Source organism: Oncorhynchus clarkii, chromosome 24 (genome assembly GCF_045791955.1).
Source record: "Oncorhynchus clarkii lewisi isolate Uvic-CL-2024 chromosome 24, UVic_Ocla_1.0, whole genome shotgun sequence".
In the NCBI taxonomy this organism is placed as follows: domain Eukaryota; kingdom Metazoa; phylum Chordata; class Actinopteri; order Salmoniformes; family Salmonidae; genus Oncorhynchus; species Oncorhynchus clarkii.
In genome coordinates this window covers 20,313,804-20,457,982 of record NC_092170.1, presented here as the reverse complement: position 1 = coordinate 20,457,982, position 144,179 = coordinate 20,313,804, and the positions used below count along the sequence as shown (strand labels likewise).

The window sequence follows — 144,179 nt, the reverse complement described above, 5'->3', positions numbered from 1 at the left end:
CAACACAGCTGAACACACCATCCCCACTGTCAAACATGGTGGTGGCAGCATCATGGTTTGGGCCTGCTTTTCTTCAGCAGGGACAGGGAAGATGGTTCAAATTGATGGGAAGATGGATGGAGCCAAATACAGGACCATTCTGGAAGAAAACCTGATGGAGTCTGCAAAAGACCTGAGACTGGGACGGAGATTTGTCTTCCAACAAGACAATGATCCAAAACATAAAGCAAAATCTACAATGGAATGGTTCAAAAATAAACATATCCAGGTGTTAGAATGGCCAAGTCAAAGTCCAGACCTGAATCCAATCGAGAATCTGTGGAAAGAACTGAAAACTGCTGTTCACAAATGCTCTCCATCCAACCTCACTGAGCTCGAGCTGTTTTGCAAGGAGGAATGGGAAAAAATGTCAGTCTCTCGATGTGCAAAACTGATAGAGACATACCCCAAGCGACTTACAGCTGTAATCGCAGCAAAAGGTGGCGCTACAAAGTATTAACTTAAGGGGCTGAATAATTTTGCACGCCCAATTTTTCAGTTTTTGATTTGTTAAAAAAGTTTGAAATATCCAATAAATGTCGTTCCACTTCATGATTGTGTCCCACTTGTTGTTGATTCTTCACAAAAAAATACAGTTTTATATCTTTATGTTTGAAGCCTGAAATGTGGCAAAAGGTCGCAAAGTTCAAGGGGACCGAATACTTTCGCAAGGCACTGTATATACAACAGATGGAGGTTTTAGAGAGAGAGATCACAGTGCTTTATAAAAACCAGCACCTTTCTGTTTCTCTGTCAAGGTTAGCCAGGGAAGATAATAAATACATTGATGTGTGAGCATGTGTTTGTGCATGTGGAGAAGGAAGGGGGAGGGGTGACTCATCAAGATGAGTCATGTGCTGTGTGTGTGGAGGGAGGAGGGGAGGGAGGAGGGGAGGGTCACAGGTCCAGCATATACAAAAGGAGGAAGTGATGTGTGACAAAGGAACACTGAATGATAATGGCCTGAACAGCTTCCAAAGGCATAATATCTGGTGACCATATTATGCAGATCAAGTAGACATTCATCAGAGACTCAGCAGCGAATCTCATTTAATTTCATGAATCTGATGCTCCTGTACACATCATATGGTATTTCTGAGAGGAACCCTAAATTATTTCACCTCAGGAACTGAAACTGGGGACTGGGACAAGTGAAAGCAGGCCCCTTACATAACAGTTTGATTGAAAAACACAGGTGATGTGTTTATGTCTTGAGGTGCTGTGTGTGTGGACAGTGATATTTATGGCTCGATGGAAACAATTAAATACATTTTCATCAAAGCATTTCATACACACACCACACTCCTGCCTTTCACTCAGAGCTTTCAATCCCTCCCCCTCGCCCTCCCTGCCTTCTCTCTTTCCTCTGGAGAATAGGTGCAGATGAAAGGCTGACGTATTTCCCTGATACCAGTGCTCTCACTTTCCATCTCCCTCGTCTCTACATCACTCCCTCCATCTTAAGCCAGAAAGTCACCCACCCATCTACATGACAGGAAACACATCATGATTTCGTGCTCTATACATTTGACTATATAGTACCATTGTGCAAAATAGTGAAACATTGATGTAGTTTGGGTCTGAAATATCAGATATACTATATAGACAAGCGAAATTAGAAAATGTGATTTGAGGAGACATTTTCTAGTTGTTGGAGATCAGAGAGCATCGCTACATGGTTTCAAAGTTATTACTTGCTAGGCAATAATTTGTCATCAACTAAGTCAGACTTGGCGACTACTTTCTCCAAATGTAACTTTGTCTCGTCGTGAGTCGTGAGTCAGTGGTAGGAGGGAGTCTACCCTTAGCAAAGGCGTTTCTGTCTTACATAAATGACACCAATGACAAACACACCTACACAGTTTGGCATTGCTAACGGTCTATGCTGGCTGTATGACTCAGTGACAGGTGTTAGCAACATGAAGGTACAGCAGCCTTCTAATCTACCCCATATGGAATACTGACAAGTAGTGGGGTGATGATGACTAGCTACAGTACACTGACTATGGTGTTTCTCTCACCTCTCCTCAGTCAGTCACGTCTTTTACATCCAGGCTGCCTGCCTTCAGGTGATCCTTGTTAATTAATTATCACTCACCAAAAGAACAGTGGTATTTCAGAGGAGAGAAGAGGAGAGAGGAGCTGTGGGAAGGAGAGCAGCTGAGGAGAGCTGAGGAGTGGACAGGGTGGCAGAGAGGGAAGGAGAGGAAAAGAGAGGTTGGGTTAGGGAAGGAGAGGGAAAGAGGTTGGGGTAGGGAAGGAGGGGGAAAGAGAGGTTGGGCTATGGAAGGAGAGGGGAGGAGAAGAGAGGCTCTTAGGAGAGGGTAGGGAAGGAGACAAGAGGAAATGAGAGGGGTGGATAGGGTGGGAGAGAAAAAGAGTGGAATGGAGAGGAAGGCAGAGAGGAGTTGAGGAGTGGGTATGGAAGGAGATGAAAGGAAAGGAGAGTGGAGGAGAGGGTAGGGGAGGAGAGGAAAGGAGAGGGGAGGAGAGGGTAGGGGAGGAGAGGAAAGGGGAGGAGAGGGTAGGGGAGGAGAGGAAAGGAGAGGGGAGGAGAGGGTAGGGGAGGAGAGGAAAGGAGAGGGGAGGAGTGGGTATGGAAGGAGATGAAAGGAAAGGAGAGGGGAGGAGAGGGTAGGGGAGGAGAGGAAAGGAGAGGGGAGGAGAGGGTAGGGGAGGAGAGGAAAGGAGAGGGGAGGAGAGGGTAGGGGAGGAGAGGAAAGGAGAGGGGAGGAGAGGGGAGGGGAGGAGAGGAAAGGAGAGGGAGGAGTGGGTATGGAAGGAGATGAAAGGAAAGGAGAGGGGAGTAGAGGGTAGGGGAGGAGAAGAAAGGAGAGGGGAGGAGAGGGTAGGGGAGGAGAGGAAAGGAGAGGGGAGGAGAGGGTAGGGGAGGAGAGGAAAGAAGAGGGGAGGAGAGGGTAGGGGAGGAGAGGAAAGGAGAGGGGAGGAGAGGGTAGGGGAGGAGAGGAAAGGAGAGGGGAGGAGAGGGTAGGGGAGGAGAGGAAAGGAGAGGGAGACAGAAAGGAGCTGAGGAGAAGAGAGGGAGAGAGGGAGGCAGAGAGGAGCTGAGGAGATGACAGGGAGAGAGGGAAGCAGAGAGGAACTGAGGAAAGGAGAGAGAGGCAGAGAGAAGAGGGAGGCAGAGAGGAGCTGATGAGAGGCAAGGAAAGGAGAGGGAGACAGAGAGGAGCTGAGGAGAAGAGAGGAAAGGAGAGGGAGGCAGAGAGGAGCTGAGGAGAAGAGAGGAAAGGAGAGGGAGGCAGAGAGAAGCTGAGGAGAGGAAAGTAGAGGGAGGCAGAGATGAGGGATGGAGAGCGAAGGAGAGGAAAGGAGAGAGAGACAGATGAGAGGAAGGGAGGCAGAGAGGATCTGAGGAGAGGAAGTTATAAATTAATGGTTGATCTTTTCTCTCACTGGTATCTGGATCTCCTGATGGGCTGCCCCCAGGTGGTGATGGTAGGCAATAACACATCTGCCATGATGACCCTCAATACGGGGGCCTCTCAGGGGTGCGTGCTTAGTACCCTCCTGTACTCCCTGCTCACCCACGACTGCGTGGCCACGCACAACTCCATCATTAAGTTTGCTGACGACACAACTTTGGTTGGCCTGATCGCGATGATGATGAGACAGCCTATAGGGAGGTCAGTGACCTGGCAGCGTGGTGCCAAGACAACAACCTCTCCCTCAATGTCAGCAAAACAAAGGAGCTGATCGTGGACTACAGGAAAGCACGCACCCCCATCCACATCGACGGGGCGGTAGTGGAGAGTTCCTCCACATCACTAAGGAATTATCACGGTCAACACACACCAACAGTCGTGAAGAAGGCACTCCAACGCCTCTTCCCCCTCAGGAGACTTGGCATGGGCCCTCAGATCCTCAAAAGGTTCTACAGCTACACCATTGAGAGCATCTTGATTGGCTGCATCTGACTGCAAGGCGCTACAGAGGATAGTGCGTACGGCCCAGTACATCACTGGGGCTGAGCTCCCTGCCATCCAGGACCTCTATACCAGGCGGTGTCAGAGGAAGGCCCTAAAAATGGTCAAAGACTCCAGCCACCCAAGTCATAGACTGTTCTCTCTGCTGCCACACTGAAAGCGATACCAAAGCACCAGGTCTGGAACCAACAGGACCCTGAACAGCTTCTACCCCCAAGCCATAAGACTACTAAATGGTTAGTTAAATAGTTAACCAAATAGCTACCCAGACAATCTGCATTGACCCTTTTTGCACCAACTTCTCTGACTCATCACATACGCTGCTGCTACTGTTTATTATCTATCCTGTTGCCTAGTCACTTTATCTATACCTATATGTCCATATCTACCTCAATGACCTCGTACCCCTGTACATGGACTCGGTACTGCTACCCTGTATATACAGTATAGACAAGTTCTCACTCACTGTGGATTTATTTCTCCTCTTTTATTTTTCTATCTTTCTCTCTGCATTGTTGGAAAGGGCCCATAAGTAAGCATTTCACTGTTAGTCAACACCTGTTGTTTATGACGCATGTGACAAATCAAATCAAATAAATGACTTATTGATACAGTATATCCCTTGGCTATGTTTTGTTGCACTACTCTGCAGATAGAGGGGAACAATTGTCAATGTTTTGCTTCAATGCAGGTAAAGCTACAGCTCCAGAGATTTGATGTGCGTGTGTGTGTGTGAGAGAGAGAGTGAGAGAGATGGAAGGAGGAGAGGCAATGCAGAATACTGATGAGTGATGTTCCGTTCTGTGAGAGTGACGCGATGAGAGAAGGTGGAGATGAGGGGAGGTGGAGATGAGGGGAGGTGGAGATGAGGGGAGGTGGAGATGAGGGAAGGTGGAGATGAGGGAAGGTGGCGATGAGGGAAGGTGGAGATGAGGGGAGGTGGAGATGAGGGGAGGTAGAAATGAGGGGAGGTGGAGATGAGGGGAGGTGGAGATGAGGGGAGGTGGAGATGAGGGGAAGGTGGAGATGAGGTGAGGTGGAGATGAGGGGAGGTAGAAATGAGTTGGAAATGATGGGAGGTGGAGATGAGGGGAGGTGGAGATGAGGGGAGGTAAAAATGAGGTGGAGATGAGGGGAGGTGGAGATGAGGGGAGGTGGAGATGAGGTGGAGTGGGGCAGCAGGAGCTCTGCTGGTGAATGCTGAGCCCTGTAGGGTCCCTCCCCTCTGCAGATGATGTGCATGTAACCAGCAGCAGGGAGGAATGAACAGAGCCAGGCTGGGGGGAGAGAGAAAGAGAGATTCACTAGTAATGCAGAGAGAAAATGACACAGGGGATGGGGTGGGTGCTCAACACGTACAGAAAGTGGCTTCCCCAATCCCTGCCTCTCTCTCTTTCTGACAGCTAGATGTGATTAGTGCTGCATTGGCAAAGGTACAACCTGCAGTACAACCTGCAGTAAGAGAAAAGGGGGAAGAGATATATGATGCTGAAGATCACACAGAGAGATTGGAGATGAGGTCCTAAGGAGTAGCAGGGAGGCAAAGCAGACCCGGTGACATATTTCCATTATACTTCATTCATAATCCCCTTAAGAGTGAATGTGTATATGTACAGTGGGGCAAAAAAGTATTTAGTCAGCCACCAATTGTGCAAGTTCTCCCACTTAAAAAGATGAGAGAGGCCTGTAATTTTCATCATAGGTACACTTCAACTATGACAGACAAAATGAGGGAAAAAATCCAGAAAATCACATTGTAGGATTTTTAATGAATTTATTTGCAAATTATGGTGGAAAATAAGTATTTGGTCACCTACAAACAAGCAAGATTTCTGGCTCTCACAGACCTGTAACTTCTTCTTTAAGAGGCTCCTCTGTCCTCCACTCGTTATCTGTATTATTGGCACCTGTTTGAACTTGTTATCAGTAAAAAATACATCTGTCCACAACCTCAAACAGTCACACTCCAAACTCCACTATGGCCAAGACCAAAGAGCTGTCAAAGGACACCAGAAACGAAATTGTAGACCTGCACCAAGCTGGGTGATGATGAAAATTACAGGCCTCTCATCATTTTAAGTGGGAGAACTTTTGCACAATTGGTGGCTGACTAAACACTTTTTGCCCCACTGTAGGTATGAATAAGAGAACTGACCAGCAGTGCCATTGATATGGCATGACTTATTAAAGGCTTCAACTCATCTACATCTTAGGTTTCTCTCTGAGATAGCTATTACTGTAGTTTTAGGAGGGATGTGTTATATGCTCTATTGAGAATGGGGGAAGAGGGGTTAACTGTTAAGATATCTCGGGTGTAGGAAATAAACAATTCCACTCGGACGGCGAGAGATGGTAAAAGAGGGAGAGAATTGAGAGACAGAGTGGAGAGATGAAAGCCATGGTGTGAATGAAGAGGACAAATGAAAGGATGTCTATCCACCATGTCAGAGCTGACTAAGCAATACTACTACACACTGGCCCTGTTCAATTAAACAGGTAGGTTAACTACATTTCCCCGGAAGTTTACACATTTTCTTATAAAAAAAATGCACAATTAGATCAATTTTCTTACAGTATACAATGTCAGTTCTGACTAAAACCGTCAGAATGCACTTTGGTTAAATATGGTTCACATTGATCTGGTATACAAAGTAGAAGCATAGCTCTATACAGTTCTATAGCTTCCCAGAGGTGCCTCTAGATATTAGCTGGCATTATGTGATATCTGCAGGGCTGAAGAGGGAAAAGAAGAGGTGAACTCAGTGGCTTTACATATCATTTTCTTAACCACTTACCAGTGCTTTCAAGAACTTCCCTTTACTCATCTAACGTCCCTATTTCGCTGTTATAAGGCTTCACCATTTATAGTGTCAGTGTATTTTCTACCCCTCAGTATCCCCTGCACTTTTACTCCCTCCCTGTGTCGCTTCCTACCTTCATTACTAATGAATCATCTGTCTCTTCCTCCATCCTCTCCCCTCTTTTCTCAGACACTGCAGACTTTCTCACTAAAACTCATTACAGACACATCAGCAGCCAACCAGAGTAGGAAGAAAACACAAATTATCCTAGATATGTAGAAAGAGTGGTGGAGAAAGTGATAGATAGAGAGAGGAATATACAGATAAAGAGGAGAGAAAGAAAGCGAGAGTGAGAGAGAGACAGAGAGGTGTCAATACCAAATGAAGAATATAATAAAAGCTTGGCAGTCTGGTTGACAGCATTATGAATAAATTACTAACAAGAACAATAAACGTGTAAAATATCACATGTACAAGTAATGAGAAGATTCTTTACTAAATACAGTTTCCGACAAGATCTCAAATCCAAAATGCTGGAGTATAGAGTCAAATTTACTATTTAAACATCGTTGTCCCAATACATAGGTTGGGGAGGATAAATGCAGAGCTATCTAAATGGTAATTTCACTTTTGAAATGTGCCCTGCCCTTTGTGAGTTTCCGAGGGCTGGCCTGTCGGTAAATTGCATTTATTAAACACATTTGCAAATATCTGGCATACAGTATTTCAATTAATGAAGCCAGAACACATATTCTACAGTAAATATCTCATTTAAGATTATGACTGAACTTGATTTGGTCAGTGGCAAATACAGGATACGCATTGATGATTTGTGTTGTTTACCAATACCTCCTCCCCATAACAAATACCATCATCACAAATAGGTCAGAGCCAGAGGGATTATCAAGGATCCCACTTGGGGGATATCTCTGCTGAGTAATCCATGATTTCTCCGAGCTGTGATCTACAGAGGAGAACAGGTTGTGTCCCAAATGGCCTACAGGCCTGCTCAAAAGTAGTGCACTATATAGGAAATAGGGGGCCATTTGGGATGGTTCCATGGTTTTTGAGAGCTGTAATGAGAATAGGTGGTTTTATCCCTATTTTGACTGGTGATTGGAGAGGTTGGTGCTAGTTAAATCTACGGCTCAGGTTACAGACACGGTTTACTATCACATAGTCACTTTACCCATCTATGACAGTTGAATAGCCTGGATTAAAAAACATTTAATGGGAATCCAATGAGGATTGGTTAATGTTAAAATGACCTGTAAAACAATGTTCATACTGTTTATTGTTAATTCTTCATACACACTTATTAATGTTATGCTTCAGTTTTTGTTACAATAACACAGCAATGATTCATGTTGTTAGATATTAACTGTAAATTAAACATGATGACTTCCTGTTATATCACAGGATTTCGTGTCTAATTAATTACAGCTTGCTGATGAGACAACACTACCCCCCACAAATAATTCATTTAAAATCAAATAAAAGGTTGGGGGCCACCAGATATCATATGAACACGTCATAAGCAATGGCAAAATGTGTAGAATTGCAGGAAATTAGCTTTAACAGTCAACTTTGGCTCAGAAAAACAGTCCAACTTCTCATCTTTCTCATTTGGGGTGTGTCCTTGGTTGTTCATCGATGTGTCATTCTGGTCATGCACGCCACGACCGATGTAACCAGTTCATTAGCTAAGCAAGCCACTTGTAGCGAGCCAGTAACTCCTCCAGTGTGATGTACTGTATACGCAGTAAGTCAGGAAGCAGGTTGAAAAAGAGAGTTTAATAATAAGACAAGGTAGTGTACTGAATATGAAAACAAACCAATACTGCATGATGACTGAGGCTACTGAGGGCTAAATAAAGGGAATGTAATCAAGGTGATGAAGAAGTCCAGGTGTGCGTGATGATGGTTGCCAGGACCGGTGGTTAGTAGACTGGTGACGTCGAGCGCTGGAGAGGGGGAGTAGGCGTGACAGTACCTCTCCCCTAGGCGCCGGTCTAGCCACAGGACAACGTCAGTCAGGAGGATGGCCACAAGGGCGAGGAGCGGGCCGGTTCAGACAGCGGAGATGGGACCCAACAGCGTTCCTCTGGACCGTACCCCTCCCAATCTATCAGATACTGAAGCTGACCCCCACAACGTTGGGAGTCCAGTAGGGACCTGACAGCATAGGCAGGGGTCCTATTGATGTCCAGGGGAGGTGAATGTGTATGGCAGGGGACGGCACCAGCCAGGGGACAAGGATCCATTGTCTTGAGGAGGGAAACATGAAAAGAGGGTGAGATCCTGTTGTTGTTGGGGTGTTACAAACGGAATGTTACCTCGTGTTCCAAACCTCTTGGGGCCGGAACCACTTGTCCACAGCAGGGGCTTCGGTCTGGCTCGTTGTCCATGGGGCCAGGGCCAGCTGATATCCCAGGACGCACTGGAAGGGAGTCAGACCGGTGGAGGAGTGACGAAGTGAGTTCTGGGCGTACTCCCACCCAGGGAAGGAACTGGGCCCACTCCCCCTGCTGGTCCTGACAGTAAGTTCTAAGGAAACTCCCCAGCTCCTGGTTGGTCCTCTCCACCTGCCCGTTGGACTGCCCGTTGTACCCGGATGTGAGGCTGGCCGTGGTCCCAGCTTCTCCATGAAGGCTCTCCATACCTGTGACGTGGATTGGGGGCCACGGTCGGAGACAACTTCCTCCAGAAGGCCATAGTGCCGGAAAACCTTCTGGAACAGTTCCTCAGCGACCTGGAGAGTGGTGGGGAGACCAGAGAGAGGGATAAAATGGCAGGATTTGGAGAATCTGTCCACAACAACCATAATAGTGGTAAATCCATCAAACGGAGTGAGATCAGTGACGAAATCAATGGACAGATGAGACCAAGGCCTCTGAGGCACCGGAAGGAGTTTCCCTGCAGGAGAACGTTGGTGAGATTTGGTTTGGGAGTTGACATAATGGGTGACGTCCTGCGCCAAGGTGGGCCACCAGTACTTATCACAGATGGATTGAATTTTGTGGGTGATACTTGTGTGTCCAGCGGAGAGCGATGTGTGTCCCCAGGTCAACAGCTGATCTCTTACTCCCGTGTGGACATAGATGCGTTCAGGAGGGCAGGTAGCAGGAGTAGGTTCCCTTACCAGAGCCAAGCGGATGTCCACATCTACGTCCCAAAGCACAGTGCCAACGATACAGGAGGCCAGAATGATGGGCTGGAGGGCACTTACAGGACTCTAAACCGATGTAGAACAACAGGGTACGGGAAAGCAGGTCTTCCGGCATCCTGGTGCCCAGGCGGTGATTTTCATCCTCGACCAGGAGATGGTGGGGTTATGACTTTGGAGACACGGGAGGCAGAGGTTGACTTTATGTATGGGTGTGGTGATGAGGAAGGGAAGGCTTTCCTGGTGCTTCGGTCCCACGGTGAGGGTGAGGGGTGCTGTGATGTGTGTGATTGTGCCGGATCCCAATGGTCGATTATCCAGGGCTTGGACTGGAAAAGGAGAGGACAGCGTATACAAGGTTATGTTCAGGGAGGAGGCAAGGGCCTGATCAATGAAATTCCCCGTGGACCGGAGTCCACTAGAGCTGTAGAGACAACACCTGAGGGACAGCCAGCCAGTGAAATGGAAACCAGAAAGGGTTTGGTGGAAAATGATGTTGGAATACTCATGCCTACCCTGGGAGAAGGAAGATCACGGGTCCGCCCCTCAAATCACATGTTATTTGTCACATACACATGGTTAGCAGATGTTAATGCGAGTGTAGCGAAATGCTTGTGCTTCTAGTTTCGACAATGCAGTAATAACCAATGAGTAATCTAACCTAACAATTCCACAACTACTACCTTATACACACAAGTGTAAAGGGATAAAGAATATGTACATAAAGATATATGAATGAGTGATGGTACAGAACGGCATAGGCAAGATGCAGTAGATGGTATCGAGTACAGTATAAACATATGAGATGAGTAATGTAGGGTATGTAAACATTATATTAAGTGGCATTGTTTAAAGTGGCTAGTGATACATTTTTTACATCAATTTCCATTATTAAAGTGAGCTGGAGTTGAGTCAGTATGTTGGCAGCAGCCACTTCCAGCCACTTCCAGCAGCAGCCACTCAATGTTAGTGGTGGCTGTTTAACAGTCTGATAGAAGCTGTTTTTCAGTCTCTCGGTCCCTGCTTTGATGCACCTGTACTGACCTCGCCTTCTGGATGATAGCAGGGTGAACAGGCAATGGCTCGGGTTGTTGTTGTCCTTGATGATCTTTATGGCCTTCCTGTGACATCGGGGGGTGTAGGTGTCCTGGAGGGCAGGTAGTTTGCCCCCGGTGAGGCGTTGTGCAGACCTCACTACCCTCTGGAGAGCCTTACGGTTGTGGGCGGTGCAGTTGCCGTACCAGGCGGTGATACAGCCCGACAGGATGCTCTCGATTGTGCATCTGTAGAAGTTTGTGAGTGCTTTTGGTGACAAGCCGAATTTCTTCAGCCTCCTGAGATTGAAGAGGCGCTGCAGCGCCTTCTTTACGATGCTGTCTGTGTGGGTGGACCAATTCAGTTTGTCCGTGATGTGTACGCCGAGGAACTTAAAACTTACTACCCTCTCCACTACTGTCCCCTCGATGTGGATAGGGGGGTGCTCCCTCTGCTGTTTCCTGATGTTCACGATCATCTCCTTTGTTTTGTTGACGTTGAGTGAGGTTATTTTCCTGACACCACACTCCGAGGGCCCTCACCTCCTCCCTGTCTCGTCGTTGTTGGTAATCAAGCCTAACACTATAGTGTCGTCCGCAAACTTGATGATTGAGTTGGAGGCGTGCATGGCCACGCAGTCGTGGGTGAACAGGGAGTACAGGAGGGGGCTCAGAACGCACCCTTGTGGGGCCCCAGTGTTGAGGATCAGCGGGGTGGAGATGTTGTTACCTACCCTCACCACCTGGGGGCGGCCCGTCAGGAAGTCCAGTACAGTACCCACAGGGCGGGGTCGAGACCCAGGCAATGTAAATTGTCTGGTGGCAATTTTTATGAATTGTTCAGCAGTCTAATGGCTTGGGAGTATAAGCTGTTGAGGAGCCTTTTGGTCCTAGACTTGGCACTCCGGTACCACTTGTCGTATGGTAGCAGAGAAAACAATCAATAAATTAAGTGACTGGAGCCTCTGACAATTTTCTGGGCGTTCCTCTGACACCGCCTATTATATAGGTCCTGGATGGCAGGAGGCTTGGCCCCAGTGATGTACTGGGCCATTCGCACTAACCTCTGTAGCGCCTTACGGTCAGATGCCGAGCAGTTACCATACCAGGTGATGCAACCGCTCAGGATGCTCTCGATGGTGCAGCTGTAGAACCTTTTGAGGATCTGGGGGCCCATGCCAAATCTTTTCAGTTTCCTGAGGGGGAAAAGGTTTTGTTGTGCCTTATTCACGACTGTCTTGGTATGTTTGGACCATGATAGTTTGTAGAGTGATGTGGATGCTAAGGAACTTGAAACTCTCAACCCGCTCCACTACAACCCCGTCGATGTTAATGGGGACCTGTTTGGCTCGCCTTTTCCTGTAGTCCACGATCAGCTCCTCTGTCTTACTCACATTGAGGGAGAGGTTGCTGTCCTGGCACCACACTTCCAGTTCTCTGACCTCCTCCCTATAGGCCGTCTCATCGATGTCGGTGATCAAGCCTACCGCTGTTGTGTCGTCAGCAAAATGAATGATGGTTTTGGAGTTGTGTTTGGCCATGCAGTCGTGGGCGAACAGGGAATGCTGTTGATGTGAGCCATGACCAGCCTTTCAAAGCACTTCATGGCTACCGACGTGAGTGCTACGGGGCGGTAATCATTTCGGCAGGTTACCTTTGCTTCCTTGGGCACAGGGACTGTGGTGGTCTGCTTTAAACATGTAGGTATTACAGACTCAGTCAGGGAGAGGTTGAAAATGTCAGTGAAGACACTTGACAGTTGGTCCGCGCATGCTTCGAGTACACGTCCTGTTAATCCGTCTGGCCCAGCGGCTTTGTGAATGTTGACCTGTTTAAAGGTTTTGTTCACATCGGCTACCGAGAGCGTTATCACACAGTCATCCAGAAGAGCATTGCTTGCCTCGAAGCGAGCGTAAAAGGCATTTAGCTCGTCTGGTAGACGCGCATCACTGGGCAACTCGCGTCTGGGTTTCCCTTTGTAGTACGTAATAGTTTTCAAGCTCTGCCACATCCGACGAGCATCAGAGCCGGTGTAGTAGGATTCAGTCTTAATCCTGTATTGACGCTTTGCTTGTTCGATGATTTGTTTTAGGGCAAAACTGGATTTCTTATAAGCGTCTGGATTAGTCTCCTGTTCCTTGAAAGCGCGAGCTCTAGCCTTTAGCTCGATGTGGAGGTTGCCTGTAATCCCATGGCTTCTGGTTGGGATATGTCACTGTGGGGACGACGCCATCGATGCACTTAATGATGAAGCCGATGACTGACGTGGTGTATTCCTTAATGCTATTGGATGAATTCCGGAACATATTCCAGTCTGTGCTAGCAAAACAGTCCTGTAGTGTAGCATCCGCGTCATCTGACCACTTCCATATTGAGTTAGTACTTCCTGCATGTAAGCAGGAATCAGGAGGATAGAATTGTGGTAAGATTTGACAAATGGAGGGCGGGGGAGAGCTTTGTATGCATCTCTGTGTGTGGAGTAAAGGTGGTCTAGGATTTTATTCCCCCTGGTTGCACATGTGAGGTGCTGGTAAAAATGTGGTAAAACTGATTTAAGTTTGCCTGCATTAAAATCCCTGGCCACTAGGAGCGCCGCTTCTGGGTGAGAATTTTCTTCTTTCCTTATGGCCTTATAGAGTTGGTTGAGAGCGGTCTTAATGCCAGCTTCACTTTGTGGTGGTAAATGGACGGCTACGAATAATACTTATTTAAAATAAGAGAGAGAGAATGTAAAACGTCAGCCATGTTCTTCGGCGCCATCTTGTAATAGGGTGAAGAGCGCCGGCACATTCTATCCGCTTGAGGCTGCCATGGTCCGGAAGGTGAGGGTGTACTCAGCAGCGGTCTGGTCACCCTGCCGGAGTTGGAATAGTCACTCACATCCCTCTCTGCCCTCCGGTGGATGGTCGAAAACAGCCCTGAACAGAGCCATGAACCTCTGGTAGGAACCCAGCTCTTCCTCTCCTCTCTCCCAGATGGCTGAATCCCACTCCAATGCCCACCAGGTAAGCAGGGAAATGACCATGGCAACATTGGACCTCTTGTGGTGGGGGCTTCCATCTGATGGGCAAAATAGAGGTAGCACTGGAGTAGGAAGTCAAGGCATTTGGATGGGGTGTTGTCATACTTGTCCGGGAAGGACAATCAGGCATCGCCTCCCTGGCCAGACTTCTGGGTAGGCTGGGGGACTGGCTCACTGAGACGGCTTGTGCAGAAGGCCCTCCGCTAGTTGAAAGTGAAACCTCTCGGGTGGTTGAGGCAGTGGAGGTTCACCGCGGTGGTTGTGGCGGTGAACCTCTTCCATAGCCACACCCAGTTGCACCAGCTGATCGTGGTGTTGGCGGAGTAGGTATCCCTGATCACCAATCGTCTGAGAAAGGACTTTTTCTTCTGCTGCTTCCATAATACTGAAGCAGTATTCTGTAATGTATATGCAGTGAGTCAGGAAGAAGGTGCTGAAAAGAGAGTTTAATAATAAGACAAGGCAGATGAACAAAACCGCCTTGATTCAGTCTTATGTTGCAAAATAATTTAAAATTGTGTTTTTTACATTGGATAAAAGTAGAAAATGGTATATCAAACAGTTGAGGAACAATGGGAAAGTAATTCTGCTTTGAAAATTGATAAACTTTGATCCCCACTTTTGAGAAAATGGACCTTGAATGTTTTGGTACACTGTACCGGAGAGCTCCTTTGTCTACGTCCATTCAGCATCGTTTACACCCTTTTAAGCCTTAGCCCCACCCATCTCTTTAAGGATTCACATGTGAGGCTATGTGCTTAACAGAGTGAGTAGTTTAGTAAACAACCAAAGATTTCAAGACTAAAAGTGATAAAAGTAGTAGCCTACGATAAGGAAAAACTCCAGGTAAAAATACACATTATCTAGTCCTTGGCCTATGTCCTAATCTGACTTTGGTGCAGGTCATGTTGTTCTTCACATTACCGTCTCTGCTAAACACACACTATATCTAATAAAATCCAAGCTTATTTGTCACATACACAGGATACAGAAAGTGTAAATGGTACAGTGAAATGGTTACTCGCATAGTAGCAATATCAACAACAGAAAGTGTCCAGCAAAACAATGAACAGGCATAATTCCAACTCAAACTACTACCAATACAAACATTGTCATAGCTGTAGTATGAATCTCCAGGTAGCTAAAGCTAACCAACTAGGTTCAATGTTGGCTAGCTAACATTAGGCTATAACTTGCAATGCAAATGGATTTCTGAATCTAATAATATTACTACACAGATCATACATGTAATGTTAGTTAGCAAGTCAGCAAGCTAATGTTCGCTAGCTAGCTAACAGTACACTTTAACTTGCAATGAAAACAACTTTCTGACAAAATTAGAAATGTTTAATATCTGAAGATGTAGCTAGACTGTTACCCGTATGGATGATTACTTCACGGCAGACTGGAACCTTTTAACTATGCTTTGTTTGTAGTTATATCCATTTCACACTGACCGTGGCGTATGCAGAATGTAGCCCATCACTTTTCCCAACTGATCTGTTGATAGCGCCTGCTAAATTCAGGGCATCCATGTTATTGAGAAAAGTAGCAAAACTTTAGTAGTTCTCAATGGCTAACGTTATATATTTCTAAATGGCGTGGTAGAAAGGATTATCAACACATACTGAGCAGCTCACGTTGTAGACAGAAGCATGCTACATGGCAGACCAATCCAAAGTAATCTCCTGACATGCCCAGCCCACCAATTATCTCAGCCAATCACGACTAACGGGAAGGTTCCTGGCTTTTTCCGTGGCTAAACCAACTAGGCTCGTAATTGAACAATTGTATTCATATTTACAGATGGAATACAAGTTTGCCATTAAGGCACATGAAAGTTCACATGTTCTAGATGGCATTTCTACCACAAAACACGTTTTGATAAATAAAATGTAAAAAAATTACATTCAAAATGCCTCTCCTGTGAAGTAGTAAGTTAAACAGTTTTCCTTCTGAATTTTTTTAATATGTTAAAAAGCAGCTTTTCTATGTTGGAATGGTGTGGGCGTACCCCAACAACAGAATGGTGTGGGTATATACCGGTCATTCAAAGTATTAATGCGAGTAGACCACTGACTGGCCAGCTCATCCTCCTCAGAATGATGACATCATCCTCTATGAGGAAATAGCAAGCATTTTTGAGATACAAGTTTTTTTTTTTTTTTTTAAGTGTTCGTTCTCCAATTGATGCTTTGGCTACAAATATGAGTATAGGATGAGTTAACATTATTTGTGTATGAGTTAACAGAATGTGTTCACTGTACATTTATTTTAAAACTGCAAAATAAATTCTCAGCCTCATGGCAACATGTGAAGAGCAGCAGGAAATGTGCATCATATTCTCTCATCCTCATGGCAAAATGAAAAGAATAGCATGAGATGAGCTATAAAACAACACATTTTTATCTCTGTCCTATGGAAAAAATGTGTAGAATTGCATGAAATTAGCTTTAAAACTGCAAAAATGTATCTCAGACTGGTGACTAAATGTGTAGAATAGTATTATAAAACTGCAAATATTTATCTCTGCCCCATGGCAAAATTGCTGAAATGCAGGAAGTTAGCTGTTTTTCCAACTAACAAAAAAAATCCCTGCCCCAAACTTATCCTTCCACTTATACTGTGATTTTAAAATACCCCTCCATATACACCCACCCCCAGAGAGGCATAATAAGTCATATCAAACTGTGTAGAATGTCAGGAAATGCGTTTTAAAATGTCCAAAATGTATCCAAGGGAGGACATCTGGACACAGTCTGTTTGTCCCCCCCAATATCTACACCACAATTTCGCCCTTGCCTCATAGTGCTCATCACTGCCTTTCTAAAAGTGCAAATGAAGGTCCTTACTACACCCCATCATCCATTCATACCTCTCTCCCTTCCTTCCTTTCTCCTAACGGAACCCTAAAGCGTCCTCCTGTTGACTACATTTCCTCAGTGACGTAGGAGTCTACGTACATAATCCATGTAGGTGATGCTTTTCGATGAATGAGTGCCCCCTCCCATCCCCATCACTAGTACTATGGCTTGTCTATAAAAACAGAACGCGGGGAGAGCCCACTTATTTTCACCGGTAGGCTATCCACGATGCAAGGGGGCAATGCATGTGGATCAAACAGAGAAGCTTTCACCTATTACAGATGATCTGAATTTCTGATATTCATAATGCTCATGCCATGCCTATGGTTTTTATCTAATGCAGTTACATTTCAATTGGTGAGCTACGATCATAAATAGAAGCATAGTTTTCAGTAGAATTGGGTCGGTTTCTACACAAGATGGGTAAGTGGCTTATTTTTGTCAGTGGTTGTTTGAATAATATTTTATATTGATTGTCACAATTGAAATAGTTTGTCAACCACGTTTTAAACAACAACAAATGTGAATAATTCACGACGGTTTAAATCAAGACTAATTTGCAAGCAAAAGGCACTTTATTTCTTCGTGCGAGCCTTTTCCTAAAACTGCGGAAGATATAGAGGCTCAAAGTTACTGCAGTGTGAGTCACTTTGGCGCACATGTGCAGTGACAGTTGATAAAGAGAGACGAATTTCCTGCGTGTGCGCTGACGGCACGTTATTAACCAGCCAGCATCCCAGACCGAACCGCAGATAGCAAATCAATCCCCAGTTGATGCGTTTCTGTTGTTTGGGTACCACCGAGTTAAGGCTATCTGTGCAAAACCCTGTTATTCATTCCCAATATTCAGAGTAGGCTACCACTTCGGTCTTGTTAAAAAGGTAAAGTAGACTAAACAGGAGAATGAGAGAAATATTCAAAATTGCTTTTCATCAACAGGCCAATCATTATAACCTGTAGCCTATACATTAGATTGTAGGATACCAGGCTATTTTACATGTTGACACGACAGAATCACATCAGAATGTCATTGAGTGCATCATCCTATGTCATTCTACCTGTGCCCGAGTGTTCATGTGATATTCCAGCAGCCTATCTATCGCTTAGGCATTAAGGGACTCTCCATCTCTTCGCCAGGTTTTTTTTCTCTCACGTTGACATGACATCGTGACGCGTTCTCAATTCTGCGTCATTCCTGCGCACACGGAGACAACTTCCAATCACCGATCAGAAGTCTTTAAAGAGACAGCGCGAGGCGTCACTAGGTCCGCATGCTGCAGTGCGAGCTCACCCTGCTCTGAGTAGAGCGCGGGAGAAGAGGGGGGTGGGGGGGGAAGGAGCGCCAGCGCCTGGGGGTCCTTTGAAATCTTCCCAAGGTAACAACTGTAGAACTGCACGGAATGACGACGACTTTGGGTCGAAAAACTATTCTTCTTCCTGTTGCTGGCTTATATCCACACCGGTACAAGTGATATGACATTGTAGGCTACTCAGAAGAATAAAGTCCCTGTCTATGCTCCAGTGAAAATTGATCACTAGCTACAGTATCTCTATGGAAAACCGAATAGACAGGATACTCTGAGGTAGACTTCCATTTGATCGTAGCTGTCCATGGTGCTGAAAAGTTATCTAGCCTCTTGCTACTAAAACATTCAATGTCTTCGAAACAAGATATAGTAAACCCTGAGCAGCAAGTGCCTCTGTATGCTCAGAGAAAAGAAAGGAGTCTGTCCTGTGGGAAAACAAAACAGGCTACTCGGACTGAGGTAGCCTACTGGAGGGGAGCTGAAAGACCGGTACTCTCTTGCTAGTGTCTTGAAACAAGAGGTGTACCTGACTCCTGAATATTGATAGTCTTAGGAAATATAGGCTAATAAGACCATCAAATAGGTACTTAATTCTTCAAAAATAACAATTAGACACAGACTCAGACAACCGATGCATGCTGGTGTCCTACTGTTCCCGTTCTGATTTGGCCAAGTATCACTTCCGTCTGATTGTTGAGTTTTTGCTTTTGGTTAGAAAATTGATTTGACCAGCAGTGCCCGTCAACATGCCCAATTCAGAGCACACGTGCAAAGCTATCGAAAAGAAAGTGAGCATTTATGGAGGTGTTTACAGTTCTGTGACAGAAATTTGGCCAATGGGTCTCTGTCATTTGGGATCATCTCAATTGCATATTCCTTGGGTCCTCTCTCTTTGCCTCCTTCTCAAAACCTATTGGAGAAGGTCAGAGGGCCGGAATCTCTGGCTTTCTCATCTAATGGGGTTTGAGAAGGAGGTGAGGAGAGAGGACCCAATGGGTATGCAATTGAGATTCTCCCAGTGCGACTGCATACTCCTTGCGTAGGCACTGGTCAGGCGTTGGACAGCGACACAAAAAGCTCTAAAATCATAGACTTTTGTTATATTTTTGGTGTGGGAAATGTAAGGTTATAACTTCGAGTTCTCTCTTATCTTCTTAGATAAACCCATATTATATATTCAGTGAAAAACAAATACAATAAATACCAATGAACTTTCAAACCATTGAGTCTAAAAATATAAGATAATGTGGGTATCTTGGTCATTATTTGTTTACTACTATGTTGTCACATAACATATTCTTTAGGTCAGACACAACAGGAGCTATGGCCAGAGTAGGACAAGACAACTACATCAGCACCACTAAGAGCCAGTACACTTACACAGCTTTTTAAGAATGGCTTCAAGCTTATTTCTAAAATACCAAAAGTATCGAGTAATTGATAATGTTGCATGGGTTTATGTTTTTGTTCCTATATGTTGTGATATTTCAGATGTAGAAATGCAATGTGATTGCTATTACAGTCAGTGCATCAATACCTTGGCTCTAGACTGCTTACTGCTTAAAACTCATTGTAACAGTCTACAGTCATGGCTACTGACGTCTGGCAAATCTCTACCCCGTCTGCCCACCAGGCCCATGCAGCTGTCTTCGTGTGTATCCCTGGTGGATTGAGTGTCAAAGACAGAGAGCTAACATGTGTAGTTAGATAAAGTGTGAAGGTTCTACTGCAAAGCCCTACTCTGCAGTCTGTGGGGTCCCTCAACACACCAACAAGCCAATCCTCATTCACTATGTGTTTCCACAGTAAATCCCATTCTCCCGCTGTCTCCATGGTGACCGTGGCATTAGATTGTTACTGTAGCAACAGCACCACTGGTAACAGTCTACAGCCATGGTCGCTAGGGGGCAAACCTACATCACATTGACAGGGGTGTGTAAGGAAGGCTGTGTGATGAGTTCCTCAGAGAAAGACTGGAAACGTCAAAACACCTGCAGTGATGCTGTGACCTTTGACCTTAGAAAATTGGTATATTGTTGGAGATTACGAGGTTGTGATGAGGGCACAGTGTTTGTTACCAGCACTTTGGTGCATGTGCTGACTAGTGTAACAAGTCTGTTTAGAATACTGTGATTTGCTAATGAAGCAACCAAGAAATGCAGAGATCTACATTTAGACAAATAGATGGCTCTGTTCAGGACAAGCCTGACATTTCAGCAGTTAGACAGTGCAGAAAGAGCCCAGCCCATTTGCAGTGGCATAATACAGGACATTGATTCCCCAGGCCTGTGAAAAAGAACAACGTGAACTTGATGACTTGTGCATGAAAACAGTGGTGTTATCTGGATTCTGATGTTTTCTGCCTATTGAGATATTACCCTTAATCATTCAAGGATCCGTCACAAATATATATTAAACACATCCTTGAGGGGAGAGGAAAGAAGTGCCAGGAGATGATGAAGGAGATTCCGGTAGTTAGTGAGTGTTTATCATCAGAGCACAGCCCTGGGTTAGGTACACACTTATAAGCAAAAATGAAAGACAGTGTGAAGCACAGGGAGTACACTGAACTCTAACATGTCATCTATTTTTCACCAGCCCACATAAGCCCTGATAGGAACAGACAGAGCAGTTCTGTAGAATACAGATCACTTCAAGAGCTACAATCATTTCTTCATGAGGATATTGAAGTATGTTTTTATCTCCATTATGTCTGTAGATCTTTTTCTGACTTCCTTCTTTATACAGGTGGTTCTGATCTTCTATTTCCTACTTTCTCTGGTTGTCCTGCTTTTTCTTTACCTAAAAGCAACAGTTTAATATAAATACATGTTATGTATTCAATTAGCATTTTATAAAATGATGAACTTGCATTTTGTCTGTCATTTTTTAAATGTTTTAATTATTTTTTACTCCTGTTGACCTTTCTGCTTTGGAGTAACTGGCATATACAGGTCAAAATAATAGAAACACAAGTAAATGAGGGGTACAAAGTATATGCCCCCATAGGGTGACAATGACCCCATCCACAGGGCATGATTGGTAACTGAATGGTTTGATGAGCATGAAAATGATGTAAACCATATGCCATGGTCGTCTCAGTCACCAGATCTCAACCCAATTTAACATGCATGGGAGATTCTGGAGCCACACCTGAGACAGCGTTTTCCACCACCACTAACAAAACACCAAATGATAGAATTTCTCATGGAAGAAAGTTGTCGCATCCTTCCAATAGAGTTCCGGACAATGCGGAGGTGCATTGAAGCTGTTCTGGCAGGTTATGGTGGCCCAATACCCTATTAAGACACTTTATGTTGGCGTTTCCTTTAGTTTGGGACCTGTATATGAAGCATCTCAGAGTAGGAGTGGTGATCTAGGATCAGGTGCCCTTTATTCATTGTCATCTAAAAGGCAAAACCGATCCTAAAATCAGCAATACTACTCTACTAGTAGTAGTAATACTACTATACTACTCCGCAGCTGCACACAAGCCTTAGAACACTGTGCACAATGCCAAGAGTCGGCAGGAGCGGTGTAAAGCTCACCGCCATTGGACTCTGGAGCACCTGGCAGTCCGACCAACTAATCTGGGTTTGGCGGATGCCAGGAGAAAGCTACCTGTCCGAATGCAAAGTGCTGACTGTAAAGTTTGGAGGAGGAATAATAGTCTGGGCTTTTTTTCCCATGGTTCGGGGTAGGCCCCTTAGTTCCAGTGAAGAAACATCTTAAAGCTACAGCGAACAATGACATTCTAGACGATTCTGTGCTTCCAACTTTGTGTTTGGGCAACCTCCTAACAACCTTCCTTTCCTGTTTCAGCATGACAATGCCCCTGTGCAGAAAAGTGAGATCCATACAGAAATGGTTTGTCGATATCTGTATGGAAGAACTTCACTGGCCTGCACAGAGCCCTTACCTCAACCCCATTGAACACCTTTGGGATGAATTGGAATGCCGACTGCGAGCCAGGCCTAATTGCCCAACATCAGAGCCCGACCTCACTAATGCTCGTGGCTGAATGGAAGCAAGTCCCTGAAGCAATGTTCCAACATCTAGTTGAAAGCCTTCCCAGAAGAGTAGAGGCTGTTATAGTAGCAAAGGGGGGACCAACTCCATATGAATGACAGTGATTTTGGAATGAGATGTTCAATGAGCAGGTGTCCACTTACCTTTGGTCATTTAGTGCATCTTCAATACATGACAACTTAGGACACTGTGGGTGCATCCCAAAAGGCCCTCTATGGGCCCTGCCCCTGGTCAAAAGGAGCGCACTATAAGAATATGGTGCCATTTGGGATGCAGCCTGTAACAAAGTGAATGGCAGTAGCCTGAATGCCAGTAGTGTCTTCTTACCAGTCCTGAGATAGGCTGACCTTTCAATTGACTGAGGGGCACGACAACCACATGGCAGTAATGCTGTCGACTAGGGATTCCCTGTGTGGACTCTCCATACTTCACCTAGGGGTTGTGTGTGTGTGCATTTGCATAAATGCAGGGAAAATCCTTCTCCAATTATTATTATTACTAATGCACTGTACTAGTTTACACTATGTCATGTCAGCACTTCAATAATGCCCTAAAGACACAGTTTGTCACTAAGGAGATTAAGTGTGAAAGAGAGTGTGAGGAAATTATTGAATTAAAGAGAAACTATGAGAGAAGAAGAACACAGACAATGAAGCAGTCTTTTTCTACAGGTATTAAAAAGCACTAGAGAGATAATCCATGGCAGCATTGTGCTGGGCTGGCATTTGGCAGGCTGATAAGAGACAGACTGACCTCCCACACAGAATTACTCATATCTTTACAACACTTCATTTTTCCTCCATCAAAGTATTTTATCCAACCTCCTAGCAACCTTCCTTCATATTCCTATCTATTCTGTCCGTGCCCACACACATTCTGCCCACACCCACCAGCTTTTTCTCACATTAACACTTACAGATCCCGGTGGAGCTGAAAACACTGAATAATCATTAACATTTCTGACAATAAACTTCCCCCTCAGTTAACTTCCATCTGATTGTATGCTGATGATACGTGTACTAATTATTTGGAACTGCAAATAAGTTAGGCCAAGATGGTCCTTTTACATTGTATTCTTCCTTGATCAATGTCATCTGACATATCTTACCACTGAACTCGTCTAATTCCATCGTTCCTCCCCTAAGGAATGCCCACATTCAGCTGTTTGTTTTCCTGCCAATGTGGCAAAGGCCTCACCCAGCCCTCAACCTCCCCCCCCCCCTCTCCCAGCCCTCAGCCTCCCAACCCCCCTATGCCAGCCCTCAGCCTCCCCCCCCCCCCCCCCCCTCCCAGTCTCAAGCTCCCTCTCCCAGCCTCCCCCTCCCACCCCCAAGCTCCCATTAACATTGGGGAAAGTAGACGATTCTGGATAGTATTACACATCATACAGTAGCAATCTAATTTGACAGCAATACTCTTAAATTGAGACTGTTTGTATGCTTATAATCTCATTTTTCCACTGTAGATACAACATTGAAAATGTTGCCACAAATGCCATGTTGACATACCAATGCAGCACAAAGAGGTTTCACAGCATACAACATAATTACTACCCGTAGTCACAGTCTTACCGACATAACGAACAACCAGGTCTCCAAAATTCAGCAGTCAAATGAACCAGATCCTCTTCTTTGTAGTGATATAATATTCTAAATGGAATATACCGTCTCCAGCCACGCCTGCGCACCTCCAGCCGTGGCTGGCCCACTGCGCTCCTCCAGCCGTGGCTGGCCCAGTCACATCGTCTGGAGTCCACACACATAGCCTCCAAGTCACTTTTGCAGAAAAACAACAAAAACAGAGTTGCACAATCCCCTGCTCTCACTCTCCCTTAGTTGTTGTGCAACTTGTCAAAATAGCAAAAGTGTGTCTGACGTTTGTAGATCTGTTCATATGTCTGTGTGAAAGAAAATAACTTTAACAACCCCGGAAAGAGAAGGATGACAAAATGAAAGAGGTGGAGGGAGGATGGTGCAAATGACGACCAGTCCCAATCCGCCAAATCAAGATGTCAGACCTCTGAGTGAATGTTCTGTACACAGGAGGGCAACAGGGACTGATGGGGTCATTGGAGATGAAGGGAGAGCGGAGGGGAAGGAGGCTACTGTGACTCAGCTTCTCCGCTGTCATGAAAATAAATGAGTAGATGAATACATCACACGGAGTGTTGCCTCTTCCCTAACAGGTGACAAACACATAAGACCAGACCAGTTGCGGTCGGTGTCATTAATGATAAGGGAGGACACATTTTTTATTCATGTGCTTATCTTATTTCTATTACAGCATATTGGATGACTGTCATTCATATTCCATACACCCAGCTCAATGTAACAGTGATAAGTTTAGGCTACTACATGATTCTTGAATTTTCCCTATACCCATCATGAGGTTGCTACAACCTAGCCTATGAATGAACGTTTACAATGTAGGCGCATACAGGTCCAGGGAAAATGTTGAGGTGACAGACAGTGCATACCCCTTTGCACACTCTTCCCTGCATCTAGCTGATCTAGGGTAGAATCATTAGTCCAACAGTTGCAAACTAGTTTCTATAAGACAAATTCAGTTGTTTATCCCAGTTACGCTCCGTTTGCTTCCGTTTAAGAAACGTTTTTCCACAGAATCAGCGGAATGAATACACACCTGATCACGAGTAAACATGGTTCACTTTCATAGCAGCCACATTGTATCCCTTCTCGCATCTATGTGCTCCCCTCCTCTCACCTTTTCCATTCACTTTTGGACTTCAATGCACAACACATCAGCTGTATGTGACCAGGTAAAAAAAAACTATACGAGCCAAACCATATCATAACCACTACACACAGCCTACATTGTGGGCACCATATTAGTTAAAGTAATGTCATAGTCAACATAGCTAATAGAACTAAGGTGTTAGTAAACCTGCTATAATTATGCAGTAAAGTTAGTGTACAGTCAGTAAGCAGTTAATTCATTCTCTGATCCTTTGATTGGGTGGACAACTTGTCAGTTCATGCTGCAAGAGCTCTGATAGGTTGGAGGACATCCTCTGGACGTTGTCATAATTACTGCGTAAGTCTATGGAAGGGGGTGAGAACCATGAGCCTCCTAGGTTTTGTATTGAAGTCAATGTACCCAGAGGAGGACAGAAGCTAGCTGTCCTCTGGCTACACCATGGTGCTACCCTACAGAGTGCTGCTGAGGCTACTGTAGACCTTCATTGCAAAACAGTGTGTTTTAATTAATTATTTGGTGACGTGAATATATTTAATACCGTTTTATCTGAAAAGGATCACTTTTGAAATGTTTTACAATTTCACTGAGGAGAATGGTCCTCCCCTTCCTCCTCTGAGGAGCCTTCTCTGGACCAGAAAAACAAACAAACAAACAAGCACATACTAGGAGTCTGAAAGTAAGCAATCAGTTGGTGCAACACATCTTTGGGTTTTACAGAAGTGCTATTTAAGATATACTACAGTGGAGGCTGCTGAGGGGAGGACGGCTCATAATAATGGCTGGATGGAATGGCATCAAACACATAGAAACCATGTGTTTGATATATTTGATACCATTCCACTGATGCCGCTCCAGCTGTTACCCTGAGCTCGTCCTCCCCAATTAAGGTCCCACCAACCTCCTGCGATACACTATGACCTATATATTAACACATATCTTAAGAGGTCTCAAATGTTTTATTGTATTTGGGGGATATCAACATAATGGTTTTGGGTGACCAACATAGGAACTGGGTTACAATAAACACCAGCTGACCGTACAGCGCAAACTGATAGCAGTCAAACGCCTACGTAATCCATGACACCTGTTGTCTTTGAGAAAGGAAAGGGAAATACCTAGTCAGTTGTACAACTGACTGCATTCAACTGAAATGACTTAGTCACGTGACACATGTGCACAGGAAGCTCATAAGCAGTCAAAAGCAGTCATAACCCCTCCATAACCCCACCCTGGCCAATCCTGCCCCAGGGACAGGAAACGGGGAGCTGCTGGCAGAAGAAACATGATGGCAAAAACATTTGGAGAGAGAGGGAGAGGGGGAGGGATGCCAAGGGAGATGGAAGAGAGTGGAGTCACATTCCCCAAACATCTGGAAACAATTACACACACTGAATACAAAAAGCACACAGGGTTCTTGGAAGGACACCCCCAAGCACACTCACCCACTACACTGCCATACAAAACAGTGATAAATCAATCCCCCATGAGCTCTGGTGATTTAGCAGCACTATCAGAGTGGGACTAAAACACACTGGCTATGCAGATTTCTCCATCTAGTGGCCACTGCCTCCCACTTCATCTCTGGTCCAATGAACCTGTGGTGCAATATGTCTGACACAATACATCACAGATCATACGGGGAGAATTTTCTCACATAACATGTTTTTCTGCATTTGGCCATATATGTGCATTGGATCAGAGTCTCTGTGGAAGACAAGTCTGAGAGCAGAGGTGGTGCAAATACTTGGGTTACTTCAGTTACCAAGAAAAAAAGCAAATTGTTTGAAACAGAGGAAGTACTACCTAGACATATTGGTTTAGCATGCTCATTTCTGTCTCCATTTAAAAACATTATTCCGTGCCTGTGCTTAATAAACATATCCCAGGGCTGTGGACAGGTACAGTGCTATAGTGTTTATGTTTTAAAATATGTAGGTAGGGATTCTCTGTGGGTAAGGATTCAGACACTGGACAATAAAGAAGTAAACAGCGAAGAGACACTAGAGAGGATATTCAGTTTGGCTTTGCAATCCACCAAAGTTTACTCAGCTTAATTAAGTTTGATATTTTCTCTGCAGATCCTACAAGCATTAGGGAGTGAAGATTCTTTATTTATCTGTTGAATGCAATCTCCTGCCAAATCCCCACCTCCCAATATGTCAATTATACCTCAACTGAAAGAACTCTGTTTTCCAATGCTTCTATTCAAACCAACAAGACAACAGCCAGTAAACAAACACCTTTATAACTCACTAGCTAGCCTTGTGAGGGAAACGCTGAGGTGTCGAGCATGGTGTAATGTGATATTATATACAGTGACGTAGCACATTACCCAATACAACATCGAGGACCTGGGCATCTGGTGGGACCAGCAGTATCTAGCACCTGGGCTTGTGATTCGAATGAGATGAGGCTGTGACTGATCTGAGTAGAAGCTGCAGCACAGCAGGCCTTATCGGGGGGGCTTGTGACATCAGAGGGGTGCCGTACGTGTGACATCAAAGAGACTGTGGTAGATAACCTAGGATGATGTACTCAGGAAACCAGCCTAGGCCACATCTCACACACACACACTGAAAGACTCCTGTCATTAATAAATAATGAGTGGAGAGCAAGTCGTGACTGACTAATACACAGCCCTAACCAGGAGCTCCTGTCTGACACATACTTCTAACTGCTACTGATTGGTAGACATGTTGGTTAAAATATTAAATCTCTCTCTCTCTCTCAAACTTTGATGCAGTAATGTCCATTCCATCAGGACAGTAAATATAATGGAGGGGTATCTGAGGTGAAGTGTCTCTGGTTCTCTGTACTGCTCTCTGTCTCCTGGGGGAGGTGAGGTGTTGAGCAGGGCTCAGAGTGAAAGCCCTCCTGAGCTCCAACAGCTGGTTGGCAGCCAGCAGTGGAGGTGTACATGTCATTCTCCCTGACAGCCAAAAGGGGCGCACTGGTTCTGTCCACACAGTTTAGACTGCTGTGAGGGAGTGGAGGTAGGGGCTGGCTGTGAGCCAGTCTTCTGTAGGGAAACAGTGGGAGAGAGTTAACATTTGGAACTGTGACAGTGCCTACCCCTAATAGTACCTACTCCTGATACAATGACAGGAAAACTCACAAGGAATGTTCATAACAATCAAATGCATACATTTGATTGTTGATCAAAGAAGTCAAAGAAGAAATGTAAAATCATGAAATGTGTTCTGTTGTCAGTGTACCGCTGGGTGTCACCATGGTGACGCGCTCGCTCTTAGTAAGCGCTTCCATTTAAGGCACATGACACACACACACACACACACACACACACACACACACACACACACACACACACACACACACACACACACACACACACGAGAGGCTTCAAGCATTTTGGACACACTTGGTTTCACCCCCCCCCCCCCCCCCCCCAAGTCATTCGTCTTCTGCCCTACTCACCTGTGTCTGTTTGCGGGTGGGCTGAGCTGGTTGGTTGTCGGGGTGGTTGGGCGCCCATGGCCCCAGGCTCTGATTGGAGTAGAAGTCCATGGGGTACACCTCCTGCCAGCCCACCTGCTGCAGAGCCACAGCTGCCTGGTGGAGGAGAAGAGGGGAGGGAGATCAGAGCAGAGCAGAGAGGAGAGGACAGCAGAGGGGAAGACAGGAGAGAAGACAGAGGATAAACATAGATCATCTGCACACACAAACAACACAACCAAGAGAGAGGGCTTCCAGCAATCCATTCATTAGTCGTGTCCTTTTACTACTGCCCAACATACTGCCCAACATACTGCCAATCATACTCCCCAACATACTGCCCAACATACTGCCCATCATACTATCCAACATACTGCCCATCATACTATCCAACATACAGCCCATCATACTGCCCATCATACTATCCAACATACTCCCCAACATACTGCCCCATCATACTGCCCAACATACTCCCCAACATACTGCCCCATCATACTCCCCAACATACTGCCCCATCATACTCCCCATCATACTCCCCAACATACCGCCCCATCATACTGCCCATCATACTATCCAACATACTGCCCATCATACTCCCCAACATACTGCCCCATCATACTGCCCATCATACTATCCAACATACTGCCCATCATACTATCCAACATACAGCCCATCATACTGCCCATCATACTATCCAACATACTCCCCAACATACTGCCCAACATACTGCCCATCATACTATCCAACATACTGCCCCATCATACTCCCCAACATACTCCCCAACATACTGCCCCATCATACTGCCCATCATACTATCCAACATACTGCCCCATCATACTCCCCATCATACTGCCCCATCATACTGCCCATCATACTATCCAACATACTGCCCCATCATACTGCCCCATCATACTGCCCATCATACTATCCAACATACTGCCCCATCATACTCCCCAACATACTGCCCAACATACTGCCCAACATACTGCCCATCATACTATCCAACATACTCCCCAACATACTCCCCAACATACTGCCCCATCATACTGCCCATCATACTATCCAACATACTCCCCAACATACTCCCCAACATACTGCCCCATCATACTGCCCATCATACTATCCAACATACTGCCCCATCATACTCCCCAACATACTCCCCAACATACTGCCCCATCATACTGCCCATCATACTATCCAACATACTATCCAACATACAGCCCATCATACTGCCCATCATACTATCCAACATACTCCCCAACATACTGCCCAACATACTGCCCATCATACTATCCAACATACTGCCCCATCATACTCCCCAACATACTGCCCCATCATACTGCCCATCATACTATCCAACATACTGCCCCATCATACTCCCCAAAATACTGCCCCATCATACTGCCCCATCATACTGCCCATCATACTATCCAACATACTGCCCCATCATACTGCCCCATCATACTGCCCATCATACTATCCAACATACTGCCCCATCATACTCCCCAACATACTGCCCAACATACTGCCCAACATACTGCCCATCATACTATCCAACATACTGCCCCATCATACTCCCCATCATACTCCCCAACATACTGCCCCATCATACTGCCCATCATACTATCCAACATACTCCCCAACATACTCCCCAACATACTGCCCCATCATACTGCCCATCATACTATCCAACATACTGCCCCATCATTCTCCCCAACATACTCCCCAACATACTGCCCCATCATACTGCCCATCATACTATCCAACATACTGCCCCATCATACTCCCCAACATACTGCCCAACATACTGCCCATCATACTATCCAACATACTCCCCAACATACTCCCCAACATACTGCCCCATCATACTGCCCATCATACTATCCAACATACTCCCCAACATACTGCCCCATCATACTGCCCATCATACTATCCAACATACTGCCCCATCATACTCCCCAACATACTGCCCCATCATACTGCCCATCATACTATCCAACATACTGCCCCATCATACTCCCCATCATACTCCCCAACATACTGCCCCATCATACTGCCCATCATACTATCCAACATACTCCCCAGCATACTCCCCAACATACTGCCCCATCATACTGCCCATCATACTATCCAACATACTGCCCCATCATACTCCCCAACATACTCCCCAACATACTGCCCCATCATACTGCCCATCATACTATCCAACATACTGCCCCATCATACTCCCCAACATACTCCCCAACATACTGCCCCATCATACTGCCCATCATACTATCCAACATACTCCCCAACATACTCCCCAACATACTGCCCCATCATACTCCCCAACATACTGCCCCATCATACTGCCCATCATACTATCCAACATACTGCCAATCATACTGCCCCATCATACTGCCCCATCATACTGCCCATCATACTATCCAACATGCTCCCCAACATACTCCCCAACATACTGCCCAACATACTGCCCATCATACTGCCCCAACATACTGCCCCATCATACTGCCCCATCATACTGCCCATCATACTGCCAATCATACTCCCCAACATACTGCCCAACATACTGCCCCATCATACTGCCCAACATACCGCCCATCATACTGCCCAACATACTGCCCAACATACTGCCCAACATACTGCCAATCATACTCCCCAACATACTGCCCCATCATACTGCCCATCATACTATCCAACATACTGCCAATCATACTGCCCAACATACTGCCCAACATACTGCCCCATCATACTGCCCAACATACCGCCCATCATACTGCCCAACATACTGCCCAACATACTGCCCATCATACTGCCCAACATACTGCCCAACATACTGCCCATCATACAGCCCATCATTCAGTACATACTGCCCATCATACTGCCCAACATACTGCCCATCATTCAGTACATACTGCCCAACATACTGCCCATCATACAGCCCATCATTCAGTACATACTGCCCATCATACTGCCCATCATACAGCCCATCATTCAGTACATACAGTCCCTCATACTGCCCATCATACTGTAGATACAGCCCATCATACTGAACATACAGACCATCATACTGTACATACAGCCCATCATACTGCCAATCATACTGTACATACAGCCCATCATACTGCACATACTGCCCATCAAACAGCCCATCGTACTGTACATCATACAGCCCAAAATACTGCACATACTGCCCATCAAACAGCCCATCGTACTGTACATCATACAGACCATCAAACTGTACATCATACTGCCCAACATACGGCCCAACATACTACCCATCATACAGCCCATAATTCAGTACATACAGCACATCATTTAGTACATACTGCCCATCATACTGTACATACAGCCCATCATACTGTACATACAGCCCATCATACTGCACATTAAACTGTACATACAGCCCATCATACTGGCCATGACACTGTACATACAGCCCATCATACTGTACACACTGCCCATCACACTGTACATACAGCCCATCATACTATACATACAGCCCACCATACAGCCAATCATACTGTACCATACAGCCCATCATACTGTACATACAGCCCATCATTCAGTACATATAGCCCATCACACTGTACATACTGCCCATCCTAATGTAGATACAGCCCATCATACAGCCCATCAAACTGTACATACATCCCATCATACTGCCCATCATACAGCCCATCATACTGAACATAGAGACCATCATACTGTACATACTGCACATACAGCCCCTCGTACTGTACATCATACTGAACATACAGCCCATCATACTGTACATACAGCCCATCACACTGTACATATAGCCCATCATACTATACATACAGCCCACCATACTGTACATACAGCCCATCATACTGTACATACAGCCCATCATAACGTACATACAGCCCATCATACTGTACCATACAGCCCATCATACTGTACATACAGCCCATCATACTGTACATACAGCCCATCATTCAGTACATACAGCCCATCACACTGTACATACTGCGCATCATAATGTAGATACAGCCCATCATACAGCCCATCAAACTGTACAAACATCCCATCATACTGTCCATCATACAGCCCATCATTCAGTACATACAACCCCTCATACTGCCCATCATACTGTAGATACAGCCCATCATACTGAACATACAGCCCATCATACTGTACATACAGCCCATCACACTGTACATATAGCCCATCATACTATACATACAGCCCACCATACTGTACATACAGCCCATCATACTGTACATACAGCCCATCATAACGTACATACAGCCCATCATACTGTACCATACAGCCCATCATACTGTACATACAGCCCATCATACTGTACATACAGCCCATCATTCAGTACATACAGCCCATCACACTGTACATACTGCGCATCATAATGTAGATACAGCCCATCATACAGCCCATCAAACTGTACAAACATCCCATCATACTGTCCATCATACAGCCCATCATTCAGTACATACAACCCCTCATACTGCCCATCATACTGTAGATACAGCCCATCATACTGAACATACAGACCATAATACTGTACATACAGCCCATCATACTGCCCATCATACTGTACATACAGCCCATCATACTGCACATACTGCCCATCAAACAGCCCATCGTACTGTACATCATACAGCCCAAAATACTGCACATACTGCCCATCAAACAGCCCATCGTACTGTACATCATACAGCCCATCAAACTGTACATCACACTGCCCAACATACGGCCCATCATAGAGCCCATAATTCAGTATATACAGCACATCATTCAGTACATACTGCCCATCATACTGTACATACAGCCCATCAAACTGTACATACAGCCCATCATACTGCCCATCATACTGTACATACAGCCCATCATACTGCACATTAAACTGCCCATCTTACTGGACATACAGCCCATCATACTGCCCATCATACTGTACATACAGCCCATCATACTGCACATTAAACTGTACATACAGCCCATCATACTGGCCATGACACTGTACATACAGCCCATCATACTGTACACACTGCCCATCACACTGTACATACAGCCCATCATACTATACATACAGCCCACCATACTGTACATACAGCCCATCATACTGTACATACAGCCCATAATACCGTACATACAGCCAATCATACTGTACCATACAGCCCATCATACTGCCCATCATACTGTACATACAGCCCATCATACTGTACATACAGCCCATCATTCAGTACATATAGCCCATCACACTGTACATACTGCCCATCATAATGTAGATACAGCCCATCATACAGCCCATCAAACTGTACATACATCCCATCATACTGCCCATCATACAGCCCATCATACTGAATATAGAGACCATCATACTGTACATACTGCACATACAGCCCATCGTACTGTACATCATACTGAACATACAGCCCATCATACTGTACACACAGCCCATCACACTGTACATACTGTACATACTGCCCATCATAATGTAGATACAGCCCATCATACAGCCCATCAAACTGTACATACATCCCATCATACTGCCCATCATACAGCCCATCATACTGAACATACTGCACATACAGCCCATCGTACTGTACATCACACAGCCCATCATACTGTACATCATGCTGAACATACAGCCCATCAGACTGTACATACAGCCCATCATACTGTACATACAGCCCATCATACAGCCCATCATACTGTACCCTACAGTCCATCATACAGCCCATTAAACTGCCCACCATACTTCCCACCATACTGTACATACAGCCCATCATACTGCCCATCATACTATATATACACATGGCATCATACTGTACATACACAGCCCATCATACTGCCCATCACACTGTACATACATGTCATTATACTGTACATACATGTCCATCATACTGCCCATCATACTGTACATACATGTCCATCATACTGTACATACATGTCCATCATACTGTACATATATGTCCATCACACTGTACATACAGCCCATCACACTGTACCATACAGCCCATCACACTGTACATACAGCCCATCACACTGTACATACAGCCCATCACACTGTACCATACAGCCCATCACACTGTACGATACAGCCCATCACACTGTACCATACAGCCCATTACACTGTACCATACAGCCCATCATACTGTACCATATAGCCCATCACACTGTACATACAGCCCATCACACTGTACCATACAACCCATCACACTGTACCATACAGCCCATCACACTGTACCATACAGCCCATCACACTGTACCATACAGCCCATCACACTGTACCATACAGCCCATCACACTGTACCATACAGCCCATCACACTGTACCACACAGCCCATCACACTGTACCATACAGCCCATCACACTGTACCATACAGCCCATCACACTGTACCATACAGCCCATCACACTGTACCATACAGCCCATCACACTGTACCATACAGCCCATCACACTGTACGTACAGCCCATCACACTGTACGTACAGCCCATCACACTGTACCATACAGCCCTTCACACTGTACGATACAGCCCATCACACTGTACCATACAGCCCATTACACTGTACCATATAGCCCATCACACTGTACCATACAGCCCATCATACTGTACCATATAGCCCATCACACTGTACATACAGCCCATCACACTGTACCATATAACCCATCACACTGTACCATACAGCCCATCACACTATACCATACAGCCCATCACAATGTACCATACAACCCATCACACTGTACCATACAGCCCATCACACTGTACCATACAGCCCATCACACTGTACCACACAGCCCATCACACTGTACCATACAGCCCATCACACTGTACCATACAGCCCATCACAATGTACCATACAGCCCATCACACTGTACCATAAAGCCCATCATACTGTACCATACAGCCCATCATACAGCCCATCACACTGTACCATACAGCCCATCACACTGTACCATACAGCCCATCACACTGTACCATACAGCCCATCATACTGTACCATACAGCCCACCATACAGCCCATCACACTGTACCATACAGCCCATCATACTGTACCATACAGCCCATCACACTGTACCATACAGCCCATCATACTGTACCATACAGCCCATCATTCTGTACCATACAGCCCATCACACTGTACCATACAGCCCATCATACAGCCCATCACACTGTAACATACAGCCCATCACACTGTACAAAGTTCATAATCAAGGCTTGGGGCCAGTTCCATTCCAGTCATTTTCCATTGAGAACATGTATACGATTTAATTACTGAGCTGCCTGTAGTTGTTCTTTTCAATTCATGATTTCAATTCCTACTAATTTCCACAAATGACTGGCATTGGTATGTCATTGAGGTAGGGAGTGGGCTGATGGAAAGGGCAGAAGTGTTAGTGTTGGCCGAGAAGGAACAGTGAGGGAGAAGAGCACTGTATGGGACACAGCTTTATTCAGAGAACCATGGGACAATGTCTGACTTCACACATGCCAGACAGGTGTCAAAATATTCAGTGGGTGTCACTTTATTTCTACCTACCTAACTGTCTGCTTCCTAAATGGCACCCTATTCCCTTTATAGTGCACTATATAGGGAATAGCCTTTATAGTGCATTATATAGGGAATAGCCTTTATAGTGCACTATATAAGGAATAGGGTGCCATTTAGGACACACTCTGTAGTGCAGAGCAAAACAGGTGTTGGAGAGGAACGAACACACTGCTTTACCATGTGCGAGAATTACTTTGAGCCAATGATTCATACTGGCTATGAATGGCATTAGTGAACATTAAGATAGAGATAAAAAGAGAATTCAATTTATAATACAGAAGATTTTCCAATTATCTCTATTAAAAAGACACGGGTCATGGAGAGATTTAATTTGATAAACAATTATGTAAATGATAAACAACTCTTGTATTGTACATGTTCTGCCTACAATTTCAATCATTTCCCCTTTGTTATCATGTTAAACCATGTCAATACTAGAGCCTGGACGATACCAGTATTGTGGCAAGGAAACAAAACACAAACCGGATTTAACTTTCAGGAAAACAGCCCTATTGCTGGAAATAAACTTCATTTTGTTGTCATCCAGAGTCACATGTATTTATTTACCAAGCTATATCACACAGTATTTTACATTCAGCTGGTTTTTAAAGGACCAAAGTGTTGTCTGCTTCGTGTTTTCATTTTTTCCATGGAAAGAATATTGCAATACTGGTATCATCACAGCTCTAGTCAATAATGTAATGTATTCTTATCAATCACTCATTTCTCTTTCATCTCTGTCCCCCTTTCCTTTCCTCTCATCTCTACTCTCTTCAGCTCCAATCTATCTCTTCCCTCCCTCTCCCTCTCCCTGTGTAAACTAGCTGCTCCTGCTAATCCCTTCACTGACAGGAGGCAAGTGTGTCTTATTGACTATAAATATAACATGAGACGCTCTGAAAATAACCACTGCTCCCTCTCCTCCCATATCTCTCTTCCCTCTCCTCCCTCATCTCTCCTCCCTCATCCACCAATATCTCACTTCCCTCTCCTTCCCATACCTCTCTTCCTCATATCTATCTCTTCCTTCTCCTCCCTCATCCCCCTATATCACTCTCCTCCCTCATCCCCCCATATCTCCCTCATCTCCCCAGTTCCTAATGCGCCACAGAGGAAAGCAGGGAAAACAGACGCAGATAGTCTATTAGAGAAGAGGTGAATTAACTTATCAAACGTACACACACAAACGCAGACAGCGCAAATAATTCATATGTATTGATAGTATCTGAAAAGGGCCGTCAAGGAAGCCAGTGAACATCTTACTAGAAGGCTTCTGAACACAAATTAACGTCATGGAGGGATATTACTACTGGGCGAATCACAGTCACACAGCGTCTGTAGTATTAGTCAATATCATAGCAGCAGCATAAACCGTGCATTATCACAGATATGGAATGTACTGACCTTGGACCATAGCTTAAAATAAGACCATGATGATGCTAATGCCCATACGACGGGCACCTTTCCCATTAGGAAACTAACCTAATATCTAAGACAATTAGTGTCTTAGTCACAATGTAAACTGTACATTTTAAGCGTATGACTCATTTTAAACAGTAATGACTGATAGTGCTTACATTAACACCTCTTCGTGTCTCTAAAATGCAACCCACCTCATATTCATACTCCTGTGCTTGATATCACTGTGCAACCAAAGCCTGTCTTAAGGGACGCACTACCTCCATAGGAGTACAAAAACAAACATTTGCTTATCAGATCCATCTCTTCCTAGTTAGAAAAACAAGCTGCAGCTGGGGTGCAGTGTGGCGAGGCCCCCAGCGAGGGGAGCTGGTCTGCTGTGCTGTGGTGTGAGAGAACACCAGTCAGTCAGAGAGAGAGAGAGAGAGAGAGAGAGAGAGAGAAAAGTGCAACCATTGAAGAAAAAAACACCATTGTAAATACAACCAATATTTATGTTTATTTATTTTCCCTTTTGTACTTTAACTATTTGCACATCATTACAACACTGTATTTAGACATAATATGACATTTGAAATGTATTTATTCTTTTGGAACTAATGTTTACCGTAAATTTTTTATCGTTTATTTCACTTTTGTTTTATTATCTATTTCACTTGCTTTGGCAATGTAAAAATATGTTTCCCATGCCAATAAGCCCCTTAAATTTAAATCAAATTGAGAGCAACAGAGCTGAAAGACAGAACATAGGGGCTCCTAATGAAGAGCTTTGTCCATACCCGCCTCTCTCCCCAGACCCATCCAGCCCACCTCTCTCCCCCCAGCCCCATCTAGCCAGCCTGCCTCTCCCCCCAGCCCCATCTAGCCAGCCTGCCTCTCCCCCCAGCCCCATCTAGCCAGCCTGCCTCTCCCCCCAGCCCCATCTAGCCAGCCTGCCTCTCCCCCCAGCCCCATCTAGCCAGCCTGCCTCTCCTCCCAGCCCCATTCAGCCTGCCTCTCTTCCCAGCCCCATTCAGCCAGCCTGCCTCTCTCCCCAGCCCCAGCCGGCCTGCCGCTGTCCCCAGCCCAATCCAGCCAGCCTGCCTCTCTCCGCCAAACCCCATCTAGCCAGCCTGCCTCTCTCGCCAGCCCCAACCAGCCAGCCTGCCTCTCTCCCCCAGCCCCATCCAGCCAGCCTCTCTCTCCAGCCCCATCAAGCCAGCCTGCCTCCCCCAACCACATCAAGCCTGTGTGCCTCTCTACCCAGCCCCAGCCAGCCTGCCTCTCCCCAGCCCCATCAAGCCAGCCTGCCTCTTCCCAGCCCCAGCCTCTCTCCCCAGCCCCTGCCTGCCTCTCTCCCCAGCCCCATCAAGCCAGCCTGCCTCTCCCCATCCAGCCAGCCTGCCTCTCCCCAGCCCCAGCCTGCCTGCCTCTCTCCCCAGCCCCTGCCTGCCTCTCTCCCCAGCCCCTTCAAGCCAGCCTGCCTCCCCCCAGCCCCAGCCTCTCCCCAGCCCCATCCAGCCTGCCTCTCTCCCCCAAACCCCATCCAGCCAGCCTGCCTCTCTCCCCCCAGCCCCATCCAGCCTGTCTCTCTCCCCCCAGCCCCATCCAGCCTGCCTCTCTCCCACAGGCCCATTCAGGCAGCCTGCCTCTTTCCCTAGCCCCATTCAGGCTGCCTCTCTCCCCAGCCCCATCCAGCCAGCTTGCCTCTCTCGCCAGCCTCATCCAGCCAGCCTTCCTTTCCTCAGCCCCATCAAGCCAGCCTGCCTCTCTCGCCAGCCTCATCCAGCCTGCCTGCCTCTATCCCCAGCGCCATCCAGCCAGCCTGCCTCTCTCGCCAGCTCCATCCAGCCAGCCTGCCTCTCTCCCCCCAGCCCCATCCAGCCTGCCTCTCTCTCCCAAGCCCCATTCAGCCAGCCTGCCTCTCTCCCCAGCCCCATTCAGCCAGCCTGCCTCTCTCTCCAGCCCCATCCAGCCAGCCTCTCTCTCAAGCCCCATCCAGCCAGCCAGCCTCTCTCCTCAGCCCCATCCAGGCAGCCTGCCTTTCTCCCCAGCCCCATCAAGCCAGCCAGCCTTCCTCTCCACAGCCCCAGCCTGCCTGCCTCTCTCCCCAGCCCCAGCCTGCCTGTCTCTCTCCCCAGCCCCATCAAGCCAGCCAGCCTGCCTCTCCCCAGTCCCAGCCTGCCTTGCCTGCCACTCTCCCCAGCCCCATCAAGCCAGCCTGCCTCTGCCCATCCCCAGCCTGCCTGCCTCTCTCCCCAGCCCCATCAAGCCAGCCTGCCTCTGCCCATCCCCAGCCTGCCTGCCTCTCTCCCCAGCCCCATCAAGCCAGCCTGCCTCTCCCCAGCCCCAGCCTGCCTGCCTCTCTCCCCAGCCCCAGCCTGCCTCTTACCCCAGCCCCATCAAGCCAGCCTGCCTCTCCCCAGCCCCTGCCTGCCTCTCTCCCCAGCCCCATCAAGCCAGCCTGCCTCTCTCCCCAGCCCCATCAAGCCAGTCTGCCTCTCTCCCCAGCCCCAGCCTGCCTGCCTCTCTCCCCAGCCCCAGTCTCTCCCCAGCCCCATCAAGCCAGCCTGTCTCTCCCCAGTAACCATCCGGCCAGCCTGCCTCTCTCCAGCCCCAGCCTGCCTGCCTCTCTCCCCAGCCACATCCAGCCAGCCTGCTTCTCCAACCTCCCTAGCCCCATCAAGCCAGCCTGCCTCTCTCCCCTGCCCCATCCAGCCTACCTCTATCCCCAGCTCCATCGCGCCTGCCTCTATCCCCAACCCCAGCCAGCCTGCCTCTCTACCCACCCCCATCCAGCCAGCCTGCCTCTCCCCTTCCATAGCCCCATCAAACCTGCCTGCCTCTCGCCCTTCCTAGCCCCATCTAGCCTACAGTACCTGCCTTTCTCCCTAGCCCCATCTAGCCTGTCTGCCTCTCCCAGCCTGCCTGCCTCTTTCCCCAGCCCCATCCAGCCAGCCTGCCTGCCTCTTTCCCCAGCCCCATCCAGCCAGCCTGCCTCTCCCCCTAGCCCCATCCAGTCAGCCTGCCTGCCTCTCTCCTGAGCCCTGTCCTCAGTCTCATAAACCCTACCAGCCTGACTGTTACCTGCCTGCTCAGAGACAAGCAGTACTGATGAGCCCCTGCAATGTTAACACCAGAACTAGACATTTTCCCACATTTACCACAGGGTACACAACACCGCCTGCTCTGAGGAAGAAAAGTCATCAGAAGTGTGTGTATGCGTGCACGCTCTTGTCGTGCTTTGATAGTGAAAGACAGCAGCAGACAGTATGGATCGAGGCGAGCTGTTGTAAGACGCCTGTTTACCTCATAGGGAGACAGCAGGGGTTTGGAGAAGGCTGTGCCCCAATCAATGGAGAGACGCGGGCAAGCGATCTGGACCCACCTGCAAGGAGAGAGAGACAGCAGAGAAAGAGGGAGATTGCATTAAAGAGGCAGTGCACATCTCAGATAGCAGGGTGGGTAGGTCCATGATGTGAATCTGTGCTGCTGCATTGGGCTGCAGGCAGCTCTGCCTCCACCTGATCTCCTGCATATGTTAGAGGATCTGTCCTGATTCACTCTGAACACAAAACACACTCTACATTCATTCATCATACCAGGGAGAGAAATAAAGAATGCTGAGAGGAGACAGGGGGAGAGAGGAGGGGAGAGGGGGAAAACAAACAGGGAAACAGGGAGAGGTGCGAAGGTGTGAGAGGAGGATGAATAAGAGGTAAGATAAAGAAGAGGGAGAGGTTAGGTGAGCTTGAATAAAAAAGCTGCACTAGCCCAGTCTCCACGGAGCTAGCCTACATAGCAAGACAGACAGAGGGGAGGGGGGCCGGGAGTGTGTTAGAGAGGGAGAGACATTAAGAAAGATAGAGAGAAAGGCGGGGGGTTGGCAGTGAGATGTGTTTATCTTAGTGATTGTGAGAGTGAAGGATGAGGAGAATGGATGATGGGAGGATGGAGAGGCAGTGTGGGGTTAAAGGGGTTAGCTTCCACAAATCAATGCTATCCACAGCTCCATCTCCACGGTGACAGCCCCTCCCTGTACCGTCTATCTCCAAACACAGACAGCCACCAGTAATACACCAGACACATTTATGGATTCAGCTGTATTCACATGGACACGGTGAGGAATGAGAGAGCACATATCTCTGTAGATTTCAAGACAAATATATAGATTCAGAATCTGTGCACAGGTGTACAGAAAGTCGTGGAGGGAGAAAGAAGCTAGCTCTAAAACACTGCATCGTGCTTCATCTTCAGGGATACTTTCACAAGTTTAACATGTATCTCTGCATCCTCTCTCGCTCTCCCACTCAGTTTGTATCCTTGTAGCAGTACTGTACTGTGTCTTATATCATAGTCGCTTCCTTGAACAGTACAATTGATTGGGGCTTCACCTGAACCACTGGAGGCCTCACTGCACTCCTCGTCTCTGTCACGATTAACTCAAATATTCCACCCCCTCAGGCAAAACGCATTACATTTTCTAATTTTTTAATCATAATACCTTTTTAGGGGGAAAATATTTCCACAAAAACTTGACAAATTAGTATTCACAAGCCTAATTTGGAAGGCAGCTGAGTCAGATGTTTCCCCTTTAGTCTCAGAGGAGGAAGTTGGGATGCTGACGCCGAGTTCTGATTGGAACAGAACTGTAGTTCTGATATGACCTTTAGATATTTTCAGACTCTTAGGCTCTGTCCAAAATGGCACCCTATTGGCCCTAGTCAAAGATAGTGCACTATGTAGGGGGCCCTTTAGCCAAGCAAACACAGCAAATGCATCAGACTGAACGGCCTGAGTACTATCCCCCACTCATTATGGGGGATAGTGTAGCTGAGTGTGTTTATTTTAAAACATGACTGGTAGCCTCAGGAAAGAGGGGTGACCCAGTACTAGCTAAGTAAAGCACAAAATCTGCACAGAATACTTGAAGAGATTTTCTGGTATTTTGTATACTTCTTCCAATAGTTCTGAAAGTAGCGCTCACAAGCCAAAAGTGGTCCCTGAAAATGGCACGTGTGCAGATATGTGACCATGTCACTGCTCTCTCTCCCTCCCCCTCTCTCTGCTGTGTCCACCGAGCCAGTGGACCCGCCCTGCAAACTCATTGGATAACGCTGGGCAGGCCTCTTGCTAGCTGTGTACTCAAATGTGGGGGGTGAAGCTCATTGGCTAGAACCTGAATTGCTAGGGGGGAAATGTAGGGAAAATGGCCCAGCTTTAAGAAAACTGTCGCTTTCAAACTAGGGATTTCGTGGCTAACTGAGGTAAGACAGTAATTCTGCTCATAGAATATGGATGTATGAACTACACATTCACACATCCAGCCTAAAGCAGGAGGTTTAAAACATACTTTCTTAGTAGCAAAAGTACCGGAGCATGTCTTTAAGACAAGCAATGAGTGGATGGGAGTGCAGGAGAGAGAAGCGAAGGATAGAAGACGAGGGAAGAAAGACTGGACAATCCCTACCTCCCTCTTTAGGAACAGTATCTTAACAGATTGGCCTGGGAACATGCGCTGTGCCACGCTGGCTAGGTCCCCAGCACGCCACACAATTCAATTTACAGCCAATATCGGAGCTAAGATCTGCCTAGCGCACCGCAGATCACTCACCACGGAGCATAGACAGAGAGAGATTGATTAAATTGAGAGAGTGAGGGAGGGTGAGAGAATGAGAGAGGAGAAGAAGAGAAAGGGGGAAAGAGACAGAAGAGGGAAACAGAGGGGTTGCTACAGGGAGGTAAAGCTAACTCCAGTCACAGTCAAATCAATTTTTATTGGTCACATACACATGGTTAGCAGATGTTATTGTGAGTGTAGCGAAATGCTTGTGCTTCTAGTTCTGACAGTGTAGCAATATCTTACATGTGATCTAACAATTCCTCAACAACTACCTAATTCACACAAGTCTAAGTAAAGGAATGGAATAAGAATATATACATATAAATATATGGATGAGCAATGACAGAGCAGCATAGGCAAGATGCAATAGAAGGTATAAAACACAGTATATACATATGAGATGAGTAATGCAAGATATGTAAACATTATTAAAGTGGCATTGTTAAAGTGACCAGTGATCAATTTATCAAAGTGGCCAATGATTTCAAGTCTGTATGTTGGCAGCAGCCACTCAATGTTAGTGATGGCTGTTTAACAGTCTGATGGCCTTGAGATAGAAACTGTTTTTCAGTCTCTTGGTCCCAGCTTTGATGCACCTGTACTGACCTCTCCTTCTGTATGGTAGTGGGTTGTCAGGCAGTGGCTCGGGTGGTTGTTGTCTTGATAATCTTTTTGGCCTTCCTGTGACATCGGGTGCTGTAGTTGTCCTGAAGGGCAGGTAGTTTTCCCCCGGTGATGCGGTGTGCAGACCGCACCACCCTCTGGAGAGCCTTGCGTTTGTGGGCGGAGCAGTTGCCGTACCAGGCGGTGATACAGCCCGACAGGATGTTCTCAATTGTGCATCTGTAAAGGTTTGTGAGGGTTTTAGGTGACAAGCCAAATTTCTTCAGCCTCCTGAGGTTGAAAAGGCACTGTTGCGCCTTCATCACCACTCTGTCTGTGTGGGTGGACCATTTCATATACACGGCTGTGATAATAACAGCGGATAATTATCTTGGGAGATAATATGGACGGCATTTGATTGTGAGGAATTCTAGGTCAGGTGAACGAAAGGACTTGAGTTCCTGTATGTTGTTACAATTACACCATGAGTCTTTAATCATGAAACATACACCCCCGCCCTTCTTCTTCCCGGAAATATATTTATTTCTGTTGGCGCGACGTACAAAGAATCCAGGTGGCTGTATTGACTTTGAGAGCCATGTTTCCATGAAACAAAGTATGTTACAATCCCTGATGTCTCTCTGGAAAGCAACTCTTGCCCTAATTTCATCTAGCTTGTTATCTAGAGACTGGACATTAGCGAGTAATATACTCGGAAGCGGTGGGTGGTGTGCGTGCCTCCGTAGTCTGACCAGAAGACCGTTCCGTCTACATCTTCTCCGGCGGCATTGTTTTGAGTCAGTAGTGTAGCGCTGGTAAGTTGATGCCACTCTGATATCTAATAGTTTTTCCCGGCTGTATGTAATAACACTTAAGATTTTCTGGGCTAACAATGTAAGAAATAATACATAATAAAACAAAATACTGCAGATTTTCCTAAGAACTAGAAGCGAGGCAGCCCTCTGTCAGCACCACCGTCTATCTACTACAGCCGCTGCCTCTGAATGTGTCCCCATTTCCCCTGTCCATTTCCTAGCAGCCCTCTGGGTGTAGGGGAACAGGACGGAGAGCAGGGTGCCATGCTGATGCCTCAAGTGATGCCCTGTGAAGAAGACCATCAGTAAGTGAATAGAATTCTGATGACTCTCTGCGAATGGGGGACCCTGCAGTAAGCTGAGGTAGAGAGAGGATAGCCTGATAAGCAGACATAATTAGAGGGAAGGGGGGTACCACACAGAGCTTGCATCCCAAATGGCACCTTTTCCCTATATAGTGCCCTAGAGGCCTTGGTCAAAAGTAGTGCACCAAACAGGGAGCCATTTGGGAGGCAGTCAGGGACGAGCAGGGTTGAGGTGACCACAGGACCCGAAGGGTTCCCCAGTGTTCCCAGTGTGAACTAAGGCACTGTCCACACCCTGCTACATTAGCTTCTCTGCTCCATTAGCCCCAGTAAAAGTTAGCATGCATCCCAAATGACACCCTATTACCTCTGCAGCAAACGGCTCTGGTCAAAAGTAGTGCACAATATAGGGAATAGGGTGAAATTTGTGATGCACCCTTACGCAGACCTCCCTCCACCTATAAGGCTGCTGCCTTTCAATTATTCTAGCAGCCTGAACCAAGACAAGCAAAAACAATTATCCTCTTCTCTCGATATCTCAGGACAATGGACTAGAGTGATTCACTTGAATAAAATAAAAAATATTAAATCAGGAATGTTGATTGGCATATGGATGAAAAGGAAATGCAGATGATTTGCGGTAAATTGGCATTAGACATTGCGAGGTATTTACGATCCAGTTGATATAAGTGTGTGTGTGTGTGTGTGTGTGTGTGTGTGTGTGTGTGTGTGCCATATATCTACACGACGGTTCTAAACCAGCCTGGGGACAGTCTAATTACACACTTTAAAGTGTTTGCTAATGGTTTCACTTCTCGAAGTGTGTGTGGTGTGTCACTAATGGGAGAGAAAGGCTGGGGTGGGCCCTCTCTGCTGCACTGTGTGGGCTAGTACACCTTCCCTCTCTCCCTCCCTTCTCTTTCTGCACTCCTCTCCGCAGCCAGACTGTGCTGCCTTTGATTCTGTGCCCACAGGTAAGCACTGTCCCCAATGTGGGATCAGAACACAAACCAAACTTCCTTTCAAAACTTCCTATTTCTGTCTCCTTCAGGGTGTTTGTGTTTTTGTCTGACTCAGGAATCAATGGAGGTAGAAACTCTCCAGCAAAACTAATTCCAAAGACTGGTAGGCTAAATAGAGGAAAGTTCAGAGAATCACAGCCAACACTGAATTAGTTAGTCTAGTGGTTAAAGTATCTGTCTAGGCTCGTCATCTCCTGCTGTGGGCCAATCTCACTCATCTTGCTGAGCATTTCAGATTGCCTCCCGAAAAAAGTCAAATCTCATACACCTAACTAACACCCCCCTAGTCACTTCTAGCCCTTTCATACACAGACAAAGACCCCACTAATGTGCCACGCCTGCTTCTTTTAACCTGCCACCTAAAGACTTAGTCATGATTCCTGCATTTTCACAGACCCTATAATCAAAACACAGGTGTCCGGTCTGTGTAGACTCCTCCTAACACATCCCATTGTTTAACACCTCTCTAATTTGCAATGTAAACAGCCTCTAGGTTATGAACACGCCCCTCCCAATTTGCCAGTTGTATGAAAGGGGTATATTTGCAAGAAAGTGGTGAATAAGGGGTTGTTTGAAAGGGGGTCATATAAACATAGCCTTATATTTATTCTGTACATGTATTATACCACATCTTCTGTCTGAAATGGGTATTTCTGATCAGGCCCTCTAACACCTCTGCAGAGCCACCTCAGGACCAGTCTCATTACCTGGGGTACTGCTGAGAGCCGTGTAGCACTGAGATAAGCCCTGTAATGTCAGCCGTCACGTCATTCCTATCACGTCATCACTGTAACAGAATTCCTATCACGCCTTCCCTGTAACAGAATTCCTATCACGTCTTCACTGTAACAGAATTCCTATCACGTCATCACTGTAACAGAATTCCTATCACGCCTTCCCTGTAACAGAATTCCTATCACGTCATCACTGTAACAGAATTCCTATCACGCCTTCCCTGTAACAGCATTCCTATCACGCCTTCCCTGTAACAGAATTCCTATCACGTCTTCACTGTAACAGAATTCCTATCACGTCATCACTGTAACAGAATTCCTATCACGTCATCACTGTAACAGAATTCCTATCACGGCATCACTGTAACAGAATTCCTATCACGCCATCACTGTAACAGAATTCCTATCACGTCATCACTGTAACAGAATTCCTATCACGTCATCACTGTAACAGAATTCCTATCACGTCATCCCTGTAACAGAATTCCTATCACGTCATCACTGTAACAGAATTCCTATCACGCCTTCCCTGTAACAGAATTCCTATCACGTCAGCACTGTAACAGAATTCATTTCACGCCTTCATTGTAACAGAATTCCTATCACGTCATCCCTGTAACATAATTCCTATCACGTCATCCCTGTAACAGAATTCCTATCACGTCATCCCTGTAACAGAATTCCTATCACGTCATCACTGTAACAGAATTCCTATCACGTCATCCCTGTAACAGAATTCCTATCACGCCATCACTGTAACAGAATTCCTATCACATCATCACTGTAACAGAATTCCTATAATGTCTTCACTGTAACAGAATTCCTATCAAGTCATCACTGTAACAGAATTCCTATCACGTCATCACTGTAACATAATTCCTATCACGCCATCACTGTAACAGAATTCCTATCACGCCTTCCCTGTAACAGAATTCCTATCACGTCTTCATTGTAACAGAATTCCTATCACGTCATCCCTGTAACAGAATTCCTATCACACCTTCCCTGTAACATAATTCCTATCACGTCTTCACTGTAACAGAATTCCTATCACGCCATCACTGTAACAGAATTCCTATCACGTCATCACTGCGATGCCAGTCCCTCCTTTGGAGACATATGGCTGAAACGAAAGGGATTATGACTATGTACTGACTGCGAGCCCTTTTGAGTCATCCCTGCTACATCAACCCTGTGATATCATGAACTTTGTGTCTGTCCTGTGACGTGTTTCAGAGCCATGACGCCAGCCTTGTCACACCACTCTACTAACGACTGACTGAGCGACCCCACTCTGCCAGCTCTCTGCAATTCAAAAGCACTTATTTTCCTTCCCTCCCTGAGTACTTAATCTGCGGCCACTGATCTGTCTAAACAGGTGCCTGTGAATCGCCTCGGGTGAGGGGTGTGAATATTTTGCCGGTTTGAGTCGTGCCGGGCTTATGAATTCACTGTTGTGTGTAACTGCCTTGGAGAGTGGTGAGATCAGATCAGAGCCAAAAAAACAAGAGCAACAACCTCCTCATTTTATCATGCTCTCTCCCGTTTCAACACAACCTCCTCATTTTATCATGCTCTCTCCCGTTTCAACACAACCTCCTCATTTTATCATGCTCTCTCCCGTTTCAACACAACCTCCTCATTTTATCATGCTCTCTCCCGTTTCAACACAACCTCCTCATTTTATCATGCGCTCTCCCGTTTCAACACAACCTCCTCATTTTATCATGCTCTCTCCCGTTTCAACACAACCTCCTCATTTTATCATGCTCTCTCCCGTTTCAACACAACCTCCTCATTTTATCATGCTCTCTCCCGTTTCAACACAACCTCCTCATTTTATCATGCTCTCTCCCGTTTCAACACAACCTCCTCATTTTATCATGCTCTCTCCCGTTTCAACACATCCTCCTCATTTTATCATGCTCTCTCCCGTTTCAACACAACCTCCTCATTTTATCATGCAATCTCCCGTTTCAACACAACCTACTCATTTTATCATGCTCTCTCCCGTTTCAACACAACCTCCTCATTTTATCATGCTCTCTCCCGTTTCAACACAACCTCCTCATTTTATCATGCTCTCTCCCGTTTCAACACAACCTCCTCAACTACCTCTGCGTCCCCCGATCTCTCTCTTTCAGACCTTCTGTCCCTCCTTCACCCACTCCTCCCTCACACATCGCAGTACTCCACAGTGAGAGGCCAATCTGTTGAGTGTGTGGACTGTGGAGAATGTGTGTATTTGTGTCTCAAATATACAAATACACACTCCTCCTTTCCTTCTTTCTGTCAGACAGTCATAGAAAACAAAGCAACTGGAGCTTGAAGCACGAGCGGTTGACATTTCACTTAAGAAGCTTTTGGAGTTTTCTATTAAAGACATTTATGACTGTGCCTCGCTGGATAACAGAGCTGGATAACAGAGAGCCTTTCCCTGTGTGTGTGTGTTTGTGTGTGTGTGAGCGTGTGTGTGTGTGGGTGTGCTGTAGACTCACGCATCCACTTCTGCCATCAGGTCCAGCTTGCTGGGGAAAATCTCAGACAGCAGCACTCGAGTGAAGGACTTGCCAAGAGACTCAAGCTTGGATTCCAGGTGCTATAATGGAGAGAGAAAGTGTGTGAGAGAGAGAGAGAGAGAGAGAGAGAGAGAGAGAGAGAGAGAGAGAGAGAGAGAGAGAGAGAGAGAATACAAAGAGTAATGAGAGTAGGAGGACATAGAGAGGGAGAGGATGGTCACATTAGCTTTGTGCCGAGTCCACACGAAGAACAAGTATGTGTTTGTGCAGGTCTTGGACTCACAAGGGACCAGGCTGTGTTGCCTGCCTATACTACTACAAACACAGACACACAACGACACACACCCCCACTACTCCCATTCAATAGATGTTCTGCTGTTCCAGTGGAGGGTCCTTCACAGGTCCTTTAGAGCTCCAAAGTCTAGTGTTTCTTAGTTAGTTAAACAGCTAATAATTAGAATATGGCTAATTAACCCAACTGGCTCTCAATGATGGAGCCCAGCAACACTGGAGAAAACCACCCAATAACATCACTAGATAAAACACATCACCACCCAATAACATCACTAGATAAAACACTTCACCACCCAATAACATCACTAGATAAAACACATCACCACCCAATAACATCACTAGATAAAACACATCACCACCCAATAACATCACTAGATAAAACACATCACCACCCAATAACATCACTAGATAAAACACATCACCACCCAATAACATCACTAGATAAAACACATCACCACCCAATAACATCACTAGATAAAACACATCACCACCCAATAACATCACTAGATAAAACACATCACCACCCAATAACATCACTAGATAAAACACATCACCACCCAATAACATCACTAGATAAAACACATCACCACCCAATAACATCACTAGATAAAACACATCACCACCCAATAACATCACTAGATAAAACACATCACCACCCAATAACATCACAAGATAAAACACATCACCACCCAATAACATCACTAGATAAAACACATCACCACCCAATAACATCACTAGATAAAACACATCACCACCCAATAACATCACTAGATAAAACACATCACCACCCAATAACATCACTAGATAAAACACATCACCACCCAATAACATCACTAGATAAAACACATCACCACCCAATAACATCACTAGATAAAACACATCACCACCCAATAACATCACTAGATAAAACACATCACCACCCAATAACATCACTAGATAAAACACATCACCACCCAATAACATCACTAGATAAAACACATCACCACCCAATAACATCACTAGATAAAACACATCACCACCCAATAACATCACTAGATAAAACACATCACCACCCAATAACATCACTAGATAAAACACATCACCACCCAATAACATCACTAGATAAAACACATCACCACCCAATAACATCACTAGATAAAACACATCACCATCCAATAACATCACTAGATAAAAGTGATGAGCCAGTTCTGGGACTGAACTTCCTTCTGCGTTGGTGAACGTCTTTGAAGAGGGCCCGCTGGACCAAGAGTGTTACCACAGAGAGTCAAGACACACACACAGGGCATTAAAAGGTGAGTGGATGTTTTTCCCCTCAGAACGTCGACTTCAAAAAGATCCCCTAATGGTTAGTATAGAGAGAGGTAAACCTCTGCAGCCAGCCACACTGTGATTCTCTGTTCCCTAGTGGGTTAGTTCTCACCCTTTACTATGACAGCCTGGGTTGTTATCTAAGATAGGCCTTTGTCTGGACAGGACTGGATAATCTTAGATAACAACCCAGGCTGTCATAGTAAAGGGTGAGAACTAACCCACTAGGGAACAGAGAATCACAGTGTGGCTGGCTGCAGAGGTTTACCTCTCTCTATACTAACCATTAGGGGATCTTTTTGAAGTCGACGTTCTGAGGGGAAAAACATCCACTCACCTTTTAATGCCCTGTGTGTGTGTCTTGACTCTCTGTGGTAATAGATTACTGTATGTGGATAAGAGGAGAGGTTTTCATACAGGTTTGAAAATTGTGGGGGAAAGGTTTGATTTTAAAATATAATCTGACAGCAAGAGGAGAGGAGAGATGCCAGAGAACGCTATGATTCTCTAAGTCTCACCCCCCCTCTCTGTCTCTTCCTTCCAGCATACCAATTAGAGAAAGGGATGAGGCGAGGACGTGGAGGAAGAATCCCAAACAAAGTCAAACACAACGCATGAGAGGAAAACAAGAAGCGGGCAGATCAAACGGAGGAGAGAACAAAGAGAAGAGTGCTGAGAGGAGGAAGGAGGAGGGAAGAAGAGGGCTTGAGAGCAGGCTAGAATGGGATCCAATAACCCCCCCATGTAGGACCGATTAAGAACCCCAGGCACACTCGCACAGAACATCCAAATGCCAACTGTTGGAGGGGAGAGGTTTGGCTTTACACTATAGTCTCCACAGGTGCATTTAGCTGCTTGTCTGAGTAACTAAGAGAAGCTGTGCCCCACAAATTGTATTACACATTATTGCATAAGTGAAGGTCTCAGGGTGTGAGGGAGGGGTAGAATCAGGATAAGTTTGAGATCTCCGGGATACAGGCTCATACCTCCATGACCTTAGGGTTGCCCTGCCGGCCCAGCGTGCCCAGGATCAGGCCCCATCTCTGGGCAGAGCGAGCCTTGTCGATGGCCTGGAGCCGGATGGACCGCATGGCTTCATGGTCATAGTACTCCCTGGAGAATATCTTACTGTACGGGTCGTACCTAAACACACACATACACACAGCACACGAGTGCACAGACATACACACAAAAGCACAGGCATTTGCAATCATACACAAACACACAAAACATGCACATTAGTGTGTATTGTTCACAACTGGTATCTACCTCGAGGATAGAAGCGCAAGAAGAGAAAATCCAATCATGAAAATCCATCAAGTATTAAGGCAGTTATATGAGAGAAAAAGAGGCATTTTAGAGAAACAAATCTTTCTCTCTCTACCAGGAGAGCTCAGCTCAGCACATCTTGAGATGATCTTCTTCTTTATTAGAGACCGAGAGGAGGGCAGTAGTGCATACAGCAAACACAATCTCATATAAATAGTTTCCCACCAATACAGCTGAGTGGCAATGACACCATAATGACAACCTCCTACAAGGTGAACCACGTCACATTAATCCTGTATACAGTCCATTCAGAAAGTATTCCGACCCCTTGATTTCTTTCCACATTTTGTTAAAGCCTTATTCTAAAATTAATGAAATGTTTTTTTCTTCATCAACCGACACACAATACCCCATATTTACAAAGCAAAAACAGGTTTTTAGACATTTTTGCAAATGTATTAAAAATAACAAACTGAAATATCACATTTACATAGGTATTCAGACCCTTTACTCAGTACTTTGTTGAAGCACCTTTGGCAGCGATAACAACCTTCTGCCTTCTTGGTTATGACACTACAAGCTTAGAACACCTGTATTTGGGGAGTTTCTCCCATTCTGCTCTGCAGATACTCTCAAGCTCTGTCAGGTTGGATGGGGAGCGTCGCTGCACAGCTATTTTAAGGTCTCTCCAGAGATGTTAGATTGGATTCAAGTCTGGGCTCTGGCTGGGCCACTCAAGGACATTCAGAGACTTGTCCCAAAGCCACTCCTGCGTTGTATTGGCTGTGTGCTTAGGGTTGTCGCCCCAGTCTGACATCCTGAGCTCTCTGGGGCAGGTTTTTATAAAGTCTCTCTCTGTACTTTGCTCCGTTAATCTTTCCCTCGATCCTGACTAGTCAACGACACAACAGTGGTAGGCCTGATCACCAACAACAATGAAACAGTGGTGCCTGGACAACAACCTCTCCCTCAACAGGATCAAGACAAAGGAGATGATGTGGACTACAGGAAAAGGAGGGCCAAGCACACCCCCATTCTCATCGACGGGGCTGTTACAAGGCAGGTTGAGAGCTTCAAGATCCTTGGTGTCCACATCACCAACAAACTCTCATGGTCCAAGCACACCAAGACAGTCGTGAAGAGGGCACGACAAAACCTACTCAGGAGACTGAAAAGATTTGGCATGGGTCCTCAGATACTCAGAAAGCTCTACAGCTGCACCATCGAGACCACCCACTGGTTGCATCCCCGCCTGGTATGGCAACTGCTCGTCCTCCGACCGCAAGTCACTACAGAGGGTAGCGCGTATGGCCAAGATCATCACCGGGGCCAAGCTTCCTGCCATCCATGACCTCTATACCAGGCGGTGTCATAGGAAGGCCCTAAAAATTGCCAAAGACTCCAGACACCCTAGTCATAGACTGTTCTGTCTGCTACCACATGCATCCCCCCACCACCATTTTACGCTGCTGCTACTCTGTTTATTATCCATGCATAGTCCCTGTACCTCTACCTACATGTACATATTAACTCAATTACCTCGAATAACCTGTGCCCCCACCCATTGACTCTGTACCGGTACCCCCTGTATATAGCCTCGCTACTGTTATATTATTATATTATTGCACCTTAATTATTTGTTATTTTTCTACTTAATTATCATTTAAATTATTTTTACTTCAGTTTATTTTTGTAAATACTTGAACACTTATTTATCTTAAAACTGCATTGTTGGTTAAGGGCTTGTAAGTAAGCTTTTCACAGTAAGGTCTACTACACCAGTTGTATTCGGCACGTGACAAATAAAATTATAGCTTATTTTAGTTTTGAGTCTCCCAGTCCCGGGCGCTGAAAAACATCCCCACAGCATGATGCTGCCACCACCATGCTTCACCATAGGGATGGTGCCAGCTTTCCTCCAGACTTGGAATTTAGGCTAAATAGTTCAATCTTGGTTTCATCAGACAAGATAATCTTGTTTCTCATGGTCAGAGTCCTTTAAATGGCTAGGAGTTGCTTCTGTCTGGCAAAGGCCTGATTTGTGGAGTGCTGCAGAGATGGTTGTCCTTCTGGAAGGTTCTCCAATCTCCAGAGGAACTATAGAGCTCTGTCAGAGTGATCATCATCCCCTCTGACCAAGGCCCTTCACCCCCGATTGTTCAGTTTGGCCGGGCGAGTTGAGTCTCGTAGCAAAGAGTCGGAATACTTACAGTACCAGTCAAAAGTTTGGACACCTACTCATTAAAGGGTTTTTCTTTAATTTTACTAGTTTGGACATTGTAGAATAGCGAAGACATCAAAACTAGATATACACATAAGGAATCATGTAGTAACCAAAAAAGTGTTAAATCAAAATATATTTTAGATTCTTCAAAGTAGCCACCCGTTGTCTTGATGACAGCTTTGCACACTCCTGGCATTCTCTAAACCAGCTTCACGAGGTAGTCACCTGGAATGTGTTTAAATTAACAGGTGTGCCATGTTAACTTTTTATGCCTGCAGGGGCAGTATTGAGTAGCTTGGATGAAAGGTGCCCATATCAAACGGCCTGCTCCCCAGTCATAGTTGCTAATATTTCAATATTATTATTAGTATTGGATAGAAAACACTCTGAAGTTTCTAAAACTGTTTGAATTATGTCTGTGAGTATAACAGAACTCATATAGCAGGCAGGTGGTTTCTGGAGGTGGCAGATTTTCAACCAAGGTCTCATTGAAATTACAGCGAGATATGGATGAGTTTTCACTTCCTACGCCTTCCACTAGATGTCAGCAGTCAATAGAACTTTGTCTGATGACTAATGTGAAGGGGGGTCGATTGACACAGGAAATAGTCACCACAGCCATGTGTGGACCATGCTTTCACCAGGCGTGTTCACAGGGGAAGGACTTGCTTTCCAACGCTCATCTGAAGTAATTCTAATTCTCCGGTTGGAACGTTATTCAAGATATATTTAAACAACATTCTAAAGATTGATTCAGTACATCGTTTGACATGTTTCTACTGACTGTTACAGAACTTTTGGACATTTCGTCACGTTATAGTGGACGCACTTTGTGACTTTGGAGGCTAATTTGGCTACTGTTCTGAGCGCCGTCTCAGATTATTGCATGGGTTGCTTTTTCCGTAAACCTTTTTTGAAATCTGACACAGCGATTGCATTGAAGAGATGTATATCTATAATTCCATGTGTATAACTTGTATTATCATCTACATTTATGATGACTATTTCTGTTGAAACGATGTGGCTATGCAAAATCACTTGATGTTTTTTGAACTCGTGAATCTAACGCGCCAATGTAAACTCTGATTTTTTTATATAAATATGCACTTTATCAAACAAAACATGCATGTATTGTGTAACATGAAGTCATATGAGTGTCATCTGATGAAGATAATTCAAGGTTAGTGATTAATTTTATCTTTATTTATGCTTTTTGTGAATGCTATATTTTGCTGGAAAATGGCTGTGCTTATTGTGGTTTGGTGGAGACCTAACATAATCGTTTGTAGTGCTTTTGCTGAAAAGCCTATTTGAAATCTTTGGTGGGATTTACAACGAGAATAGCTTTAAAATTATATAAGACACATGTATGTTTGAGGAATTGTAAATATGAGATTTCTGTGGTATGAATTTGGCGCCCTCTATTTTCACTGGTAGTTGTCATATTGATCCCGATATCTGGATTGCAGCCATAACAGGTTAAAAGTTAATTTGTTGAACTTCTTTCCTTCTTAATGTGTTTTATCAGTTGTGACAAGGCAGGTGTGGTATACAGAAGATAGCCCTATTTGGTAAAAGACCAAGTCCATATTATGGCAAGCTCAAATATGCAAAGAGAAACGGCAGTCCATCATTACTTTAAGACATGAAGGTCAGTCAACCCGGAAAATGTAAAGCACTTTTAAAGTTTCTTCAAGTGCAGTCGCAAAAACCATCAAGCACTATGATGAAATTGGCTCTCATGAGGCCCACCACAGGAAAGACAGAGACTTACCTCTGTTGCAGAGGATAAGTTAATTAGAGTTAACTGCACCTCAGAATGCAGCCCAAATAAATTCACAGAGTTCAGGTAACACACACATCTCAACATCAACTGTTCAGAGGAGACTGCTTGAATCAGGCCTTCATGGTCAAATTGCTGCAAAAAAAACACTACTAAAGCACACCAATAAGAATAAGAGACTTGCTTGGGCCCAAGAAACACGAGCAATGGACATTAGACTGGTGGAAATCTGTCATTTGGTCTGATGAGTCCAAATTTGAGATTTTTGGTTGCAACCGCCATGTCTTTGTGAGATGCTGAGTAAGTAAGCGGATGATCTCTGCATGTGTGGTTCCCACCATGAAGCATGGAGGAGGAGGTGTGATAGTGTGGGGGTGACACTGTCATGATTTATTTAGAATTCAAGGCACACTTAACCAGCATGGCTACCACAGCGTTCTGCAGTGATACGCCATCCCATCTGGTTTGCGCTTAGTGGGACTATCATTTGTTTTTCAACAGGACAATGACCCAACACACCTCCATGCTGTGTAAGGGCAATCTGATCAAGAAGGAGAGTAATGGAGTCCTGCATCAGATGACCTGGCCTCCACAATCACCCGACCTCAACCCAATTGAGATGGTTTGGGATGAGTTGGACCGCTGAGTGAAGGAAAATCAAGATGGTTGGAAAAGCATTGTTCATGAAGCTGGTTAAGAGAATACCAAGAGTTTGCAAAGCTGTCATCAAGGCAAAGGGCGGCTACTTTGAAGAACTTAAAATATAAAATATATTTTGATTTGTTTAACACGTTTTTGGTAATTACGTGATTCCATATGTGTTATTTCATAGAAAATAGTAAAAAATTAAGAAAAACACTGGAATGAGTAGGTGTGTCCAAACTTTTGACGGGTACTGTAAGGTATGCATGTTTTTTTTGTTTTTTTATACATTTGCAAAATGTTTTCGCTTTGTTGTTATGGGGTATTGTGTGTAGATTGAGGAGGAAAACATTTAATTTGATCAATTTTAGAACAAGGCTGTAACGTAACAACATTTGGAAAAAGGGAATGTGTCTGAATACTTTCCAAATGCACTGTATTACTGACAATAATGACATTCTGCAATCTACCTCAGACTCATCCACTGTAGTACACTAGTTAGTATACTGTAAATGGAACACACAGTGCCTGATTATCTCTTTACACTTGTACCAGTATACGGGTTCAAAATAGCAAATTTGGACACTGAAACGCAATGTTCCCACCAGGAACTAAGCAAATTTCAGGTCTGCTGAGCGCAAACTTGAACGTTGTGATAATTCTGTGTGACTTCCAGTGCGTATTTACTGTGAACACTGAGGCTCTACCCACTTTAAGTTACAGGTTTAACAGAGGTCATGTAGGCTACTGTGGCTATTTGATCATAATGTAGGCCTACCAGAGCGGCCTACCATCAAAAACAATGGAGAAAATGCATCTCATAACATTTTAACATGGAAATAGCTGTTCTATCATTCAGCCTACAGTAGCATCCAATGTATGGTGTTCAATGTAGGCCTACATTCCATGAGACTTTTGAAACAAACACGCAGGACTTGGCATTAACCTGTTTATCCACTTGACCTTTTGACAAGGAGGTGACTGAAAATACTGTGGTGTTGTTTGATGCAAGAAACCACTTTACAAAATAAAATGCATTATTATTCTCATACCATTATTACAGAGAATCAGACAAATTATGCTATCCTCTGTCTATTGGCTATTTAGGCTTGAATAAGCTGTCTCAAAATACAACACCGCCCATTTAAGACAAAAAAAAATCTCTTTACCTGACAGGCTTTTTAAAGATGTCTAGAAATGTACACATTTTGTGCTCTTGTAGGAAGCAATCATGCTCCTATTTCTGACTACAAATGATCTATAACTGGGCTAATAACTCACCAAATAGCAAAGGACATGAACAAAATGTGCACACTTCGCTACACGCAGCTCTCGCTTTGATCTCAAAACAACTGCATCTACTCATGACCCCTCATGCTAGAAACACAGTTCAGTTCAACGTAAATGGCACAGATACATATATAGCAATGGTGTATTTGCATATAGACCGACTGCAGTTCTGATTGGTTATGCCGCACCTGTCTGTGTAGAGTACGGACTGAGTCCTGCGCAATAGAAATCCTACGCCGATGTGTTCTGCCAACAACACAATCTCTTGCATAGTTAGTTTCGTTTCGGTATGTTGCATTGAAAGTGGCTAATATTGTGTTGATTCGATCACAAATGCCACATTGAAGGGAAATATTGATAGTGTTAACTAATAGGGAAAGCTCTAGAAAGTTGACTGAAGGTCAATCTCGTGCTCTCCGTGGGCTGACATTCTTCTGTGCTCTGCACGGCAGTCGAAGAGAGCAGCGCGGCAGTCCAGGAGAGCGGCGTGGCAGTCGAAGAGAGCAGCGCGGCAGTCCAGGAGAGCGGCGTGGCAGTCGAAGAGAGCAGCGCGGCAGTCCAGGAGAGCGGCGCGGCAGTCCAGGAGAGCGGCGCGGCAGTCCAGGAGAGCGGCGCGGCAGTCCAGGAGAGCGGCGCGGCAGTCCAGGAGAGTGGCGCGGCAGTTCAGGGGAGCAGCGCGGCACTCCAGGGGAGCTGCGCAGCAGTCCAGGAGAGCTTCGCGTCAGTCTTTGGGCTACCGCTCGCCCGTGCACGCACGCAGCTTAGAGGGAACAGTGCTGATAAGCCTCTAAATTGGAACGCAGTGGCTGCACAGTAACATACAATACATAATGCCAAAGCTCAAGGTCTCCGCTTCACAGCGCAGTTTTGGTTTTGACTGACAGCCGTTCTGAACTTGAGCACTGCGCACGACAAGAAGCCCCCCAATTAGGCAACTTTTTGGTTGTCAGAGAGGGTAATGCTGTAAATAAAGAGGACTCGATGTATTTTGAAAGATGAGACATTGAGGATTATAACAAATGCCGCTCTGATGTCATACAAGCAAGCCAAACACCTGTTAGTCCAGATGTGCACTTCACATTTCCACATCATAGAACTCATGTAATATACAGTGTCATCGTTCATATTCACAATGCTTGGTGTACAGATACAAGATGACATGGCGTCATACCCTGGGTTGTCCTGAACAGAATGAGCCTGTTTGTGGTATTGTAAAGACATTTGGCGGGGAACACGCACCTGAATGCACTCGCGACTCTACTTCTATGCACACCAAAATTATCTGCTTCTCTGAATTGCCTTGTGAAAGCCTAACACTGTTAGATCATATTTTATAACTTAGCTAGCCATGTTGGCAATAAAACACGCTTTCAAATCATGCCCAACTGACCAGATTGCAATTTATAATGGACAATTTTTGGAATGCGTAAACAGTAATTGCGTAAAGGCAGGGATGCAGGGCTGTGCTCCAAATAAAATGACCAGTCTGCTCGCTCTCGTTCCTCAACAGCACAGCAAGGAGAGCTCAAAATAGTACCTTATAGTTGAAGACTCTTCTTTGAGTCATAAAAGTACATTAAAATGACTTGTGTACACTGGAGAAGTGTGTGGCCACCTGGAGACACCAGTTAGTCCTCTCACTCAAACCCTTGTCATTATTTTGTCTTATGTTGCACCTGCCCCCAATGTTCCATTAATATTCTTATCATGTTACTGAATGTATCCAGAGTATTTTCTAATTTCGTTATCAACAAATGTGGCAAAAAGTACAGTAAAGGTAAATGCTAATAAAATCAACAGTGTAATGTTTGGTTTCAGTCTTGTTCCAGATTCATTGCTTTGTCCTCACCTTTAATCTAATAATTTTCCCATTAATATCCAAACTTATGCATATGCTTTCCATATTTCTTCTGTAAGACTAATTTCAATTTAGCCCTATAGGCCAACTGGAACGACTGTAAGGAGGTAAAGGGTCATTATGTGTATTCTATTATTTACCTGTAGGCATGTATCTCTGGGTTGGCAATCATGATGGACTCCAGGTGGAACCTGCCATCTCCCAGGTAGCTATAAATACAAACACAACACACACAGAGGCACAGGATGAGAGAGATACAAACACAGTAAGACAGACACACTCCCTGCATACCTGTGGTGGAACAACAATTCTCTCTCTCCCTCCCTCCCTCCCTCCCTCCCTCCCTCCCTCCCTCCCTCCCTCCCTCCCTCCCTCCCTCCCTCCCTCCCTCCCTCCCTCCCTCTCTGTCCTTCCTCTACACCCCCCCCCACCCCTCTCTCCTGGTGAAACAAAGTGGTCTCAGAGGACCTATGCCTGGGATTCAGGGGTTCAAGGTGTGACCAGGGGCTGCTGATGTATAGGAACACTGCCGCACACCACCCCTGTGATGACCCCATGTTGTTAATCCACTACCAGGCTTTTCAATTAACCCAGGGGTGTTATTAGTCAGCCCACTGAGACCAGTGATGGGGCAGGGTTCAAGGGGCGCACACACACACACACACGATTATCATCCCAGGGGGTGTTCTGGGAGGAGGCCTGCTATTGGCTGAGTGAGGGGTCCAGGCCTCTGTAACTGTGGCGAGTTTGCAGAGGCCCAAGGGGAGGCGGAGACAATTAGAGGAGTTAATTAGCCAGCGTTTAGGAAAGTGTGTGTGGAACGGGCTGTGGGTGAGCATCCACAGGGACCCCCAGGAGCCACAACTAACCTCCACATAGACAGGCACACATAGACACACACACACAAAATAACACACACCCACGCACTAGTGGTGCGCGGGTTAACTCATAACCTGCAGTCCCCACGGTTATATCTGGGTTTAGGGTCATGAAATATTGTGTGGATGAAGAGCGGGTGGGTTGAATAAAGAGAAAGCGATGCATAAAAAAATCCATAAATGTATAATTATTGAGCGATTCACATTTATAGGCTACATTGAGGTTTTTCTTTCATTATTTGTAACTGCCATTAGTGTATAAGCCTAATCTTTAGGGCCTAACTGTACGTGCACCAAATACACGGCAATCCCCAAATACACGGCAATCCCCAAATACACTGCAATCCCCAAATACACTGCAATCACCAAATACACGGCAATCACCAAATACACGGCAATCCCCAAATACACGGCAATCCCCAAATACACGGCAATCCCCAAATACACGGCAATCCCCAAATACACGGCAATCCCCAAATACACGACAATCCCCAAATACACGGCAATCCCCAAATACACGGCAATCCCCAAATACACGGCAATCACCAAATACACGGCAATCCCCAAATACACTGCAATCCCCAAATACACGGCAATCCCCAAATACACGGCAATCCCCAAATACACGGCAATCCCCAAATACACGGCAATCCCCAAATACACGGCAATCACCAAATACACGGCAATCACCAAATACACGGCAATCCCCAAATACACGGCAATCCCCAAACACACGGCAATCCCCAAATACCTGGCAATCCCCAAATACACGGCAATCACCAAATACACGGCAATCCCCAAATACACGGCAATCCCCAAATACACGGCAATCCCCAAATACACGGCAATCACCAAATACACGGCAATCACCAAATACACGGCAATCACCAAATACACGGCAATCCCCAAATACACGGCAATCCCCAAATACACGGCAATCACCAAATACACGGCAATCCCCAAATACACAGCAATCACCAAATACACGGCAATCACCAAATGCTTTTGGGAATTTGAGCAGAAAAAGTTAACGTCGATCCACCGAGGCAAAAAGGACATTGTCAGAGTTGAACTAAATAAGAGAAAAGCTGTAAAATGGAGATTTGAAAATAAAGGGAGGGCCAGAACAGTAGTCTAATGTTTTAAACTAAGTTTGCTGAAATTCTACAAATTTTGCCATGGGGCAAGATTTTTTCTCTCTCACATAGCCTAATATAATATTAACTCCTGCAGAAAATAATACATCAAATGTACATTTTTACTTGGGAACAGGAGTGGTGAAATATGATTTATTTACCGTCTGTAAAGGTGCTATCTTTATCAATATCATAAAAGATGCATGTATTTCAACCACAAAAAGACATGCATCCAAGGCGATCTGAAATCTTGTCTGAAACATGAAGTTTCGTTTTCACAGCATTTAATTCCCTTCAAATCTATCAAACTGATGTCATTTGGACATTTTGCACAGACAATCTTAGCCATTTTTTGTTGTTGTGTTATTGCATTTTCTCCCTGGTTTCTAAACGTTTGGCTGCACAAGAGAAGCGCGGATAAAATCTAAACTTCATAGATTTCACCTAGATTGAAGCATTCATTCTATAGATGTATGACATTTTCTGGTGAGCAAGGGTTTATTTAGTCTTCTAGGCCAAGATAATCTGCATGTATCTAATTACAGACTAAAATCAACAGGCTAACATTTACTAAAAATAGCCTACCAAAATGTTGGCAATTATAAACAAAAACATAGCTTAGGTTTAAAAAAAACAAAGGACTCAGTTTTTCAATTTATCACACAGTCGTGCGGTTGCGGATGGTTTATTAGCAATTGCGGTTGGGTGAACAAACAGCTGACCCGCGCACCACTAACACACACACACTCAGTCACTGAGACTAGATTGTGTGCGTGGGGATGTGTGTGTGTGAGCGCGTGTGCATCTGTGTCTTTGTGTGTATAGCAGGGTAAAAGCAGGGTAATTGTGAGCCAAGAAGAAAATGAAAGACGAGTGATGACTATGGTGCCGAGTGCTTGCTTTTCAATAATATACTAGGTCCCTCTATAATCACACTGGCTACAATGAGCCTCCTGCTTTTCAACATCACACCCTGCATGTGTTTCTATGCTTTAAGAGGATAGCGATCTATAGCACTCCTATGAGGGCCTTTGTTATCCTATCATTCATAATGCATTGTCCTTTGTAGGAGAGCTGAGTGTTGCTGTGCTATAATAGTGAACACTGTGCTGTATGTCCTGCATTATGCATCAACACACTCTGATTCTGCTCTTAATATGTCTGCAGACATTAGCAGCAGGGACTGAGAGAGGAGAGCTAGGAGTCAGGATTAGATCTGAGGGCATCTGCTACTAAACCTATTCTTACAGCTGCTCTGTTCTAAAGCATTCAGCCATTTTAACATACTTCTCTTAATTACTGAAATCATATAGATTCTATAATGTATTAAAGCCATCCCACAATGTAATAGATATCGCAGCAATAGGTCCCTTCCGACGCACTTTTACAAATAAATGTTTGAACACAATAAGAGACAAGCATTTAGGTGACTTATGAGAGACCGTATTGGAGGCTGAGAGATATTTCAAACTATTCAGAAATGTCAAATCTGGTATATGCAAGTTAAAATGAAGTGAAATGTAATCCATGGAGCATGATACTTCAACAGCCCTTATTTCTATGCATTATTACTGACTATTATATTTTGTTGACGCCTCCTGCTGGTTTCCCGTTTCCAGGGTCTGTACTGTTCTGTACTCAGGTATGAGCTGGTTGTATGCTGCCCCTCAGAGCACTGACATGAGGAGAGAGTGAGATGGAGGGGGGGCGCTAGAGAAGGGGAGAGGTGGAGAGAGGGGGAGAAAAGCGGGGAGGGAGAAGGAGAGAGAAAGGGTGAGAGACTCCGGGAGCTAATTCTCAGTCAAGATAATCAATTATTTCTCCCATCTCACCCCCACCCGCCCCTACACACACATCAAAGACACTCCACTTTAGATTAATGGGCAAAGTGCAAACACACCCTTGACACACGCACGCACACACGGCTTTGCTCTCCCGTGCGACCAGGCTGTTTCCTATAATGGCTGTCTCTCCTCTACTTATCTGGCCAATCTAATCACATACACTGGGAAGGGTGTGTGGGTATCATAACATAAGTACAGCATGACTATTATTAGGAACCCACTATGTCTTAAAATGCATAGGATTGTGTGTCTATGATAATACACTGGGGTCATTTTCTATGTGTACTCACTGTCGCCTGAGCCTGTTAGCGTGTATGAGCAGGGCTGGGAAGTAACGGTTTATTACATGTAACCAATTACAAAAAACTGTAATCTGTTACGTTACCAGCAAACATATTGTAATCTGATTACAGATACTTTTGAAAAAGTAAATTATTTATTCTAGGACTACTTTTAAATTCAGAAAGGCTGTTTGCGGAAAAAAATGGACACCTTTGTTTTCTCAATGGCAATCAATCAGCATTTGAAATTTGTCAAGTTTAAGTTTGTTCCGCCTGAGCGAGTCTGACCGCAAGTCAGAGACAACTATGATGACACACCTTAATGTGTTTGATGGATCGCGGGGAAAGAGCAGGAATAAGCTTCTGTAGGTTTCAGTCCAAGCGGTGTCTTCCAATGGTGCGACTTCTGTCGGCATCCAAAGATTATCCATCTTAAATAAACGTTTGGCGGTAAGGACGACAGCAGTGGTGTAGCCTACAGGCGATGCGGATATCACTTAACGATTGATAGGCTATCTACATAGAGCATTGATGTGAATCACACTGCTGCTCCTTCATTTAGCTATTTGCGCCTTAAGGATTGTGGTGGTTATGGATGTATGTGTAATTTAACACGTTTAAAATGCCTGTTAATCATTGTTTTTGCATCCAGTGGACAGCCAGTGAAAAACGTGCTCTTGCAACAGCTGCATAGTGCAGATCCCAGCCTTTGGAATAAATGTTTGAGGGAGTTCCTCCCCTTTAAACTTCTCTGTGGTATTGTGCTCCATACTGTCAAAAACGTGTTAATATTAAGACCATGAGTGGGGCTTTTATTGCTCAATCTAATTCACGCTGATTAACAACAACAACAAATCCATAGGCTTAATGGACACATGCTTAAACTCAAACACTTTTGTGATAGACTTAAACAGCTGCAAATGATATAGATATCAAAGTGTCACCAACAAAAACAAACAATAGGCCTATACCAAATGCAGAATATGGCAGACATTTTTCACATGCAAATAGCACTTTTCGGTGGAGCTCAAAGCATGCCATTCATGAGAGCTGCATTTATTTTTCAAGTCGAAGCAATGAGCCCAATCAGTCCTCCATGACAACAAAATCATAAACAACAGAGAAAGCTAATATTTCTGGGTCATGCTCAGGTAAAACAACTTGACTAATATATACTTCCTAGTCCTATTCTTGAAGACCAAGGGGTATTAAATGAATGTTAAGGACTGGAATTCTGACAGACTTTGGTAATTAATATAAAGACATATTATTATTATGTGTAGTAAAAAAGCAATGGGTTAGAAGAAGCCTACATTACCACCTGTAAAGTAAAATGCAACATCCATTTATGGCCAGCTACAGTTGAAAGTTTACAGTCACCTTAGCCAAATACATTTAAACTCAGTTTTTCACAATTCCTGACATTTAATCCTCGTAAAAAATGCCCTGTCTTAGGTCAGTTAGGATCACCAATTTATTTTAAGAATGTGAAATGTCAGAATAATAGTAGAGAGAATGATTTATTTCAGCTTTTATTTATTTCATCACATTCCCAGTGGGTCAGAAGTTTACATACACTCAATTAGTATTCGGTAGCATTGCCTTTCAATTGTTTAACTTGGATCAAACGTTTCGGGAAGCCTTCCACAAGCTTCCCACAATAAGTTAGGTGAATTTTGGCCTATTCCTCCTGACAGAGCTGGTGTAACTGAGTCAGGTTTGTAGGCCTCCTTGCTCGCACACGCTTTTTCAGTTCTGCCGACACATTTCCTATGGGATTGAAGTCAGGGCTTTGTGAGGGCCACTCCAATACCTTGACTTTGTTGTCCTTAAGCCATTTTGCCACAACTTTGGAAATATGCTTGGGGTCATTGTCCATTTGGAAGACCCATTTGCGACCAAGCTCAACTTCCTGCCTGACTGAAGTCTTGAGATGTTGCTTCAATATCCACATAATTTTCATACCTCATGATGCCATCTATTTTGTGAAGTGCACCAGTCCCTCCTGCAGCAAAGCACCCCCACAACATGATGCTGACACCCCCATGCTTCATGGGATGGTGTGGGATGGTGTTCTTCGGCTTGCCCCTTTTTCCTCCAAACACAATGATGGCCAAATAGTTCTAATTATGTTTCATCAGACCAGAGGACATTTCTCCAAATAGTACGATCTTTATCCCCATGTGCAAACTGCACATGACTACAAACTGTAGTCTGGCTTTTTTATGGCGGTTTTGGAGCAGTGGCTTCTTCCTTGCTGAGCGGCCTTTCAGGTTACGTCGATATAGGACTTGTTTTACTGTGGATATAGATACTTTGTACCCGTTTCCTCCAGCATCTTCACAAGGTCCTTTGCTGTTGTTCTGGGATCGTACTTTTCGCACCAAAATACGTTCAAATGGAAATAAAAAACTATTTTACAGATGACATTTGCATTGTAACATTGTCGTTATTCTACTAAATTTGAATAATTTTTGAGTGACAATTAAAATAACATATATTCAGCATGACAATCATGTGAGCATTAAGGTATGTATACACAAACTAAAAGTCGTGAAATGTGCTCATAGCTTGACAGCAATAAGATATTTAGACTACTTCGCGATTGTCTGGGCTTGCTACTAGTAGTAGCCACTAGCCAGCCAGCAGCCCTGGGCGGAGCATTGCACCCTGGGAAGGGAAATGCATTCTGGGAATTGTAGTAAAAATCCATGCTGTGTAAAATCCATTGTATTTCTATGGTGTATAGACTAATGTAGAAGCTTCAGAAATTAGTGTAATTTTGGAACTAAACTATTTTAATACATTAAATTATTTAGCTGTATTGAATAATGAATCATAGGTAATGAATGTCATGTGACCTGATATTATGGCCATAGATAAGCAAATTACCCTGATATTGTATGTATCAAATTACATTGTAAAACAGTTTAGATGTAATTTTGGCTGCTCCGAGTCACCGATATGTTTCGCATAAGGAAAATTGAGAGGTATTTTTCTGTTATTTAATATGGTGTTGTATTTTTGAAAGACATTGAATATAGAACAGAAGATATTCTTTGTGTTATTTTATTTGTTCGTCCAGTTATCAACACATTGTTCAATGTTTAAAAATAATAAAGCCCAGCGGTTATTCAGTGACTTCAGTAATAAAAAAAAACGTTTTGCAATGGTATCGTTTTGATATCGAGTATAATTTCGGTATCGAGTATCGTTACGATATCGAGTGATACAAAACCTGGCATCGAAAGTCAAACATTTGGTACCGTGGCAACACTAACACATAGATGACAGAGAGTCAGGGACCGAGGATGGGGAAGGTAGCTTTAACAATGTCTGGGGAAGTGTTGGGTAGGAAGGTAATGTATAACAGAAACTGTGTAATGCAGTTCTGACAAACTGTGTAACATAGGTCAGACAGACTGACTGTGTAATACAGGTCTGACAGACTGACTGTGTGACATAGGTCTGACAGACTGACTGCGTAATATAGGTCTGACAGACTGTGACAGCGCAAGGTAGGTCTGACAGACCGTGCAAGGTAGGTATGACAGACTGTGACTGCGTAATGTATGTCTGACAGATTGTGACTGCGTAATGTATGTCTGACAGACTGACTGCGCAAGGTAGGTCTGACAGACTGACTGTGCAAGGTATGTATGACAGACTGTGACTGTGTAAGGTAGATCTGACAGACTGTGAAAGGTAGGTCTGACAGACAGTGGCTGTGTAAGGTTGGTCTGACAGACTGACTCTGTAATGTAGGTCAGACAGACTGTGACTGTGTAATATAGGTCAGACAGACTGACTGTGTAATGTAGGTCTGACAGACTGTGAAAGGTAGGTCTGAGACTGACTGTGTAAGGTAGGTCTGACAGACTGTGTAATGTAGGTCTGACAGACTGACTGCATAAGGTAGGTCTAACAGACTGTGACTGCGTAAGGTACAGTGGGGTATTTGATACACTGCCGATTTTGCAGGTTTTCCTACTTACAAAGCATGTAGAGGTCTGTAATTTTTATCATAGGTACACTTCAACTGTGAGAGATAGAATCTAAAACAAAAATCCAGAATATCACATTGTATGATTTTTAAGTAATTCATTTGCATGACATAAGTATTTGATACATCAGAAAAGCAGAACTTAATATTTGATACAGAAACCTTTGTTTGCACAACAGAGATCATATATTTCCTATAGTTCTTTACCAGGTTTGTACACACTGCAGCAGGGATTTTGGCCCACTCCTCCATACAGACCTTCTCCAGATCCTTCAGGTTTCGGGGCTGTTGCTGGGCAATACGGACTTTCAGCTCCCTCCAAAGATATTCTATTGGGTTCAGGTCTGGAGACTGGCTAGACCACTCCAGGACCTTGAGATGCTTCTGACGGAGCCACTCCTTAGTTGCCCTGGCTGTATGTTTCGGGTCGTTTTCATGCTGGAAGACCCAGCCACGACCCATCTTCAATGCTCTTACTGAGGGAAGGAGGTTGTTGGCCAAGATCTCGCGATACATGGCCCCATCCATCCTCCCCTCAATACGTTGCAGTCGTCCTGTCACCTTTGCAGAAAAGCATCCCCAAAGAATGATGTTTCAGCCTCCATGCTTCACGGTTGGGATGGTGTTCTTGGGGTTGTACTCATCCTTCTTCTTCCTCCAAACACGGTGAGTGGAGTTTAGACCAAAAAGCTCTATTTTTGTCTCATCAGACCACATGACCATCTCCCATTCCTCCTCTGGATCATCCAGATGGTCATTGGCAAACTTCAGATGGGCCTGGACATGCGCTGGCTTGAGCAGGGGGACCTTGCGTGCGCTGCAGGATTTTAATCCATGACGGCGTAGTGTGTTACTAATGGTTTTCTTTGAGACTGTGGTCCCAGCTCTCTTCAGGTCATTGACCAGGTCCTGCCGTGTAGTTCTGGGCTGATCCCTCACCTTCCTCATGATCATTGATGCCCCACAAGGTGAGATCTTGCATGGAGCCCCAGACCGAGGAGGGTGATTGACCGTCATCTTGAACTTCTTCCATTTTCTAATAATTGCGGCAACAGTTGATGCCTTCTCACCAAGCTGCTTGCCTATTGTCCTGTAGCCCATCCCAGCCTTGTGCAGGTCTACAATGTTAGCCCTGATGTCCTTACACAGCTCTCTCTTGGCCATTGTGGAGAGGTTGGAGTCTGTTTGATTGAGTGCGTGGGCAGGTGTCTTTTATACAGGTAATGAGTTCAAACAGGTGCAGTAAATACTTAAAGAAAAACTAACAGGTTTGTGAGAGCCAGAATTCTTACTGGTTGGTAGCAGTCACAGTCAAATACTTATGGTGATCAAATACTTATGTCATGCAATAAAATGCAGATTAACTACTTAAAAATCATACAATGTGATTTTCTTAATTTTTGTTTTAGATTCCGTCTCTCACAGTTGAAGTGTACCTATGATAAAAAATTACAGACCTCTACATTCTTTGTAAGTAGGAAAACCTGCAAAATCGTCAGTGTATCAAATACTTGTTCTCCCCACTAGGTCTGACAGACTGACTGTGTAATGTAGGTCTGACAGACTGACTGCGTAAGGTAGGTCTGACAGACTGTGACAGGTAGGTCTGACAGACTGTAATGTAGGTCTGACAAACTGACTGTGTAATGTAGGTCTGACAGACTGACTGCGTAAGGTAGGTCTGACAGACTGTGACTGCGTAAGGTAGGTCTGACAGACTGTGACTGTGTAAGATAGGTCTGACAGACTGTGACTGAGTAAGGTATGTCTGACAGACCGTGACTGAGTAAGGTAGGTCTGACAGACCGTGACTGCGTAAGGTAGGTCTGACAGACTGTGACTGCGTAAGGTAGGTCTGAGACTGTGACTGTGTAAGGTAGGTCTGACAGACTGTGTAATGTAGGTCTGACAAACTGACTGTGTAAGGTAGGTCTGACAGACTGTGACTGTGTAAGGTAGGTCTGACAGACTGTGACTGCGTCAGATAGGTCTGACAAACTGTGACTGCGTAAGGTAGGTCTGACAGACCGTGACTGCGTAAGGTAGGTCTGACAGACCGTGACTGCGTAAGGTAGGTCTGACAGACTGTGACTGCGTCAGATAGGTCTGACAAACTGTGACTGCGTAAGGTAGGTCTGACAGACTGTGACTGCGTAAGGTAGGTCTGACAGACTGACTGTGTAATACAGGTCTGACAGACTGTGACTGTGAAATACAGGTCTGACAGACTGTGACTGTGTAATACAGGTCTGACAGACTGTGACTGTGTAATACAGGTCTGACAGACTGTGACTGTGTAATACAGGTCTGACAGACTGTGACTGTGTAATACAGGTCTGACAGACTGTGACTGTGTAAAACAGGTCTGACAGACTGTGACTGTGTAATACAGGTCTGACAGACTGTGATTGTGTAATACAGGTCTGACAGACTGTGACTGTGTAATACAGGTCTGACAGACTGTGACTGTGTAATACAGGTCTGACAGAGGCTGAGAGTTGGATGGGTTTATAATAATAAAGTCTGAGTCACTCACATGATGGCGTTGAGGTTTCGGTCGAGGCGGGGGGAGGTGCATCCCAGGATCTCTCCAGGGGACAGGGGTCGACACTGTGGAACCACCACCTCATACTCTGGCCTCAGAGCTGCACTCACCGCCTGGGGGGGGGGGGGGGGGGGGGGGGGGAACAAACAACCAATGATAGATGTAAAATAACACCTACATCTTCTCTGTTCACACAAAGTGAGAGGCTGAGAGCGAGAGCCAACAATTTAGGCAAGAAAGAAGAAGCAGCATGCTCGGAGGCGGAGGAATAATTTGTGTTCTTTTAAGTTGGAGGTAAACAGGGAATATGGAGGCTGACCTGACGACCCCCCACTCCATCTTGTATGACCTACACAAACCTACACACACCGTGAGCAAGAGGCGCACACACTCACACACACCCAAACCGCCCCCAACACACAACAAAAACATGACACACACATCAGCACGTCAGCGTGTATAAATAACACTGGTTACATTAGCAGGGGCCTGAACTAGCGTTGGTCATGCACTGACAGAGGGAAGCAGCAGAGAGGAGACGGAGGCGGAAGCTAGCCCTACTGTGGATCTATAACTGCTTATGTAAAGGCCTGAGATGAGCAGTAGAGTTCACTCACTCCTCCTTTTAAGTCCAAAATAACTGCAGCTGGGTGTTCAAACCCACACTTGGAACTGAACTTTAAGAGACAGGCAGGAGGCTGGCTCACGCAGGTGCAGAGCTTCTCTATATACAGTTGAAGTCGGAAGTTTTGGAGTCATTAAAACTATTTTTATTTATTTATTTTTTTGAATTTTACCCCTTTTTCTCCCCAATTTTCGTAGTATCCAATTGTTGTAGTAGCTACTATTTTGTCTCATCGCTACAACTCCCGTACGGGCTCGGGAGAGACGAAGGTTGAAAGTCATGCGTCCTCCGATACACAACCAACCAAGCCGCTGCTTCTTTAACACAGCGCACATCCAACCCGGAAGCCAGCCGCACCAATGCGCCGGAGGAAACACCATGCACCTGGCCACCTTGGCTAGCGTACACTGCGCCCAGCCCGCCACAGGAGTCGCTGGTGCGCGATGAGACAAGGACACCCCTACCGACCAAGCCCTCCCTAACCCGGGCGACGCTAGGCCAATTGTGCGTCGCCCCACGGACCTCCCGGTCGCGGCCGGTTACGACAGAGCCTGGGCGCGAACCCAGGACTCTGATGGCACAGCTGGCGCTGCAGTACAGCGCCCTTAACCACTGCGCCACCCGGGAGGCCTCTAAAACTATTTTTTTAACCACTCCACAAATGTCTTGTTAACAAACTATAGTTTTGGCAAGTTGGTTAGGACATCTGTGTTGTGGATGAAACAAGTCACTTTACCAACAATTGTTTACAGACAGATTATTTCACTTATAATTCACTGTATCACAATTCAAGTGGGTCATAAGTTTACATACACTAAGTTGACTGTGCCTTTAAACAGCTTGGTTTTAGAAGCTTCTGATAGGCTAATTGACATCATTTGAGTTAACTGGAGGTGTACCTGTGGATGTATTTCAAGGCCTACCTTCAAACTCAGTGCCTCTTTGCTTGACATCATGTGAAAATCTAAAGAAATCAGCCAAGTCCTCAGAATATTTTTTTAGACCTCCACAGGTCTGGTTCATCCTTGGGAACAATTTCCAAACGCCTGAAGGTACCACGTTCATCTGTACAAACAACAGTAAGTATAAACACCATGGGACCACGCAGCCGTCATACCGCTCAGGAAGGAGACGCGTTCTGTCTCCTAGCAAATCAATCCCAGAACAACAGCAAAGGACCTTGTGAAGATGCTGGAGGAAACCGGTACAAAAGTATCTATATCCACAGTAAAACGAGACCTATATCGACATAACCTGAAAGACCTCTCAGCAAGGAAGAAGCCACTGCTCCAAAACCGCCATAAAAAAGCCTGACTAAGGATTGCAACTGCACATGGGGACAAAGATGGTACTGTTTGGAGAAATGTTCTCTGGTCTGATGTTTCATCAGAGTAGAACTGTTTGCCCATAATGACCATTGTTATGTTTGGAGGAAAAAGGGGGAGGCTTGCAAGCCGAAGAACACCATCCCACACAATCCCATGAAGCATGGGGGTGTCAGCATCATGTTGTGGGGGTGCTTGGCTGCAGGAGGGACTGGTGCACTTCACAAAATAGATGGCCTCATGAGGTGGGAAAATTATGTGGATATATTGAAGCAACATCTCAAGACTTCAGTCAGGAAGTTAAAGCTTGGTTGCAAATGGGTCTTCCAAATGGACAATGACCCCAAGAATACTTCCAAAGTTGTGGCAAAATGGCTTAAGGACAACAAAGTCAAGGTATTGGAGTGGCCATCACAAAATCCTGACCTCAATCCTATAGAAAATCTGTGGGCAGAACTGAAAAAGCATGTGTAAGCAAGGAGGCCTACAAACCTGACTCAGTTACACCAGCTCTGTCAGGAGGAATGGGCCAAAATTCACCCAACTTATTGTGGGAAGCTTGTGGAAGGCTACCCGAAATGTTTGACATAAGTTAAACAATTGAAAGGCAATGCTACCAAATACTAATTGAGTGTATGTAAACTTCTGACCCACTAGGAATGTGATGAAAGAAATAAAAGCTGAAATAAATCATTCTCTCTACTATTATTCTGACATTTCACATTCTTAAAATAAATTGGTCATCCTAACTGACCTAAGACAGGGAATTTTTACGAGGATTAAATGTCAGGAATTGTGAAAAACTGAGTTTAAATGTATTTGGCTAAGGTGTATGTAAACTTTAGACTTCAACTGTTGACAGAAATCATGTAGGCTTATATACATGTACACATAAAGACACAAACAAGACCCCAGACACAAAGAGGCACGTACAAATACACACACACACACACACACACACACACACACACACACACACACACAAACACAAACACACACACACACACACACACACACACACACACACACACACACACACACACACACACACACACACACACACACCTGCAGTGCAGCCACAAACTGGATAGTGCTGACAAGTGCCAGAGAGTGTCCAGGGGGGAAGTTGAACTTGACCGTGTCCAGAAAGTGTGCGTTGTCCATCTGGATATCAACAAACACGTACAGCATCTTAATGCCTGCTGTAGAGTCTATAGGGACTGCAGGGAGACAGACAGGGTTAGGATTAATTATTGAATATGTTATGTTAGTTTTATACCATGGACATGGAGTACTCGTCATATAGCTAGCATTAAACTACAGTCACACACTGCACACACCCACTTTTAGAATAGAGCTGAAACCCTTTCCATGTGAATGAGCCGGCACACACACACGATGTTGGGCGCTGATGCAAATACCTCAGTTATTTCAGGAAGGAGAGGGACACATGCAATTACTATTAATTTCACAGGCCATTTACGCCGGGCCCGCCTGGGCTCAGGAACGCCAGAGACTTAGGGACGGGGGGGAGCGGGATGGAGGAGGTGGGAGAGAGGGCCGAGGGAGATGGGGGGCAAAGGGCACGGATAAAGAGAGTAGCACCATCTTTGGTTTTGATCATGGTAATTACAGTTCTTCGTGTTACATGCAATTTACATTTACAAATCTTGAGCAAAGGACATTTATGCTGTGATTAAGTAAATGGGCCATTGTCATTTAAACGTTGAAACATTTGTAATGTAGCTCATTTGATGCCGCAGACGTATGAATAAGAGATAAAAGCGGAGAAGGCGCGACAGGGAGAGAGGGATGGAAGATCACAACACTTTACTAGTAGATAGTTTGTGGTTTGATAGATAGAAGCAGAAATGATGGGGGACAACACCAAAACAGCTACATATCACAATATTATCTTGGACGATATTATATCGATACTTTGACTCCAAGTACCGAAATGTAAAAAAAAAAAATTAATACAAAAATAAATAAAACAATTCTAAAAAAAGAAGAACAATAATACATTTGCTAGGTTGCGCTAATTGTCTGGACCTGTGCCAAAACGCTGGTAAAATTCATCCTATAGCTTGTCCTCCATCTTATTTGAAATAGTGAGCCAACATGTTTTTAGCACTTTGATTTCCATGGGTGATAAAAACACATTTTCTCATGGTCTCTCGCCTTTCTGCAGCAGACATACACTGAGTATACCAAACATTAGGACAGTTAGTTACACCCCCCACAGGGATGCAGGCCCATGTCGACTCCAATGTTTCCTACAATTGTGTTAAGTTGGCTGGATGTCCTTTGGCTGGTGGACCATTCTTGATGCACATGGGAAACTGTTGAGCGTGAAAACCCGAGCAGCGTTGCAGTTCTTGACACAAACCATTGCTCCTGGAACCTACTACCATACCCCCTTCAAAGGCACTTACATTTTTTGTCTTGCCTATTCACCCTCCATACACAATCCATGTCTCCATTGTCTCATGGCTTAAAAATCCTTATTTAACTTGTCTCCTCCCCTTCATCTACACTGATTGCAGGGGATTTAACAAGTGACATCAATAAGGGATCATAGCTTTCACCTGGATTCACCTGGTCAGTCTGTCATGGAAAGAGCAGGTGTTCTTAATGTTTTGTACACTCAGTGTAGAGTGAGCAATATGTTTGGAACATCACATCGTAATAAAATCTAAACGCAATTAATCTAATCGTGAGAATCACAATACATATCGGCACCTAAGTATCGTGATAATAACGTATCGTGAGGTCCCTGGTTATTTCCAGTCCTACTAGCTATAGAAGTGGGCTGGAAGAAAACACATTGTCATTCAATTTTGGGTGGGATAGGGAGAGGTAATGTACTGTATATATTAAAATACAGGGGTAACGGGAGAAAGAGAACGAGAGGATTTGGAATTGTCAATTACCAGGCACCAGGAGTGATAAATGGGTAGCAGTATCAGGAAGGAAGGACAGAGAGAGATGGATAGTAAGAAACAGGTCTAGGTGGGAGACAGAGAGAAGTTACAAATACCAGGTGGTTGGAATGGGGAGATGTTGTGGAACTGGGGACAGACAAGGAGTAAAGACTCCACTTGCCCAGCTAGGCAGGCAGACAGACAAACATGTAGGCAGACAGACAGCAGACAGACAGGCAGGGAGACAGACAGATAGACAACAGGCAGGGAGGAGACAGACAGACAGCAGGCAGGGAGGAGACAGACAGACAGCAGGGCAAGAAAGGGAGACAGTGGGCAGACAAGACAGACAGACCAGAGGGAGAGGGAATACCAGGCGGCTGGGCTGAGGAGATGGTGGGCTGTGGCGGTGATAAGTGACTAAGGGTACACTGAATGGAGTCCCCACGTCTCCAAGCAAAGCAGACAGACATAGAGAGACATAGGCATACAGCTGCATGTTTACAGGTGCTCCCAAAAACAAAGGGCACAGCAGTGGGATCGATCCATTCTCTGATCACATTAGCACGGCTTTCTGAGAGCACCTAGTCACTGCAATTAAAGCCACTGCCAATGAGACAGCCCCAACTCACTCTCTTTCATTTCCTCCTCCTTTCTCTTTAACACATTCTCCATTTCTATTACTCACTCCCATACACTCCTTCAAATCACTCACTCACTTATTTTCTCACTCATACAAACACTCAATAAGACATGAGAACATGCCACACATATACACACACACCAATGCATGCACACACAGACGCACACAAAGCCACAGCAGGTGGGACAGAGAGAAAAAAGTCTGAATGAAAGATGACCGGTAGCAATAGGAAAAACATGAAAAATAGATGGAGAGAGAGAGATAGAAGGGAGGGAGGGAGACAGCATTTTCATGTGTCAGTCAAGGAGGGCAGAGTGTCTTTCATCTCCTGCAGGTGACTGACACCTTTAGTTGTGTTGTTGATGAAGCCTCAACACTTCCACTTCATGTGATGCTGACTGCTGTCAGTCAACCACAGCTATAGAGACCTCCTCCACTCCTCACAGAGCAGAGAGAACGCAGACCGTCCGCCAAGGTTGGGTCAATTCCATTTCAATTCAGTCATTTCAGGGAGGACTGCAAAATACTCATTGATAATGATTGGCCGTTTAGATTCTTGGAATTTGAATTTCAACCATCGTGTTTCAAGTACAGGTTCATTTGTTCCCTTCACATGACATGTGAATGATATGATTAATACATACAGTGCCTTCAGGAAGTATTCATATCCCTTGACTTATTCCACATTTTCTCACCCATCTACACACAATACACCATAATGACAAAGGGAAAACAGTTTTTTTTTAATTTCTCACCCTTCCTGTAGGGTCGTGATAAGTCCATTTGCTGTCATCTAGTGGACTTTTTGCTTAATTGCCCTCAGCTATGTTTAGACTGTTGTTGTTCATGTTTTGCTGTGTTCTAGTGTACTATAGAACATATTGCTTTCTTATTTTTGACACTTCTCCCAGTCATATCTAAGGTTAGAACTACCTTTTAGTCTTCTGATATTTCTAGCTTGGAGTTGTATTTTTATGATAACATAGCTACAGTATTTCAGCCTTTAATGTGTCTAGTATTGCTTACTAGGTGTGTCCAATCAGTTTTGTAACCACTCCCTCTTCTAATTAGGGCTAATTGGAAAAGCTGTTCAAAAGAGGACATTGTATTATTTTTTTGTACTCCCTGACGAAGGCCATGCAGCCGAAACTGGTCTGATTTTTAGAACTGTTTCTATTGAACATGCCATACTAATAAAGGTATTGTAATTAATTATATGAAGAGTGCCTTGGTCCTCCTTTCTTTTCTTTTTGATGTGTTTTTTTTATGTTTGCAAATGTATTGAAAATGAAAAACATGAATAATTCATTTACATAGCTATTCACACCCGATACCTGTTAGACATGTTAGAATCACCTTCTGCAGCGATTACAGCCGGAAGTCTTTCTGGGTAAGTCTCGAAGAGCTTTGCATTGTACAATATTGGCACATTCATCTGTTTATTATTTTTTATTCTTCAAGCTCTGTCAAGTTGGTTGTTGATCATTGCTAGAAAGTCATTTTTAAGTCTTGCCATACATTTTCAAGCCAATTTAAGTCAAAACTGTAACTAGACAACTCAGGAACATTCAATGTTGTCTTGCTAAGCAACTCCAGTGTATATTTGGCCTTGTGTTTTAGGTTATTGTCCTGCTGAAAGGTGAATTCATCTCCCAGTGTCTGGTAGAAAGCAGACTGAACCCAGTTTTCCTCCAGGAATTTGCCTGTGCTTAGCGCTATTCTGTGTATTTTAATCCCCCCAAAACTCCCAAGTTCTTGACATTTATAATAAGCATACCCATAACAGGATGCAGCCACCATAAAAACAGCCTAACCACTACAGACGTTGGTTCGATCCGAGGCTGTGTTGCAGCCGGCTGCGACCGACAGACTCATGAGGCGGCGTACAATTGGCCAAGCGTCGTCCGGATTAGGGGAGAGTTTGGCCGGCTGGGCTGTCCTTGTCCCATCGCGCTCTAGTGACTCCTGTGGAGGGCCGGGCGCAATGCATGCTGACACGGTCGCCAGGTGTATGGCGTTTCCTCCGATACATTGTTGCGGCTGGCTTCCAGGTTAAGCGAGCATTGTTTCAAGAAGCAGTGAGGCTTGGCGGGGTCGTGTTTTGGAGGATGCACGGCTCTTGACCTTCGCCTCTCCCGAGACCGTACGGCTGGTGCAGCGATGGGACAAGACCGTAACTACTAATTGGATATCACAAAAATTGAGGAGAAAAAGGCATAAAAAATATATATATATAAAAAAAAAGCCTAACCAGCTCTGCTAAGGCGAGTAAAATGGTCAGAGTGAGCTGTTCTCTCATTGGTGTCTGGAAGTAGCTAGCCAACGTTAGCCAGTTAGCTTGGGTGCTTGATTGCGGTTGTTCGGACAGAACCCTCTCTGGGATATGTGGGATAGCATCCCACCTGGCCAAAAGCCAGGGAAAATGCAGAGCGCCAAATTCAAATAAATTACTATAAAAATCTAACTTTCATTAAATCACACATGCACGATAGCAAATTAAAGCTACACTTGTTGTGAAACCAGCCAACATGTCAGATTTCAAAAAGGCTTTTCAACCCTGCAGGCGCGACACAAGACGCACAAATAAAAATATAATTCATGCCTTACCTTTGACGAGATTCTTTTGTTGGCATTCCAATATGTCCCATAAACATCACAAATGGTCCTTTTGTTCGATTAATTCCGTCCATATATATCCAAAATGTCCATTTATTTGGCGCGTTTGATCCAGAAAAACACCAGTTCCAACTTGTGCAACGTGACTACAAAATATCTCAAAAGTTACGTGTAAACTTTGCCAAAACGTTTCAAATTACTTTTGTAATACAACTTTAGGTATTTTTTAATGTAAATAATCGATAAAATTGAAGACGGGATGATCTGTGTTCAATACAGGAGGAAAACAAACTGTAGCTAGCTTTCTGGTCACACACTATCTAACAGTACACTACAAGTGACCCTCGTTCTGAACAGAGCTACTTCTTCATTACACAAAGGAAAAACCTCAACCAATTTCTAAAGACTGGTGACATCCAGTGGAAGCGGTAGGAACTGCAAGAAGGTCCCTTAGAAATCTGGATTCCCAATGAAATCCCATTGAAAAGAGAGTGACCTCAACAACAACAAAAGATCTGAATGGTTTGTCCTCTAGGTTTCGCCTGCTAAATAGGTTATGTTATACTCACAAACATGATTCAAACAGTTTTAGAAACTTCAGAATGTTTTCTATCCAAATCTACTAATAATATGCATATCTTATCTTCTGGGGATGAGTAGCAGGCAGTTGAATTTGGGCATGCATTTGATCCGGACGTGAAAATACTGCCCCCTGTCACCAAGAAGTTAAAGAGATGGGTGGGGATAAGGCTTAAGTGGGTGTGAACGATGCTGAATGGGTGTAGACAAAGAAGAGCTCTCCTGTAGGTACCAAAACATTCAAAGGTCAATTTCTCAAAAGTGGGGTTACAAGTTCATCAACTTTCAAAGCAGAATTACTTTCCCATTGTTCCTGAACTGTAGTGTATGATATACCATTTTCTAGCCCTGAGTCTCTACTTTTATCCAATGTAAAAAACACTGTTTCAATTTTTGCTACATAAGACCCAATTGAGCCGTTCGGTCAGAATTTGACATGAGCACTTTTATGTACATGTCTAATCAAGCAGAAGGTAGCCTAGTGGTTAGAGCGTTGGACTAGTAACCGAAAGGTTGCAAGATCAAATCCCCCAGCTGACAAGGTAAAAATCTGTCGGTCTGCCCCTGAACAAGGCAGTTGTTCCTAGACTGTTAATTGAAAAGAAGAATTTGTTCTTAACTGACTAGCAAGGTTAAAATTGTAAAAAATATATAGTTTTCTCATGGCTACCGCTTGTCAGAAATACAGTGTAGACATGGTTATTGTAAATGACTATTGTAGCTAAAAACGGCTGATTTTTAATGGAATATCTACATAAGCGTACAGAGGCCCATTATCAGCAACCATCTCTTCTGTGTTCCAATGGCACGTTGTGTTAGTTAATCCAAGTTTATCATTTTAAAAGGCTAATTGATCATTAGAAAAGCCTTTTGCAATTATGTTAGCACAGCTGAAAACTGTTGTGCTGATTGAAGAAGCAATAAAACCGGACTAGTTTAGACTAGTTGAGTATCTGGAGAATCAGCATTTGTGGATTCGATTACAGGCTCAAAATGGCCAGAAACAAAGATCTTTCTTCTTTTTTTCAATTTAAAGTTTTATTAAGTTTTCTTGTTTTTCAATCAACCAACAGAACACATTCCACATTCACAGATGTGACAGGCTTTAAAAAAATAAAAAATAAAAAAATAATAATACTTTTGAAAAAATAAAAATACAATTAAAATGAATGATAAAGTCAAATAAAAGCATTTATTTTTCTTAATCTATATATTTTCCTTGGTACATATATATACATACATACATACATACATACATACACACATACGTACGTACATACATACGCACACATACATACACACACACACGTACTCAAAAACTAAATAAATAAATAAATAAATAAATAAATAAATAAAAACATAACACTTGCAGCAGCACTATCAAGGTTCTTATCAGCTATTTCAAGCATTCGCTGAGACGACGGGCCAATAATTCGTTTTTAGGTTTTACAGTACCTTACACAACATGTATCTGCGCATTTCCCTAGTCACCCCGTTCACTCTGTCCAGTTTGAAATATAGTTGAATAGTGAAGACCAGAGTCTATCAAACTTGGGCTGTCTCTTGTGGAGGTCATAAGTGAGCTTTTCAAGAGGAAGAAAGTCAACAATCTGGTCAATCCACATTTTAAATGTAGGAGGGGTATTTGAGGCCCACAATAGAAGAATACATTTCTTAGCAAAGTATGTAATAGTCATAAGCAAATTTTCTCTGTCAGGATCAAGAACAAAGTCCTGCTGGGCATTAAGAAGATAGATACACGGGGTCATATCAAACTGTACCTCTAGTATTTTCTGTGCAGCAGTATGTACAGATTGCCAGAATCTGGCAATCTCCCTACAGCTCCAAAATACATGCATATAGGTTCCACTTTCAGAGGTACATCTTTTACAGTTAGGAGACATATCTGTTTTCATTCTATGGAGTCTCAAAGGAGTATAATAAAATTTGTACAAAAATTTGTAATTAGATTCTTTCATTTTTACACTGGTAGAGGAGCAGTATACCCTGTCGCAAACCTCCGCCCATAACTCATCACTGATAGTCAGACCAAGGTCCTTTTCCCAGATTATTTTCAAAGGAGTAAAGGAGGAGCTTCCTTTCTCAGAAAGGAGTCTATAGATGTAAGATATTTTGCCTTTAATGGATTGTGCTGTGACAAGAAGGGTTTCAACTTCATTCAACTGAGTTCTAAACCTCCTCTTGGAGGTAAATGAGGAAATTACATGTCTAATTTGAAGATATTTGAAAAAATGGGATCTTGGCACATCGAATTCACTGCAGAGCTCTTGAAAGGATTTCAGTGTAGTGGTTTTCTGATGAAATAGGTCTGAAAAGGTCCTGATTCCTAGAGTATGCCAAAGATTAAAGTTGGCATCCCTCAGGGCTTTTGGCAAGTCCGGGTTGCCTACTATAGGCGAGTGAGAACATATTTGGGAGGAAATGCCCAGGTATTTCTTACAGTCCCTCCACGCTAGTAGGGTGCTGTAAATCGCAAAGGTTTTGGCTATGTTGCCCACTTCACTAAAGTTATTAATGAATATAATTGAGCTTAAGGGCAATGAACCACAGGATTGGGCTTCTATCTGAATCCACGTTGACTCTTGTCTGTTTGTGATCCATGTTAGCATGTTGCGGATTTGGGCAGACCAGTAGTACAGTTGAAGGGAGGGAAGGGCAAGACCCCCTTTAGATTCAGGTTTTGATAAAGTGGAAAACTTGATCCTAGGTTTTTTATTGCCCCATATAAATTTGGTGATGCTTTGGTTAGTTGTTTTGAAGAAGGAAACTGGGAGATAGCATGGGAGCATCTGAAAAAAGTAGTTTAGTCTAGGGAGGACGTTCATACGGATTACATTAATTCTTCCTACTAAGCTAATTGGGAGGGAGATCCAGGTTTGGAGATCGTTCTTGATTCGATCCAGGAGTGGAAGATAATTTTCCTTAAAAAGGCTATTCAGATCTGGTGTTATGAAGATCCCGAGGTATTGAAACCCCTGTGTTTTCCATTGGAAAGGACAAAGTGTCTTCATAGAGCTGGTGAGTGTAATATTGAGAGGGCAGACAGTGGATTTGTTAAAATTGATCTTATAACCTGAAAACTTGCCATACTGAGCAATTGTGTCTAAAATGAGAGGGAGGGATTTCTCAGGGTTGGATATGTAGAGCAAGACATCATCCGCGTAAAGCGAAATCTTGTGCTGCAGGCCGCCTGCAGAAGCACCCATAATACTTGGATTGCTCCTTATCAGCTCTGCCAGAGGCTCCGCCCCCATCAAGTAGAGCAGCGGGGACAGCGAGCACCCTTGTCTTGTGCCCCGTTCCAGAGGGAATCTGTCAGAGTTCAGTCCATTAGTAGTCACCATGGCATTTGGATGAGAGTATAGTGATTTGATCCATTTAATAAAATTTGGGCCCATATTGAACTTTTCTAAGACTGAAAACAGAAAGCTCCACTCCATCCTGTCAAACGCCTTCTCAGCATCCAGTGAAGCCAGTAGGACAGGGGTCTTCTGTGCGTTTACTTGATCAATAATATCAAAAAGACGGCGAATGTTATCAGAAGAGTATCTGTCTCTAATAAATCCAGTTTGGTCCGCTTTTATTATTTTGGGAAGAAGAGTGTTTAGTCTTTTGGCGAGCAATTTGGTAATTATTTTATAGTCGAAATCCAACAAGCTTATGGGCCGGAAGGACGAGCAGGATAGGGGGTCCTTGTCCTTTTTTAGCAACACTGTAATGCGAGCTGTGTGCATTGAGTCTGGGAGAACTCCGTTTTTGCAAAAATCCTCCAGCATTGGCATGAAGATAGGGCTGAGCTGGGGCCAAAAAGCTTTGTAGAACTCTCTGGGGAATCCATCTGGGCCTGGGGACTTATTAGGTGGCATGGAGGTAATTGCCTCCAGGATCTCCTCAGGAGTGAAGGGGGAGTTGAGATCTTCCTGGTCGGTCTCTGATAGTTTAGGTAGCGAGATTCCCTCTAGGAAAGAGTGGAGTTCTGCCTCCGTGTGTTTTCTCTCAGAGGTATATAGTTTGCAGTAAAAATCATGAAAAGTTAAATTGATCTTTTTTGGGTCATATGTGACCTCGTCCTCTGCTGTTCGGATAGCCATGATTGTACGCTCTGACTGCTCCTTTTTTAATTGGTAAGCAAGCAATCTACTGGGCCTATTGCTATACTCATGGTATTTCTGTTTAGTAAAGAAAACTTTTTTTTTAATCTCCCGAGTGTAGTCCAAATTCAGTTTGGCTTTGGCTGCTTTAAGATGACTCCAGGAGGTGCTGTCTAGGGATTGTTTATGTATTTTTTCACAGCATTCCAGCTCCCTCTCAAGATCTAGCCTGTGTGCTTCCATTGCTTTTTTCTTAGAGGAAGCATATGCAATTAGATGACCTCTTAGTGTGGCTTTAGCAGCGTCCCACATTGTGGCCGGAGAAACAGGAGAATCTTTATTGTCTTGTGTGTAGTTGTCTATCCATGTAGTTACCAATGTATGGAACTCGTCATTTAATAGCATGGAGGTGTTGAATTTCCAGCTCTTTGACCTAGGGATGTTTTTGCAGAGGTCAAAGCGGAGGTGGACAAAGGCGTGATCTGAAAGTGCTATGGGTCCGATTGTACATGTGGCTGAATTTATGAAACTCTTTGGGATAAAAATGTAATCTATACGGGAGTAGGTGTTATGGACATTAGAGTAGTATGTATAGTCCATAGATGAGCTATTATTCTCTCTCCAGATATCTATCAGTCCCATCTCTTTAGTAAGAGAGTTCAACATCTTTGCAGATCTAGGATTTGTGGTGGGGACTTGAGATGATTTGTCTAGGGTTGGGTTAAGGGTACAATTAAAATCTCCAGCCACCACGCCAAAGGAGACACAATGCTCTTTGAACAGGGTTATGATTTTTGACATGAAGGCAGGAGTATCTGTGTTAGGGGCGTATATGTTTAATATAGTAATTGGTTGACCATATAGTGACCCAGTTATCAAAATAAATCTCCCCTCCGGATCAGATATGTTTTTGTCAATTATGAATGGAACATTTTTATGGATAAGTATGGCTGTGCCTCTACTGTTTGATTTGAAAGATGAGAAATACACCTGTCCCACCCAAGCTCTGCGGAGTTTGGCATGTTCGGCATCACAGAGGTGTGTCTCTTGTAATAGCGCAATGTCTGCTTTTTCCTTTTTTAGAGCACATAGTATCTTTTTTCGTTTTATTGCATGCCCTAGACCATGGCAGTTCCATGTCAATAGATTTAAGGTACTAGTCATCGTCATCGAGCAGCAATCGAACTTTAGTGCAAGTCATCGCTGGGTAAAAGTGGATAGTAATTACAGCTGCGTTCACATAAAAGGAAAATAAATGGTGTACATAAAATAATAATCTCTGAACACCCCAGCCGAGTTCCCAAACAACTCGACACATCCCGTTGGATCTATTACCCCCCCGCTCAGTCTCAATTCTGTGTTCCGAATAAAACAAAAACCGGGAACAGTTAGCAACGCACAACGTCTCCCTCTCCCCACCAAATAAATGCCTCATCCTCTCCACCCCGCATTGAGTAAATAACACAGTTGCCCTCGTCCAGACCACAGTAAAAGAGGGGAGAAAAATAAAAATCAATAGCCCAGCCTACATATACCTCCCCAAGGGACATAGGGAACCCCAGGTAATAATAGCAACAACAACAAAAAACAGGGAAATAAAAGTAGGCTGAAACATTAGTAGGCCTAGGTTAGGCTATACAGCCCACCCCTCTCAGTTAAAGGACAATAAATATAAATTGGACGGCTATAATGACATTTAGGGGGTGGATCTCTGGATATCGGCTATATGTCGTCTTACCTCCTTTAGTAATGGCATTAATCGCATTTAGTCATTGGTCTGTTTCTCATTGGCCAGGATTGTCTTTCAAAAAACGTTTTGCCTCTTCGGGAGTTTTGAAGTGTCGCAAGGCTCCTTGGTGAAGAATCCTGAGCTCGTTTGGGTATTTGAATCCCCTGAAGATGCCTCGGTCAATGGAGTATTTCTTCACTTCGTCAAATTCTCGGCGCTTTCGGCGTATTCCAGCTGACAGGTCCTGGTGTAAAGCGAGTTTGGTGTTTCCCACTGTGATGGTGTTGTTTTTCGCCGCCTGTAGGACTCGTTCCTTGTCGGTGAATCTCAGGAAACGTATGGTGATTGGGCGCGGTGGTTGTCCGGCTGCTGGTGGGGGCCTCAGTGCTCGGTGAGCTCTCTCGAGTTCTATGGGCCTGTCGGTGGGGAGCTGGAGCCACTCGGGAAGTTTGTCTTGCAGGTAGCGGATCAGTGGCATGTTTCCCTCTTCTTTTTCGCCCAGATTGAATAGAACACAATTATTCCTTCGCCCCCTGTTTTCCAGGTCCTCTGTTTTCTCTTCCAGATGCTCGATTTTCTTTTTAGCATATGCTATTGTTTCCATGGCATCTGTCAATAAGTTTTCCATGGATAGGATTCGCCCCTCTGCCTCGTCCAGGCGCCCCGCGTTTATCTTGTTGTTGATGTCAGGCAAAGCGTTTTCCAGGATTGTCACCTTGCCCCCTATCGCACTGAGCTGAGAATTAATGGCATCTAATTTAGTGTTTAGTTCTGTACGTTGGGATCTCAACTCAGAAAGGATGTCTTCGACAGAGTGTGAGGTTGGCATTCATTGTGCCTCGTGGCGGAGCGGGTTCTCTTGCTCCTGGCTAATGGCGCTAGTTTTTTCTGAAGCTAGCTTCTTCTTGGAGGCTTTTTCCGTCGCTAATACTCGAGTCCGGGTAAAAATGTCACCTGTAGTGTCGCCTTTTGTAGCCGCCATGACTTTTTCTTGCTAAAGCTAAATGAGTGTGAACTTGGAGTGGAGGTAAGATTAGGAATTGGAAACTACTTGTGCGGAGCTCTTAGTTCATGCGGCCATCTCGTTCAAGGGTCACGTGATCCCCCAGATCTTTCTTCTTAAACTTGTCGGTCTATTCTTTTTCTGAGAAATGAAGGCTATTCCATGCGAGAAATTGCCAAGAAACTGAAGATCTCATACAACGCTGTGTACTTCACGCAAATTGTCTCTAACCAGAATAAAAAGAGGAGTGGGAAGCCCCGGTACACAACTGAGCAAAAGGACAAGTATATTAGAGTGTCTAGTTTGCGAAACAGACGCCTCACAAGTCCTCAACTGGCAGCTTCATTAAATAGTACCCTCAACGTCAACAGTGAAGAGGCGATTGTGGGATGCTGGCCTTCTAGACATATTCCCTTGTATGTGAGTGCAGAACACAGAGAGTGGGTGTTGTGTGTCTGTTGGTTGGTTAGAGAGTATGTATTGTTTGCTTGTTGGTTTGTTAAAGCAGTCAGCTGGTGTATTGGATTAATATTCTTGTGGTCAGGTGTGGTATTTGGGAGTGAGCCTTGTTCAACTCGTTCTGCCAAGGAGATTTCACAAATATCGATTCAGCATTTCCTGCTATATTGTGCTGCAGACAGGATGAGAGCAGCACAGGGAATGAAGGGTCCTTAAGATCTGAACAGGCTTTTCAAAGGACAGCCCTAATGCATGTTTTCCATTGATCGTCTGAGTAAATGTGCTGCTGTCCAGCCTCTAAAGGTCTGACAGGCCTTACAAAGCTGCAGCTAAGCACACATACTGAGCTATTGAGCACTACCCAGAGTCAGGCACTTATAGTACAAAACCTACATTCTGTATGTGCTGCTGGTATTGATCTTGCTGTTTTATGGTGTCTGTCTATCATACTTATGCCCTGAGTATGTGTGTGTGTGTGTGTGTGTGTGTGTGTGTGTGTGTCAGAGTTTCTATTCCAGTGCTCAGAAGGACAGAAGTCACATGTAGATGATGATAATGCATCTTAACAGAACACAAAACTCATGTAATGAAGCAGCCAAAGAAATTGCATTTTCAAACATAAAAAAATAAAAATATAGAGATTTTTTTTGCTAATATATATATATATATATATATATTTTTTTTTAAATAACAAAAATAACTTATTTACATACAGTTGAAGTCGGAAGTTAACATAAACTTAGGTCGGAGTCATTAAAACTCGTTTTTCAACCACTCCACAAATGTCTTGTTAACAAACTATAGTTTTGGCAAGTCGGTTAGGACATCTACTCTGTGCATGACAAGTAATTTTTCCAACAATTGTTTAGACAGATTATTACACTTATAATTCAGTGTATCACAATTCCAGTGGGTCAGAAGTTTACATACTGTACACTAAGTTGACTGTGCCTTTAAACAGCTTGGAAAATTCCAGAAAATTATGTGATGACTTTAGAAGCTTCTGATAGGCTAATTTATATAATTTGAGTCAATTGGAGGTGCTCCTGTGGATGTATTTCAAGGCCTACCTTCAAACTCAGTGTCTCTTTGCTTGACGTCATAGGAAAATCAAAAGAAATCAGCCAAGACCAATTGTAGACCTCCACAAGTCTGGTTCATCCATGGGAGCAATTTCCAAACACCTGAAGGTACCACGTTTATCTGTACAAACAACAAGTTTAAACACCATGGGAGCACACAATCCAGGAAGGAAACGCATTCTGTCTCCTGGAGATTAACCTACTTTGGTGCAAAAAGTGCAAATCAATCCCAGAACAACAGCAAAGGACCTTGTAAAGATGCTGGAGGAAAAACATGTACAATGTATCTATATCCACAGTAAAACGAGTCCTATATCGACATAACCTGAAAGGACGCTCAGCAAGGAAGAAGCCACTGCTCCAAAACAGCCATAAAAAAGCCAGACTATGGTTTGCAACTGCATATGGGGACAAGGATTGCACTTTTGGAGAAATGTCCTTTGGTCTGATGAAACAAAAATAGAACTGTTTGGTCATAATGACTGTTATGTTTGGAGGAAAAAGGGGGATGCTGGCAAGCCGAAGAAGACCATCCCAACCCTTGAAGCACGGTGGTGGCACCGTGGGGGTGCTTGGCTGCAGGAGGGACCAGTGCACCTCACAAAATAGATGGCCTCATGAGGGATGAAAATGATGTGGATATATTGAAGCAACATCTCGAGACATCAGAGTCAGGAAGTTAAAGCTTGGTCACAAATGGGTATTCTAAATGGTCAATGACCCCAAGCACACTTCCAAAGTTGTGGCAATATAGCTTAAGGACAACAAAGTCAAGGTATTGGAGTGGCCATCACAAAGCCCTGACCTCAATCCTATAGAACATTTGTGGGCAGAACTGAAAAAGTGCATGCGAGCAAGGAGGCCTACAAATCTGACTCAGTTACACCAGCTCTGTCAGGAGGAATGGGTCAAAATTCACCCAACTTATTGTGGGAAGCTTGTGGAAGGCTACCTGAAATGTTGGACCCAAGTTAAACTATTTAAAGGCAATGCTACCAAATACTAATTGAGTGTGTGTAAACTTCTGACCCACTGGGAATGTGATGAAATAAATAAAAGCTGAAATAAATCATTCTCTCTACTATTATTCTGACATTTAACATTCTTAAAATAAGTGGTCACCCTAACTGACCTAAGACAGGGAATGTGTACTAAGATTAAATGTCAAGAATTTGTTAAAAACTGAGTTTAAATGTATTTGGCTAAGGTGTATGTAAACTTCCGACTTCAACTGTGCACACACCATACCATACCATACCATACACACATACACAGTACCAGTCAAAAGTTGACACACCTACTCATTTCAAGGGTTTTTCTTTATTTTTACTATTTTGTACATTGTAGAATAATAGTGATGACATCAAAATGATGAAATAACATATATTGAATCATGTTGTAAGGAAAAAAGTGTTCGACAAAACTAAATATATTTGAGACTCTTCAAAGTAGCCACCCTTTCCTTTGATGACGGCTTTGCACACTTGGCATTCTCTCAACCAGCGTCACCTGAAATGCTTGTCCAACAGTCTTGAAGGAGTTCACACATATGCTGAACACTTGTTGGCTGCTTTCCTTCACTCTGCTGTCTAAATCATCACAAACCATCTCAATTGGGTTGAGGTCAGGTGATTGTGGAGGCCAGGTCATCTGATGTAGCATCCCATCACTCCCCTTATTGGTCAAATAGCCCTTACACAGCATGGAGGTGTTTTGGGTCATTGTCCTGTTGAAAAACAAATGACAGCCCCACTAAGTGAAAACGCGATGATCGCTGCAGAGTACTGTGGTAGCCATGCTGGTTAAGTGTGCCATGAATTCTAAATAAATTACTGACAATGTCACCAGCAAAGCACCCCCACACCAACTCCTCCATGCTTCACGGTGGGAACCACACACGCAGAGATCATCCGTTCACCTACTCTGCGTCTCACAAAGACATGGCAGTTGGAACCAAAAATATCACATTTGTACTCTTCAGGCCAAAAGGACAGATTTCCACCAGTCTAATGTCCATTGCTTGTGTTTCTTGGCCCAAGCAAGTCTCTTCTTCTTATTGGTGACCTTTAGTAGTGGTTTCTTTGCAACAATTCGACCATGCAGTCTCCTCTGAAAGGTTGATGTTCAGATGTGTCTGTTACTTGAACTCTGTGAAGCATTTATTTGGGCTGGTAACACCAATGAACTGATCCTCTGCAGCTGAGGTAACTTTTGTTCTTCCATTCCTGTGGCGGTCCTCATGAGAGACAGTTTCATTATAGCGCTTGTTGGTTTTTGTGTATGCACTTGAAGAAACTTTCAAAGATCTTGACATTTTCCAGATTGACTGACCTTCATGTCTTCAAATAATGATGGACTGTCATTTCTCTTTGATTATTTGAGCTGTTCTTTTGCCAAATAGGCCTATCTTCTATATACCAACCCTACCTTGTCACAACACAACTGATTGGCACAAATGCATTAAGGAAAGAAATTCCACAAATTAACTTTTAACAAGGCACACCCGTTAACCTTTCTAGGGCAGGCGTTCCGCTAGCGGACAACATTCCATATTTTGAAATATGTAACTTTCACACATTAACAAGTCCAATATAGCAAATTAAAGATAAACATCTTGTTAATCTACCCATCATGTCCGATTTCAAAAATGCTTTACAGCGAAAGCACAACATATGTTAGGTCATAGCCAAGTCAAAAAAACACAGCCATTTTTCCAGCCAAAGATAGGAGTCACAAAAAGCAGAAATATAGATCAAAGGAATCACTAACCTTTGATGACCTTCATCAGATGACACTCATAGGACTTCATGTTACACAATACATGTATGTTTTGTTTGGTAAAGTTCATATTTATATCCATAAACTGGAGTTTACATTGACGCGTTATGTTCAGTATTTCCAAAACATACTGTGATTTTGCAGAGAGCCACATCAATTTACAGAAATACTCATAATAAACATTGATAAACGGTATAACTGTTATTCACAGAATTAAAGAGATACTTCTCCTTAATGCAACCGCTGTGTCAGATTTAAAAAAAACTTTAAGGTAAAAGCAAACCATGCAATAATCTGAGTACGGTGCTCTGACGACAAATCAAGCCAAATTGATATCCGCCAGGTTGGAGTCAACAGAAGTCAGAAATAGCATTATAAATATTCACTTACCTTTGATGATCTTCATCAGAATGCACTCCCAGGAATCCCAGTTCCACAATAAAGGTTTGTTTTGTTCGATAATGTCCATAATTTATGTCCAAATTGTTGTTAGCGCGTTCAGCCCAGTAATCCAACTTCATGACGCACGAGCAGACAAAGTCCAAAAGCTCCATTACAGTCCATAGAAACATGTCAAACGATGTATAGAATCAATCTTTAGGATGTTTTTAACATAAATCTTCAATAGTATTGCAACCAGAGAATTCCTTTGTCTTTAGAAAAGCAATGGAACGGGAACGAGACTGAGCTCGTGGCTGCTGGCAGACCTCTGACTCATTCCCCTCTCATTCGCTCCCACATCACAGTAGAGCATCAAAAAAGGTTCTAAAGACTGTTGACATCTTGTGGAAGCCTTAGGAAGTGCAACATGACCCCACACGAAAAATCACAAACCTCAGATTTCCCACTTCATGGTTGGATTTTTTTCCAGGTTTTTGCCTGCCATATGAGGTCTGTTATACTCACAGACATCATTCAAACAGTTTTAGAAACGTCAGAGTGTTTTCTATCCAAATCTACTAATTATATGCATATTCTAGATTTTATGGCAGAGTAGCAGGCAGTTTAATTTGGGCATGCTTTTCATCCAAAATTCCCAATGATGGCCCCGAACCCTAGAGAAGTTAATTGAAATTCATTCCAGGTGACAAGTATACAAAGCTGTCATCAAGATAAAGGGTGGCTACTTTGAAGAATCTCAAATATAAAATATGTTTTCATTTGTTTAACACTTTTTTGGTTACAACATGATTCCATATGTGTTATTTCATAGTTGTGATGTCTTCACTAATTTTCTACAATGTAGAAAATAGTACAAATAAAGAAAAACCCTTGAATGACTAGGTGTGTCCAAACCTGTGACTGGTACTGTATGTCACCAGTAGAATATATACCGTTAATCTGCATCATTAGTTTACATTCATTTCTGTTAATGCATGTAGTAATTACAGTCATTTACCGTTCTCATTCTTGGAGTGGAAACGTTATTTGGAGAGTTCACAACCTGCTACATTTTTGAGAAAAAAGCTATGGTTTATTTCATAAGCGTCATTTACGAGATTTGTCCATTTTTTCATTGTTCAGAGTGCTCCATGTGAGCAATAAGCATGAGTCTGGTTTCTCTGTCCTGATAATGTTGAGGGAGCAAGCGCACCTGAACACTCATAGAAGTAAGTACCTGGTCTGCTGCATGGAAATTAAGGAAAGTGTTGTTTTTTTCCCATCCAGAGCAAATGTAATATATTAAAGGTATAGATCCTCACAGTAAACTAGTTGATAAATCTTTCCAATAATCTCCCATCCTCAATGTGGAAGTGGAAGTGTTGTCAGGACTTCTCCTTCAATTGTTTTAAATAAAATGTACTGATACATAAAGATTATCTATTTAAGTGTTTTCAGACAAATGTTCCAACACAATGGAAGTTATAGGCCTACTGCTGCATTGGCCTATAGGCTATGAGTTTCATGCGCTCATTTCTTTAGGCGCTAATGGATCACAGTGTATCAATGTGTCCATATGGCAGAGGCTGTTGATTTTGCATTAGTTGACTTAACTTTGATATTTTTTATCATTTTAATTCAGAATTTTATGATTAACTACGTGACAATTATTTTGAGAAACAAAAACGTTTTGAATTGCATCCATGTTTCAATGGTGGGATTTTGCCTACTTTGAAACAGGGTAAAAGACATGCCTCCATAATATGAAATAAACATTTAGGTTTCAAACACGATTGGCCCAGCGTCATCCAGGTTAGGGGAGTGTTTGGCCGGCAGGGATGTTATTGTCCCATCGCGCTCAAGCGACTCCTGTGGCAGGCCAGGTGCTTCCTCCGACACATTGGTGCAGCTGGCTTCCGGGTTAAGCGGGCATTGTGTCAAGAAGCAGTGCACCTTGGCTGGATTGTGTTGTGTTTTGGAGAACGCACGGCTCTCAACTTTCGCCTCTCCCAAGTCCGTACGGGAGTTGCAGCGATGGGACAAGACTGACAAGACCAAACTACCAATTGGATAACACGAAATCGGGGAGAAAAGGGGAGAAAAAATAAATACAAATAAAACATTTGTTGTGTAATGAATGGGTTTATAAAAACATATTTACTCCGGCAGCAACCAGCTGAGGATCTGCAGGAGAAATCCAGCTCAACATAGTCTCTGTGTGCTGTGATAATTGTGTTGGATAAATAAGATACATGACTAACGAAAATACACACAGGCCAATTTAATTCTGCTAATTAACCTATAGACTGATAAGCCTGACAGTCAAATGTATTTCCATCAATGAATAATAAGCATTATTAAGCAATGGTGTTTTTTTCCCCCAGGTCATTTAACAGCTTTTCATTTTGGGGGGGGGCAAAAGCCGGCTAACGGAAACCCTGGAGTGTGCATTTATGTTTGCGTATGCTTTAGGGATGGGATTCGATTACTAATGAGTAGATGCCTTGTGTCTGTGAGTCGTGTGTGTGTGTGTGTGTGTGTGTGTTTGTTTGTTTCTGTGTGTGTGTGTGTGTGTGTGTGTGTGTGTGTGTGTGTGTGTGTGTGTGTTTCTGTCTGTCTGTGTGTATGTTTGTGTGTGTTTGTTTCTGTCTGTGTGTGTGTGTTTCTGTCTGTCTGTGTGTGTGTTTGTTTCTGTCTGTCTGTGTGTGTGTTTGTGTCTGTCTCTGTGTGTGTTTGTTTCTGTCTGTCTGTGTGTGTGTTTGTTTCTGTCTGTCTGTGTGTGTGTTTGTTTCTGTCTGTCTGTGTGTTTGTTTCTGTCTGTCTGTATGTCTGTCTGTCTGTCTGTCTGTCTGTCTGTCTGTCTGTCTGAGAGAGAGCGAGACTCACTGAGGCAGCTGTGGCCGTAGTGCACCATGAAGTCTGCCCCCAGGGCCCGAGCCGTGAAGTCGTCCACGCAGCAGGCTCCGTACGTCACATCACCCATCACAATGGTGTCTGCCTCTGTGAACCTGGGACAGTCACACACACACACACACACACACACACACACACACACACACACACACACACACCATGATGAAAACCACTCCTCTAACCGTACATGAGCACAAACTGAACTGTCCCCGTCATTCAACACACACAGCTCAGTCTATTAGCCTCACTGACCTCCCCCTCTCCCGATGGTTACCATGGCGAGTGATACCCCACCTGGCTAGGGTCAGCAGGCTCAATCCCCAGTCTCAGCATGTTACCATGTACGGGCTGTCTCTGACTAGGATAAGTCATTAAGTATATCAATCCCCAGTCTCACCATGCACTGGCTGTCTCTGACTAGGACAAGTCATTAAGTAGATCAATCCCCAGTCTCAGCATGTTACCATGTACTGGCTGTCTCTGACTAGGACAAGTCATTAAGTAGATCAATCCCCAGTCTCAGCATGTTACCATGTACTTACTGGCTGCTTCTGAGTGGGACAAGTCAAGTAGAGGGACTAGGAGCGACTCATATGAGTCATACCACTCAGATATTGCTTTTCCATCCCTTTATAATTGACATGCCAAACATTGGTGGTCCCTGAACTAGAGGTCGACCAATTAGGATTTTTTTCAACGCCGATACCGATACCGATTATTGGAGGACCAAAAAAGAAAAATTCCGATTAAATCGGCCAATTTCTTTTTTAATTTTTTATTTGTAATAATGACAATTACAACAATACTGAATTAACACTTATTTTAACTTAATATAAAACATCAATAAAATCAATTTAGCCTCAAATAATGAAACATGTTCAATTTGGTTTAAATAATGCAAAAACAAAGTGTTGGAGAAGAAAGTAATATGTGCCATGTAAAAATGTGTGCCATGTAAAATATGTGCCATGTAAAATATGTTCCATGTAAAATATGTGCCATGTAAAATGTGTGCCATGTAAAATGTGTGCCATGTAAAAATGTGTGCCATGTAAAATATGTGCCATGTAAAATGTGTGCCATGTAGAATGTGTGCCATGTAAAATGTGTGCCATGTAAAATATGTGCCATGTAAAATATGTGCCATGTAAAAAAGCTAACGTTTAAGTTCCTTGCTCAGAACATGAGAACACATGAAAGTTGGTGGTTCCTTTTAACATGAGACTTCAATATTCCAAGGTAAGAGGTTTTAGGTTGTAGTTAATATAGTATTTATAGGACTATTTCTCTCTATACCATTTGTATTTCATATACCTTTGACTATTGGATGTTCTTATAGACACTATAGTATTGTCAGTGTAACAGTATAGCTTCCGTCCCCTCCTCGCCCCTACCTGGGCTCGAACCAGGAACACATCGACAACAGCCACACTCAAAGCATCGTTACACATCGCTCCACAAAAGCGGCGGCCCTTGCAGCGCAAGGGGAATAATAAAAGCGAGTGACAGTATTAGCGCACACCCAGCTAACTAGCTAGCCATTTCACATCAGTTACACCAGTCATTAGTCATTAGGCTGATAGGGTTGAAGTCATAAACAGCGCTGTGCTTGCGAAGAGCTGCTGGCAAAACGCACAAAAGTGCAGTTTGAATGAATGATTACGGGCCTGCTGCTGCTCAGTCAGACTGCTCTATCAAATCAGACTTTAATTATAACATAATAACACACAGAAATACGAGCCTTTGGTCATTAATATGATCGAATCCGGAAACTATCATTTCGAAAACAAAACGTTTATTATTTCAGTGAAATACGGAACCGTTCGGTATTTTATCTAACGGGTGGCATCCATAAGTCTAAATATTCTTGTTACATTGCACAACCTTCAATGTATGTCATAATTTCGTAAAATTCTGGCAAATTAGTTCGCAATGAGCCTGGCAGCCCAAACTGTTGCATATACCCTGACTCTGCGTGCAATGAACGCAAGAGGAATGACACAATTTCACCTGGTTAATATTGCCTGCTAAACTGGATTAGTAGTTATAACTAGTTATTGTGATTGATTGTTTTTTATAACACAAGTTTAATGCTAGCTAGCAATTTACCATGGCTTCCACTGCATTTGCGTAACAGGCAGATTACTTGTGCAGTGCAATGGTTAGAGCGTTGGACTAGTTAGCTGTGCGGTTGTAAGATTGGAACCCCTGAGCTGACAAGGTGAAAATCTGTCATTCTGCCCCTGAACAATGCAGTTAACCCACAGTTCCTAGGCTGTCATTGAAAATAAGAATGTGTTCTTAACTGACTTGCCTAGTTAAATAAAAGGTATAAATATATATATATATATATATATATATATATATATATATATATATATATATATATATATATATATATATATATATATATATATATATACACTGCTCAAAAATATAAAGGAACACTAAAACAACACATCCTAGATCTGAATGAATGAAATATTCTTATTAAATACTTTTTTCTTTACATAGTTGAATGTGCTGACAACAAAATCACACAAAAATTATCAATGGAAATCAAATTTATCAACCCATGGAGGTCTGGATTTGGAGTCACACTCAAAATTAAAGTGGAAAACCACACTACAGGCTGATCCAACTTTGATGTAATGTCCTTAAAACAAGTCAAAATGAGGCTCAGTAGTGTGTGTCGCCTCCACTACCTGTATGACCTCCCTACAACGCCTGGGCATGCTCCTGATGAGGTGGCGGATGGTCTCCTGAGGGATCTCCTCCCAGACCTGGACTAAAGCATCCGTCAACTCCTGGACAGTCTGTGGTGCAACGTGGCATGGAGCGAGACATGATGTCCCAGATGTGCTCAATTGGATTCAGGTCTGGGGAACGGGCGGGCCAGTCCATAGCATCAATGCCTTCCTCTTGCAGGAACTACAGACACACTCCAGCCACATGAGGTTTAGCATTGTCTTGCATTAGGAGGAACCCAGGGCCAACCGCACCAGCATATGGGCTCACAAGGGGTCTGAGGATCTCATCTCGGTACCTAATGGCAGTCAGGCTACATCTGTCGAGCACATGGAGGGCTGTGCGGCCCCCCAAAGAAATGCCACCCCACACCATGACTGACCCACCGCCAAACCGGTCATGCTGGAGGATGTTGCAGGCAGCAGAACGTTCTCCACGGCGTCTCCAGACTCTGTCACATGTGCTCAGTGTGAACCTGCTTTCATCTGTGAAGAGCACAGGGCGCCAGTGGCAAATTTGCCAATCTTGGTGTCCTCTGGCAAATGCCAAACGTCCTGCACGGTGTTGGGCTGTAAGCACAACCCCCCTGGATGTCGGGCCCTCATACCACCCTCATGGAGTCTGTTTCTGACCGTTTGAGCAGACACATGCACATTTGTGGCCTGCTGGGGGTCATTTTGCAGGGCTCTGGCAGTGCTCCTCCTGCTCCTCCTTGCACAAAGGCGGAGGTAGCGGTCCTGCTGCTGGGTTGTTGCCCTCCTACGGCCTCCTCCACGTCTCCTGATGTACTGGCCTGTCTCCTGGTAGCGTCTCCATGCTCTGGACACTACGCTGACAGACACAGCAAACCTTCTTGCCACAGCTCGCATTGATGTGCCATCCTGGATGAGCTGCACTACCTGAGCCACTTGTGTGGGTTGTAGACTCCGTCTCATGCTACCACTAGAGTGAAAGCACCACCAGCATTCAAAAGTGACCAAAACATCGGCCAGGAAGCATAGGAACTGAGAAGTGGTCTGTGGTCACCACCTGCAGAACCACTGCTTTATTGGGGGTGTCTTGCTAATTGCCTATAACTTCCACCTGTTGTCTATTCCATTTGCACAACAGCATGTGAAATGTATTGTCAATCAGTGTTGCTTCCTAAGTGGACAGTTTGATTTCACAGAAGTGTGATTGACTTGGAGTTACATTGTGTTTTTTAAGTGTTCCCTTTATTTTTTTGAGCAGTGTATATATATACACAATGCCTTGCGAAAGTATTCGGCCCCCTTGAACTTTGCGACCTTTTGCCACATTTCAGGCTTCAAACATAAAGATATAAAACTGTATTTTTTTGTGAAGAATCAACAACAAGTGGGACACAATCATGAAGTGGAACGACATTTATTGGATATTTCAAACTTTTTTAACAAATCAAAAACTGAAAAATTGGGCGTGCAAAATTATTCAGCCCCCTTAAGTTAATACTTTGTAGCGCCACGTTTTGCTGCGATTACAGCTGTAAGTCGCTTGGGGTATGTCTCTATCAGTTTTGCACATCGAGAGACTGACATTTTTTCCCATTCCTCCTTGCAAAACAGCTCGAGCTCAGTGAGGTTGGATGGAGAGCATTTGTGAACAGCAGTTTTCAGTTCTTTCCACAGATTCTTGATTGGATTCAGGTCTTGACTTTGACTTGGCCATTCTAACACCTGGATATGTTTATTTTTGAACCATTCCATTGTAGATTTTGCTTTATGTTTTGGATCATTGTCTTGTTGGAAGACAAATCTCCGTCCCAGTCTCAGGTCTTTTGCAGACTCCATCAGGTTTTCTTCCAGAATGGTCCTGTATTTGGCTCCATCCATCTTCCCATCAATTTTAACCATCTTCCCTGTCCCTGCTTAAGAAAAGCAGGCCCAAACCATGATGCTGCCACCACCATGTTTGACAGTGGGGATGGTGTGTTCAGCTGTGTTGCTTTTACGCCAAACATAACGTTTTGCATTGTTGCCAAAAAGTTCCATTTTGGTTTCATCTGACCAGAGCACCTTCTTCCACATGTTTGGTGTGTCTCCCAGGTGGCTTGTGGCAAACTTTAAACAACACTTTTTATGGATATCTTTAAGAAATGGCTTTCTTCTTGCCACTCTTCCATAAAGGCCAGATTTGTGCAATATACTGATTGTTGTCCTATGGACAGAGTCTCCCACCTCAGCTGTAGATCTCTGCAGTTCATCCAGAGTGATCATGGGCCTCTTGGCTGCATCTCTGATCAGTCTTCTCCTTGTATGAGCTGAAAGTTTAGAGGGACGGCCAGGTCTTGGTAGATTTGCAGTGGTCTGATACTCCTTCCATTTCAATATTATCGCTTGCACAGTGCTCCTTGGGATGTTTAAAGCTTGGGAAATCTTTTTGTATCCAAATCCGGCTTTAAACTTCTTCACAACAGTATCTCGGACCTGCCTGGTGTGTTCCTTGTTCTTTATGATGCTCTCTGCGATTTTAACGGACCTCTATCACAGTGCAGGTGCATTTATACGGAGACTTGATTACACACAGGTGGATTGTATTTATCATCATTAGTCATTTAGGTCAACATTGGATCATTCAGAGATCCTCACTGAACTTCTGGAGAGAGTTTGCTGCACTGAAAGTAAAGGGGCTGAATAATTTTGCACGCCCAATTTTTCAGTTTTTGGTTTGTTAAAAAAGTTTGAAATATCCAATAAATGTCGTTCCACTTCATGATTGTGTCCCACTTGTTGTTGATTCTTCACAAAAAAATACAGTTTTATATCTTTATGTTTGAAGCCTGAAATGTGGCAAAAGGTCGCAAAGTTCAAGGGGGCCGAATACTTTCGCAAGGCACTATATATATGTTTTTTTAAAATATATAATCGGAACTTGAAATTGGCCCTAATTAATCGGCCATTCCGGCCATCAGAGCAGCAATCAGTCAGTCAGTCTGCATCAACAGATGAGATATATTAGAGTGTCAGTATGAATAGAGGCTTAGTGGGGGTAGGGGTAAGTAATGACAAATAAGGGGGAGCTGGGACGGGGTAATAGGGTACTGGGCCAAGTATGGATTTATAGAACATCTGGATGGAAACTGCAGAGGCAGGGTCAATTACAGATGATCTGTCCATCTGTGGTCTTAGCATAAACATACCTTCAACTTCCCTATCTTCCCAACTCCACATTACATACAACTACTACAGAAGGTCTGTTCTGTTTTTCTTTTGCTTGAATATATTAAAAGCAGCAAATTAATTCATTCTGCATCTCATCATCCCTTCCGGGGGATTAAAATGCAAAGTAAAACTCCTAAACACTGAATAAAAGGAGTGAATGCAGAAAACTGGGAAAGATAGGTGTGCATGGATAAAGTACAGAGTGGGGAAAGAGAGAAGAGATGAGGAGAGGGGGGTGTTGTGGTTTAGAGACTGTGTTTTGACATATTTAGGCTAGCCAGTATAGGTAGTATTAAAAGTGAGAATAAAGGTGAAAACAGGAGACTGCAACAGACAGTGTAGCCTACCCACCAAACCAGTCTGACTAACAACAGCTGGCTGTCTACTGCTGCCCAGTCCGCAAACTATTAGATACTGGACACAGGCTACAGATGCCATGTCCTCCCTCTCTCCCTGTTTTAATTTCTCTCTTTCACTGGTGTTCATTGTACCTTCAACCTTCAGTTTAATACGAGATAGAGTCTGAACTTTGAACTTTCTCATCTCTCTGTTTACACCCATTTCCTTTTCTAATTCCCCCTCTCTTTTTATATTCCTGTCCCTCTCCTCTCTCAGTGCTGGACTACCTTCATCCTCCAGGGGGGTATGGACTCTCTTTATATTTGTTCTCTTCTCCATTCCCCTCTCTCTCTTCCTCTAATGGCTGCTCTGGTGTGAAGGACACTACAGTCCACCTGAGCCTAGTAAAACACAGCCACACGGATGAAGGGAACTCATCCAGTAAATCAATATTGTCCTTCCAAGATATTATTTGCTTATCCTTTCTCTATTCAAGGTCTTGATTCAGTGTGTGTTGTGTGTGTGTTGTGTGCGTGACAGAGAGAGAGAGAGCTGTGCAATCGAGGGATCATGATAATGGGAGACTATGACACTAAGTGTTAGTAGCGCTCTCTGAACAATAAGCTTCCTTAAATCTCATCACAGCTGTTCTTTAAAGCATACTAATGACATTGTTAGAGCCGCATAAATGTATATCTCCCAGCTAAAAAATATATAGGGCATAGGGCTATCCCACAAGACTAATGAAGAGAGATGCCCTGCAGTCTACCCACCACAGCAGCACAGCAGCAGTCTACCCACCACAGCAGCAGTCTACCCACCACAGCAGCAGTCTACCCACCACAGCAGCAGTCTACCCAACCCAGTAGCAGTCTACCCACCACAGCATTCACAGCAGCAGTCTACCCACCACAGCAGCAGTCTACCCACCACAGCAGCAGTCTACCCACTATAGCAACAGTCTACCCACCACAGCAACAGTCTACCCACCACAGCAGCAGTCTACCCACCACAGCAGCAGTCTACCCACCACAGCAGCAGTCTACCCACCCCAGTAGCAGTCTACCCACCACAGCATTCACAGCAGCAGTCTACCCACCACAGCAGCAGTCTACCCACCACAGCAGCAGTCTACCCACCACAGCAACAGTCTACCCACCACAGCAACAGTCTACCCACCACAGCAGCAGTCTACCCACCACAATAACAGTCTACCCACCATAGTAGCAGTCTACCCACCACAGCAGCAGTCTACCCACCACAGCAGCAGTCTACCCACCACAGCAACAGTCTACCCACCACAGCAACAGTCTACCCACCACAGCAGCAGTCTACCCACCACAATAACAGTCTACCCACCATAGTAGCAGTCTACCCACCACAGCAGCAGTCTACCCACCACAGCAGCAGTCTACCCACCACAGCAACAGTCTACCCACCACAGCAGCAGTCTACCCACCACAGCAGCAATCTACCCACCACAGCAGCAGTCTACCCACCCCAGTAGCAGTCTACCCACCACAGCATTCACAGCAGCAGTCTACCCACCACAGCAGCAGTCTAACCACCACAGCAGCAGTCTACCCACCACAGCAGCAGTCTACCCACCACAGCAACAGTCTACCCACCACAGCAACAGTCTACCCACCACAGCAGCAGTCTACCCACCACAGCAGCAGTCTACCCACCACAGCAGCAGTCTACCCACCACAGCAGCAGTCTACCCACCACAGCAACAGTCTACCCACCACAGCAACAGTCTACCCACCACAGCAGCAGTCTACCCACCACAGCAGCAGTCTACCCACCACAGCAGCAGTCTACCCACCACAGCAGCAGTCTACCCACCACAGCAACAGTCTACCCACCACAGCAACAGTCTACCCACCACAGCAGCACAGCAGCAGTCTACCCACCACAACAGAAGTCTACGCACCACAGCAACAGTCTACCCACCACAGTATTCACAGCAGCAGGCTAACCACCACAGCATTCACAGCAGCAGGCTACCCACCACAGTATTCACAGCAGCAGTCTACCCACCACAGCATTCACAGCAGCAGGCTACCCACCACAGCAACAGTCTACCCACCACAGCAGCAGTCTACCAGCACAGAATTCACAGCAGCAGTCTACCCACCACAGCAGCAGTCTACCAGCACAGAATTCACAGCAGAAGTCTACCCACCACAGCATTCACAGCAGCAGTCTACCCACCACAGCATTCACAGCAGCAGTCTACCAGCACAGAATTCACAGCAGCAGTCTACCCACCACAGCAGCAGTCTACCAGCACAGAATTCACAATAGCAGTCTACCCACCACAGCATTCACAGCAGCAGTCTACCCACCACAGCAGCAGTCTACCCACCACAGCATTCACAGTAGAAGTCTACCCACCACAGCATTCACAGCAGCAGTATACCCACCACAGCAGCAGTCTACCCACCACAGCAGCAGTCTACCCACCACAGCAGCAGTCTACCCACCACAGTAGCAGTCTACCCACCACAGCAGCAGTCTACCCACCAAAGCAGCAGTCTACCCACCACAGTAGCAGTCTACCCACCACAGCAGCACAGCAGCAGTCTACCCACCACAGCAGCAGTCTACCCACCACAGCAGCAGTCTACCCACCACAGCAGCAGTCTACCCACCACAATAACAGTCTACCCACCATAGTAGCAGTCTACCCACCACAATAACAGTCTACCCACCATAGTAGCAGTCTACCCACCACAGCAGCAGTCTACCCACCACAGCAGCAGTCTACCCACCACAGCAACAGTCTACCCACCACAGCAACAGTCTACCCACCACAGCAGCAGTCTACCCACCACAGCAACAGTCTACCCACCACAGCAGCAGTCTACCCACCTCAGCAGCAGTCTACCCACCACAGCAACAGTCTACCCACCACAGCAACAGTCTACCCACCACAGCAGCAGTCTACCCACCACAGCAGCAATCTACCCACCACAGCAGCAGTCTACCCACCCCAGTAGCAGTCTACCCACCACAGCATTCACAGCAGCAGTCTACCCACCACAGCAGCAGTCTACCCACCACAGCAACAGTCTACCCACCACAGCAACAGTCTACCCACCACAGCAGCAGTCTACCCACCACAGCAACAGTCTACCCACCACAGCAGCAGTCTACCCACCACAGCAGCAGTCTACCCACCACAGCAGCAGTCTACCCACCACAGCAGCAGTCTACCCACCACAGCAACAGTCTACCCACCACAGCAGCAGTCTACCCACCACAGCAGCAGTCTACCCACCACAGCAGCAGTCTACCCACCACAGCAACAGTCTACCCACCTCAGCAGCAGTCTACCCACCACAGCAACAGTCTACCCACCACAGCAACAGTCTACCCACCACAGCAGCAGTCTACCCACCACAGCAGCAATCTACCCACCACAGCAGCAGTCTACCCACCCCAGTAGCAGTCTACCCACCACAGCATTCACAGTAGCAGTCTACCCACCACAGCAGCAGTCTACCCACCACAGCAGCAGTCTACCCACCACAGCAACAGTCTACCCACCACAGCAACAGTCTACCCACCACAGCAGCAGTCTACCCACCACAGCAACAGTCTACCCACCACAGCAGCACAGCAGCAGGCTACCCACCACAGCAGCAGTCTACGCACCACAGCAACAGTCTACCCACCACAGTATTCACAGCAGCAGGCTACCCACCACAGCATTCACAGCAGCAGGCTACCCACCACAGTATTCACAGCAGCAGTCTACCCACCACAGCATTCACAGCAGCAGGCTACCCACCACAGCAACAGTCTACCCACCACAGCAGCAGTCTACCAGCACAGAATTCACAGCAGCAGTCTACCCACCACAGCATTCACAGCAGCAGTCTACCCACCACAGCATTCACATCAGCAGTCTACCAGCACAGAATTCACAGCAGCAGTCTACCCACCACAGCAGCAGTCTACCAGCACAGAATTCACAGCAGCAGTCTACCCACCACAGCATTCACAGCAGCAGTCTACCCACCACAGCAGCAGTCTACCCACCACAGCAGCAGTCTACCCACCACAGCAGCAGTCTACCCACCACAGTAGCAGTCTACCCACCACAGCAGCAGTCTACCCACCAAAGCAGCAGTCTACCCACCACAGTAGCAGTCTACCCACCACAGCAGCACAGCAGCAGTCTACCCACCACAGCAGCAGTCTACCCACCACAGCAGCAGTCTACCCACCACAATAACAGTCTACCCACCATAGTAGCAGTCTACCCACCACAGCAGCAGTCTACCCACCACAGTAGCAGTCTACCCACCACAGCAGCAGTCTACCCACCACAGCAGCATACTGCAATATCTACAATTTAAATGACTGCACTGCAGAATATTACTGTATCTAATCAAGCATCCATCTGCAAGAAATAACATTATCATGCCATCTTATTGGTGCTACACATCTCATTATTTCCACTGCGTGACTGAAATACCTGGGTAATACATGCAAGGAATCTGATTACAGAGCTGAGGCCCCAATGAGAGAAGTGATGCTACCTGGGACCGGGAGAGAAAGTACAGAGCAAAGAGGAGCACAATCCTCCTGTTCCACCGGAGAAGGGCTGAACGAGGGAGAGAAAGGAGGAAAGAGAGAGGGTGGAGAAAGAGAGATGGGGAGAGAGAAAGAAAGAGAACGAGAAAGAGAAGAAAAAGTAGAGAGAGAAAGAGAGAATGAAGGCTATCAGTGTTCACAACAACCCAACCCCCAAGCCCCATCTCACACGGGACTTATGAACGATTGGCCGGGATTACAAAGCTCTCCCTCTCCCACCCTCTCGTCTCCATTTCCTGGGCATATCAGCTGTAGTTACCATCTCTGGCTCTTGAGCTGAAACATCAGAAGTGAAATGTCATTAAGATGTCATTTAGATGACGAGAAGCCTGTGAACTCCTTGTTAATTAGGGGCCTTTGTTAGCAGACAGTTAGAACAGAGGTCATAGCTAGGTGATTGGAGAGTTGTGGTTATGTACTGCACAGACAGATGCATAAACTCAAATCAGACCAGCATCTTGAATGCATGCATAAACACACTCACTGGACAGCTTGACTAAGGGATCACCAGTGACAATGTATCATTGTAGATCAGCGGGGGGCTTTATTTACATAGCGGATCGATACCGTTCTCTCCCACTGTCAAGGGGAATCACGAGAGTAGCATGAAAGTAGATCCATCCACTTCCCGCTGTCCTCGGGAGATGAAATCCTTGCCTGGCTGCGACAGGAATTTCATCAGAGACCAGTATGGGAGAAAGAGGGGCCTGTCGGTTTGGGCTCTCTCTCTCTCCGGGTTGGGAACAGCACCGCAGCAGACAGACAGACAGACGCAGATTGACAAACTTCCCCATCGTCCTGAATCAGTGCACCACCACACAAACCCTCTCAATGTCAACCAATGACACTTCTTCCCTTATGACAGTTAATTGTTTGTGCTTTAACTAACACGCTGCTTTAAATTTGTTTGATTAGGTGCTGACAGGCGTTGGGGTTGTCACTGAGCCTCTATTACGATGATTCCTGTCACGTTGCGCTCGAGATGGATGGAGTTTTGATGCGGATGTGCATTGAAATATGTTAAGTACTTCTCCCCTCAAGACATACTTGTTGGGCATTCAATCATGATGTTTCAGACACTAGTAGCCAACAGACCAAACACAAGTCTGACTATTTACTACGGAGAGACATCAAAACACTGACCTGATTTGACAGACAATACAAACAGCTGTCTGTGTGTGTGTGTGTGTGTGTGTGGCGAGTACCTCAAGTCACATCAAACTCCACCAACATTCTACAATACGTCTGACTGTTGTTGTTTGCGAGGGGAATGGACTAATGGAGTTGTACACAGACCACAGTGAGCGGGTTTCAAAAAAGGGTCCAGTCATATGAAACAAAACATTTACCAACAAATGAGCCATTCAGACAGCAGACATAGCAGACATAGCATGCTGTGAGCTCCCTATGCTTGTCTTTAATATGGGCTCATTGCTGTCGCTGTGATTTATGAACAGCAAAAAAAATTGAAACTCCCAGTTGTGTGCCGCGGTGCAACCCCCAGCTCGGGGACTGGGAGGGCTTGTAAGTATGGGTGGGGGTGTATGCGTGTGCAAGAAAGGAAGGAAGGAAGAGGGAGGAGAAAAAGAGAGAGGGAAAAACAGAGGAATAAGGGAAGAAGGAGTGACCTGGCCTGCTGAGCTTACTGAGAGGAGATTCAGCAACACTTGGAGGACAATGGAATTCAATAAAAAAGCATATTTATTGCTAAAAGTAGAACCAACGTGGTTTGTCTTTTTGCCTTCAGGGTTTTACTTACTGAGAGGGTCATTCCATTCCTAAATGTCTCAAACCCTGAACAACAGCCAGATAAGCAGGGTGGTCGTAGGAAGTGCTGACACCCTCTGACAACTTCACCGAGGAAGTGTGACAGCAGCGTCTGACCAGACAACTTAACACAGGCACATTCAGTAGAACCCACACACACACTACGATCATGTAGATCTCTCAGCCTCTCCTCGTACACACAATCAGGTTACGGGTGTGACATATTTATATCCTGCACTTGGTGATGGCTCATCTTTTATTTAATTACATTTCAGACAAGAGCTCCTATTCGTCCTGCGTCTGTGAGCAGGAATGGAGGGAGGATATTGGAGGAGAGGAAGAGGCACTTCCCTGGGTAATAGCAGGGCAACTCAGCGGAGAGGAAGACTCATTATTTTCTCTTTAGAAGAATCAAGTTAGAGAGAAAGGAAAGGTAAAAATATGGAGGGAGAGAGAACGGAGAAAAATGAAAGTCTGTGTCAGAGAGGGAGACAAGAAGAGATGATAGAGAGATGATAGAAGGAGACGAGAGAGATGATAGAGAGATGCCAGAGGGAGATGCTAGAGAGAGATGATAGAGGGAGACAAGAAGAGATGATAGAGAGATGCTAGAGGGAGATGAGAGAGGGGGACAAGAGAGAGATGCTAGAGGGAGATAAGAGAGGGAGACAAGGGAGAGATGCTAGAGGGAGATGCTAGAGAGAGATGCTAGAGGGAGACAAGGGAGAGATGCTAGAGGGAGATGCTAGAGAGAGATGCTAGAGGGAGATGCTAGAACGAGATGAGAGAGGGATGCTAGAGAGAGATGAGAGAGGGATGCTAGAGGGAGATGAGAGAGATGATAGAGAGATGCTAGAGATATGATAGAGGGAGCTGAGAGAGGGAGACAAGAAAGAGATGATAGAGAAATGCTAGAGGGAGATGCTAGAGGGAGATGCAAGAGAGATGCTAGAGGGAGATGAGAGAGGGAGACAAGAGAGAGATGATAGAGAGATGCTAGAGGGAGATGCTAGAGAGAGATGATAGAGGGAGATGAGAGAGGGAGACAAAAGAGAGATGTTAAAGGGAGACAAGAGAGAGATGATAGAGGGAGACAAGAGAGATGATAGAGAGATTCCAGAGGGAGATGCTAGAGAGAGATGAGAGAGGGAGACGAGATGCTAGAGGGAGACGAGAGAGGGAGACAAGAGAGAGATGAGAGAGGGAGACAAGAGAGAGATGATAGAGAGATGCTAGAGAGAGATGATAGAGGGAGACAAGAGAGAGATGATAGAGGGAGACAAGAGAGAGATGCTAGAGAGAGATGATAGAGGGAGACAAGAGAGAGATGATAGAGGGAGACAAGATAGATGATAGAGAGATGCCAGAGGGAGATGCTAGAGAGAGATGATAGAGGGAGATGAGAGAGGGAGACGAGATGCTAGAGGGAGACAAGAAAGTGATGAGAGAGGGAGACAAGAGAGAGATGAGAGAGGGAGACATGAGAGATGATAGAGAGATTCCAGAGGGAGATGCTAAAGAGAGATGACAGAAGGAGATGATAGAGAGATGCTAGAGGGAGATGCTAGAGAGAGATGATAGAGGGAGATGATAGAGAGAGATGATAGAGGGAGATGATAGAGAGATGCTAGAGGGAGATGAGAGGGAGAGATGATAGAGGGAGACAAGAGAGATGCCAGAGGGAGATGCTAGAGAGAGATGATAGAGAGATGCTAGAGGGAGATACTAGAGAGAGATGAGAGGGAGACAAGAGAGAGATGATAGAGAGCTGATAGAGAGTTGCTAGAGGGAGATGCTAGAGAGAGATGATAGAGGGATGCTAGAGGGAAATGAGAGAGGGAGACGAGAGAGAGATGATAGAGGGAGACAAGAGAGATGATAGAGAGATGCCAGAGGGAGATGATAGAGGGATATGATAGAGAGAGGGAGATGATAGAGAGAGGGAGATGACAGAGAGAGGGAGATGATAGAGAGAAGGAGATGATAGAGAGAGATGCCAGAGGGAGATGATAGAGCGAGATGATAGAGGGAGAGAGATGATAGAGAGATGCTAGAGGGAGATGCTAGAGAGAGATGCCAGAGGGAGATGATAGAGCGAGATGATAGAGGGAGAGAGATGATAGAGAGAGGGAGATGATAGAGAGAGGGAGATGATAGAGCGAGATGATAGAGGGAGAGAGATGATAGAGAGAGGGAGATGATAGAGGGAGATGACAGAGAGAGAGAGATGATAGAGAGAGGGAGATGATAGAGGGAGATGACAGAGAGAGGGAGATGACAGAGAGAGGGAGATGACAGAGAGAGGGAGATGATAGAGAGAGGGAGATGATAGAGAGAGGGAGATGACAGAGAGAGGGAGATGACAGAGAGAGGGAGATGATAGAGAGAAGGAGATGATAGAGAGAGATGCCAGAGGGAGATGATAGAGCGAGATGATAGAGGGAGAGAGATGATAGAGAGATGCTAGAGGGAGATGCTAGAGAGAGATGCCAGAGGGAGATGATAGAGCGAGATGATAGAGGGAGAGAGATGATAGAGAGAGGGAGATGATAGAGAGAGGGAGATGATAGAGCGAGATGATAGAGGGAGAGAGATGATAGAGAGAGGGAGATGATAGAGGGAGATGACAGAGAGAGATGACAGAGAGAGGGAGATGACAGAGAGAGGGAGATGACAGAGAGAGGGAGATGATAGAGAGAGGGAGATGATAGAGAGAGGGAGATGACAGATAGAGGGAGATGACAGAGAGAGGGAGATGACAGAGAGAATGAGATGATAGAAAGAGGGAGATGATAGAGAGGGAGATGATAGAGAGAGGGAGATGACAGAGAGGGAGATGACAGAGAGAAGGAGATGATAGAGAAAGGGAGATGATAGAGAAAGGGAGATGATAGAGAGGGAGATGATAGAGAGGAGATGATAGAGAGAGCGAGATGATAGAGAGAGGGAGATGATAGAGAGAAGGAGATGATAGAGAGAAGGAGATGATAGAGAGAGGGAGATGATAGAGAGAAGGAGATGATAGAGAGAAGGAGATGATAGAGAGAGGGAGATGATAGAGAGAGGGAGATGATAGAGGGAGATGAGAGGGAGATGATAGAGAGAGGGAGATGATAGAGGGAGATGAGAGGGAGATGATAGAGAGAGGGAGATGACAGAGAGAGGGAGATGACAGAGAGAAGGAGATGATAGAGAGAGGGAGATGACAGAGAGAGGGAGATGCCAGAGAGAAGGAGATGATAGAGAGAGGGAGATGATAGAGAGAGGGAGATGATAGAGAGAGGGAGATGATAGAGAGAGGGAGATGATAGAGAGAGGGAGATGACAGAGAGAGGGAGATGCCAGAGAGAAGGAGATGATAGAGAGAGGGAGATGATAGAGAGAGGGAGATGATAGAGAGAGGGAGATGATAGAGAGAGGGAGATGATAGAGAGAGGGAGATGATAGAGGGAGATTAGAGAGGGAGATGATACAGACTCAGTGAGCATACCTGGCTCTCAAGAGAAGACAGGCTATGTGCACACTGCCCACAAAAGGTTGAAAGGTTGAAACTGAGCTGTACTTCCTAACCTCCTGCCCAATGTATGACCATATTAGAGACACATATTTCCCTCAGATTACACAGATCCACAAACAATTCGAAAACAAACACGATTTTGATCAACTCCCATATCTACTGGGTGAAATACCACAATGCCATCACTATAGCAAGATTTGTGACCTGTTGCCACAAGGTCAACCAGTGAAGAACAAACACCATTGTAAATACAACCCATATTTATGCTTATTTATTTTCACTTTTGTACTTTAACCATTTGCCCATCATTACAACACTGTATAATAATAAGACATTTGTAATGTCTTTATTCTTTTGAAACTTCTGAGTGTTAACTGTTCGTTTTTAATGTTTATTTCACTTTTGTATATTATCTACCTCACTTGCCTTGGCAATGTTAACATATGTTTCCCATGCCAATAAAGCCTATTGAATTGAATTGATAGAGAGAGGGAGATAGAGGAGAACAATATAAGAGCAATGGAGTGAGTTGAAACACAGATAAGGAGGTTGTGTGATGAAGGGGGTGTAAATGAGGTGGTGGAGAGAGAAGAGAAGGCCTCTGCTGGCTGAGTGCATAAGGCAGATGATGGAGAGATGGAGAGAGAGGAGAAGGCCTCTGCTGGCTGAGTGCATAAGGCAGATGATGGAGAGATGGAGAGAGAGGAGAAGGCATCTGCTGGCTGAGTGCATAAGGCAGATGATGGAGAGATGGAGAGAGAGGAGAAGGCCTCTGCTGGCTGAGTGCATAAGGCAGATGATGGAGAGATGGAGAGAGAGGAGAAGGCCTCTGCTGGCTGAGTGCATAAGGCAGATGATGGAGAGATGGAGAGAGAGGAGAAGGCCTCTGCTGGCTGAGTGCATAAGGCAGATGATGGAGAGATGGAGAGAGAGGAGAAGGCCTCTGCTGGCTGAGTGCATAAGGCAGATGAGCTGTTTGCTCCGGGGTTTGTAATATTAACAAATGTGATATCAGTAATCTGCTTTGCACACACAGAACACAGGAAATACCCTGACAAAAAACTCCCCTCCAAAAATAAATCTGGCAGGGCCTCCGTGTTGGATGATGATGATTAAATGTTTCTCTAGTTCTTTCTCTCTCTGAGCGTTTTGCTCGACAAAGATTTCTTCCATTTAGCGTTGTAGTACAAACACTATGACTCCCACGTTTTACACCAGGAAAATTGGAAGACAAAACACGGGTGAAAATGACAGACTAATTGTAGTCAGAGAGAGTGAATGGGTACATTAGATATACTGGTAACGTGGTAACATGGGCGGCAGGCAGGCGGGGAGGCGGGCGGGGAGGCGGGCAGGGAGGCAGGCAGGCGGGGAGGCAGGCAGGCGGGCAGGGAGGCAGGCAGGCAGGCGGGGAGGGAGGCAGGCGGGGAGGGAGGCAGGCGGGCAGGGAGGCAGGCGGGGAGGCAGGCAGGCAGGCGGGGAGGGAGGCAGGCAGGCAGGCGGGGAGGGAGGCGGGCAGGCAGGCAGGGAGGGAGGCGGGCGGGGACGCGGGGAGGGAGGCAGGCGGGCGGGTGGGGAGGCAGGCAGGCAGGGAGGCGGGCGGGGAGGCGGGGAGGGAGACAGGCGGGCGGGCGGGGAGGCAGGCAGGCAGGGAGGGGAGTCAGGCAGGGAGGGAGGCGGGCGGGGTGGGAGGCAGGCAGGGAGGGAGGCGGGCAGGCAGGGAGGGAGGCGGGCGGGCAGGGAGGGAGGCGGGCAGGCAGGCGGGGTGGGACGCAGGCAGGGAGGGAGGCGGGCGGGGAGGGAGGCGGCTGGGCAGGGAGGGGGGCGGCTGGGCAGGGAGGGAGGCGGGCAGGGAGGGAGGCAAGCGGGGAGGCAGGCAGGCAGGGAGGGAGGCAGGCAGGGAGGGAGGCGGGCGGGGAGGGAGGCGGGGTGGGAGGCAGGCAGGCAGGGAGGGAGGCGGGCAGGCAGGCGGGGTGGGAGGCAGGCAGGCAGGCAGGAAGGGAGGCGGGCGGGCGGGGAGGGAGGCAGGCAGGGAGGGAGGCGGGCAGGCAGGCGGGGTGGGAGGCAGGCAGGGAGGGAGGCGGGCGGGTGGGGAGGCAGGCAGGGAGGGAGGCGGGCAGGGAGGGAGGCAGGCAGGGAGGGAGGCGGGCAGGGAGGGAGGCAGGCGGGGAAGCAGGCAGGGAGGGAGGCGGGGAGGGAGGCAGGGAGGGAGGCAGGCAGGTTGGGAGGCGGGCGGGGAAGCAGGCAGGGAGGGAGGCGGGCGGGGAGGGAGGGAGGCGGGCGGGGAGGGAGGCAGGTAGGGAGGGAGGGAGGCGGGTAGGGAGGCAGGCAAGGAGGGAGGCGGGCGGGCGGGGATGGAGGGAGGCAGGCAGGGAGGGAGGCGGGCGGGGAGGGAGGCAGGGAGGGAGGCGGGCGGGGAGGGAGGCAGGCAGGGAGGGAGGCGGGCGGGCGGGCGGGGAGGCAGGCAGGCAGGGAGGGAGGCGGGCGGGGAGGGAGGCAGGCAGGGAGGGAGGCAGGCAGGGAGGGAGGCGGGCGGGGAGGGAGGCAGGCAGGGAGGGAGGCGGGCGGGGAGGCAGGCAGGCAGGGAGGGAGGCAAGCGGGGAGGCAGGCAGGCAGGGAGGGAGGCAGGCAGGGAGGGAGGCGGGCGGGGAGGGAGGCAGGGAGGCGGGCGGGCGGGCGGGGAGGCAGGCAGGCAGGGAGGGAGGCGGGCGGGCGGGCGGGGAGGGAGGGAGGCAGGCAGGGAGGGAGGCGGGCGGGCGGGGAGGGAGGGAGGCAGGCAGGGAGGCGGGCGGGCGGGGAGGGAGGGAGGCAGGCAGGGAGGGAGGCGGGCGGGCGGGGAGGGAGGCGGGCGGGCGGGGAGGCAGGCAGGGAGGGAGGGAGGCGGGCGGGGAGGGAGGCGGGCGGGGAGGGAGGCGGGGAGGGAGGCAGGCAGGGAGGGAGGGAGGCGGGCGGGGAGGGAGGCAGGCAGGGATGGAGGTGGGCGGGCGGGGAGGGAGGCAGGCAGGCAGGGAGGGAGGCGGGCGGGGAGGGAGGCAGGCAGGGAAGATGGGATGAAGCTTAGACAGATGTTTTCAGTAACACCATTAGATAATCCTTTAACTCACCAAAAACAAGATCATTACTGCTGGGTCTAGTTCGGTGAGCGTATCTCATCTATTTGTTCTGGCAGGTTCTCAAACAGCCTGGTACCGGGTCATTATGCAAAAGACCACAGCTTTATCAACATACAGACCCCCTAAACTCCATAGCACTGCATTCTGAAAGGCGCTTGAATCCAATTTTTTAAAAACGAAACAAAATGATATGGCAACTGTTATGGGAATCCAATATTGTTAAACAGAGCTGGGAGTGGAGAACCCTAGTATGCTTCAATATCATCTATAGAGAGCTTTAAAAAAAAGGAAGACATCTATTATATAATTGGGTTATCAGATCTCAGAACAATGCGTAAAAGGAGGAACCAGTGGACAGCACAGTGGGACCTTGGAGTGCTGAGGGGACATTAAAGGCTTTTAGTGGTGTTGCAGAGGGAATACAGTTTGAAGGAATCTGATCTGAGGTCAGTCACTAGGCTTTAACCCCTCTGCTCAGCCAGAGATAGGATAACTCATGTCCCTCAGGTTTCTTTACATGATACACTGGTATGGATAAACCTTTTACAGCGCAGCTATTTTAAAATCATCAGTTCAGAGACAAGAAAAAGGCATGATGTAAAAATGCATGGTGCTTTTCTCACTGGGATGTGCAAATACACTGTCTGCAGCAACAACAAACTGCAATCCAAATCCCCATGCCCAAAAGGGCTATGTACAAGTGAGACAAAATGGTTACAAAGAGCTATCACTGTAGTAATTGATAGTAATATTCTGTCTCTCTCTCTTCCTACAACCTCCCTCTACTATCTATCTGTCACTCTGTTCCCTCCAGTCATATGACAATTTCTCTCCTCCTTTTCCACAACTGCTCTTAATTTCAAAAACTTGTTTTGGCTTCTCTCCACCTCCTCTCTTCCCTCCCCCTCTCTTCCCTCCCCCTCTCAACATATCTCATTTTCTCAACCCTTGGCATAGTCCACCGCCGTGCTGCTTTCTAGACCTACTGACATTCTACTACAGTATTCTACTCTTCTCTATCCTCCCCTGTTAGGCATGACATTATTTTGCTCCCTCATTCCATAAGGTCATCCCTTCATCTTTGCCCTCCCCTCCTCCTTCACACTCTCTCCTTCAGAGGGAGCACAGGGCAGATGTGTAGCTAACCTTTACAAAGCAGGAAGCCTTGTTACAAACGGCTCATTAGGTCCTACAATAGCCTCTCTGCTTTATATGTGGATACTACTGATCTCTGTTCACAAGAATCTGTATTTTCACATTCAGCTCAGATACACACTGAGTGTACAAAACATACCCCGTTCAAAGGCACTTAAATATTGTGTCTTGCCCATTCACCCTCTGAATGACACACATACACAATCCATGTCTCAAATGTCACATGGCTTAAAAATCCTTCTTTAGCCTGTCTCCTCCCCTTCATCTACACTGATTGAAGTGGATTTAACAAGTGACATCGATAAGGGATCACAGCTTTCACCTGGATCCACCTGGTCAGTCAGTGTACAGTATTAACATTCAGAGATATTAACATTGTTACAGTGTGTCCATGTTTAACCAACGGTATTAGAACATGTACATACATGGAACTCTAGTTTTCTATTCTTCAGATACAGAATTAGCCATTGGCCCATTTCCATTTGGCTCACATTGAACTGGCTGTCAACTGCCTGCAATCACTCCAAAATAACATCTTAAAAGCACAAAACTCATTTGAAATGTGCATGAGCATATGTCCACACATATTCATGTTCCCCTTTGAAATTAGAGGTAATATTACGCATCGCTCTGTGTTCAACTATGTCTGCATGTGGTGGGGCTGGAATGTACCGTTGGTCCTAAATGGTCTGACTTAGTGATACAGGAGTGAAATAGGAGAGAGTGGAGAGTAGGCTGGAATGTACCGTTGGTCCTAAATGGTCTGACTTAGTGATACAGGAGTGAAATAGGAGAGAGTGGAGAGTAGGCTGGAATGTACCGTTGGTCCTAAATGGTCTGACTTAGTGATACAGGAGTGAAATAGGAGAGAGTGGAGAGTAGGCTGGAATGTACCGTTGGTCCTAAATGGTCTGACTTAGTGATACAGGAGTGAAATAGGAGAGAGTGGAGAGTAGGCTGGAATGTACCGTTGGTCCTAAATGGTCTGACTTAGTGTACAGGAGTGAAATAGGAGAGAGTGGAGTGTAGGCTGGAACCTTGAGTTTCCCGAGCAGAGCACTGGACACTCCGTATCTCACACACACAACGCTGGGCAGACAGACAGAAGGACAGGGGAATATGTTTATTTCATACGCTGATGAGTTCCCTGCTCCGCTCCCTCCGTCTCCCAGTGTAATTAGCTACTGTGGAGTTCTGTCGTCAGCTGCTCACTCGCTCATATTTCATTTAGGTGCCGATCCCAAATGACACCCTATTCCCATTACAGTGCACTACATATGACCAAGTTCCATAGGGCTCTGAAAACAAGTCGTGCACTATAGGGTATAGGTTACCATTTGGGATGTACCCAGGCAGTGTGATGGAGAGAAAGGGTAGACCGTCAGCCTTTCAGTCTCTCTATAAAGCCCATCAACTCCCCATGGAGTTGTACCCCTGGACATACAGACAGCCGGGAGGGACGGCAACAAAGTCTATATGATGCTTTATCTCTGGAGTGCATCGATTGTATTTTCAAGACAGGTCAAGCAATTTCCCAGGTGTTATCTGCCAAGGCATTATATGAGAGCCAGTATATCACCAGCAGCTATCCGCCATGCTCCAGTCAGAGTGGTGATTTAGGTTGGCCAATATAACAGAGTGGTCTATAGTTTGTGGTCCTCCAGGGTTGTGATGGCTGGGATATGGGATACAGGTGTGGGAGGATATTTTTCCACCTGTGACTTCCTGCAGCAGGCTGCACTCAGAGACTTCTCACTAAACCTGAAATAGCACTGAAAACTTATCTGGTCGTGGGGATGGGAGTGGGCCGGGCATATTATAGCTGCCTGGTCCAGTTTGTGTCTGCCTGTCTCTGCTCAGGGCCCTTAGACCGACGTGATTGGGCTTTTGGGAAGGTAGTGAGGGGGCTGCCAAGCAGGAGAGCTCATTAGTCAGAGAGATGCCCTGTGTCTGTCTGTGTATGTGGTGTGTGTGTGGTGTGTGTGTGTGTGTGTGTGTGTGTGTGTGTGTGTGTGTGTGTGTGTGTGTGTGTGCACAATGGGGGCCCTGCTGCTCTCTACACCCAGTGGGAGCTTCTTATGTAATTGGTGGGGACAGAAGGCCGGGACACACACTGTCACACCCAGGCTCCCGCTACCTACTGCTCAGCTGTGCTGTGGGAGGAACAGAGAGGCTGGGGGGCGAGTGATGAGACGAGGGCAGGGAGGCTCCTGCCAGTCTTCCTCTATAGAGGCAGGGCTGACATTTACCATGGAAGGCTGTGGGCTGAGACTGCTACTGCTGCTCACACATACGCTAGAGCAGACTAAAATGAATAAAAGTGTCTGAAATTGATCAGGTTCTGGCTGATGAATCCCCAGGATGGGGTCCAGAGGGATGATGGAGTGACCAGAAAGGTCTGAGACAGCAGGGGCTCGCGCTCTCTGTGTGAGTGTGAATGTGAGAGAAAGAGAAATGAGGCTCTAAACTCCCATTTCATTCACTCTGCTGTCATGGACACAGTGGCAGGTCAATCACTGCCTGTGTTTCATCTGACATGGCATTCAACTGGTGAGGCTGTTGATCTAAGTGGCGTGCTGACATGAAAATAGCCAGAATATCTAACCACTACATTTATAACAAAGGGCCAGTCAATCATAAATAACATTCTCCTGGGCCGGCACAGTGACAAATCTATGTTTGAAAAGCCGAAATATACAAATGACTTCCTCTTTGTTTTATACTGTGAACTGTGTGAGTGTATGAGTCATTGAATAGGGCCCTCTGTTACATAATGCTCTCATGTCATGTACCTTCACCCCCAAGTACAAGATCCTAGTTATGCCACAAGTCAATATCTCTCTGTTTGGAGGAGGCCCATCTCTTCCGTGCCAGAGAGCAGGTGACAGAGGACATTAAATGTTACTGCCGCCCCCTCTCCCTCTCTACTTCTCTCTCCTTCCCAGTCTCCATGATTAGGCCATGGATGACGACAACAAGCCCTGGCTCTCCACTCCCGGAGCAGCACAGTAAATATTAAAGGAAGTTCATCAAAGTATCATTCAAGGCTGCGGTGAAGACAGATGGCCTGGCATCAAAGGCAATGAAACATATGGCGGGATGACAACACACACCATCGCCCGCCGCCCGCCTGTCTGAGTCAGGGATTCTTTCTGTTGTTCTGATCACTTCTCCCTCGCTTGTGTTCTTATCTGTCTGTTTACTTGTTATGCAAGTTGAGTTATGCCTTAAGTTTCTTTGAATGGCTTTGGCAGTTATCAACAGAGACGCTGCACCAAATGGCACCCTATTCCCTACATAGAGCCCTATGGGCCCTGGTCAAAAGTAGTGCCCTATTTAGGGCCCTGGTCAATAGTGCACTATTTAGGGAATAGGGTGCCATTTGGGATGCAGCCCGTGTGTAGCTGTATTACAGGCAAGCAGAGGATACAGTGTAAAGTCAGAGCGTGCCTCTTCAACTGGAGCCATTACAGCAGACCTTTACAAGGTTTACTAAGTTCTTTGTGGGCCTATCAAAGCCTCTTTAAAGAACAGAAGCAGGCCTGCTTGTGGGAGACATTCTAAATGATCAGTGGAAGCGTGGTGCAGTCTCTCTACTTCTCTGTGGGAGAGAGTATGCTTACAGGTGCCTGTGTGGAACAGATAGCCACATATTCTTAGTATGAGCCAATCCTCCATAGTGTGACTGTACAGACATATACTGTAATGTTGAAAATGAGATCAGCTTATACAAGCCTACTACTGTCTTTGTTTCAGTGTGTGTCCATGCATGTACATTGCTTCTTCCATGAGCACCTCTGTCCCCTTGTGTAGGCGTTCTCTCTGGCTGTATGTGAGCACTGAGCACTGAGCTGAATCTATATCCTGGCGGTGCCCGTCTCACCTAGTGCCTGTGTTTTTGTCTGTGTATGTGCGTGAGAGTGTGTGTGTGTGTGTGAGCGCCTGCGAGCGTGTTCACTCTCATAGTTGACGTGTATTAACTGACTGCATGGGCTAGAATTCAGAGCAGCTTGCTCTCATTAGGCTTTATAGCTGTCCATCCCACCCTCCGTACCCACGGGGCAGCTTAGCCCCTTCATCTCTACACTGATATGGCCAGCTATAAAGCCATGGCCACGCCCCAGTCCAACCCACACCAACTGACGACACACTATATCAAATCAAATCAATAGTCACATACACATCATTAGCAGATGTTAATGCGAGTGTAGCGAAATGCTTGTGCTTCTAGTTCCAACTGTGCAGTAATATCTAACAAGTAATCTAACAATTGCCCAACAATTACCTAATACACACAAATCTAGAGGAGTGAATGGGAATATGTAAATATAAGTATATGGATGAGCGATGGCCGAGAGGCACAGGCAAGGTGCAATAAATGGTATAAAATACAGTATGTGCATGTGATATGAGTAATGTAAGATATGTAAACAGTTAAAGTGGCATTGTTTAAAGGGGCATTGTTTAAAGGGGCATTGTTTAAAGGGGCATTGTTTAAAGCGACTAGTGATCCATTTATTAAAGTGGCCAGTGATTGGGTCTCAATGTAGGCAGCACCATCTCTGAGTTAGTGATGGCTGTTTAACAGTCCGATGGCCTTGAGATAGCAACTACTTTTCAGTCTCTCGGTCCCAGCTTTGATGCACCTGTACTGCCCTCGCCTTCTGGATGGTAGCGGGGTGAACAGGCAGTGGCTCGGGTGGTTCTTGTCCTTGATGATCTTTTTGGCCTTCCTGTGACATCGGGTGCTGTAGGTGTCATGGAGGGCAGGTGGTTTGCCCAAGGTGATGCGTTGTGCAAGACCTCACTACCCTCTGGAGAGCCTTGCGGTTGTGGGCGGAGCAGTTGCCGTACCAGGCGGTGATACAGCCCGACAGGATACTCTCGATTGTGCATCTGTAAAAGTTTGTCAGGGTTTTGGGTGACAAACCAAATTTCTTCAGCCTCCTGAGGTTGAAGAGGCGCTGCTGCGCCTTCTTCACGATGCTGTCTGTGTGGGTGGACCAATTCAGTTTGTCTGTGATGTGTACGCCGAGGAACTTTACACCTTCTCCACTGCTGTCCCTTCGATGTGGATGGGGAGGTGCTCCCTCTGCTTTTTCCTGAAATCCACGATCAGCTCACCCACCAGTGGGTGAGATGGAGCCAGGCCCTTACTAGTCACTAAACATCCACATCTGACAGAAACCTCTGCTGACCCCACAGAACGAGAAGGGTGAGTAGAGGTCAGATACAGTATGGTGACCAGGGACACCAACTATCCAACAATGCCTCTGTAGCTAGATCCCCTATTCAAGGGCCAAGCCCATTCCCTAGATTTACTGACAGTGAACTATTGTGACCTGGGAGTCAAATGAGGTTGCCAATGTAATTATTTATACAGAGAAGAGAAGAAACACAAACAACAGCAACTGATGACAGAGGAAACTTCTCTTTATATAATCTGTAGGATCTGGATGGGGTGCGAGGGTGAGACATGCAGGAGAGAAGGGGGAGGAGAGGTGTGAGGGAGGTGAGGACGTGAGGAAAGCAATCATTTGCCGTTAATTGCTCTCATTAGCTGAAATGGGGTGAGATGGGCTGAGGTGATGAGGTGGCTTTAGTTTAGAGGACTCTGGGATGAACACAGCGTATACAGTGTTGGTTTAAGCCCAGATATGAGAGACACCTCTCCTGCTGATAGCAGTGCTGCTGATAAGACAGGGCCACTATCTCCTCCTCTCTCTCTCTGAGGGGTGGCCTTACAGGGAGGGATGAAGAAATTAGAGGGAATGAGGGAGGCGTGGCACTAGTGGAGCGATGGAGAGGGGTTTAAAAGGAAAGCGAAGGGCTGGGTCGAGGAGGAGAAGGAGAAGGGTTAAAAGGAAAGCGAAGGGCTGGGTCGAGGAGGAGGAGAGGGGTTAAAAGGAAAGCGGAGGGCTGGGTCGAGGAGGAGAAGAGGGGTTAAAAGGAAAGCGGAGGGCTGGGTCGAGGAGGAGAAGGAGAGGGGTTAAAAGGAAAGCGGAGGGCTGGGTAGAGGAGGAGGAGGAGAGGGGTTAAAAGGAAAGCGGAGGGCTGGATCGAGGAGGAGAAGGAGAGGGGTTAAAAGGAAAGCGGAGGGCTGGGTAGAGGAGGAGGAGAAGAGGGGTTAAAGGAAAGCGGAGGGCTGGGTAGAGGAGGAGGAGGAGAGGGGTTAAAAGGAAAGCGGAGGGCTGGATCGAGGAGGAGGAGGAGAGGGGTTAAAAGGAAAGCGGAGGGCTGGATCGAGGAGGAGAAGGAGAGGGGTTAAAAAGAAAGCGGAGGGCTGGGTCGAGGAGGAGGAGAGGGGTTAAAGGGAAAGCGGAGGGCTGGGTAGAGGAGAAGAAGAGGGGTTAAAGGGAAAGCGGAAGGCTGGGTCGAGGAGGAGGAAGAGAGGGGTTAAAAGGAAAGCGGAGGGCTGGGTCGAGGAGGAGAAGAAGAGGGGTTAAAAGTAAAGCGGAGGGCTGGGTAGAGGAGGAGAAGAAGAGGGGTTAAAAGGAAAGCGGAGGGCTGGGTAGAGGAGGAGAAGGAGAGGGGTTAAAAGGAAAGCGGAGGGCTGGGTCGAGGAGGAGGAGGAGAGGGGTTAAAAGGAAAGCGGAGGGCTGGGTCGAGGAGGAGAAGAGGGGTTAAAAGGAAAGCGGAGGGCTGGGTCGAGGAGGAGGAGGAGAGGGGTTAAAAGGAAAGCGGAGGGCTGGGTCGAGGAGGAGGAGAGGTGTTAAAAGGAAAGTGGAGGGCTGGGTCGAGGAGGAGAAGAAGAGGGGTTAAAAGGAAAACGGAGGGCTGGGTCGAGGAGGAGAAGAAGAGGGGTTAAAAGGAAAGCGGAGGGCTGGGTCGAGGAGGAGGAGAAGAGGGGTTAAAAGGAAAGTGGAGGGCTGGGTCGAGGAGGAGGAGAAGAGGGGTTAAAAGGAAAGTGGAGGGCTGGGTAGAGGAGGAGGAGAAGAGGGGTTAAAAGGAAAGCGGAGGGCTGGGTCGAGGAGGAGGAGGAGAGGGGTTAAAAGGAAAGCGGAGGGCTGGATCGAGGAGGAGGAGGAGAGGGGTTAAAAGGAAAGTGGAGGGCTGGGTAGAGGAGGAGGAGGAGAGGGGTTAAAAGGAAAGTGGAGGGCTGGGTCGAGGAGGAGGAGGAGAGGGGTTAAAAGGAAAGTGGAGGGCTGGGTCGAGGAGGAGGAGAAGAGGGGTTAAAAGGAAAGCGGAGGGCTGGGTCGAGGAGGAGGAGGAGAGGGGTTAAAAGGAAAGCGGAGGGCTGGGTAGAGGAGGAGGAGAAGAGGGGTTAAAAGGAAAGCGGAGGGCTGGATCGAGGAGGAGAAGGAGAGGGGTTAAAAAGAAAGCGGAGGGCTGGGTCGAGGAGGAGGAGAGGGGTTAAAGGGAAAGCGGAGGGCTGGGTAGAGGAGAAGAAGAGGGGTTAAAGGGAAAGCGGAAGGCTGGGTAGAGGAGGAGGAGGAGAGGGGTTAAAAGGAAAGCGGAGGGCTGGGTCGAGGAGGAGAAGAAGAGGGGTTAAAAGGAAAGCGGAGGGCTGGGTAGAGGAGGAGAAGAAGAGGGGTTAAAAGGAAAGCGGAGGGCTGGGTAGAGGAGGAGAAGGAGAGGGGTTAAAAGGAAAGCGGAGGGCTGGGTCGAGGAGGAGGAGGAGAGGGGTTAAAAGGAAAGCGGAGGGCTGGGTCGAGGAGGAGAAGAGGGGTTAAAAGGAAAGCGGAGGGCTGGGTCGAGGAGGAGGAGGAGAGGGGTTAAAAGGAAAGCGGAGGGCTGGGTCGAGGAGGAGGAGAGGGGTTAAAAGGAAAGTGGAGGGCTGGGTCGAGGAGGAGAAGAAGAGGGGTTAAAAGGAAAGCGGAGGGCTGGGTCGAGGAGGAGAAGAAGAGGGGTTAAAAGGAAAGCGGAGGGCTGGGTCGAGGAGGAGGAGAAGAGGGGTTAAAAGGAAAGCGGAGGGCTGGGTCGAGGAGGAGGAGAAGAGGGGTTAAAAGGAAAGTGGAGGGCTGGGTAGAGGAGGAGGAGAAGAGGGGTTAAAAGGAAAGCGGAGGGCTGGGTCGAGGAGGAGGAGGAGAGGGGTTAAAAGGAAAGCGGAGGGCTGGATCGAGGAGGAGGAGGAGAGGGGTTAAAAGGAAAGTGGAGGGCTGGGTAGAGGAGGAGGAGGAGAGGGGTTAAAAGGAAAGTGGAGGGCTGGGTCGAGGAGGAGGAGGAGAGGGGTTAAAAGGAAAGTGGAGGGCTGGGTCGAGGAGGAGGAGGAGAGGGGTTAAAAGGAAAGTGGAGGGCTGGGTAGAGGAGGAGGAGGAGAGGGGTTAAAAGGAAAGTGGGGAGCTGGGTAGAGGAGGAGAAGAAAGGGGGTTAAAAGGAAAGCGGAGGGCTGGGTCGAGGAGGAGGAGGAGAGGGGTTAAAAGGAAAGCGCAGGGCTGGGTCGAGGAGGAGAAGAAGAGGGGTTAAAATGAAAGCGGAGGGCTGGGTCGAGGAGGAGGAGGAGAGGGGTTAAAAGGAAAGCGAAGGGCTGGGTCGAGGAGGAGGAGGAGAGGGGTTAAAAGGAAAGCGGAGGGCTGGGTCGAGGAGGAGGAGGAGAGGGGTTAAAAGGAAAGCGGAGGGCTGGGTCGAGGAGGAGGAGGAGAGGGGTTAAAAGGAAAGCGAAGGGCTGGGTAGAGGAGGAGGAGGAGAGGGGTTAAAAGGAAAGCGGAGGGCTGGGTCGAGGAGGAGGAGAAGAGGGGTTAAAAGGAAAGCGGAGGGCTGGGTCGAGGAGGAGGAGGAGAGGGGTTAAAAGGAAAGCGGAGGGCTGGGTCGAGGAGGAGGAGGAGAGGGGTTAAAAGGAAAGCGGAGGGCTGGGTAGAGGAGGAGGAGAAGAGGGGTTAAAAGGAAAGCGGAGGGCTGGGTCGAGGAGGAGGAGGAGAGGGGTTAAAAGGAAAGCGGAGGGCTGGGTCGAGGAGGAGGAGGAGAGGGGTTAAAAGGAAAGCGGAGGGCTGGGTCGAGGAGGAGGAGGAGAGGGGTTAAAAGGAAAGCGAAGGGCTGGGTCGAGGAGGAGGAGGAGAGGGGTTAAAAGGAAAGCGGAGGGCTGGGTCGAGGAGGAGGAGGAGAGGGGTTAAAAGGAAAGCGGAGGGCTGGGTCGAGGAGGAGGAGAGGGGTTAAAAGGAAAGCGAAGGGCTGGGTCGAGGAGGAGGAGGAGAGGGGTTAAAAGGAAAGCGGAGGGCTGGGTCGAGGAGGAGGAGGAGAGGGGTTAAAAGGAAAGCGAAGGGCTGGGTCGAGGAGGAGAAGAAGAGGGGTTAAAAGGAAAGCGGAGGGCTGGGTCGAGGAGGAGGAGAAGAGGGGTTAAAAGGAAAGCAGAGGGCTGGGTCGAGGAGGAGGAGGAGAGGGGTTAAAAGGAAAGCGGAGGGCTGGGTAGAGGAGAAGAGGGGTTAAAAGGAAAGCGGAGGGCTGGGTCGAGGAGGAGGAGGAGAGGGGTTAAAAGGAAAGCGGAGGGCTGGGTCGAGGAGGAGGAGGAGGGGTTAAAAGGAAAGCGGAGGGCTGGGTTGAGGAGGAGGAGGAGAGGGGTTAAAAGGAAAGCGGAGGGCTGGGTCGAGGAGGAGGAGGAGAGGGGTTAAAAGGAAAGCGGAGGGCTGGGTCGAGGAGGAGGAGAAGAGGGGTTAAAAGGAAAGCGGAGGGCTGGATCGAGGAGGAGGAGGAGAGGGGTTAAAAGGAAAGCGGGGGGCTGGGTCGAGGAGAAGAAGAGGGGTTAAAAGGAAAGCGGAGGGCTGGGTCGAGGAGGAGGAGGAGAGGGGTTAAAAGGAAAGCGGAGGGCTGGGTCGAGGAGGAGGAGGAGAGGGGTTAAAAGGAAAGCGAAGGGCTGGGTCGAGGAGGAGTAGAGGGGAAAGTCAAAGCTTTCAGCCCACTGTGGTTCCTGTTTCTCAACGGTCCATAACTGTGGTATGACAGGCATGGCTTCATACGAGGACACCATGAACTACGTTTCCTGTCTGAAATCAAATACGGGCTCTGATTGATAACCATGTGGAAGCTTCCCTTCCCAAGCTCACTATCCTTTACGTCCATCAACTAACCTCATTAGTATCGAACACACACATAGGAAAGTAATCTACTTTGGATGTGGAGTGATGCAGCCATCTTCTTTTAGATAACCCTTACAGTCGTCACAGCAGAGAGAGAGAGAGGCAGAAAGGGGTGAAATGAGAAGATGAAGGAAACAACCACAGAAGTCAAAAAAGTCCTTAAACACACAGAGCTCCTCTTTCAACACTTCAAATGCATATTTTAGGTCTAAACTTAACTTTTTAAACTTTTTTTCAACCAATTTATCAATGTTGCACAAACTTGTTTTGGCACGGCGTAGGCCAAAGCTCAGTGTATACAAGACAAATGACTGAAAAGACTGATGCTGAGGCACTCCAACCCGCAGGAAGGTTTGGACTCCTGCATCAGTCTGTGTGATGGAGTATCTGTGTGATGGAGTGTCTGTGTAATGGAGTGTCTGTGTGATGGAGTGTTTGTGTGATGGAGGGTCTGTGTGATGGAGTGTCTGTGTGATGGAGTGTCTGTGTGATGGAGTGTCTGTGTGATGGAGTGTTTGTGTGATGGAGTGTCTGTGTGGTGGAGTGTTTGTGTGATGGAGTGTTTGTGTGATGGAGGGTCTGTGTGATGGAGTGTCTGTGTGATGGAGTGTCTGTGTGATGGAGTGTCTGTGTGATGGAGTGTCTGTGTGATGGAGTGTCTGTGTGATGGAGTGTCTGTGTGATGGAGTGTCTGTGTGATGGAGTGTTTGTGTGATGGAGTGTTTGTGTGATGGAGTGTTTGTGTGATGGAGTGTCTGTGTGATGGAGTGTCTGTGTGATGGAGTGTCTGTGTGATGGAGTGTCTGTGTGCAAAAGGGGTCTATGCAGACTGTAACAAGATGTAATTAACAGGAATAATGGCTGTCCCTCCTCCAACCGTGATCGAGTGAAGCGTTGATAGCCGCTCGAGCCCTGGACACAATCGTGTCTAATTTTCTGCTGAAGACCAGATATGAGCTGGCTGCGGCAGGCAGGGAATGATGATAACACTGGCTGGCTTAATGACTAGAATGGCCATGCCGGCTCAACTTCAACTTAAGCAAGGACGACGACTGCTCCCTCACTCAAGCACCTTCTAAAGCCACCAAAACTTTAACACAAAGTCAAGGGGATCCGTTTCAGGGAGAAACATCAATGTTTTTAGCTAACAACAAATAGATAGAATCTGTTTAATTTTAAAACGAGCACGAGTCAAACTTGCCACCTATTGAAAACATTAGTGAGTGGTGAGTGTTTGTATGCTGTACCTACCTCTCGATGATGTCAGCGATGACACAGGCAAACATCTGCAGTCCCTCCGGTAGCTGCAGGGCCACTGTGAACAGAGACAGACAGACAGACAGACAGTCAGAGGTAAGGTTCAGAGGACAAACACAGAACTGCAGCTTGAGTGACAACCACATTATTTAATACATCCTAGACAGTATTTTCATGTATATTGTAGCTTATGTTATTACTTTAGAGTGCTTCACTGAGACAGAAGGAAGCTGACATTTCAAGGTAATTCTCTCCCGTCCATTGCATTACTGTTGTCTTATCTTACTGAGAGATGCACAACAGGAAATGGAAGTGTATCAGCTCTGCTCTGTCTTCACACTTCCCTTTTCTCCTAGCAATCCATTAGTCACCTTTTCTCCACCTGTCTCTGTCAATGACAGCCAACAGCTTCATGAGTCACAGTCACAAACACAGTCACACACACAAATATCCCTCTCACAATGCAGACCGCTAAGAATCAGGAAACGTTGTGCTTCTTCTCATGCAGCATTAAGATATCATGGAGAAATGGATCAAATCGCTGTGAAATGGGAATCAAGCAATCACACAAAGGAAGGATTGGTCCTGCTGCTGATGTGAAGGGCTGAGAGCAGCATGTGTTTCCAGTAGGACCTTATTTGAGTGTGACACCAGCTAAGACGAATCAATGGGAAATGCTTTCATCAGGGGGTTAGCTCATTGCCAGGGTTGAGACACAAAATATCACACCTCTTTAAAATGATGCCAACAACTTTACAGAGACAAAATGCTATAAAGAAAGGCATGCTCTCTCAACATGTAGCCCAGTGCAGTTTCTCACCCAATTTCCTTCTATTGTTGAGAATGTGCAAGATGTCGGTTGTAAACATAATGATGTTTACAACCAATCAGACACAAATGTTGCTGATATAGAGATCTAGGCTATAGGACATGGAGAAACAGCTACACTTAAAGTCAGAGGAAGAGGACAAGGGGCGGGGTAATATCAGCAACTGAGAAATGGCATAAACCCTTCAGGAAAACGTACAGAAAACTGGTCACAATTAAACCCATATTTCAAACACAGACATATGCTGGTCAGTGTGACGCGCTATCTTTATTTGTCATTTTTACCGCCTTTGCTCCCAATTTAGTGATTACGATCTTGTCTCATCGCTGTAACTCCCCAGTGGGCTCAGGAGAGGCGAAGGTTGAGTCATACGTCCTCCGAAACATGACCTGCCAAACCACGCTTCTTAACACCTGGTCGCTTACCCTGGAAGCCAGCTGCACCAATGTGTCGGAGAAAACACCGTTCAACTGACGACGAGGTCAGCCTGCAGGCACCCGGCCCGCCACAAGGGATTGAACCCCAGGCTGTAGTGACGCCGCATCACTGCGATGTAGTGCCTTAGACCACTGCACCACTCGGGAGGCCCTGAATGACCTACATTTCTAACAAACATGGTTATTTTTTGTCATAAATTACAAATACTGTAGCCACAGTCAACAGGAAGGCAAAACTTACAAAACTGGGGTTATCATGTACAACATAGATTCACTCAAAACTAGGCTAGAAGGCTAGTTCATCCATCCCTGGCAAAATGCAGACAGGTGTTGCAGGTTCTGCAATGTTGGCAAATGTACAACACATCCCAGTAGGTCTAATCCTTTTAGTCTTCAATTGATATCACATTAATTTCACATTGGAACAGATCCATTTTGAATAACAAAGAGGCTTTTCCCCCTCACATCAAGCCATTGCGTCCTCCTTGCGCAAATTGGTTATCCAGAGCTGTTGTCTTGGTAACAGACTGATGTCCTTATGTTGGTGTGGTTACATATTGTGCTATGCATACTTATGTAAAGTGCTCAGCATGATTGAATATTTAGCCTTTCTTTACTCAAATGGGATTATACCATAGTGTGATATTTATGTACAAGCCGTTCGTCCACTGTCCTCTGTTTCGCAAATCCCCTTGAATTTGATGTCATTTTCAGTAATTGAAGGAACACTTTAAATTTTTCCCTGCATCAAAGGTAGTGTAACCAAGTCTGCATTTCCTGTGCATGCTGAGATCGGTGGGCTGGCTCTAGCAGACACTGGGTCTCGCGGAGGAGGCTCTGTTTAAATCAAATTTAGATACATTGGGAAGAGTGTTGACAATGTTTCACTGTCAGACTGACCCTGTCACACATCACCTTGATAAACCATGTGACTACAGTGAATGGACACTTAGACTGCAGTGTCGATAAATATTTCAGGCCTAATGTTCACATACTGCAGTGGGTTCCTACAGCAAAGATAAACAACAAAAACAGGACTGTAGACAACACTGAACAATAAAAAATGGCCTAGGAAAAGTAAAAAGGGCGCTGACAAAAAGAAAGAATGGCCCTGAAGTGTGATGGATGGAGGAGAGAGGGAAGGAGGAGAGGAGTGTGTCTTTCTGATGAAAGGTTAAGGTATCACTGTGCACCATGTAGACAGACAGAGACAGGTCATTACCTGGGAAAGGGCGAGTTTATTAACCGAGAAAGGTTTCTAAGCCTCACAACAGCCCTGGCTGACAGAAGCCAAGAGCTCTCTTTCCATCTGATCTCAGTGTACAGGCTCTGCACAAGGGTTTAGAGGTTTAGTGTGTGTGTGTGTGTGTGTGTGTGTGTGTGTGTGTGTGTGTGTGTTTACATGTGAGCTAAAATGTCATGAATGTCACAGGAGCAGTAACACAAACAAAATGTCAAGAATGCTTGTGTGTTTGTCATTCATCCTCCCACGGACACACGTACCAACATGCACATATGATAGTCTGTGATTGGTTTGAGTGTCAGCCTGTCAGAAAGGGGGATTTCTGTCTGGGAGGTGTCAACAGAGAGTGCAGCAACCAGTTTTAGTGAGTGAATGGAGAAAAAGGTCAGCTGAGGAGCTGAAAAATACAAGTTCACTTCCAAGTCGCCAATCCTGTCTAGCCGGGCCCCAGCACTGAGATGTGTACTGTTTCAGATTTCACTTCTGTCTAGTATTAGCATTCTATAACAGTGTGGAAGGTGCTCAGGGGGCTTGTGTTCAGTTCAGTCTGTACTTCTTCAGCGTAATCGTCAGTTACACTATACTGTGGGGCACATTTCATCTGCACTCAGATTTGTGCTGCTGCAGAAAATAAAAGTTGCCTCAACCTCTGTCTGCAATTAGTGGCTGGCTGCTCTAATAGGACTTCTCCCAGACTCCAAAAAACATCTGTAGACTTGTGTAGATGTAACATAAAGAATTCAGAGGTGTTAAAGGAGAAGACCAGAGGGAAATCATACGCGTCTCTGACTGCTACTGCTAAACTTTTGGATTATTTGCGATGCTGCTCTGTCTCCTCTGAGAGAAACAGTTCTCTGGGTTTGTTTCGCAGCCCTGAGGGAAACATGTTCATGGTTCCTCCAGACACACAAGGTTGTTTTGTCTCCCTGTTCACTTTGCCCTGCCTCTGTTTTCTGCCTTCCACTTTCACAGGTACAATTCAGTATGCAAGGCTGAACAACTATCGTGAGAAAGAGACCATTGCAGGCACGGACAACTCAGCACACAGGGAAAACAAGATTTTAAAAAAATACAAGGACAACATAGAGAGGAATTGAGGTATGATAAAGTATGTGACCAGTTAAGCTATGGGTGTAGTATTTTTATTTTTTTTGTGTTTTTTTATTTTATTTTACCCCTTTTTCTCCTCAATTTCGTGGTATCCAATTGTTTACTAGCTACTATCTTGTCTCATCGCTACAACTCCCGTACGGGCTTGCGAGAGACGAAGGTTGAAAGTCATGCGTCCTCCGATACACAACCCAACCAAGCCGCACTGCTTCTTAACACAGCGCCATCCAACCCGGAAGCCAGCCACATCAATGTGTTGGAGGAAACACCGTGCACCTGGCCACCTTGGTTAGCGCGCACTGCGCCCGGCCCGCCACAGGAGTCGCTGGTGCGCGATGAGACAAGGATATCCCTACCGGCCAAACCCTCCCTAACCCGGCCACACAGTCATGGGTGAACAGGGAGTACAGGAGGGGGCTGGGAAAGCACCCTTGAGGTGCCCCAGTGTTGAGGATCAGCGGGGCGGAGATGTTGTTTCCTACCTTCACCACCTGGGGGCGTCCCGTCAGAAAGTCCAGGACCCAGTTGCACAGGGAGGGGGCGAGACCCAGGGTCTCGAGCTTAATGACAAGTTTGGAGGGTACTATGGTGTTAAATGCTGAGCTTTAATCGATGAACAGCAATCTTACATAGTTATTCCTCTTGTCCAGTTGGGTTAGGGCAATGGGATTGCGATTGCGTCGTCTGTGGACTAGAGGTCGACCGATCAGGATTTTTTTCAACACCGATACCGATACTTGGAGGACCAAAAAAAGCCGATACCGATTAATCGGCCAATTTTTATTTATTTATTTGTAATAATGACAATTACAACAATACTGAATGAACACTTATTTTAACTTAATATAATACATCAATAAAAATCCATTTAGCCTCAAATAAATAATGAAACGTTCAATTTGGTTTAAATAATGCAAAAACAAAGTGTTGGAGAAGTAAAAGTGCAATATGTGCCATGTAATGGTTCCTTTTAACATGAGACTTCAATATTCCAAGGTAAGAGGGTTTAGGTTGTAGTTAATATAGTATTTATAGAACTATTTCTCTCTATACCATTTGTATTTCATTAACCTTTGACTATTGGATGTTCTTATAGGCACTTTAGTATTGCCAGTGTAAAGGTTTTGCTTCCGTCCCTCTCCTCGCCCCTACCTGGGCTCGAACCAGGAACACATAGACAACAGCCACACTCGAAGCAGCGTTACCCATCGCTCCACAAAAGCCACGGCCCTTGCAGAGCAAGGGGAATAACTACTCCAAGTCTCAGAGCGAGTGACGTTTGAAACGCTATTAGCGCACACCCCGCTAACTAGCTAGCCATTTCACATCAGTTACACCAGTCATTAGTCATTAGGCTGATAGGCTTGAAGTCATAAACAGAGCTGTGCTTGCGAAGAGCTGCTGGCAAAACGCACGAAAGTGCTGTTTGAATGAATGCTTACGAGCCCGCTGCTGCCTACCATCGCTCAGTCAGACTGCTCTATCAAATCATAGACTTAAAGATAACATGATAACACACAGAAATACGAGCCTTAGGTCATTAATATGGTCAAATCCGGAAACTATCATTTCGAAAACAAAATGTTTATTATTTCAGTGAAATACGGAACCGTTTCGTATTTTTCTAACGGGTGCAACGATTGTACTTTTTTCCGCAAATGTGCTTTTGTTAAATCAACTCCCAGCGTTGCATCGATTATATGCAACGCAGGACACGCTAGATAAACTAGTAATATCATCAACCATGTGTAGATAACTAGTGATTATGATTGATTGATTGTTTTTTGTAAGATAAGTTTAATGCTAGCTAGCAACTTACCTTGGCTTCTACTGCATTCGCGTAACAGGCAGGCTCCTCGTGAGGCAGGTGGTTAGAGCGTTGGACTAGTTAACCGTAAGGTTGCAAGATTGAATCCCAAAGCTGACGAGGTGAAAATCTGTCGTTCTGCCTCTGAACAAGGCAGTTAACCCACCGTTATGCCAGAAATAATACATAAAAAAAACAAAATACTGGATAGTTTCCTAAGAACGCAAAGCGAGGCGACTATCTCTATCGGCACCATTACTTTTTACCATGAAAAGTCTGAAATTATCACAATTGTTACGACGTGCCCTTTTTGGGTGAGGATCACAGCCCTCTCTCTCCCTCTCCCACCAAAGGTTTATGACGGTCATAAATAGCTAAAACTCTTTACCCCACTCGGCCAAAAAGAAGGCTGAGAATCCTTTTGTTACCACAGAGAAAGACTTTGCAGTACGGTAACGTCAAAAGGTTGAATAATTGAACAGTATTTCTGTATTCCAAGCAGATGGAGTGGTCTGTGGACACTTAAGGAACAGTCATGTCGAGTATGTTTCATTTGGTGACATCATGAAGGACAGGAGACACATTGCTGTTTCTTTGTTTGTATATACTTCTCAATTATGGGGTTTGCACCTGAATGTTGTATACAATTAATGATTAAGTATAAGACTACTTTTGAAAATATGAAATGATAGCTTTCTAAATGAGAGGATGGCTTTTCATATGAAGTTTTAACAAGTCAGTGACCCCCCCGTGAGCACAGATATTTACACCGGCGTAATGGAACGCCCCCTTTTCTATTAAAAGTATAAAACACACTTCCGACAAAATTTACATTAGACCAAAACATACCAGATGATGCTGGTGTGTGAAGTGGTTTAAACTAGAACTCTACAAAAGTGCAAGACCAGAGAATGTGGAGATCATCAACACGCTGAAATGGTGAAGAAATCTACAAACTAAAGACCAATTATTCAGGCTGCGTCTGTTTAAATACTTTAGTCTGTTAAACGCATCTGATCTAAGAACATTTCCAAATGGTACTCTGACGTATCCATTATAACAACCTACAACCACGAAAAACCTTGGGACTTCTGGGGAACGCAACTAGAATCTCTCTGATGAACTATTATCCAGCAGACATTCCTGCTCTTGAGCCCCCTTTGCTTTGTCTACCAAGCCATCATATCGGTTTCGTCCACTAGGGACTTTTCCTTGTGTCATGTTAGTGTGTGTTTATGTAATTCTGTGATTGATTAGTTAGTTAGTAAATAAATAATTAAGCCAATTTGTATATCACTGATTCATGATCGATGTTAGGGTTCGCGCAGATCTCCAAGGTTTTGCGACATTCAGGAATGAGATTAATGAGGTAATTAATAGAAGACGGTAATCAGTAAGATAATAAGTTATATTTGGAAAATTTCAACTCTATAAACAACATTTTTCCGTGGTGCGCCGACTTCCTAGCTAATTACTATTCCGTGATTAGTTTAATTGCGTAATAATTACACATAGAGAATTGATTTGATAATATACAGTGTTCACATTTAATGACAGCAAACGCTACGACACAATCAAATCTGAAATTCTGACGTTTCTAAGGGGCTATGGTAACTCTCCAGAACCAAATGTATGCTCACTTAGCTGTTGCTTCTGTTTACACTCAACAATTGAGGCTGGGCAGTAAAAACAATGGTGTTTGCTTGCTTCATTTCATTCCATTCCAACAGGAAGTGAAATGACCAAAACAAAGACGCCAATTCAACTGAGGATGAGTGAGAGAGGCTGAGTGGAAGGGGTTCAAAGCCCAGGCAGAAACAGATGGAGGGAGAGAGAGAGGGGTAGAGTGCAGAGTCGATAAGGTGATCTTTTGATTTTGCGAGCCCAGAGAGAGAAGAAACTCTCTAATGAAACCAATACAGAACAGAGACATGGGCAGTATCCTTAAAGCCACCCTATCCCAAATAGTACCTAAAGAGCTCTGGTCAAAAGTAGTACAATGTATAGGGAATAGGGCTATTTTCTTCACCATTCCCTCTTGCCCCCTCCATTCTAGCTCTCTATGTGTGATTGTTAGATGAGAGTATCAGTGTCATCAATGTCACCTGTATGGGTTAGTGCAGAGCAAGGGGAACAACCACTACAAGTCTCAGAGCGAGTGACGTTTGAAACGCTATTAGCGTGCACCCCGCTAACTAGCTAGCCATTTCACATCGGTTACACCAGCCTCATCTCGGGAGTTGATAGGCTTGAAGTCATAAACCGAGCAATGCTTGACGCACAACAAAGAACTCTTGGCAAAACGCACGAAAGTGCTGTTTGAATGAATGCTTACGAGCCTGCTGCTGCCTATCACCGCTCAGTCAGATACTTGTATGCTCAGTCAGATTATATGCAACGCAGGACACGCTAGATAAACTAGTAATATCATCAACCATGTGTAGTTAACTAGTGATTATGATTGATTGATTGATTGTTTTTTATTACATACGTTTAATGCTAGCTAGCAACTTACCTTGGCTTACTGTATTCGCGTAACAGGCAGTCTCCTTGTGGAGTGCAACGAGAGGCAGGTGATTATAACGTTGGACTAGTTAACTGTAAGGTTGCAAGATTGGATCCCACGAGCTGACAAGGTGAAAATCTCATCACCATCACAACCTAATGACCCCTCAGCCCTCATCACCACCACAACCCAATAACCTCTCAACCCTCACATCACCATCACAACCCAATAACACCTCATCACCATCACAACCCAATAACACCTCATCACCATCACAACCAATAACACATCATCACAACATAATTACACCTCAACCAATAACACCTCATCATCACAACCAATAACACCTCATCACCATCACAACCCAACTACACCTCAACCAATAACACCTCACCCCTCTCATCACCATCACAACCCAATAACCCCTCTCATCACCATCACAACCTAATAACCCCTCTCACCACCATCACAACCTAATAATCCCTCTCATCACCATCACAACCTAATAACCCCTCTCATCACCATCACAACCTAATAACCCCTCTCATCACCATCACCATCACAACCCTATAACACTTCACAGGGGTCTGTCCTGGGGCCCACCCCTGGGTGCACTTTTAGGTTTTTGCCTGAACACTACACAGCTGATTCAAATAATCAAAGCTTGATGATAAGTTTGTTATTTCAATCAGCTGTGTAGTGCTCAGGCAAAAACCTAAAAGTGAACCCAGGGGGGCCTCAGGACCGTGTTTGGGAAACGCTGCTCTAGCAGACTCCAACTTGTGAATGTCCTAAGGTTCATAGTTTAGTTTGACATCCTCTAGCTGTGAGACAACTGCTGACAATAACGTTGATAGGCAGTATTTGAACATGGTACTCCTATGTTATATAGTAAGAGCTAGGCCTTCTTGGTAAATACCACAACAACACAAGTTACCAGAACAATAACCTTCGAGAAACATACCATTACCTTTTTTTTATTTTATTGGATCTCTCATTCACTAATGGTGTCTGATATAGATAGACATTAAAACTGCATGATAAAGCATATTCAAGTATTCAGATAACAAGTTAACGTTCTATATAGCAACACTAGCTATTCTGAGGTTCTCCAGGTTTAAGGTTATCCTTAGCCAGGAACTGATAGACACACCTTATTAGACTTTTCCAGTAAGGAGTCCACCTGTGGTAAATACTTTATCCAAGCCCTATAGATAGTAGAAAAGTAATGAATAGGCCTATTCTGAGCTTACCTCTCTTAGACGTGGCCTGTCTCACCCGCCAGACTGTCTTGTGGATCTCAAAGTTGTAATTTGAAGGCAAAGCACGGATAGCCTCCTGTAACTCTGGGTCTTGCAGGATTTCATCAGGAATTTGATTGGCCACCCGCCGTGGTCCTCGTACTTGGGGAAGAATCAAATAATTTTACTGTAGGAGATAGTTGACAAACACAGATAAGACAGGAGGCTTCAGATCAAATACGGTGTAGGGGGCAGAGTCTCATATGATTATTGGTAATAATTTACATTAAGTTACTCTTCTGAGTTGTTACATATTGTTTTGGTAAGTGCTTTGAAATTCCACAGTCCCTATTCCTGTACAGGCCTAGTTATAAAAACCACAACTCCATAAACAATTATAATCCAGTCATAACAAAACGTTAATACAATGCGATTGTAGTTTATTACAGCATAAATAGGTGCAACCTACTGGTCTCCCATGTTTTCTAAGCAGATGACGAAAGTTAGACCCAGGAGCTTAAAAATATTTAAAAACGTGTTCTATAATTTTCATATATTTCGTTCTTGTAGATAAGTATCAAGTAAGTTAGCTAGCTAATCATACTTTCAAACCATTTGAGTCAGTTTTCCTTGTTATTAGCATTAGCTGGTCGCTAGCTTTATCTGCGTCATAATTCTTTATTCATGGTGGCAATTTATTACACTGTTTTTTCAAGCATACACCACGTTCTTGGTTATTTCTCGTGTGATAGCATTTTTATAACGGAGACTCATATTTACCGGTTGGTTTTTTAGCTGGTACGACTTGCGTTTCGACCGTGGGCGCCGCCATATTTCCGGTGCATGTGGGAACCAGAAAGGCAGCAGTAATCTAATGCAGAAGCCATCGTTGCAGGCGGAACAATCGATGTGAGATAATCGAGTTGCTTGTCGCTGTCTGTGGATCTGAATTTCTATTGACACGAAATCATAGAAAATGTCGCATTTGTTCAGAACGGAATAGAAAATATATGCTTTTTTATTTCATTGACAGTAAGCTTCATTTTTAGTAACATTATCAAATCAAATTTAGTAGGCCTACTGTTCTCTTCTCTTGCCCCATCACAAGTTACAGACGTATGATCTTAATTTGAGCCAGTGTACTGCAGCAGGAAAATAATCTTGCAGCAACAGGAAATGTGAATTATTATGTGGATAATAATTCATGGACATTTGTGTATGGGTTGATTCATTTGTAGTTCCAGCAAATCGAGACTGAAATTTCAAAGTGGAAATTACAAACTTCAGACGCTCATTTAAAACTAAAACACACTACAAGAATTGAGATAGCTAAAGTGAAAATGACTGCCTTATTTAGCAACAACATTTCTGATGTTCCCTGCTGCTTATTTCTTTCTTACAGTATGTAGAATAGGCCTATAGCAAGCTACCTTTCATGAAAGAAAATGTTTAAGACGATGGTGTCTGCTATTGAAGTCTTCCATGAATTATGTTGCACAGTTGTAATTGTAAGTAGGGTCACAACCCACTGGGCACAGACGTCAATTCAACGTCGATTCCACCTTGGTTCAATGTCATTTCTTTGAACAATGTTCATTCAACCAGTGTGTGGCCAGTGGAAAGGCTCATGATCATGGAAACAGTGTTATCTTCTATCTGCAACCATTGTTATGAGTTCTCTTACCATTTCAACCGTAATCATTGAGACTAATTGGCTGTGAAAGTTTCTCCTCCTGGGAAAACTACAGTCAAAGTCACACTATGGTACAGGGCACCAGCAGCACAGTAACAGGCCTCCAGCCTCCAAGATCTATCAGCTGGTACCAAAGGATCATTCTAATTGTACAGTGCCTTCGGAAAGTATTCAGACCCCTTGACTTTTTCCACATCTTGTTACGTTACAGCGTTATTCTAAAATGGATCAAATAAAGCAAAAACAGGTTTTTAGACATTTTTGCAAATGTATTAAAAATAAAAAACAGAAATACCTTATTTACATTAGCATTCAGACCCATTGCTATGAGACTCGAAATTGAGCTCAGGTACATCCTGTTTCCATTGATCACCCTTGATTGGAGTCCACCTGTGGTAAAATCGATTGATTGGACATGATTTGGAAAGGCACACACCTGTCAAGCAAGAACCAAGCCACGAGGTCAAAGGAATTATCCGTAAAGCTCCGATAAAGGATTGCGTCGAGGCACAGATCTGGGGAAGGGTACCAAAAATGTTTGCAGCATTGAAGGTCCCCAAGAACACAGTGGCCATCATTCTTAAATGGAAGAAGTTTGGAACCAACAGGACTCTTCATTAAGCTGGCCTCCCGGCCAAACTGAGCAATCGGGGGAGAAGAGCCTTGGTCAAGGAGATGACCAAGAACCCGATGGTCACTTTTTACCAAAAGGCACCTAAAAGATTCTCAGACCATGAGAAACAAGATTCTCTGGTCTGATTAAACCAAGATTGAATATCTTGGCCTGAATGCCAAGCATCATGTCTGGAGGACACCATCCCTACAGTGAAGCATGGTGGTGGCAGTGTCATGCTGTGGGGATGTTTTTCAGTGGCAGGGACTAGGAGACTAGTCAGGATCAAGGGAAAGATGAACGGCGCAAAGTACAGACAGATCCTTGATGAAAACCTTGATCCCCATCAATTCATCATGTTTTCACCAATCAGTCCCTATCTGATTTAGGACTAGTGTGCTCTGGCCCAATTGGATGGCAGATAAACAACCATCACCATTAAAGGGTAAGTATTTCTACACTGTGTTTTTACCAAAACATAAAAACATAAGCTACACATTTTTCACTGAGAGAGAGAGAGAGAGAGAGAGAGAGAGAGAGAGAGAGCGAGAGAGAGAGAAATGGCCAAGGAATTGGCACACTAGTCCTCAGATCCTCAAAAGGTTCTACAGCTGCACCATCGAGAGCATCCTGACCGGTTGCATCACTGCCTGGCATGGCACCTGTTTGGCCTCCAACCACAAGGCACTTCAGAGAGTAGTGCGAACGGCCCAGTACATCACTAGGGCCAAGTTTCCTGCCATCCAGGACCTCTATACAAGGCGGTATCAGAGGAAGACCCTAAAAATGATCAAAGACTCCAGCCAACCTAGTTATAAACTGTTCTCTCTGCTACTGCACTGCAAGCGGCACCGGAGTGCAGTTCGGGGCAGGGCTCAGTGTGGGTGGAGTCAAATGTTTGATCCCGCCCACCAGTTTATTTTGTCGTGGTTGATGTAGGCGGAGTCAAATGTTTGACCCCGCCCACTCTTGACCCCACCCATCTTGTTTTTGTCAGGTTTGACAGTCACACACTGAATACAAACACACAAGTTTGTGTAAGGCACACGTTCAATACAAACGTATTTCATTTTTGAAGATCGTAAGAAATATTATATAAAGTGGTATCAGCACATGTGTTGTAACACTTTTTACTTCATGCTATATTTGAGACAAGCTACTGATATTGTTGCAGTGAACAACAGACTTGTTATGTATGTCAGGTACTGTTCAAATTGTGTTGATAAATGTTATAACTTTGTAATTACATTATTTCATTGAGTATACACAGTTACTACCCATCCTGATTTATAATGTTATTTACTTTCCTCATGAGAATGGAGACAGACTATACCATGTAGACACACTGACAAGCTGAATGTGCTTTGTACATTAAGTTATACCAGCTCCAGTGAAGAGATCAGAGACTTGAGTGACTTCTACGTCAACTTTACTAAACATAACACAATTAACAATTGAAACAATTAACACAGCAGACAAAATAAGATTTGACCACTTCACTCCTGCTCCTCAAAAGAGACAAAGACAGTCATTTTCTTGTTGTCAACTGCCTCCACATAAAAAAACTCATAATCTCTCTGTAACATGAATGGTTCCTTGAGGAGAACATTTGTCTCTTCATCCAGGCCATCATACAACTGTAGTTCTTTAAGGGTTGTAAGGCGATCTTCCCCGTCCATCCCAATTACACTAGGGAGGGGAACAGTGCCTTTAAATGTTTGGAGTTCACATCACCTTGCTGCCACTAGGGTGTCGCTTAGAAGAACATCTGCTTCCTTGAAGAAAAAGGAAGAATAAATATTAAGAGTAGTGCCTCATTGGGTGATCAAGACCCTTGAGTGCCATGGCAGGATCTAGAAAGAAAATCTCACTAGCTTGTGGCCTCAGTATCTGTTAAATGTGTTCAAATACAAACAGACACATTTTGACATACAACTTTCAAACCTATAACATTAAAGTTGTAGGGTGTGTACTGAAAAAGCATTGTAATTCTAGCAAAGAATAAGATCGGAAACGAGCAACTTCATTTTACAGTAAACAAACAATAACAACGGAAAAACGACATTTACTTACACATATTGTCCAATATTTTTTATCCATGTAGGTTAGTTTCGTTTAAGATTCGCTTTCGTTGACGTTGCTACCTTCGACGTGAACCTCAATTTGGGTGACCTTGAAGGAGAAGGGAAGGGTTAAACGCGTTTGACTCCGCCCACATTGATCCCGACCCCTAACTGGGGCTTCTCGGCTATTTGCATTGTCCCCCCCCCCCCTCTTTTACACCGTTGCTACTATCTGTTTTTATCATGTATTTTTAGTCACTTTAATAACTCTACCTACATGTGCATATTACCTCAACTAACCGGTGGACCCGCACATTGACTCTGTACCGGTACCCCCTGTATATAGTCTCGTTATTGTTATTTTACTGCTGCTCTTTAATTACTTGTTACTTTTATTTCTTAGTCTTATCCGTATTTTTTTTAAACTGCGTTGTTATTTAGGGGCTCGTAAGTAAGCATTTCACTGTAAGGTCTACACTTGTTGTATGTGTGTGACTAATACAATTTGATTTGATTTGACTAGTGATCATTGTCATGTGTCAATCATGCATGTAACGGTACCAAACACATTTCTAAACCAAATTCCAGCATCCCCCAGAGCCTGAAAAAAATAAAGATCTTGATGATAAGGCTAACATGCGAAGAAAACAAGATATTACATTGAGTTACATAAGTTATTGTCTTTTATTTGGCACTTTTAATTTGTGTGAATAATACTGCCCTCTATACACGGAATTGGAATGTAGGTGATAATAAGATAATTGTACAATTTTCCTTCAAGTGGAGGGCTGAACATTCCGACTTTGCCAGCAAACACCGGAGAAAACGGAGCAAGCCTACTCAGAGACGGACGGAGAGGGTGCAATGATGAGACAGAGCGGACCCACTGCGCTACTTTCTTTATTCTACCTTAAGGGCAGGATGGCGAAAGTCTACATTCGCTGAGGAAGTGGCGTAAATTGAAAGGTCTTCACAGATAAGACCGGAGAAAGGCAGGAATTTTACTGCTGCTCCCAAACACTACGGGAAAGCGCGGGAATATATTATTGGATTATTTATACGGATCGAAACGCATCAAAATCCACGTTTTTAATGAAGATTTGAGGACCCAGCGCCTTATCCGACTTCAGAGACGAAATTTGAATCTAAATAACTTATTGTGATAAGGAAAGAGTTGAACGAATATGATATGATCCATCCGACTTCGTTCGAGAAGGAATTTAGATTGCACTTTAAAAATTATTAACTCTCTATTTGGAGATAGGCTGTGAGCACAGTCCTTTTGCCCCAAAAATTGTAATAGCTGTTTTGCATTCATTTGAAGTGAGTGTAAAAATGATTGTTATCAACGATTGAAACGAGCTCTACGGTACCTCTCACAAGCCGAACAGTAGGGTGTTTTGCTTTTAAAATGATATTTTCAATGCATTTGTTCGCAATGCGTAACGTTACTCTTGCGTGTTTTCCAAATCCTGCTTGAAAAGGTCTGTCCCATAGACTAGCCTACTCAACGGGATGAGAGGAGACTAACGTTCGTTGACTATTTTATACATCACAACTGAATGTGTTGGCTGGACGGCAACCGCGACAAGAGGAGCTACATTAGACGCATCATAAAACAAAGAAACATTTAAAACTTTTATTTTGATAACTTCGAAAATAGAGAGCGCACGTTTAGTCTGGAATACAAGAATAGATGATTCTCAAAAGACAGAGGACGACATAAATCTTCCACCATGTTCAAAGGTGGTAAGTGTGCTTTAACTTTTTATCATCGTCAGTCCGACTGAGTTATTATTATGCCAAATCACCCTGTGGTTGTTCAGTATTTTCCTTCAATGAATAGTGCGCAAATGCTTAGTTGACTACAAGGTGTTATGTTATCATGTCTGCTGCTATGGGTGATGAAACATATGTTATGATGATACAGTACACCAGCACGATAGGCTAATGATTATTGCAGGTAATGGGCGAGAACGTGGCAGTTTCTTGCGACGATGAAAAGGTTTCCAGATTTGCACAACATTAAGCCCTGTGTGCGCGAGCCTGGCGGAATGAAATATTCAGACATAGGCCTACCACGAATACTATATTTGATATTAACGGCTGATGCCGCAGTGCAGTTTATGAGTTGTGTCCAGTCTCTGTCTCTCGGATAAGCATTATGTGCGTTGTGATTATAGCATTCTTGGGCATTGATCTAGGGCTGGCTAGGTGATATGGACAAGACAGGCGCGGCATAATGCTTTATGAAGGATATATTTGGGTGGTCAGTAACCAGAATAAAATATTTTCCTTTTAAATTGACAGTTGCTCCTGACTTTATATAGAATTCAAACATTGATTTATGCTGACAATGTCACGACCTGAACCACTCCTGACCACACATGAACATACATTAACCCCGTCTATCCCCATGTCATTCCACACGCACACGCACACACGATTGCCATGTTCTCATTGAATTTGTTGCGGAAGAGAACAGTCATATTATTTAACCCTGAGTAGAAATGGTCAAAGAATTCTTAATGCCTTAGTAATACCATTGTAATTGGTCTGCTGGTTTTGATGCGATCTTTCTGATATTTTGCTCGCTTGATTATTTGACTCCTTTGATTGTTTCAATATGAAGATTATATAATTGAAGACAAACAATTTCTAAAATCCTTCATCATTTTACTTCTGACAAAATGGTTCCCCTCATTTCGCCCAGCATCAATAGAAGGCCACTGTTTGGCTTTCAACTATGTGTCACTGCCTGCTCTCAACTCCTTTAATGCATGCAGCACTAGTGTAGCTCTCCCTGACAGTCATCATCAGATTGATTATTGATCCAGGGTTGAAGATGTGAAGTCTCTATGATGAACTCACATAGCCAGTAACTAACTGTCTGTGCTTCAAGGACCCTGATCATTATGTCAACTGAACAGACTCTTAGAATCAAGTTAGCTAGGAACTCACTGTTGAGTCTGGAGATGGAGTACCCCATCCACTTAAAACAGAAGGTTACAGATGTAGGATCTTAATTTGAGCCAGATTTCTACAGGAAAATAATCCTGCAGCAAAGAACATGTGAATTATTATGTGCATTATAATTCATTTCATTTTTGTAGGGGTTGATACATTTTTCATAAGGGAAAATCAAGTCTGGAAAACAAACTTCAGAAGCCTTTTTAAACCTCAAATACACTACACGTTTTATATTTCCTGCATTGCAGGAAAGTTCTCCTGCAACAGGGTGATCAAATTAAGATCCTACATATGTTGTTTGAGTGAGTTAGAAGTTAGAGTGTTTTAGTGCATAATGTATGACTGAATTCCAGGCCACTCTGCATACTGTCTGTCAGCTGCTGTTTTCATGGTCATGTAAATTTAATTCATTTTACCTCTATTTAACTATGCAAGTCAGTTAAGAACAAATCATTTTTTTCAATGACAGCCTAGGAACAGTGGGTTAACTGCCTTGTCAGCTTGGGGATTTGATCTTGCAACCTTTTGGGTTATAAGTTCAACTCTCTAATCACTAGGCTACCTAGTGCCGCTAAATGCTGCTCATGGTCATGGTCATTGTATGGCTATTATTGTGGTACACTTTACAGTTGTATTTGCTGTGCAGGATACTAAACCCACAATGAGAACACTTCAAATAACATGCAGGCGTGACCAAGATAGTCAGGATGGCTATAAAAAAGTGTTTGTTTGGCCAAGAAACATACAATTATTTTATTGCAAATGTACTAACATATTTGCAATAAAATGTCATGACAATTCAAATGATTAATTTGAAAGTTGTGTTGGTACTCTTGAATGTGCTTTTTTGCTTTTAAAGTCAGCCGGCCGTGACCGCTCACAATTGACCCAGCGTCGTACAGGTTCGGGGAGGGTTTGGCCGGCCGCGATGTCGTTGTCCCATAGCAACTCCTTGTGGAGGGTCAGGCGCCTGAAAGCTGACTTCGGTTGCCAACTGGACAGTGTTTCCTTCCGAGACATTGGTGCGGTTGTCTTCCGGGTTAAGCGAGCAGTGTGTCAAGAAGCAGTGTGGCTTGGCGGGGTCGTGTTTCGGAGGACGCATGGTTCTCGACCTTCACCTCTCCCGAGTCCGTACGTAAGTTGCAGCGATGGGACAAGACTGTAACTACCAATTAGATACCACAAAATTGGGGAGAAAAATACATAAAAAAATACATTAAAAAAAAATAATAAACTCAGTATGCCAAAAATCCTTCCATAGAATAGACAGTTGATAAGGCCAGTTTTAGCAGGAACAAGTCAGAAGATGTTTGGTGAGTTAGACGTACAGTATACGCCCTGAACAAACATGTTGTGGGGAGTCTGGCTGATGCATCCGGCCTGACATTTGGCGAGTGACACATTTCCCTTTCAAATTGAGTTACTGAGAGTGTGGCATGACAGCAGAAGCACTACTCAGGTTGACAAGAGAAGTCGTGACTAGCTGTGTAATCATTACCATGTGATTAGTCTCGGAAACCCTGGCTTCTCACGTTCTGTTCCAATAGTTAAGTCAACAAGACGAGATTTGAAAGGATGACGCCGTGAGAATACCAAGTAATGGACTGGAGCTGAACATGGCATCATGGGTATTGGCATTACACATGTTTTGTCACCCAATGGATGATTTGTATGTAGCTGCACCAGAGTAGTAAGCCTACCAACCTGATCTGAGTTTTGTTGATGTTGTATGGAATCCAAAGTAAGTCTGGTCAATAAGCTGACATGATGTGGAAATGTTCTCTGTCTAGGCGTGCAGTACATTGTCTATGTATGCAACGTGATGCAGGTGTGCCATGCCAGTCCTATCTGTGTGTGAACAGCATGTGTGTCTGAGTCTGCTGTCCCTGTTTGTGGTTTCTGTCCCTATCACTAATCCCTGTGTGTGTGGCCCTCTTGCTCAGTGCTAGTGGTCTGTTACCCTTCTCTGCTTCCCTGGGTTGCAGTGTCACAGCTGATGGGATCTGATTACTATGCAGGTTATAAAAGTAAATATATATAAACTCCCAGTAATTTATTGGTTAAACCGTCAACGTTTTGGCATCACTGTGCCTTCTTCAGGGTGACCCTGTGATCAGTGATGCCGAAACGATGGTGTTTTACCCAATAAATTACTGGGAGTTTATGTATGTAGAGCGACTCTTTATTTATTTGTATAGCTTACAGTTTATTCGCCCTTAGTCAGCACCTCTACACTAAATAATTTTATCTGGGTGTGTGCCAACTCAAGGTTTTATTATACTATGCAGGTTATACCATCTCTCTCTCCCTCTCTCTCTCTCTCTCTCTCACTCTCTCTTTCTCTCTCTTTCTCTCTCTCTCTCGCTCTCCATACCCAGTCATCCATGGAACAGACACTGGGGAGATGTGTCAGAGTAGTGCTGCGATAGATAGAGGGAGGTGTGATGTTCACTGTATATACCCTGCTGTGATGTGCTATAATTGCTGGTGCATGTCACTCAGGTTTATAGGGGGGC

General features: G+C 45.2%; 1 protein-coding gene across 3 annotated transcripts; it reads right to left on the bottom strand.

The window, feature by feature from the left end:
* Positions 1–25,861: 25,861 nt before the first annotated feature.
* On the bottom strand, positions 25,862–135,191 carry LOC139382859 (2-(3-amino-3-carboxypropyl)histidine synthase subunit 1-like). 3 transcript variants are annotated; one of them, XM_071127098.1, is made up of 12 exons: positions 135,105–135,191; positions 134,337–134,486; positions 125,146–125,209; positions 93,432–93,553; positions 73,305–73,459; positions 70,281–70,402; positions 59,743–59,811; positions 51,523–51,679; positions 48,914–49,014; positions 40,623–40,701; positions 28,360–28,494; positions 25,862–27,943 (listed from the first exon to the last, which is right to left on the bottom strand). In XM_071127098.1, the coding sequence occupies exons 1-12, from the start codon at positions 135,154–135,156 to the stop codon at positions 27,845–27,847; spliced, it is 1,305 nt and encodes a 434-aa protein (XP_070983199.1). In that variant the 5' UTR covers positions 135,157–135,191; the 3' UTR covers positions 25,862–27,844. The 3 variants fall into 3 exon arrangements, with proteins under 3 accessions (XP_070983199.1, XP_070983200.1, XP_070983201.1); XM_071127099.1 differs by having other exon boundaries at positions 25,862–27,940; positions 135,105–135,172; XM_071127100.1 differs by having other exon boundaries at positions 134,337–134,511; positions 135,105–135,165.
* Positions 135,192–144,179: the final 8,988 nt, after the last annotated feature.

Coding starts and splice junctions, on each gene's coding strand:
- LOC139382859 (XM_071127098.1), bottom strand. CDS start 135,156: ATGGCGGCGCCCACGGTCGAAACGCAAGTCGTACCAGCTAAAAAACCA. Junction 59,812..70,280: donor CGAAACCTCAACGCCATCAT/GTGAGTGACTCA, acceptor TTGTATTTATAG/CTACCTGGGAGATGGCAGGT. Junction 28,495..40,622: donor CCCTGCTGTCTCCCTATGAG/GTAAACAGGCGT, acceptor CTCCTCCACCAG/GCAGCTGTGGCTCTGCAGCA.